The sequence below is a fragment of the Poromitra crassiceps genome (assembly GCF_964638095.1).
Source record: "Poromitra crassiceps genome assembly, chromosome: 30".
Classification (NCBI taxonomy): domain Eukaryota; kingdom Metazoa; phylum Chordata; class Actinopteri; order Beryciformes; family Melamphaidae; genus Poromitra; species Poromitra crassiceps.
The window spans coordinates 9100343-9228991 of NC_139652.1; the positions used below are offsets into that span (position 1 = coordinate 9100343).

A 128649-nucleotide genomic window follows, 5' to 3' on the forward strand; every position below is an offset into this window, starting at 1 on the left:
TGATCTGGCCAAGCCGAATGCCGCTGCACTCGCCTGCGCCAACCACTGGAAAGACGTGATATAGAGGACGGCCGGACACGAGGAAGAAGAAGTTACACATATATTTACTCACCAGGTGGTGACAAAGGGTAAATAACAACCTTTTCATCTGTCAATAAAGATACTTTCGATTCAAAATACAATGCTACAGCATGCGCTGGGACGCGTCATCAGTGATGTTAACTGGGGTCGTAAGGTGTTTCGGGTCTATCCAACATCATACACCCTCGCCCAGTAGACCCAGCCGAGGCCGATTAAGACCCCGACCCGCGTCCCGGAAGCAGCCACTCACGGATCAGCCTTCCTACTCTGTCTGCAGCGTTGCCCGCGGAAGGGTTGATCATGCCCAATCCGCTGCAATAGAGCTAGTGCTACACCGCAGCATTGAAAGACCCTTCGGTGCATGGAAGGCTCTGTGGGTTAATCCAGGCCGCGCTCCTCCTTCGTCTCACCAGACCCTCCCAAAAGGCAATCCTACTATGCCGCACCATAGACAAAGAGGATGCCTGAAGGAGGCCTGTGCGCTGCACGTCATTCGCCTGCGGCGAGCACCTCGCTCTAGCCTGAAGGACCCCAGGCCGCGCCGATCTTTCACAATTATGCACAGTGATTTGATTTCAGCCTATATAATTTCTAAAAGTAGATATTAATGATCAAACATTTCCATTTATGTAGCCTACAGTATTTATGTTTTTGTTTCTACTACAAATATAAATAAACATCAACTTGAAACTATGTTTCAACTACCACACACAGCCTATACTATTATAGCGTATGTTTATTAAAAAAAAAATATATATATATATATTTAAAAAAATATAGATCTCTGGACATATGAATCGATATCAAAGGATTAAAATAAAAATCGATTAAAAATCTGAGAATCTATTTTTTTTAACCCAGCCCTATTGCAGACACATTACTAGACACAGCCACCAAGCAAAATATAACGCTCTTCCAATCTTTGAGATCATTAAGGACAAGTTATTAGACAAACACAGTCAGCCACTAAGTGCCTGCTTTACAAAATGCTCTGCCTCATGCTCTGCCTACACACACAACCACAGCTCAGGAATGGAGTTTGAGTGTTTTCTTTCTTCCTGCGATTAACCCATTGATACCTGATGCAGCATTTGCATGTATATCCCTCATTTGTGTTGTGTGTGTATCCCTTTAAGACCGTGAACCGCGTCACGCGGTTCACGGTCTTAAAGGGATACACACACAAATGCTGCATCAGGTATCAATGGGTTAAGTAATGAAAACCTGGTCTCTTCTCATTGATTAATTGACTAACAGGGGGCAGCAGCCCTAGAATATTGTTCCTACATTAAACTGCTCACAAGGTCTGGGGATTAGCTTGAGTAGCCGGCTCATGATTTCTGGAAAGAGACATTGCTGCTTGTGTGTTGAGTTTTCAAATGTATTTCTTTGGCGCTTTGAGCACCACAAGCCGAGTGCCATCCAATTCCATTGTATTCGAGAGAGGCAGAAATCTCTAGGGCCGATATCTCCAAAACCCAGACTACCAACACAAAACGATCTAGATGGGTAAATGACGCTAGGCGAGAGGAAAAATATGTATTTTGGATCTTAGGGTGAGCTGTCCCTTTTAACTTATGTACGCTTAGCCAGTGAGCTTGTGCTTCGACTACTTATTAAGCACACACAATTTATAGTATATTTTCATCACTTGTATATAAAGTAATCAATAATTATGCCACCGTTTTAGCTTTTTGTTATTTCTTACGAGTGTTTGGCAAATTGTGTTTTGTACATGTAACCAACGAATGGTCAAAATATATATTTTTGCCATGCAGCTGGCTGCTGGCCTGAATCTGGCTGAAATCTGACTGACTGACTGACTGACTGACTGACTGACTCACAACCCTCAGGACAAATTGTCGATGTTCGAATGGACACATGCTGCCTGGCACATACTAGATTTCACCTAGTCTTGTTTTCTATGTCCTGGGGTCTTTTTTGGTAGCAATTTGCTGATTCATACTAGTTATCAATAATTAAGACATTTGGAAAAAATATAGAATGACAATAATACACAGTCAAAGGAACAAGTAGTGCTGGAGGTTGACAGCTGCCAAAGTCACAGCAGGTATGCATATTAATGATAATAAATCGTGACTAAGTGAAAGATTGCTTTAATTAGTGTGTGCTACAGTTAGACCAACTCCAGGCAACGAATCCATTTGATCAATTAATTCCTCCTGTTTTTCTATTCTCCTCTTGTTCTAGTTGACGCGTGGTCAGTCGCCTTCTCCCCAGACTCTAAATACATCGCTACCGGAAGCCATCATGGCAAAGTCAACATCTTTGGAGTGGAAAGTGGCAAGAAGGAGTATTCTCTGGACACCCGGGCGAAATTCATCCTGAGTATCGCTTACGTAAGAACCTCAAAATGCCCTTTTGGTTGGCTAGGTGTTTGCTTCTCATGTCTCAAATTCTCTTTGGGTCAAATAGACGAGCACAGACGTGAGTGTTGCTGTACTCTTTCCTGAATGTATTTGTCCGATTTCTTTGGCAGTCAGTGTCTCTATCTTGATATTCTGCCTCCTCACTCATATCTCACCAGGAAAAAACAACGAGACAAACACAGGCTTAGACCGAATTGTTGTTTGCATCTTAAATTGGGCTGAAAACACACAAATCAGTATATTTTATTGTGATCTAGAGTAGACCAGTGGTTCTCAACCTTTTTGAGCCACGACCCCCCAAAAACTTTAGGATTGGTTTTGTGACTTTTTATTTTGTGTCATCGCACATAAATGGCCCATCCCATATGACATTACAGTGAATATGAAAATGAACAATGGGAGAAGAGAGGGAACGATGAATGACCCGGGCAGGCTGGCTTGTATTTGACTGGCCTTTATCAACTCATAAAAATGCAACCAGATACGTCAACAACAAGGAGGAATGTGCACATCCCCGCTATAGAAAATAGATGGCTTAAAATTAAAATGGCTTATTTTGTGAGTATTTCATGAATAATTCAAAGTGGTATGAGGCACAAAAACCCCATGACTTCAGAACTAGTTGTTTTTAAAGATTGTTATTACAGTCTGTATGTTTAGCACTAGCCAATCAATAAGTAGCGTCAGTAGTTTGTATAGGACGAATCAGGATGTTTGTAAACAAACCGATTAGCTATAGAGAGGCAAAGTGACCATCTACTTCCTGCTTCAGCACTGTACCAGAGACTTTCATCCGCCATTTATTTTCCCATATACATTTCGTAAAATGCTTATAAAAATAGTTTTACTGGTTCAAACCAAACGTTCATCTAATGCTATAATCGGGAGAGACCATAGAACATTTCACTCGGACCAAAACAAAAAAAACCATTGAAAAAATATTTTCTTCAAACACGCATTTTTTTAAACGTTTTGGCCCGAGTGAAATGCTATGCGATCTCTCCCGTTTCTAAATATATCTGTACCGTTTGGTTTGAACCAGTAAAACTCTTTTTAGAAGTATTTTACGAAATGTCTATGGGAAAATAAATGACAGATGAAAATCTCTGGTACAGTGCTGAAGCAGGAAGTGACGTTCCACTTTGGTTCTCTATACTTTCGGGTAGATGTATGCTTCCCCCCCCTCCAACCTTTCTAACAGGATCCAGCCTTGAGTGTGTGATGTCACAATTCACTCTAGCTGACTCTCCAAGCTGCACCTTTGATCAAATTCACACACTTTAAAACTGTTGACAGTTTACTAGGGGTGTCACGATACACTCAGTTCACGATACGATACGATACACGATATTTGGTTCACGATAATGATAACGATACGATATTTTAACAATATTTTTTTGCGACCGATTTGTAAGTTGAGTGGGGCATCCTCCACGCTAATTTGAGTAATTTCACCATTTTCATCCTCCGTGTCTGTAACATCCCTCATCTGTTCAAACAAAGCAATGAAAAGGAGAGCGAGCATGCAATCAGATGCAGATCAGTGCCACCATGTTCAGCTTCTTCTTCTCGCGATATGACATTTCATCTCAACGATACATATTGTCATGTTTTGATATCGCAATATATTGTGGGACGATATATTGTGATATCCCTACAGTTTACACAACTTTAAAGGAGAATTTCGGTTTTTTACACCACGGTCCTCATTTCCAGCTTAAAATATTATGTTTTACTCACCGAAATATTTTGGCTTCATTCGGATGCCCACGGAAGATTTTAGCTCCGAGTAGTCTCCTCAAACAGGCTATAACGAGAGCCTGCGGCGAGTGCGGGGCATGCTGCACACGCTCTCTAAATGACACTTTTTCTGTCAGATCACGGTTCATTATGGTTGTAAATATAATTATTTAGCTAATAGCTAGAAGCTAAGCTAACATCAACACAACAGTCAAGGTTGATCTGCCCCGGATGGGGTTACAGTGCCCATCTTCCCCCTGTGAAACCACACTTCTTCAGAGGAACCACAGAAGGGGGAAGATACGCACTGTAACCCCATCCGGGGACTGCTGTGTTGATGTTAGCTTAGCTTCTAGCTATTAGCTAAATAATTATATTTACAACCATAATGAACCGTGATCTGACAGAAAAAGTGTCATTTAGAGAGCGTGTGCAGCATGCCCCGCACTCGCCGCAGGCTCTCGTTATAGCCTGTTTGAGGAGACTACTCGGAGCTAAAATCTTCCGCGGGCATCCGAATGAAGCCAAACTATTTCGGTGAGTAAAACATAATATTTTAAGCTGGAAATGAGGACCGTGGTGTAAAAAACCGAAATTCTCCTTTAATACTACATACATATACATCAAACCCTTCAGCTACTTCTGCTCTCACTCACAATGTCAGCATATAAGCCATGTGATTCTTTTTTGAGATATTAACGTTTGACAGCTTTTCAGCTTTATCTAACACTAGTCTCTGCTGCAGCACCACCGACGTTATCATTCCAATTCTGAACCTTCCGTCAGATGGTCTGAGTAGTCTTGTCAGCTCTTCTTCTTGTCTCAGTTCTCAGCAGGGACAGCAAGTTATATTGTTTACCAAAACACCATAGCTTCTCACCTGCGTCCTCTTAATGTTGTGTTCAATAGTCTGTGTAGATTCATTTTAAGATGTCCATATCTCACCCACCATTGTAATATGTATCATTCACTTAACTGGCTATCTCCTAACTCCAGAAGACATTTTCACTGGCTGCAATTCATTTTCAAATGTATCTACTTCAACTACCCATCTTACCTTAAACAGTACTTAGTCCCCCATATTTCTTTATATCCGCTTAGACACTCCCAATATCCTTCATTTGTTGTCCCCAATACTCTCACTCAAACCGGGCGTAGGGCATTTCATTTCAAAGCACCATTCGATTGGAACAACCTACCAAATTCTCTGCACTCTACTACTTCACTGTTCATGTTTAAAAATGCATTATTTACTCATCTAAAAACAACCTGTTCTTGTTTCTAACTACATTGACTACTGTAAATTGCCCTTGGGTGTGGGCGTGTGTGTGTGTGTGTAAGTGTGTGTGTGTGGGTGTGTATGCGTGTCTGTGTGTGTTATGATTGCGCGAGGTTTGTACCTCTACATGTTCATGTAAACCTGCAACTCTCTTTTGTTGTATTGTTGATGCTTTCTGTTCTTATGTAGGTCCCCCTCTAAAACGAGATGATTCATCTCAAGGGGTTTTCCTTCAATAAAGTTCAACAAGTTGAAAATTGTCATCATGATCAATAAATTAATTTATCTCATTGTGTTTTGCTCTGCAGAGTCCAGATGGAAAATACTTGGCCAGTGGAGCTATCGATGGAATCATTAACATCTTTGACATTGCCACTGGAAAGCTACTCCATACGTTGGAAGGTATGTCCAATTATTATTGATGATGATGATGATGATAAGGGTAAAAAGACTAAACTTGATTTGCATATCATTATCTCTATCGAGTAATCAAGTTACAAAGAGCTTCACAGACAATAAAAAAAATATTTAAGCCAGTGAGACAAATAATGAATACTGACTGACATGAATTAAAATGGGTCAATGGGCCACTTCCAAAAGGACTAACCCAATGAGTGAGCTGGAGCACACGAAGTCACTTAAATAAATTTAATAAAGGTACAAAACTGACGTTTCGACGCGCACTGCGTCTTCTTCAGAGTCAAACCACTCTGAAGAAGACGCAGTGCGCGTCGAAACGTCAGTTTTGTACCTTTATTAAATTTATTTAAGTGACTTCGTGTGCTCCAGCTCACTCATTGGGTTAGTCCTTTTGGAAGTGGCCCATTGACCTGTTTACATGGTTTTGTCCTGTTCTGAGAGCACCGACCTCCCTCTGTGGAGGGGTTGAAGCGCAGGAGATTCCTTCTACAATGAATTAAAATGGGCGAAGGCAGGAGGAATTTGTAAAAAATAATATATATATAAAAATGAATGCAGGGCACAGTAAGGCCGCAGATAAAAGACCAAACCTTATTTAACATTGTGAAGATGGGCTTTGTTGTCCCAAAGTCTGTTCTAACTGTCTCTTCTAACCTTGCTTCTTTGGCTGCTGTTTAGTGCCTTAGTGGAAAGGGTGGAACAGACATTCTGTTCTCTGGTTGCACCCTGAAGCTTCGTACCTTTTTGAAGCTTCGTACCTTTTGAAGCTTCGTACCTTTTGAAGCTTCGTACCTTTGAAGCTTCGTACCTTTGTACCCTTTGTGCAAAGCCGAAGTCTCCGAGGAAGCATACTGAGTGATGGTGTCTCCTCTCTCTCCAGGTCATGCCATGCCCATCAGATCCCTTACCTTCTCCCCTGACTCCCAGCTGCTAGTCACCGCCTCCGACGACGGCTACATCAAGATTTATGACGTGTGAGTTTAGCTGCCTGCCAACTCTCTTGTGACTCCTCGTCGTGACTTGTGACTTGTGACTAGGCCCTGCAGTAGTTTTGCAGCAGTCTGTTGGCTCCATTATAAGTTGCTGCTGCTGTTGCTCTGTTGCAGGCAACATGCCAACCTGGCCGGCACGCTGAGCGGACATGGATCCTGGGTTCTTAATGTCGCTTTCTCCCCAGACGACACGCATTTTGTCTCCAGGTAAAACAAGAACAACACTTTGGCAGAGTGGGTGAGTGTGAGTGTGTGTGTGTGGTTATGGAGAGTGAGTGAGTGAGTGTGTGTGGTTATGGAAAGTGAGTGTGTGTGGTTATGGAGAGTGAGTGTGTGTGGTTATGGAGAGTGAGTGTGTGTGTGTGGTTATGGAAAGTGAGTGTGTGTGGTTATGGAGAGTGTGTGAGTGTGTGTGTGTGGTTATGGAAAGTGAGTGTGTGTGTGTGTGGTTATGGAGAGTGTGTGTGTGTGTGGTTATGGAGAGTGAGTGAGTGAGTGAGTGAGTGAGTGTGTGTGTAGTTATGGAGAGTGAGTGAGTGTGAGTGTGTGGTTATGGAGAGTGAGTGAGTGTGTAGTTATGGAGAGTGAGTGTGTGTGTGGTTATGGAGAGTGAGTGTGTGTGGTTATGGAGAGTGAGTCAGTGAGTGAGTGTGTGTGGTTATGGAGAGTGAGTGTGTGTGTGGTTATGGAGAGTGAGTGAGTGAGTGTGTGTGTGTGGTTATGGAGAGTGAGTGAGTGAGTGAGTGAGTGTGTGTGGTTATGGAGAGTGAGTGAGTGTGAGTGTGTAGTTATGGAGAGTGAGTGAGTGTGAGTGTGTGGTTATCCATCATGGGTGTGTTGAAAATGAATGAATTTTCATCCTTTAAGAGGAATTGCAAAACGTTTTTCAGTGATGTTTTTTTTCTCTCTTACCGACCCTCCAGCTCATCTGACAAGAGTGTGAAGGTTTGGGACGCCAGCACCAGAACGTGTGTCAACACTTTCTTCGACCATCAGGACCAGGTGACTAAGCTCTTCCACTGAGCATGTTGTTAACCCAATTTGAAAGTGTGAAAATCTATCTGGGTGCTGATGTGTTTGGGTCAATATGGCCGCTGTCCTTGTCTGGCCCCTCTCATAACCCGACTGATGTTTCAGCTCTGGCAAAATCAATAATCCCAGCTGTCGTTAGATCTGTGCTCGCAGGCGCCTGTGGGGACTTTCATCCCGTTTTCAACAAAGCTGCTAATTGAAATAGCATGGCTCCTCAGAAAGAGATCAGAGACTGTTAGGTCTGCCATATATATAAGCCTGAAGATCTAGAGGGACAAGTTGAGTCTATTACATGTTCTAGCATTGCCTTTGTTCTTCTAATTGGAAAATAGCTTTCAGCCGTTGACTGCTCAGTGTCTTTGCTGTCAGGCGTGGGTTTCTGCTCACATGATGGTATGTTGTTGGTGCATTTTTGAGGTGTTGGTAAAAAGCCCAAAGACAATCCCCACCACGTTGACTTTGTATGCCTGTATTGTTTGTGCGTGTGAGAGCCTCAAGTGTCTTGGTTGCAGTTACAGAATATATACTACTCACTGCCAAAAGAAACGCAAGACATTTATTTTCAAGGGCTATTTACTTGGATGAACGTATCACACAACATAATTATGTTGGACTTCATTTACTTCACAATCATCTTGCTCACTACAGTTTTAGTGCTGAGATCAATCCCTATCTAGTAGGGGTACCGTGTCACGATACACTCAGTTCACGATACGATACGATACACGATATTGGGTTCACGATAACGATACGATACGATATTTTAATTTTAATTTTATATTTTTTTGCGATCTATTTCTAAGTTGAGGGGGCATCCTCCACGCTAATTTGAGTAATTTCACCATTTTCATCCTCCGTGTCTGTAACGTCCCTCGTCTGTTCAAACAAAGCAATGAAAAGGAGAGATGATGCAGATGCAGATCAGTGCCACCATGTTCAGCTTCTTTTTCTCGCGATATGAGATTTCATCTCAACGATACATATTGTCACGTTTTGATATCGCGATATATTGTGGGACGATATATTGTGACATCCCTACTATCTAGTCAACGTTGGCTTCATATGGAATTAGCTAATGCAAAGCATCATTAAAATGTTCCCCCGCCATAAAAGGCCATGAAACGCGCCTCGGTGAGTTCATTATGCAAAAATTGTGAATAGATGAATGAACGTCTGAGAGCTTTAGGAGTTACAGCTGGACAAGTAGAGAAGCACGGTTGAATGGCTGAATGAACAACTCAGGCGTACAGGAGGTGCCAATGACCGACCAAGATCAGGATGCCCAGGGTCGTCACAGGACGTCCCGTAGATCAGGAACCTGCTTTGGTCCTCGATGAGACCCTGTGTTGTCTGTGTGAAGGCTAGAGGCACACTGCGGAGCTCAGAGGATCCGCCCCCCCCCATATTTTTTATTGTTTCACAAAAGATTCAAGTATTTTACAGTTTAGAATACATACTACAGCATGCGCTGGGACGCGTCATCAGTGATGTTACCTGGGGTCGTAAGGTGTTTCGGGTCTGTCGTACATCATACACCTTCGCCCAGTAGACCCAGCCGAGGCCGATTAAGACCTCGACCCGCGTCCCAGAAGCAGCCGCTCACGGATCAGCCTTCCTACTCCACTTACAATACAATTGTACATATTTCTCCCCACCCTCCACCCACATGCCATTGTGCGGGGACGCCCAACAACAAAATAAAAGAAAGCAGGAGGGAAAAAATACATATATATATATACAAAATAAATGCCTATCTACACATACAGTACATATACTGTATACATACACTAGGGATGCACGATGATATTGCCATGTCATCAATATTGGCAGAGAGAGTAAAAAAATGGCCTTTAAGATGGGATAGATATCGGCCGAAATAAAACAACAACTAAAATACATCATTGTGCATCCCTACAAGAAACGCTCAGAGGAATTTAATCCAGAAATGTATGTCACTGTCAATTTGAAATTTTCCCATCTCATGTTGTCATTTTCAATTTGAACAACGCCCTAAAAATGCTCCTGGGTCTTCTTTTGGCACAAATTGTTTGCACGAATATTGAACACTTCACGTGTGTACAAATCTATTAAATATCACACTAGTAAAATAATAGATGAAATTAGCTGTGTTGCATTTCTTTTGCCAGTAACACAAGAAAAAAAAAGGAAATGAACAAAAAACACTTGGTACATAAGAAGACTTCCCCCTTCAAATCCTGTGTATCCATGTAGAAGCTCCTGCCTCTAAAACGCTTTTCATTTTGATCAAGCAAGGACTGAAGTTACTAGCCTTTAGAAAAGCACGTATGCATTTTTATGTCCGGCCACCATGCTGCTACAGTACATCATGCAAGACGTTATGTTGTTGCGGTCAAGTCAAGTTGTACTTTATTGTCCACAAGGGAAATTCACTTTGTTAAGGTCAGTACAGCGAAACAAGACAATATATAAAAAAGTGGATAAGATCACAGCATACAAAATATCACAAAAAAAAATACGTATATGACTCTAAAAGTTCTGTGCACCTGTATGCCTACCTAAAAAACAAAGTAATTCTACATGACAGAAACGTCATACGTCATACGAACCACAGGTTCCCCCTATAAACAGGTGGTTCGGTATCACTTTTTCCAAACTGCGCATGTGTGAGTTTGTAATGAAACACTTTGTACATAATAGTTGTATGTTTAAAACCAAGGTGATTTTCACCCATCCTCTCTGCTCTCTTTGTCCTCAGGTTTGGAGTGTCAAGTACAACAACACGGGATCGAAAATCATCTCCGCTGGAGATGACCGGGCCATCCACATCTATGACTGCCCCATGTGAAGCAACTCAGGCTGGAGCGATACAGCAGACCAAGATGGTTACGACAACCTTAGGGCTCGGGGAGGGGTGGGAGGGGCAGGACAACCTGAGGGGTGGGAGGGGTGGGAGGGGCAGGACAACCTGAGGGGCGGGAGGGGTGGGAGGGGCAGACTGTAAATGTCATGGATTATTTTGCACTGACCTGCTGCGGTCAAATAAAGGGGTTTGTTTTTGTACTTTTGTTTCTGTTGTATATTTTTTTACTTCATGTGCATGGCCCTTGATAGCGCTTTACCACTTAATTTAATCTTATCGATGATTTGTGTTGTAACGTAACATTGATTTGAAACACTCAATAGTACACAGCTTTTCAAAATGGATCAATAATTTTGGACAAACTTTTTGCACTACCCCAGCCTGATTCACAACTTCTCATTTCTATCCACCTTATTTCTAGCCGCCATGATGCCTGATGGGTGCTTCTTCCGCTTCCGGTGTAATAGACTGTTTTAACTTGACAAAAAAAAACGTCTATGAGGATTTTACAGCAGAGCCATTCTGCTCTACAGCCATGTCATTCGGGTGCACAATATTTGTTTCCGGATGATGGCGAAGGCTGGAGGCACCCTCTCTGCCTGTGATTGGCCTAGCGTCAAACGTTCATCCAAATCACATTCGCTTGGCTCTGCGTCTCTTTCTACAGTCTGTGGTCAGACAGACAGCAGTTTCGCTTGCTAGCATGCATGAAAGACGCCACTGTGTGTTTATGTTTTTGAAATAGTCTGGTCTCTGGTTTATAATGCTGCCGCTACTCTTGGCAGTGCACGTATGTAGCCTACAGACAAATAAAAAAGAAAAGATAAAAGATTAATGAGAATTGGTCAAGGGTTATATAAAAACTGTCAATGCCCATTTACTCATTTACTCAACACAAGAGTGACATGTATTTTAATTGAAATAAGTATCAGTATGTGGTGTTTGCCCAGCCCTTCATTGGGAAATGCAGCTTTATGGAGTGGGATCATGTGGAGATGGTCTTCAGAAACTTTGATGAGATTGACAGTAAGTAAACATCGTTTCAGATACATGGTGGAGTTGTGGAAAAGTGTGTGTGAGTTTGGAAGAGGAGTACACCACTAGGTGGAGACATGCATCCATAGCAGTGTTGATTTCGTAGACGAAAACTGAGGAAAAATGTTAGTCGACTACCTATTTTCACTGGTGAAAACTAGACAAAAAATGTTTGGGAGGGACGAATTGGGAAGAGATCCAATCAGAAGAGAAGAAGTTAAACGTGTGTCTTTATTCCACATTCAAACCTTAAAACAATTCCAGAATAACAGATTACAATAAGTTTGGAAATTCTAATGAATAGTTATGGTTTTCTTTGACTAAAATGAGATGAAAATACTTAAAATGGTAAATGGCCTGCATTTATATAGCCCTTTTATCCAAAGCGCTTTACAGTCAGTAGGTACATTCACCCATTCACACACCTCACGCACCAACGGGAGCAATTTGGGGTTCAGTGTCTTGCCCAAGGACACTTTGACATGCAGACTGGAGGAGCCGGGAATCGAACCACCGACCTCTTTTATCCAAAGCAATTGGTGGACGACCCGCTCTACCTCCTGAGCTACAGCCGCCCTTCGTCTTAGACACTTAGTCGATGAAAACTTGACTAAATAAAATCAGGATGAGGTTGACTAAATATGACAAGAGCTTAAGAGAAAGTGGCTTATAGCTCACTCAGATAAACATGTGAATGTTGTGTGATATGCAAAGGTTGTTGGTTTAATCCCAGCCTCAGGCAATTTTTTAAAAAGTACTCGGATTATAAGCTGCAACAGTGATCCTTCTTTATCATCACCAGTAGTTTGAACACTGATAGAAATAAGCTGATGAAGGAGACTAGTCAGTCCCTGACTCAAGCTCAACTCACTGGTACAAATCTTTATGCTCTGTTATTGTCAGTGTGAATACAGTGTGTAGAAATCAGAAGCTTAACTCCCAACAGCTCATTTCAGCTCTCTGTGGTTTTCTGTCTCATAACCCTCAGCTCATGTCTCTGCAGAGGTCAGGGGGGGAGAACATCCCCCCCCTTAGATCCAGGCAGTGCCAGCTGAACAGGATTAGAACCCACAACCTCTGGCCCCGGTGTCACTGTGTGTATTATTCCTTCACACCACCAGCTGCCCTTCACACTCACAGCTCTTCTCCGGGCGCTCTTGTCTCTTCCCTCTGCCTGTCACCATTCAAAACTGACTGAGGCTCGAACCCACGACCGCAAAAGTGGCTGAGGTCTCAATATTGCCAGGCAGCAAGCCTACTCTCTGTGCCACCAAGTCAGACTGATCGAATGATGTTTTCTCAGGGCTTTAAATTACTCTTTACTCTGGCTGTGACATTCAAAACTGACTGAGGATCGAACCCACAACCTCAAAAGTCACTGAGGCTCAAACCCAGAAGCTCCAAACTACTAGACAGCAATCCAACTCTCTGAGCTAGTGGGTCATAGTGATTAAGACTAGAAGATTAGAGTATAGTCTTTATGCATCTTAAAATGTTTTGAAGGGACCTTTTAAGTTGAATAGTATTTGAATTATATTAATATGACGTTAGTTTCTATTCGCCTTGCACAGAAAACCTTTTTCTTTATACTTGAGTACATTTCAGAGCCTGTAGCCTACTTTTTTCCTTTTACTTGAGTAATTAAGTTGAATCAGTACTTCTGCTTTACCAGTCTTTTTTTACACAAATAACTGTACTTCTACTTAATCAGAGCAACAATGTGATTCAATTTGGAATGACAAGAAAAAATTACATGTCTGTGCAATAGGCTAAGTAGGCCTAAATAACTCAGATATAGGGTTTGCTATTGTAACGTTCATCATGAAGTATCTCATGCTTGTTGATTTAATGATTGTTTTGCACCTGCTGCTCACGTTTGAGATACTTCTGGCTCGCCTGGAAAGAAGGTGGGAGCAGCCGAGTACAGTCAGCCAATCAGAGGTAGAGAGAGGGGCGGGTCATGCCTTCGCCTAGCCTTCGCCATCATGGGGAAAAAAATATCCCACAATTATTTTTTACATTGGGGCATTCAAAAATAAGGTGGATATGTGTAACACGTCATGTGGCTTTGACTTACAACTGTACACTCGAGATGTTATCTCTGAGCACTCGAGATGTCATCAGTGTTGGTCACTCGAGCAATTGTGATGTCACTGATGATGTCACAGTGTCTATGACATCATCAGTCAATGTGTGGACTCTATTTTTCTCTCACTACTGATCACTCACTGATGTCGTCAGTGATGCGAAGTTGAGCAATTGTGCGCTGCTGAGTGATGTCACACACAAAAAAAGTGATGTCACTCGAGCAATTGTGATGTCATCAGTGCGTGATCTCATCAGTGATGTGAAGTTGAGCAAATGTGCCCTGCGCATGCCAATAGTGCAGGCGAGCACGCATGCGAGCCCGCACAACATTGAAAAGGTTCCCACAAATCACGGTAAGAATCAGATGTGACTGACAGGAAAATGAAGGGTTGGAAGCAGGGACACAGGAATTTAAGTTAGGAATGAAACTGAGCATTGAAGTTTAAAAGCAGGAATTCCTGATCAAATAACCATTGTTTGGCATTTATAGATTTAATTGAATACTCCCAGGTTTGTATTTAATACAAAGGAATGGGATCAAACTCTACAAATCAGTGTTTTTACACATTTTCCATTTCAAAATCCCATACTTTTCCAGGGTCTCCCCCGGACTTCCACAGAGATATGAGCAGGGGATTATCAGAGGAAACCACAGACAGCGGAACTTTTGCCGACATTGAAATTATTTTGCGATGATGAAAATATTGACCACGTTTTGGAAAGACATCTAGGCTGTCTATATATTTCTCAGTTACTACACACAAGGCAACTATAACTGCCTTGATGTTTATGTGACTGAGCAGTCTCCATCAGCGTATTGCTGCAGTGTTCAAACTACTGATGATAAAGTTAGATCACTGCTGGCATCTTACAGTCAGCAGCGCTTATGTTAACATTCCTGAAGTTAAAGTCTGATGCAGGGATTGAACCAACAACCTCCTGCACCACATCCATGTTTACCTGGGTGAGCTACAGACCACTGCATAGATGGGCAATATTATGAGAAAAAAAAATCATATTTGTATTTTTAGGCTGAACGGTGATACACGGTATATATAGCCTACATAAAACAGAGATAAATCAAGGTCCAAATGATTGCAGTAGCTTTGAATTTAGAAACTGAGATAGATCCACAGTCTTATTGAAATTGTTTTAGAGACTCTGATATGAGAGAAACGAAAGAGAACAGTTATGAGGCTAACTTTAGGCAAATGACAATGTTTCAGTGTCACGGTTCAGGCCGTGCTTTGGAGTCTTGTCCAGGTAGTCGTGAGTCTGGCTCATAGAGATAAACACAGTGTTTCTCTCTATCACATCTATATCTGTACTTCTCATGAGGGATCCTCAGGAAACCTGGGTTACATCGTAACCATCCATTTATCTCTATGCAATTTATATCCCATAGAGATAAACACACTGTATATCTCTATCACATCTATATCCCATAGAGATAAACACTGTTTAATCTCTCACAAATCTCACAATGTGGAAGCAAAAACGTGACCAAAATCGCAGACGGACAGTTGGCACACTTTGGCAATTTTATGTAAGATTACTTCATTCAACAGCCAATAATCCTCCAACAACAGACAGGTTTGTCTGTGTGGTCAGTGCAGTCGTCTGTGTTCTGGTAGACCAGGGGTCAAAACTTGCTGTGCGAACCCTCCTTTGCAGTATAGTTTAGTGAAGAACATTTATTTTAACACTTTAATATCTTCAATTAATTAGAAGTGTAATAAAAACAAATTTTTGTTGTTGTTAATGTATGCCTATTGCCACTTTTATTTCAATATAAATCTTTTTACTACCCAAAGATATCAGCCTTACCTCAGTAGGCAACTGACACACAGTGTGCCACCAAGGCACTGCTGCTGTGTTGCTCCTCTGTTGTTGGGCAATTTGAGCCCAACAACAGAAACGGTTGGACAGCAATTGAGCCTCTGATCTAAGATTCTAAGTCCATGTGTGTGATGTTCAGGGCTGCGGTGGCTCAGAGGGTTGAGTGAGGACTGCATCAGGTTCTTTCCTTGCAGACCTGGGTTCAAATCCGGCTAATTCTATTTTGTATTATGATTCCCAAGCGTCTATTAGATCTCTGCTCTAATTAGGTAGCTGTGACTTTCATATTTTTGTCCATGACAGGCCACCATTCCCCCTGGCTGGGGGCTGTGGAGGAGGAGACCAGCTACATGTTGCAATTCCTATTGGTCACCAATATATGTCGTTAAACATTGATTACTTTACGGCCCTTCAAGACCCCAACTAAAAACACAATTTGTGTCGTTTGATGTACAACATTTTAAGGTCGCAATCATCTTCAACTTGAGTAAGAAAACGACACAAATGTAATGTGCTGCTGTGTGCTGTGGGGGTTTAGTATTACCAAAGTAAATCCAAATTTCTTATATTTAATCTTAAACATGCCAGTAATTTCAGAAAAAGGCTAACCGATGTAATTGTGGTTGTTTAAATCACATGTAGCTGTGAATTTCGCCCCAAATAACTTAAGATGCCACACACAGCAGCAGTCCAGTTCAAATTCACACGGCTATCAGGTTTGCTTTGTTATCGTTTATTAAAAAAAACTATTTACAATGATTCAGAATTACAGACATCCAGACACCTTTTCATGTGTGCACTTGCTTTGAATACATTGCTTCCCTCACGTGTGACAGACTGAAGATGGACAAAGCAGCAGCAGTAGTGAAACGTCTGCTACATAATAACACTAGTGGAGGTAAGCCTTCATATCAAGCTGCTGCACTCTCCAGTCAAGAACGATCCACCAAGCAAACAAATAAAGACTCCTCAAACCATGAAGGTAAACTGTGTTACCGTGACGGATTTGAGTACGTGGCCCAAATCACAAGAAAACTGAAAAACTTAAAATGGTCAACACGGTATGAAAGCGGCGCAGAAACTAAAAGACTGTCAATTAAATGTGTGGTTTTCACACAATGAGGCACCCCAACAACAAATGACATGACATGACAGGACAGTCTGCTGCTACTTGCTTCGGCAGTCTGACAAGGCTAAACACTGTCTTTGTTCATTCTTGAAAAAAAAAAAAGTTTTGCAAAACAGTTCCAGGCAGTTCGTTAATGGTTTCAAAATATTACATAAGAGCGTAGGTATCAATAAATTACTATGATAAACAACCACTTTTCATAACAAAGCCAACACATCACGCGCTCTAAAAAATATCATTTCTATGCATAAAGGCTAGGGTTGCAAATCCACGTCCTAGATATCCGACAAGTCGCATTGGACGGACCATTTTAAACAGTGCCATTATTGACCAAAACACTCTTTGCTGGGTGGGAGTGGCTCAAACATGCACAAATGTCAAATCATACATAGCGGACAAAAATAAATAAAAAAAGCTGTAATAATTTGGTGTAAAACTTGATAAAGGCCAGTGGGGCCAGTTGCACAAAACACCTAAGTGTAGGAGCCAATTAGCGCTCTTTCTATAATTAAGGACCAACCTCTTTGTTCTGATCAGGTCTTGTCTTGTCCTTAAGTTTCCCTTAAAATGTTTAACCTTAAGGAGAAGACTTAAGGGGGTTTTGTGCAACTGATTTTGTTTGATAGAATCCTTAACTCAGACTTTAAGGAACATCTTAACTCAAGGTGTTTTGTGCAACCGGCCCCTGTACCTCACAATAAATGAAATCAGGAATATTTGAATTACAAGCAGGGCTGGTGTCTATTCACTTGAAATAAAATCAATTCAACTGACAATTAAGTTGGTGATGAAAGAGCATTTGAGATCAATTATTTCTCACTAGGTGTCACTGGACAGTTAAGACGTTTTTCTAATATTTGGACTTTAAAGTGGACTTCCTGTCCTACCCTCTCAACAGTGTGCATTCATGATCAGCAATAGGTGGTCTGTGATAGCCTGATATTAGACTGAATTGTGAACTTGAACACTCAGAGCAGCCAAACTCAACTCTGTGGAGTGGGCGGATTCGAAGGTGTGGACCCAGGCAAGTGACAGGGTGTCCACTTTGAGGAACATGGCCAGCGAGGCGGTCAGATTGCGTCAGGACAAAGTCCTCACCATGACTGCATTCCTGGTTAGAACCTACTGTATGGCCCCACATCGTTCCTGCTGAAGGACCAGGGAGAAGACAAGAACTTCAGGGTGTGCATGGGCGACCCGCATGCCTGCACTTGTCCGTCTTTCCTCAGGGAGATGGAGCCATGCAAACACATCTTCTGGGTTTTAATGTGGGAATTCAGACCAAGAGAAGATTGCTACTGCTTTCAGAGGGCTTAGGGCAAGCCACATTTCGGAGCACCTTCGTAGATTACCACATGGTAGGGCGGCCCCGACAGGCTAAGAAATAGAGACAGCCTCAGGAGAAACATGAACGCCATTTTCTGGTGTGGTGATTTCATAGAATCTGATGTTTTCCATCAGATCTAAAAAATCACATTGAAATAACAGGTGTCATGTAACCATAGCCAAGGACACTACTAGAACTACCTACTGCCAGTGCCCATCACCAGCTGTAAAGTTGACAAGACTACAATTTCAAACATGTCAACTGTACTTTGATAATACTTTGATGTTGGCTACAAATATGCACGTGTATAAATACACATGTATTATTATTATTTTTTGCCCAAAATGAATCAAGGTTAAGGCAAGGTAGACTGTTACTGTGAGACTGAATTCAGCCCACGACTGCTCTGCTAGCTAGTTAGCATCAAAAATGCAACTGCATTGACAGAAACTGCCTTTTTTTGTTTGTTTGCAAAGACAATTTGGACTGCAGATGTCCAGATGTCCTAACCAATATCAAAATGTTTTGAGATTCTTGATGCTCAAAAGCTGTGAAGACACTACTGATGTGGAGCCAGTGGCAGTAGGATCTTTAACATGTGGCTTACTGACAAAGGATCAAAACACACGTCAAAAAACGTTCTACAACATTCTAAAACGTGTGTGCTGGAAGGCAACTGTCCACTTTGCCTGGGAGAAAGTGAACAGAAGTTCAGATGGAATTGTATTGATCCCCATGGCAAAATTTGGCAACTGAATTTAATTTAGCCAATTTTGGAAATGCAGAACGTTTGACTTTGCTTAGTATCTGGGGGAAACGGACTATACTACACCCCCAAACTAATAGAGGCAGTAGCAAACTAGTTATGCCATAGTACTACACAGACCTAGCACCATCTTAGCCTTTCTAGGCAATAATTTTTTCCCCAGGCAAGGGCTGCATTCAAAACAAGTGAGGACTGATTTCTTGTTGGCTTCCCCCGTCTTTACGGTGTCACACACAGCCTCTCAGTACATCTCCGCTCATCTGCAGGACTCTGAGCTGATGTACACAACAACCCTCCTGTCAAGTCTTGTTTGGGGGCGCTCTGTTGACCGCGTGAACGTGATCGCTTCTGTCTGTGTTTCAACAGTCTTGTGAGAGGGCAAACATGGTTTCTGTCGCATATGCAGAAACAGCCGTGCGTACTGACGGAGAAGGCGCACTGGTGCAGCTCTTCGCGGAGTCTGCACTTCTCCATGGTGGAAGAAGAGTCTGGAGTCTGGAGATGCGGCTCTGACAGACAGAGCACCCGTCGAGTCTTTCTGCTGCTCTTATGAGCCGTTTGAGCCCGCGGTGAAGAGAATCCCTGGTGAAATGTCGGGGGGCTGCTGTTCGTTCACTCAGGTGTGGGACCGGCCAGGCGTGGGACCGGCCCGGGCGGTGCACGCGGTGGTTCACAGCATTGTCCGAGCAACGTATCTAAGGAGGCCTCCATGCTGGTAAAAGATGATGTCCATCTCACTTTCAAACACAGCTGTGACACTAAAGGACTTTCCTTGGCTCGTCTACAAAAGAACAGAGAGACACCTCTTTCATTACACCATTTGTCAAAATTGGTAAACCTGCAATTCAAATCTACTGGATGTTGTTGATTGGCTGCTGCCTACCTTGACAGTGAGCTGTTGCCGTGGACTGAGCTGGTGGGGCAGGGTGAAGCTGAACCTCTCCTTCCCGCTCAGCTCCAGCGAGTCGGCGGTCTGGCCGGACAGGAACTGCAACGGCGCGATGCCCATGCCCACCAGCTGCTTCCTGTGCAGCTTCTCGTAGCTCTCGGCGATGACCGCACGCACCCCCTGCAGGTCACGCACCGCAAGCAGCAGGGGAACGGACAGAACAAGGGCAGGCATAGGTTCATTTAGACTCTTAGGGTTTCCAAAGCAATATCCAATATCAATATTTTGAGAAAGGTCACCCGATGATCATTTCTATACTCTAAAACCCAATTATGATTCAAAAGGTACGAAGTGGAAGACCAACTAATATTCCTAGTAGTGCCGTCTTCAAATAAAAAAACACAACAAATTTGAATATTCGATTGAGGTTTTCCACGCATATTCGAATGTCTGCTGTGATGTCATCATGACAAAAAAATAAATAAATAAAGTAATTCACCGGAATACATACAAATCTTTTTGTTAAATCAACTTTTTTAATTAATATAATTGCAGTGAAAATGACAGACTAATTACTAATTGCACTAGACTCTACTGGATTGTTATATTAAATACATAGTAAGTACATAGTAATCCTTATAGACGGTTTTCACCAGAGCGCAACCCCACAGCACTTCCTTTTCCTCAGCATTCGGCAAACTGCAGAAATATTCACTCGACATCGTTACTTTTGTTCTCGCCGCTCAGCTGTATAGACGGTTTTCACGGAATGGTCAGTCCTGCACTTGAATGTTTTTTTTTCTTTTATGTCCATAGCAAACACTGCAACAGGAAGTGAGCGGGGGTTCAATTTAGAATGTTTTTGTTGTCAAGTTAAAACCGTCTATAGTCAATGCATTAATTCCAATATCCATGAATGAATCGGCCTGCGGGACATGAGGAGTGATGATTAGTTGCGGTTAGGTTCATTCTGGGGGGATGGCGCACACACACACACACACACAAGAATCCTGCAACGGGTAACCTGCAAACAGTTTGTGTAACGGGTAAAAAATACACTTCTATAAATTCACGGGTACGGTACGGGTAAAAATGAACTAAACGCGGGCGGGCAGTGCTTGAGAACAACGTAGAGCCATATATGTTTTCGTGTTGCGCGCAGACTGAATTCACAGTCACTTACGGTAATCTGGTGCATGACTTTAGGCGCAGAGGCAAGAGGAGAGATTGGAGTAGGCTACTTGCCCTTCGCTGTCAAACAGTTTTACGCTTCGTTTCTCTACATAACCGACATGTTTCAAGCTTGCATACTGCATTGTTTGACACTACGGACTGCACAACATAAACCTCATGGGCGAACTCAAAGTTTGCAGTGGTTCAGGGGGTTCACTGGGAATGATAGAGGCGCCATTCTCCCTATTAGTCAGTGTACCATCAAAATGATTTAGAAGCTGTTAAATTATGCTCAAGTAGTTACATATTGGTGCTTTAACAACTGTATGAGCAATAACCAGTAACCAGCTAGTAGGGCTGCACGATTTATCGTATTTTCATCGTCATCGCGATATGAAAATGCGCGATGAACACATCGCAAAAGTCACGTGTTATCGCAATTAATGATTTTTTTTTTTTTTTACAGTGCACCTGAACGCAACATGCAAGATACCGGCTGAATAAGTGTCCAAATGTTCATGTCATTCTGGCCAATACTCTACTTCTGTTATAACATTTCAGTCTGGAATATGGAATATCTTTCAATAATCGTTATGACTAAAATGCTAAAAGTAATCTCATGTGTAAGAAATGACTGTTCTACATTGAAGTAAAAATGTAAATAATTAACTTGTTGGTTTTGGATTTTTTTTTAGCTTCAAGAGTGCATTTTTGTTCATATGACCCCTATGGCCACTTACTGATACGTATGGTTACGGTAAATTAACACACTCATATTGCAAAATGAATTTAGGCCCTCACTGTAATACTTCAGAAGTTGAATTTGAAGTTCAGCATTAATACATTTGTCATTTTTTGTCTTAGATTTACCTTTGTGTGTTATTGCAATATAAAACTACATAATTGAGAATCGATTCTAGATTCTGGAATCGAGAATCGTTGGAATCGAGAATCGATTCTGGAATCGGATCGTGACCCCAGGAATCGGTATCGGATCGGATCGTGGCTTAGCCGGATCGGAGCACCCCTACCCATTAATATTTTTGTTTATAGCATTTCTTTATTTATCGCAGGTCATATCGTCATCGCAATATTGAACAGTGTTATCGCACATCGCAGCTTTTCCTCATATCGTGCAGCGCTACCAGCTAGCTATCTTGTTGTTTTGGTGTCAAATGTCTTAAAAATACAATGAATGCAGTGTGTAGGTTACCAGCAGGTATGGTCCTTTGGCCACCCAGTCCCTGGAGTTTCCCGAGCCGTAGTCTTTGCCTGCCAGGATGACGAGCGGAGTGCCGTCTCTCTGGTAACGATCTGCTGCCTCAAAAACATCCAGCTGAGCAGACATCCAGGGAGAGGACATGTTAGTTGAAGTATCCTCTCTGTTGTTCACTGATATTTAGTGGCACTGATGAAAAATGTCTCCCAGGACGTGAGAAAACCCAGTATAGACCAAATCACCGTGACGTCACAATGTAAACAACATTACTTCCGCGTACCACTTGGGGAAGGCGGCAGGTTTAAAACCCTCTCGTTGTTTTCGGCCGACTACTTTCAATTTACATATTCAAACGGTTGGTAAACATGCTTGTCCGACGTATCTAGCCTTTCTTCTGTTTGTTTTATGTAGTGTTAGCTAGCTAATAACGTTTGTTTACAACTGTCAAACTCGCTGTTTTTTTTGCAGACTCGTTACAGACGGAGCTACTGACGCCACGTTAATTTAATTTAGCTTTAAGTCTACTCTGGTCTGGTCTGGTCCAACAGCTAAATTAGCTAGTCTGGTCTCCACTAACATTAGTGAAAGGGTTGTTATGAATGATATTAAACAACACAACACGAACGAACCATTTTTGTCTTCTTTGTCTGTTTTTGTCTTCAACACGTCAGTTTGTGCCGTTCACCGCCATTATGATGTGTGGATCCCAGGGGTAACCGGAAGTAAATGTAAACATCCCCGCTGATTTGGTCTATTCGTGTGTCCCTTAATGACTGCAAGTCTGAGTGAGCCGTTCAGAGGAGAAGCGACTCACTGTTTGGCCTGAAGGAATGTGCAGGGTCTTGGGGCCTGGTTTGCCGATGAATCGGTTTTGCAGCTTGATGCTGGCGAACGTGCCTCTGGTCATCACCGCGTCGTTCCCTCTGCGAGCGCCATACGAGTTGAACTCTCGCGGTGTCAGGCTGGGGGGGGGGGGGGGGACAAGCATGCACAGTGCAAGGTCAATACATGTCACCTGACATTTAGAGTCTGGCCAGGGTTCAGTGAGTGGGTTCCTGGACAACAGCTGACAGAGAGGTGCCTTCCGCCTCTGTATTACAGGCTGCAAGACTTTGCTCAGATTTAAATTTTTTATTCAAGGAATATATATATATATTTTTAAATCTGAGCAAAGTTTTGCATTTGAATTTTTGGAGTGCTGATATTTCTACTCATGGAGTGATTTTTTTTCCGGGCAAGACCACTTATCTTAGTCAGAATTTATTAAAAGGGACGCCTCATTCCAGTAAAACTGGGAAACGGGAATATGACTGTTGAATGACGTCACACCCGAGTGGTTGATGTTCCATTTACAGTCTGGAAACCAGCCAGGGGTAGCTCAAGCCAGGCTAGCCATTGTTAAGCAATAACAGTCGGTACCGACTCGGTACTCGACGGGCTCGGGTCGAGCGGCCCAGCGGGTAAATCCCAAATCCTATCAGCCAGTCACCATTCTAGCAGCCGCTGGACTTCCAAACGGTTGTTCACAAAGCAGAATGTGTCGACAAACAAACTTAGCAGCTGCAGGTGCGGTAGATTTACACAGGCAAAGTTTGAGCCGCGTTTAGCCAGCAGCTGGTGCTGGCTAAACGCAGAAAAGGTTTGAGGGAAGCGAACCAGAGTTTCTGTGGTCTTGAGTGGGAGTGAACCAGAGTTTCTGTGGTCCTGAGTGGGACTGACCGTTTGCTCAGCAGGTACTTGGCAGCAGCGCTGACCCTGGCGATGCTGCCTGCAGGAGAGATGTGGTCCGTGGTTACCTTGTCCCCGAGGAACAGTAAGGCGTGAGCGTTCTCTATCGCGTGAGGAGGCTGCACCTCTTTACTCTGGGAGGGTGGGGAGGGACCACGCAGCGTAGCATCAACAACAGCATCATTTCAATACAGGAAATAATGAGGACTTTCTCAGTCCATATGCAGGAAAAAAAATGATTAACAAAAATATATATATATATATTAACATTAATATGTTAACATATTAATGTTTCGTGAGACTTACCATTAGGGATAAAACTACTGTCCATCATCCACAAATTTAGCAACAGTCTCCCAGACGAGTGTATCAGTACTTTTTTGAACAGTTTCAGGACATTTGAACAAATCCACAATAATACTGATAATTTTGTTCACTGTAATCATTATATGAAATGTTCATACCGTTTCATCTCTACTTACCATTTTGTTGAAGAAAGATGGTGAACGGATGTACGTGGACTTGTGATCCCAGGGGAAAAGAACAGAATCTGGACAGTCGATGTTGTTCCAAAACGTGTTCCCTTTCTGTGAGAGTAGAGCAGAAACAACAGTTGTCTGTAATCACTAGCTACCATAAACACATCTGACTCTCCACTTGGCACTTGTGAAACGGGTAACAGACAATCATGATCTATCTCCACACATATACAGCACATAAAACACAGTATGAATCGATATCATTACTGGCAAACCTGTCTTCACCTGAACTAGTGAAGTAAGGAAGGAGAAGAAAGCAGCAAAGTATTTGGAAGGCGACCCCTCTGCTCACCTCCATCCTCGCCCTGAGGTCCTTGAACATGGAGCAGATGACCGTGTCCTCCTCTGTCTGCTGAACCTCCTCCCTGGACGGCCACACGTCACGCAGGAACACCTCCTTCCCGTCCGACGTCACACCTGCTCAGACAACATGGGCCCCCGATGTTAGCATCACACCAAGCTAACCAACACAGGTAAGCAAACCAAACGAGAAAAAGAAGACATGTTCAGGAACCATAAAGAAGTTACAACGCCACATTCAGAATAAAAATTAACTTTTTCTTTTTAGATGAGTGATGTTCTCAAATCTTGTTGAAAGAGTGAACATTTTGAGTAAAAAAGGAAAGAAAGAAGAAGAAATAAATATGTGAATTTCTACGTGATGTAGTAGAACACACTTCCCATGAGCTGGAATGATAGCACAACTGATAGAAATAGGCTATTTAAAAAAGGGGCGACGTGAAGAAAATGACCCTCTTGGAAGTGCCCTCCTTACTTAGATAGATAGATAGATAAATACTTTATTAATCCCGAGGGACATTCTGTTGTACAGCAGCTTCCAGTTGCACATACAAATAACAAAGTACATATGAAGGATAAAAAGCATGTTAAAATACAAAAAAAAGAAGAGGCAATAAAAAGATAAACAAGATAAAAAAGATAGGAGAGCCAGTCCTGGCAGGGACATGGAAATAAGAGAGGTAAGTGCCTGTGCCTGTGCAGTGCACAAACATAGAGAAAGTGCCTGCAGACAGTACATACACAAATAGAGAGCTCCAGGGATGACGTATTTTTGTAGGCTGAATGCGGAAGTCCCGAACTTCCTGGTTCTTCACTGTTTCTGTCTATGGGATTTTTGAATGGGTTTTTGGCGCGATGCTTCAAATAATGTCTGTGGGCAACGCGAGTTTAATCAAACGCGAACCAAGGTTCAGCGGGATAATCTTCACACATGAGGACCACTTTCATGAGTTTTGAAGCGCAACTGCGAGCCCTAGAGGTAAAAAGCTCGTGCTAAGCTAATCCAGAGCTACACACAGTGTCGCATAGGCGTCCACGCATTGATTGCGAGAGAAAGAATTTCCGCGTTCACTCGTGATGACGTATAATATCCGCGTCGACATTGTAGTCTCATTTAGCCGTTTGCTAGCTAGCCACCCTTTTAACGGCACATAAAAGCTTCAAAACTCATAAAAGTGGTCTTCATGTGTGAAGATGATGTTACTAAACACTGGTTCGTGTTTGATTAAGCCAGCGTTGCCCAGAGAGATTATTAGAAGCATCGCGCCAAAAACCCATTCAAAACTCCCATAGGCGAAAACTGTGAAGAACCAGGGCTGTTAGCATCGATGATTTCCGGACTCGTTCCTGGAGCTCTCTATAAATACTAATGTCTCAAGTCTCAAGTCTCAGTGGCCCAGGTTGCTGGGGCCACGCCCCCTGCAGGTTGCTGGGGCCACGCCCCCTGCAGGTTGCTGGGGCCACGCCCCCACGCCCCCTGCACAATGGGGAGGCATTCTACAGCCTGATGGCCCGTGGAACAAAAGTGTTCTTGGTGCGATCTTTCTTGCAGCCAAGAGAGATCCGCCTGCGACTGAAGGTGCTTCTCTGGCTGTCCAGAGTGCTGTAGAGAGGGTGGGAAGGGTTGTCCATGATGGCAAGCGGCTTGGCCAAGGACCTTCTCTCCACTAGAGTTGTAAGGGAGTCCAGCTCCATACCGACCACGGAGCCAGCCTTCTTAACCAGCTTGTCCAGCCGCCTTGCATCCCTCTGTTTAATGCTGCCTCCCCAGCACACCACAGCATAGAAGAAGACGCCGGCCACCACGGACTGGTAAAACATCTGCAGCATTTTACTGCAGACATTGAAGGACCTCAGCCTCCATAAGAAGTAGAGCCGGCTCTGGCCCTTCTTATAGGGTGCGTCTTACTTACCCAAAGGCTCTTTCTCAAAGTCGATGCCCACGGTGCCGGCTATAGCATAAGCCACCACCAGGGGAGGGGAGGCCAGGTAGTTGGCACGCACGCAGTCACATAGGCGTCCTTCAAAATGCCTGTTGCCAGATAACACTCCGCAAGCCACCAAGTCTCCCTATAACAAAATATATGGATATGGTTAGCATTTGATTGCCGTCAGCTATATCATGTAATAATAATCCTTGATCTTTCCAGATACCTGTTTGATTGCATCGACGACAGCTTCTGGTAACGGCGCTGTGCCGTTCCCGACACAGGTGGAACAGCCATAACCCATCACCTCAAACCTGCAGTGGAAAGGAATTCTTCTTATTAGAAAGTTCTCAATGTCAGCCCAATTTATGCCGGGTGGGGCTTGGGCTTCAACTTAGTAGGATCGGGTCGGGTCAGATTCAAATTTTCAGACCCGTTGAGAACTCTTATGTGTGCGTTTGTGTGTACACAAGTAGATCTGTGTGTGTGTGTGTGTGTGTGTGCGCGTGTGTGTGTGCGCATGCTTACCCCAGTTGGCTGAGGAAAGGCAGGACCCCACTGGTACTGAGGTAGTGAGTGACCATGCCACTTCCAGGAGCCAGGCTGGTCCGAATGTAAGGCTTGACGACGAGCCCCGCCTCCACAGCCTTCTTGGCCAGAAGACCTGCCAATCGCAAAACACAGCTGCTTTATGGCAAAAAAAAGTAGTGCAAAGTAGCTTAAAGAACCCGAGCATGTTAGTATTTGTGATCAACTGAAAAGAGAGAAGAGGATGTGGGCAGAGATGTGACAATGCAACCCGACTGTAGCGTTGTCAAAAGTATCGATAAAAGTCAATACTAAAAATTTGAAACGGATACAATACTCATTTGCAACAGGTATCGATAGTATCGATAAGTGTCAATACTACAAATTTGAAACGGATACAATACTCATTTGCAACTGTATCAATATCAGCAGTGCTTTCTCTTAATGAAAAAATCAAACATACCACTGATTTGTCCCTCCCTGTCATTGGTGGTATATCTTTTGCGTCAACAAGTTCAAAGTATTCTGATAGGCTGATGACTAGAGCAGGTTTGATCTGCTGTGTTGTGATAGGCTGATGACTAGAGCAGGTGTAATCTGCTGTGTTATGATAGGCTGATGACTAGAGCAGGTGTGATCTGCTGCGTATGATAGGCTGATGACTAGAGCAGGTGTGATCTGCTGTGTATGATAGGCTGATGACTAGAGCAGGGGTAATCTGCTGTGTTATGATAGGCTGATGACTAGAGCAGGTGTGATCTGCTGTGTATGATAGGCTGATGACTAGAGCAGGGGTAATCTGCTGTGTTATGATAGGCTGATGACTAGATCAGGTGTAATCTGCTGTGTCAGGTCAAAGTTTTTAATGAGTTTTATCAGGACTAGATTATGGAGAAGCGTGCATCTGTCCGTCCATCTGTCTTTGTTTATTTCTTATGCCTCTTGATGTGTTGCTGTCATCCCGCCGCGTGGTATCGAAAATGGTATCGAGTATCGTTATTTTCCTGGGTATCGGTATCGAAGTAGAAATTCTAGTATCGTGACATCCCTACCCGACTGACTCCAATTCATGCTTTACAATTGGTCGCTTTGAATGGAAAATAAAAATGACAACAATAACAACAAGCAAGTGTGTGGTGGCCTGCAAAAACCCTTCACATTTTACCTTTATCAGACAGGACAGTTGTAGGCAGACAGGAAAGGTGGGGAGAGAGAGAGGGGATGACAGGTGGCAAAGGACCACGGGTCGGATTCGAACCCGGGTCGGCCGCACGAAGGACTAAGCCTTTGTGGCACACGTTCTTCCAGGTGAGCCACAGGGACGCCCCGTATATCTAACTTTTTTTGAATGACTGAGATAACTCTCAGATCAAAAGTTATGAGTATTTTAATCTGTCGTGTGTCTAAAAGTAAAATGTGAGAAAAATGGCTTTAAACATTCCACAAGATTCCATTTTTTACGATGGCATTTCATCATAACCATAGAAAATAAATGCTTTCCCCTTTGTTTTATGAAAATAATTATTCACCATGATGTACTATGGAGATCAAAGTATCCAAATTCACCAATTCCCTATAATTCCATCCATAAGTAACACAATTGCATGATGGGTGACTATTTGGTCCTGGGTTTCTGCAATAAAGCATCTAAAAGCTAAAATCTGATCAGATGGGGGACCCTGGGACACAATCTGATCAAAATGGGAGTCCGTGGTCTAATTTGTGTCAGTTTAGGGGTCCTCGACGTGAAAATGTTTGAGAGAACCACTGCATTAGGAGATATTGCAGAAGACATTTGATCAGAGTTTCAGCGTTTGGTGATCAAGCCGTCTGCCTCGACCTGTGATGGAGCGCCGCCTCACCTGCGGTTAGCATCACAGACGGGTTGCAGTTGTTGGTGCAGCTGATGACCGCGGCGATGACCACCGAGCCGTGTGCCAGCCGGTACTCCTGCCCGCAGTGCAGGAAGGGCACCTGCTTCTCCTGCTTGTCCTTAGCGACGTGGAAGCCTTTGAAGCCCACCTCGAGGGAGACCGAGACAAGGAAGAAGTTGCTTTATTACGGCCGGGACACACATCTTGCATGTGCGTGGCGTGTGCGTGTGCGTGGCGTGCTTGCTGTGGCTGGCACGCCCGTGGCATCCACACAGGCAGCGTGGCTGGTGCGTGCAGCTGCTGCGCTGCTGCCTGTCTGCCAACTATCTTCCTATAGAGTTTACCTTTTATTGAATTTGCTATAAACAATACAATGATGATTTTAACTGAAGATCGCTTGGGCTCACTTCAGAATCGAGGCAGTATGATTTGTGTGTGTGTGTGTGTCTGTGTGTGTGGTGGGGAGGGGAGGAACGAAGCCACGTTGTAGCCTGGTTTTCAGAGGGCAGGAGAACTGCAGCTGTGAGCTCAGCTCATCCTCTCGTCTCAAATCAAAACGAGCCTTGATTGGCTGTGGCTGCCCCTGTAAAATATCATTTTAATGTCTTTCTGTGTCTATTCGTGTAGAGACACGCTAGAGACACGCGCGCGGTAAAAGGAAAAAATAGGCTTCGCTTCTATTCTCTAGATGACGCGCGTCTCACGCTCGCAAGACACGCGCTTGAGACGCGCGTCTGATGCCGGTGGTGTGGCTGCTGTAACCTGTTAACATGGGCGCCGAAATGAAAACGACACGCAGACGCCAAGCAGACGCACAGCACACGCAAGATGTGTGTTCCGGCCGTTAGGGTAGGTGGCATCTTCACATACAAATGACGCGGGTATTGTTTTTATGATCAAATCCAATAGTCAAAATGGTGGCAGAAACTTATTTTGTGCGGCTACCATCTCATACTTCCTGATTGTTTCGTTTGGCAGATTTAAGTCAATGAGCCGAGTGCATTTGTTGGCTTAAAAAACACCATGGAAATTATGATTCATATTAAATAATGAATTATAACTTCTGTCTAGCATCTGTATATCCTTGAAGTGGTACCGTTATACAACCAAGCTCATTGGTCTAAGGATTGGGAGAAGAATGGAGGAGCAGAAATGAATGAGCTTCACAGTTTTGTCGTTACCTTCTCGTCTAGGCAGCTCTGGAAGTCCTCCTTCATGCTGCTGACTGCCACTCTGTCCTGGGCCCTCTTAGGTCCACTCACATGGGGCACAAAGTCGCACAGGTTGATCTCAATCACCTGCGCAAAGAATAAACCATTCATCTCCGTTTATTAGGTCCACACATTGCCTGATGTTTTGTGTGCAGAAAAATGGGAATGTTGACTGGGAATGAATGTGGAATTGGATAAAAAAAAAACATCCCTCCACATAAGGAGGGATGTTCTTCCCTTTTCAAACAAACAAAATGTAAATGGTAAATGGCCTGCATTTATATAGCGCTTTTATCCAAAGCGCTTTACAATCAGTAGGTACATTCACCCATTCATACACCATTGGCGGCAGGCTACCACGCAGGGTGCTGGCACACCATCAGGAGCAATTTGGGGTTCATTATCTTGCCCAAGGACACTTCGACATGCAGACTGGAGGAGGCGGGGATCGAACCACTGACCTCTTTTATCCAAAGTGATTAATGGACGACCCGCTCTACCTCCTGAGCTATAGCCGCCCCAAAATGTAAAAGTGTCCGAGGAAGAAGGGGGGGATACTTAAGCTGTTCTGCTTTGGCTCTCATTTCTTTACCTAGAACTTCACTCTTATACATAAATACTCCAGGCACTCAGGAATATTTTGTTACCATTATTAATACTGCCACACTAAGTCCTTCCGGCTAGGAATGTTAGCTAAATGTCTTAAATGTAAATATCCAATCTGCAGTTGGGAAGAAAGACATTACCTCTGAATATTGGGGGTCTTCTGAAGGGTCCTCATAGCTTCTGAAAAGTTTTACAGCCTTCATGTAAGACTCCAGCAATTCAACTTTTTCTGGGGTAAAGTCTGGAAGAAAAATGAGAATAAAATAGGACAGTTATGGGATGCAAAGTATTGCCCCCCTCCCCACCCCCGTACATAAAGTTTATTGAAAAGAAAATTCAACCTGAGAAAAATCAGTTGATTCTATTGTCTTACACCGTTTTAATTTGTGAAAATGAACACTTACCAGTTAGAAACCAGACAGTTATGCGAGAGTGAAAACGTAAACTACTCCACTGAGAATAAAATAATAAACACAAATTTTGTGGAGTGGACTAGGGCTGTCAAGATTGGCCCAAAATCATATTCGAAAATTCCCTCTAAACAAAACATATTCATTCGAATATATTCAAATAGTTTTTTTCTTTTCTTTTTTACGTGCGTGGCAAGGCAAACCAATACAACCAGAGAGCTTATATACAGTAACTACTTGGTATATTTATTTGAACATAAAAAAAAAATTCAACATTTTTTTTTTTTTTCATATTTATTCAGTCAGTACTAATACAGTAGTAGCCTACAGTTTTGTAATGTTTTTAAATAACCATTTTTTTTTTACCTGGTTAAATGTAAAATAATAATACATTTGAATATTTATTTTCATATTCAAATATTCTTTTAATTTGAATATATATTCGAATATAGAATATTCTTTGACAGCCCTAGAGTGGACCCACAGGATATTTGAATGGATGCACCCAAATGAACAGTGCACTGTTCTGCAGCTGAAAAGGAAACCTCCTGATGAACACTGGCCGACTCACTTGTCTTCTTAAAGTGCTGCAGCGTGACGCGGTCGATGGGGAAGAAGCTGACGGTGGCGTTGTACTCGGGGCTCATGTTGGCGATGGTGGTGCGGTCTGGAGTCGACAGCTGGGACACGCCGGGTCCGAAGAACTCCACAAACTTGCCAGCGATGCCAGCTTGCCGCAAGTGCTGGAAAATGAATCGAGCAGAGGGAGATGTGTGTGTTGTTCATGGTACCTCCCTCTCATAGCCTGAGGTAAACCCAGCCTCCACGTGACCTCTATGTACCATCAGTCATGAAGAAACTTACAGGCATAGTCTGTGACGTCACGTTGAAGGCTGGGTTCACCCAGGCTACCTAACTTAATCAATAATAATGTACACTAATCTACCCTTCTCCGTGATGTTGTGTTTTAATTGGTGAGGCCAAAGATGAATGTCCTACCTTGGCTGTACAATAAAGTTTCATCATATTCTATTCTACTCTATTCTTACAGCAGTGGTGGTTGTGGGTCATTTAGATTTTTGTACCACATCTGTTGATGTTACATTTTCAAAACGAATCTCACTTCGCTACTTTGTGATGGTTCTAAACTTGGCCATTGCATTGCGACATGTCGGTACATTACCAGGCTTGTAAATTAGGCAAGTTTAGAGATAATTTGGAGTGACGTCATACTTTTAGATTGCCAGTATTCCTGCTGCCGTGTGCATTGACGAGATGACGCATCAACAAGGCTAGTCATGCCCACGCCCTACTTAGTGCTGAACACAGTGACAAACGCGCGTCATGTCAAGGCAGCCTTATTCATAGCTTTCAAGGGGCGTTACGTGCTGCCGGGAACGCCCACCTGACGGTCAAAAAACAAACTTGTTCATTCGCTGCCAGCCGCGTCGACTAGTTTCTCACGCTGTGTTTGTTCAGCCGTTTGTACACACGTCTTTGCGGCCAACATTTCATCAAAGGTAAGCTCAAGTAACGTTACAATAATGATTAAAATACCCCGTTAACGTTACTTGAGCTTACCTTTGATGAAATGTTGGCCGCAAAGACGTGTGTACTTTGATGGTAGCCATTTGCCCTCCCCAGCGACTGAACCACATCTAATCGCACAAATCCACAACCTCCTCCTTTCTGAGTTTTCTTTCTCCGACGGCATTCTGTAAAAGCACAAGCCAGGCGTGTCTCCTCGTCGGTTAGTGCAACCGATAGCACAACAGGTATCCGGCATTTTGGCTGAACAAACAGCGTGAGAAACTAGTGACTCGGCGGCAGCAGAATGAACAAGTTTTTTTTTTGACCGCCAGGTGGGCGTTCCCGGCAGCACGTAACGCCACCTTGAAAGCTATGAATAGGGATATGCAAATCAGTTCCTAAAAACAATGTGTATTACGTGGTGAAAGAGTGCTCTCAATTCACTCCAGGCATTTTAATGTGCTTGTATTTTTGATATAGCACCGTGTGAAATGTGTGCATCGTGTATGTGCATCTCACAGTTACGTGTCAATAAGTGACAGAAAGGGAAGCGCGCTCTCACCTTGGTGATGCCCAGGACGATGTCTATGGAGGTGGTCAGAGGGTTGATGGAGCCCACCAGCTTACATCCCACCACCTGTGGCAGGGTCAGAGACACCGGCTGGCCCAACATCACCGCCTCAGACTCGATGCCCCCCACACCTGGCAGAACACAGCATGTCGGGAAACATTCGTTCAGTATTCGTTTCTGGAATCGCCGCCACAAGAGCAGAGATGTGTTTGCGAGTGCACTCTGCCTACTACTGGTTGGAGTCGGTAGACATTTGGAATTGATATGGACAAATCCAACAATATCAACAACAACCATGTGTTGCTTAGATCCTTTACTTCAAGTGGGCTCCTTTTTTCGAACAATCTGCCCGATGTCCTGGAAATAGCAGGAATGAGCAAATGACACCAAATGGCCCTTGCTTCCTCCACTGTTTTTTTTTTATAATATTTTTTCCCCCCGATTTTTTATCCCATTTTTTATCCCCCATTAGTGCTAATTTAATGTATTTATCCTGGTTGCTGCTCCACCCTCTGCCGATCTGGGGAGAGCCGAAACTGGCTCCATGCTTCCTCCGAGACATGGGCAGTTAGCCAGCCGCTTCATTTCACCCGACAGGGGAAGCTTCACCGGTAGGACATAGCACGTGGGAGGTTCACGCTATTCCAACCAGTTCCCCCTCCCTCTGAACAGGCGCCCTTAACGACCAGAGGAGGAACCACATTAGCAACCAGGATATTGCCTGTTTTGGTGAAGGGGGTTCCTATATGAAGGAAACCCCCGGGAGGCACGGGGAGAACATGCAAACTCCACACAGAAAGGCCCTTTTGACGACCCCACCCGGGCGGTGGGCACTCGAGGACAAGCGGACGGGCACACATTCCTTCTGCGCTCACAGCGTCCCAGGTGGGAATCGAACCAAGGGCCTTCGAGCTGTGAGGCGACAGCGCTTACCACTGCACCACCGTACCCCCCGCTTCCTCCACTGTTTGAATGGTAAGATCAAATGTGTGTTTGTTTATTTATTTAACCTTTATTTATACAGGTGAATCACCTTGAGACCTGGATCTCATTTTCAAGTGCAACCTGACCGTGTTTCTATTCACATTTATTGATAGCCATTCATATCAATTAGAAAAAACATTGCGAATGCCGATACTATTGTATGTTGCGTTATTTTGGTGGGACCGCATCGTAATATGACATTTTGGTGATCGCCCAAACCTAAATGACATGATGTCTGTATTAGGGGTGCACCGATCACATTTTTTTGCCACTGATCACCGATTGCCGATCGCCTATGGGAAATATCTGCCCAACCGATCATTGACCGATCACGGATTACCGATCACCGATATATAAACTCCTCAAAGAAAGTTTGGAAATGTTATTTTAGGTTGATTATTTCTCCCCTTTAATAATACCAATTGGCATTGTATTTTATATCGTTGGAAAGCCTGATTAGTGATAGGGCTTTTTTTTTTATTAAAATAATAATAATAATAATAATATAAAAAAATATCGGCAATCAGCCGATCGCATATTTGAGGTCAAAATCGGCCGATACAGATTGCTTGCCGATCGATCTGTGCACCCCTAGTCTGTATACATATTGAATCCCCCGGACAGTAGAGGGCAGAATGTGGTAGGCAAACAACTTATTATGCAGCCGACAATATTGGTGGTCGAATCACAAGCAGCTGCGAACAAAACTAAGTGGCAACAAGCGTCTCACCCCAGCCCAGGATGCCCAGGCCGTTGATCATGGTGGTGTGCGAGTCGGTCCCCACGACGCTGTCGGGGTAGATGAAGCCGTCGGTGACCTGGATCACTCTGGACAGATACTCCAGATTCACCTGGTGGACCGCGCCCACGTCCGGGGGGACCATGTTCACGTTCTTGAATGCTTTAGAACACCACTATATTCGATGGGGAGATACGAAAAAATGGGTTCTACAACATTTCTCTTAACCCATCCTACTCAAGCAAATTCAGATATAGTGGGTTCTGGAGGTGACCACTCTCCCATGCAAAGTTCTTTCATGAGCCAATTTTTTTATTTTTTATTTTGCATTTTCAGTGGTTGTCAGTTATTAAGGTCTGAAAGAGTGACTACTACTAACTATGAATCACTACTTAGTATTATAAAATGTGTAAAACAATGAGAACAATACATTCTGCTTTAAAGATTTAGCCTGAAATTTGATGTAAAAATTCATGCCCATTTACTGAATTCCAAAAGGAGAATTCAGCAAATTCTCCCTATCTGAAATACATTTACCGGATTGTATCACTCCCCACAAATCCTCACAAAATCTCTCCACACTGAGCATGACAACACACCACACACCTTAAAGAACTGAAGTCTCTCTTTGTTTCTGTTCAGCTCCAGCTCCTGATTCTTCAGTGCCATTTCAGGTCTGGAAAAAAACAAACAGGGCAACAATAAACATGTCGTCCCCCACAAATGATGCTGAGCCCCTCTGTGCCAATCAGTCAAAACTGTTACCTGAATTTGACCTGTAACTGCCCTTTTTTGCCCAGGAGTAAAAGTGGTGGGATGAGATATTGTCTTATTCCTGCTAGTTTGATCAGAATCCAATCAGTGAAGTCTGCATGTGATAGACCAGGGAGACTCAACTTGCTTTGCCCGGGGGCCACTTTTGTGAAATGATAGAAGGCCAGGGGCCAGTTAATAAACAATCAATATACATTTTTCTGTAGCGGATTGTAGGTTTTTGGGGTGTCAGTCGGAGTTTAGTCTGACAATGTTGTGCACACCGGATAGTTAGTTAGGTTAAGTATATCCATAAGTGCCTGGGTAGCGAGCAGACGGCGGTATTTGACAATTTAGCAGCTAAATCATAGATTATTGAAAGATATTCCATATTCCAGACTGAAATGCTATAAGTATTGGGCAGGAGTATTGGACAGAATGACATGAACATTTTGAAACGTATTCAGTGGGTATCTTGCATGTTTGTGCACTGTAAATTTTTTTTTTTTTTTTTGCAATTCCATCGCGGGCCACACAGGGGGCCGCCAGTTGAGTATCACTGTGATAGACTGATGGCAAAACGAACAAATAAACAATCTATCGATCTATCCACATTCTTTGAGATCTACCTCACAATGCTGTTTGAATGATTTGTCTTGTTCTTTGTGGACCCCAGGAAGAAACAACAGACAACCATGAACAGCCACTGAATCTCTTGTTAACCGTCGCGTATCAGCAGCTCTCCTGTAAAACCTACTCATTGACGGGCTGCAGGTGGAACGGGCAGAGGAGAGGCGTGTTCTCGATCTGCTGGACGGTGGTGGGAGGTCGACCCGGGGAGGCCGGGGGGTCACTGCACCGCCACCCGGCTTTACTACAGGCGCCGCCCCGCTGGCTGCCGCACTGAGAGCCTCCTCTGGACGGTGGCCTGGGAGGTGTGGAGCGAGGAGCCGCCTGGTTCTGGGTTTGGCCATCTCCTCCGCCTGGGTTAGGAGCGTTCTGTATGGCGCTGTGGGCAAAGCGTGAACAAAAAAGGTCAAAGGAACTGTTGAGTTCACCCAAAAATGAATTTTTTATTTTTTATTTCATCTACTCGCCCTCATGCCAGTTGAAACTAGGGGTGACCCCAAATAGTCGGACCATCCCTACTTTTTACCTCCGCTAAATTGACAACTAGTCTATGTCGGGTCAATCAATCAATCAATCGCTTGCACTTGTTGCCCGACTGCATTTGGTTCCACAATCCCGTTTGCTAGCCTATTTTGTGCTTCTTTGTCGCCATTAATGGTCTATTGTGTGCATTACCTGGCCCTTGTATTAGCGTTGTTACAATTCTAATTAATTACCGTATCTCTGCTCGTTTGTGAAGCCTAATCAGCTTGACTCTGCGGTGGGCCCGGCAACATAGCCTATCTTATAGGTCACGCAATATTAGGATGGCATATTTAAAATGATATTAATGATTGCATTTAGGACACACAAGATTAGGCTATTTAATATGCTGTTAATTTATTTATTTAGGCATATTTCCAACCGGCCACTTAAGCCGTTGACGGTTCAATATGCCGGCTCACTGCACGTGATAGCGGCACTAGCCGGCTAGCAGAATCCCTGCTCTCCGTTCTCCCTCATTTGAACTCAGTGATCAAAGTGGGAATGGAAAGGCAAACAAACACACCACTTGCTGAAGTCGATCTGTAGTGAGTGATCTACGATGAGGTCGGTGGGGCACACGGGGTTGACCAGGCCGGGGTCCACGCCATGTTTGGCTACTGCGTCCCTCATGGCCGCCAGGTCCACCATGGCAGGAATCCCCCTGTGAAAGTGAACCAGAAACACCACTGTGTTTATATTGCATATCCCATGTAGGCTCTGCGAGCCAAATTTAACCCTCCATAGATTTAGCTGATGCTTGGGCTATTTTTTGCCTCCAGGTGATGTTTTCGGTGGCGTTTGTTAGTCTGTCTGTTTGTGTGTCTGTTAGTCCGTTTGTGTGTCTGTTAGTTTGTGTGTCTGTTAGTCTGTTTGTTTGTTTGTTTGTTTGTTAGCAGGATTATGGAAAAGCTACTGGCCTGATTTTCATGAAACTTTGTGGAAGGGTGTAGCATGGGCCAAAGAAGAAGCCATTACATTTTGGGGCGGATCTGATCCAACTTCCGAAATGTGCACATCATAGCAGACCGTCCTTAGCAGAGGACTGCACTCTCAGAGTGCCGCTTCTAGTTTAAAATATTTTATTTTGAGCTTTTGAGATTTTTCCTATAAATAGGCATACAAAAAATACCACCCACTCGCACCTCTACTTGCAGATGTTGTTGTTGTTGTTGCCTTGTTTATTCCAAGGCACATGAACAAACACCATGACGACACAAGACAAGCTAATGCCTGCTTTTTACTTTTCTACATTATCAATATGGATCAGATCTTTTGTCCCCATCCCCCAACTCAAACCCCCATTTATATCTCTCTAAATGAAGGGAAAAATTAAGCATTGTGGTGCTACAGAGATGACCCTGCCTACAAATCATATTCTCCAGGCGTATTAAAGGGTCCTTGTTTGGTACAGACCCCAGTAAAAGTCACAACACATTTTTGTATTATTGCTTTCAGTGAAAATGAAATGCAAAAAGTGCCATTCCCACTAAAATCGCGTTACATATGTCAGTCAGTCATATGATTTTTATATTTAAATTTTTTTTGCATATCGTGCAGCCGTAATCTCAATCCCTTTTAATCAATGACATCAACCTTGGCACTTGGCATCGACTGATGCTTAAACTTTGTGACCCAGAATAGATTTGGTAATGGAACAATATTGTTGTAAAAACCCTGTCAAACTCACGTGAAGTCCTGTAGAAGGACGCGGGCTGGAGGGAACGGCACCTCGGCTACGTTCTGCTGCTGCTGCCAGTCCAGGATGTTCTGCACGTCCTCCTCCTTTGTGTAGAAGCCGTCACACTTACGAATGGCCGCCTCCAATAAGACACGGATGGACAGAGGCAGCTTCTCTAAATAGAGGAAATGATAAAAGGTGACGGCGTTTAATTTCATGGAGTCAACGATGCCCGATTAAATCCTCAAAGACTGTTCACCAACTGTTCACTGTATAAAGCATCCGGGACCGGGATGTAGACAGATTATAGGATAGATAGGTAAATTATTGGGCAGATAGATAATTCAATTTACATCTTTAGTTATTTGTTCTGAATCCTCAATTTCAGTGCATTCCCCTTTTAGATCATCCTTGAACCAACAAAGGCGTTTCAGCTGGGATGCCAGTTGGCATTTTTGTGTGGGAGACTTTTTCACTATGCCTAACAACTAAATATGACTATTCTAAGAGGCCGAACACACCGATATGCCAATCCTACGCTGAAGCAATGCTGAAGCAACGCTGAAGCAACGCAGCGCGGAGGCGGTTTCATTTCAAGGTCGTGCGGCGCGCTGCACTCGAGCACCCAGGCATGAAGTCAATGCAAGTTGTGAGCGGGGGGCGGGGCCGTGCCGGGCAAAACAGAGCAAGGCGTGGACAAAACCAGAGTGATTCTGGTGTGAATGTGCCAAGGCTCCTGCTCAAAGCTTCAGCGCTGCTTCTGAGATGATGCCTATATGGTGTGAACCAAGCGTAAAGGTCAGAGAGAGGAGGGATGGGGCCGATCCGATCAAATATCGGTATCGGGTGCCGATATTGGCACTAATTCACGGATCGGATCAGAATTGAATTGTTTTGTGTGGAATTCCAGCACGGGCCGCACAGGCCGTAATTTGCACATAGTATCCTTCTTTGCCTTGTATATTTTCTTAATTTTGTCTGCTTTTTGCAAGGTATATAAAAAAAAAACAATTGGTCAAATCTTTGCCTATACTGTATATTCAAGGAAAATAATAATATTGGTATCGGCAGATACCCAAATTCAGGTATCGGAATCGGATCGGAAGTGAAAAAAGTGGATCTAAGAGAGAGACAAATAAATGCCACACGCAAAAGTTCTGGGACGAGGGAAACATTTGTTGAAAGATCTGCATCCTCTCTTTGGGTCAGACTTGTTATGTCTGGACTCACCATATCTTGGATCATTGTCAGACTTGTTATGTCTGGACTCACCATATCTTGGATCATTGTCAGACTTGTTATGTCTGGACTCACCATATCTTGGATCATTGTCAGACTTGTTATGTCTGGACTCACCATATCTTGGATCATTGTCAGACTTGTTATGTCTGGACTCACCATATCTTGGATCATTGTCAGACTTGTTATGTCTGGACTCACCATATCTTGGATCATTGTCAGACTTGTTATGTCTGGACTCACCATATCTTGGATCGTTGAATTTCTGTGGATTGAAGAATTTGAGGCTGCCATCTTTCAGTGTGTCGATCAGATGGCTGTACGGGTGCTCTGCAGGGGGGGAAACACACATTTGATCAATATACAACTCTTATAATGCCAGGCTTTGTGTCGTAACTAAGGCTAATAACTAATATAATAACTTTTTTTTTTTGATCCCCTACATGTCTGGATGCCAGTTTAGTCAGGCCTGCTTTCTGAAATTTAAATGAAAAATTAACTCCAAGAATAAATAGGGCCTTGTTACTGTAGTTACAGAGTGAAGCTATACAGTTCTCTTAGTATGTGCTGTGTTAAGAAATGAGTCACGTATCAAATTGGTACTCGATATTATTCAGTAGACACTCAAATTCACTCAGGATGAGAAGCTAAACTACCAGCAGCCACTAATTAGATGCTGGTACATTTCAGATAGGACTGCATGATTCATTATGGCAATAATGCAGATTATTTTGCTATTGCGATCACAATTAAGATATTTATCTCGATCAGTCTTGGTTTCAGCAAACAAAATACTTTTATTGCACATTTATTCTCATTGATTTTTTTCAGTGCAGTATTTCCAAAAGCAGCCAGCAGCTAGGAAGTCTTGTTCTCACGTTTACCATCTCGCCCTTTCTGTGTTCCTTTCAAAATTCAAACCTGTGTCTGCTTCTCCCCCCTCCTCCCATTGCTCGTTTTGATCATGTTTTGCACTCAAAGTTTATGATTGGTCACGCGTTATGGAGGCACTATCAATAAATATACGCCACCCTGGGACTTTAGGGGGAATTGAAATTGAAAATAACAAACACTTCAAAATAGTTTTCCCATTATGTGAAATTCATTCCCTGTACTAACCAATAGGTGTCTTACAAATGGCAGTTCATTCATTGACTGTGGCTGTCGTTTGATTAGAATCAATCACCTGAATGTTAGGGTCTGTTACGATCAGCTGTTATTTTCCTACCTAGAGGGCCTTGTGATGGTTTAAGAGAAAAGTATAAACTGCCAAATTGCACAAATAATAATGAAGTAAACACCGCACGCGCACACACACACGCACACAATCAGCATGGTACTTGTTGCGTGCGCACACACACACACACACACACTATCAGAACGTCAATATGAAGCAATTGTATTTTCTCTTATCAGTAAGTGCACCTTCCATCCTTCCTCTTGTCATCTCATGGAACAACGCTGTCATCATGACAAGATGTTTTATTTGAAAGCAGCTCTGCCGCCATTTTGGCCCTTAAAATCAGCCTTGCGTCAACAACAGCAGCAGCAGCACAATGCATTTTGACAGGGGAAGGAGAATTTAACGGTTAAAAATAAGCTATGTTCGGCAATTAACTCATTCACCGCCAATGACGTCTTTGACGTGTTATCAGAAATAGCCCTCCCCGCCAATGACGTGTTTTTGTTTTTATTACTGCAGGGCGTAGTTTAAACACTTCCCCAGCCTGTCACATGGTATCAGGTCCCTAGCATCTAAGACAACACGTGAACAAACACATACCGCAGCTGTTGTTTTGAAATTGAGCAGGAGGAAAAGCAGAAAACTGGTAACGCTTCCTTGTGCAGACAGGAGAAACGCCATTGAAACGCGCCTCGGCGCGCTGCACGAGCTGGAGTCGCCTTCCTCTGTGCCAGCCGGGAGAAAGTAATCAAGAGATGTGTTTGATCATCGGAGGAATGAGGAAATGATCGATCAGTTTGCGAGGGCGGTGAGGACGTGTTGAATAGCCGAGGGGAAAACGGGAACGATCAGATAGCAGGGGATATGACAGGGAGACATGGACGAGGACGGGTGCAAAATAAACACACAACAGCAAGGCACAAGGCAGAAGCGGGAGTCAGAGCAGCCCGCTGTCCTTTCTCAAGAGCTATTCAGTTGGTTCATGTAATCGCTGGGCTGCGTGCCCTCCAGTGTTGCTCCTGGCCAATCCCAGCGCCACAGGGCGTGGTTATTGCTTATCATATGTGGGGTTAGAAATCTAAAAGGGGGATCGTGTGTGTGTGTGTGTGTGTGTCTGTGTCTGTCTGTCTGTCTGTCTGTCGGTGTGTCTGTCTGTCTGTCTGTCTGCACACTCACTCACACCGAGTAAACTGTATTGTTGAATGTAAAAAAAAAGCACTTCATGTGTATATATATATATATATATTTTTTTTTTGTCATTTGTGTCCTAACGAATAATATTTACATGTCTGATGTCAATACAGTTCAAAATAAAAGAATTGAGAGCGAGTTCTGCATGAGATTGTGTGCATAAATACATAAATGCCATTTTCTGCTATTTCTTTTCTCAGAGAGACATTTTGGGGGAAAACAGGGTGTATATAAATGGCTATAAGTAGAGTACAGAACATGCTAAAAGCTCACTTTTTTTTCCCTGGTGAACCCAGAGACGTACATCTTCATTTTGAGGTATTGCAAATCACTCTGGTGCTAATAGATAATTTACTGTGGGTCTTGAAAGATGACCAACAATTATGAAAATCTTTGGCCTGTGCTAAATATTGGCAGTCCTAAACTGGCGGTGAATGAGTTAACTGCAGAAACTATCAGTGCGTTTACATGCACACAATAAAGGGATAACTGAGAATAATCAGGTAACTGGCAATCATCTGATTTCAAATTTTCCACGTTTACATGCGTTGTAAATAGCGGGAACTCACCTCAAAGCGTGTCAGTGGACATTGACGGCAATGAATAAAGCTGATGACTCGGCAGTAACCTAGGTGTGTTCATCGGTTTTCTCATAAACTGATAACGGCCTTTATCCGATAAAGGAAGCTGTTTACATGACACTTGAATAATCAGGTAACTCTAGAAATCCACTAAAAACATTTTAAGTGTGCATGTAAACGCACTCAATGACAACATACCTTTCATAATTTCCCCAAAGACCCTGGAAGGGCCTCTAAACTCTAAAGTATTAAAGCAAAGATTACTTCTCAAGGACTAAAGGATCACTACACTTTTCTATGCACGTTCAGTCTCTCCAGGCCTATTCTATCCCTTACATTAATTAACATTGACTTGAATGTTTGTTAAGGGCAGATTGATACATGGTTGCAAATTCTACATTGACATTTTTGTTTTTTCAATTCTAGAAATGGTCTGGTCTGGATATATACTGTTGTAGTCAGTGATTTTTTTATACAGGAAATGCAGCTTTATTTAACATTTATATCTTATAAGGATACTTGGATCCGAACTTTCATCAATAAATGTATGTTTCCTTTAAAAATGAATCAGTAAATTGAATGTGTACATCTGAACCCATGATTTCAAAGTGCTGTATTTGTTATTTAATAAAGGAAATTCAGAATTAATGTTTACAAACATGTTTTAGCCTACATGCTTCTGCTTTGATTCTTTCATTTGAGATTGAATAATAAATAAATAGATAAATAAATAAATAAATAGTTAGAATAGCATGCATATTTATTTATTATTACGGTATATTCCTTCATTGTTCAACTGACAGAGGTACTTTTGTATGGCGGGACGCTTTACTGGATGCTGTTTTTACCATATAGACAGACAGGTTTCACTAGTCTCCTTACGGGCCAAAATGGCGGAGGCGTAGCTCTGCTGCTGCACGCTGATGTTTGCAATCAATTGACTCTCACTTCTCATCAATGTGTGTTCTTTGGAAACACTTTCAGGTTCACAACATCGACCGTCTAAGATATGGGCGGTCAGCGTGATGTCACCCATTGGTTTTTGGACTCCCGTTTTGAAACCTACTGTGGCCGCCACCATCTTGGGGTTACACAGTTCGCGCGAGACGACACGAGACGTCATTCACGCGTAAAACAGTCTTTTCTATCATCTATTTTACTCTAAACGGTGAGTTATATAAAAACGCACCCCCCTTCCCCCCACAGTTGATATGAAAGGTGAAATTAGCCATATAGAGCAAAACCGTGTTCTAAATTATGCTGTAAACATGCTTAATCCTGTTTTAAAGACAGACATTTTAACATGGGGTGAACAGGGAACAACTCCCGTTTGGAGCCAGCCTCTAGTGGCCATTTGAGGAACGACAGCTTTCAGTATCCCTTCCACGGCTCCCTCTGTAAAATCCAGCTTGCCGCGTGGTTCACAAGGAAACTTGAGACTGCAGTTTAACAGAATATTCCAAATGACTAAATCCAAATTCAAATGAAGTATTCTCAGCCATTTTCACAATTCTAAAATTCTTCTTTCTTTCCTAAAGTAGTAGCCTAAATAAGGAAGGGAAGAATGGCCTGCCCTGAACAAACATGCAATCATCGGGGAAGGAAAACCAAGGCCCTCTCATATTAACTTGAGAAAATAGTGTAAGAGGAACTTATCGTAGAACTGGTAGTCTACCCTACAAATCTGATAATGGAGCAGTCAGTGTGAATGGCACCCTGGGGGCTTCTATTCTTGGATCATCTGCAGTGTTTGCTTTCAACTCATTCATTAGTGGCGGGGCACCAGAGCAAGAACACTATCAACTGCCGCTGGAGGAAAAGGCAAATAAACAGAACCCTGTAATTGAGATCAATTTACCCAAGCAGGCATAAACAAGTTTAGAAAGCGCTTTTATCATAAATCAAGGACTGATGTAAGAACGGTGTTAGTGCTGCAACCCACTAGGACCAAAACAATATAAAATATGGAAACAATCAAACATTTTCTACATTATTATCATTATGGGAAAATAATCAGCTTTCCTAAATGACTTGAAAGTTCAAAGCAAAGACTTATAAGCCTACCAATTAAACATTCTCCAAGAAACACATATGTTTGTTTGGTGTGCCATGACTGTTTGTCCTTGTTTGGAGGTGTTTGGTCAGATTCGACATGTTCAGTAGTTAGAGAATTTTAGCAAAATGCTTGGACCATCTGTGAAAAAATTTACTACCAATAGCTTTCTTCACCAATGTGTTCTTATAGGTGTCTAGAATCACCTCTCAATTAGTGCAAACCCAAATCCTCGTGGAAAATCCTGGTGATTATACACTGTGCTTTACATAACAATAACCAATATACCAATATCATATGGTCAGGGAGACATTTTTACTCAAAAATAATGTTTGGAATGGATTCAGCACCCCTGAAAACCCCTAGTTAGACACCCCACAAGTTCATTTTAGACTTTTAATTTTTATCATATTTTTCACCCAAGCCCTCGGGCACCTTAACTTTGATTGGCTCTCCAGGATTTTCCACGAGGATTTGGGTTTGCACTAATTGAGAGGTGATTCTAGACACCTATAAGAACACATTGGTGAAGAAAGCTATTGGTAGTACATTTTTTCACAGATGGTCCAAGCATTTTGCTAAAATTCTCTAACTACAGTCCTTGTTTGTCTGTGTTTGCCAATGCCACACCAATCAAACATTCCAACTGCCGCCAACATTTTTGTTGGCAGTTGTTGGAGTTGAAGCCATCATCAAAAGTCACTACTGACGATTCTGCAGGTGTTGCTTGGGGGTTCGTTTTCCACTCTTTTCACCCAAATAATTGTTTCTCATGTAGTGTAGTAGTGTTGCCACTACTAGTGTTGGCAACACTACTACACTACATGAGAAACAAAACAAAACAAAAACAAAACACGAAAGAGACCTTGTTCAAACATCGCTGGGAATTTCCGTTTCCTTAACCTAACCCCAAATTTCCCTGCTTCACTGTGATGCCTTTTTCTGACCCAGCTAACATCTTTAAATAACTGGAGGATGTATGCAAAAACTGAGAAGCATATTGCAAAGCAGGCTGACTGGCAAATGCATTGTCTTCTGTAATCTGAAAAGGGTTAACCATAACAGCACTGACTGATGGGAGAGAAAACCTCGTTGGAAATTAATAAAAGCAGCAAGCTACTACACAATTTGCAGCACAACCTTAACATTGAGTTATTGGTTAGCCGAAAGAAAATCATTACAACACTGACTCAACGCTCCACTTTAATTTGAATATTTGCTTGGTCAGACTCAGACAGTGTTGTTATTATTATGAGGACGGCCTACACGTACTTTCCACAGATGCGAAGTAGTAGGAGTTGGAGAAATTACAGCGTATAACAACAAAGTCTTTGGGGGGCAATATGATGGTAGCCGTGGCGTGACGGCTGATGTTTATGAACACTACCTTGAAGCCATTTCTGTATGTTTCATGATGACAGGGGATAGAATGCGAACAGTAAACGTTACCAAGCTAGGTGCGGGGGTACGGTTAGCGTTAGTTGCTAACACAGGTCCTTATCGCTCAACACACATTAGCTAGACCTCCCAGCCAAAATGTCTTGAAGAGATAACGGTAAGCAAGACCAATCATTCACATAATTAGCTTACGGCCGCTAGACAGTTAACTAGTTAGCGTTAGAATGCTTAGTTTTGGACGTGTTGAGTCCAGTAGACTAGAGCAAGGGCAACGCTGGCTGGCGTAATGTAATGTTACCTTAGCTAACTGAATAGCTTTAGCTATTATTACCATTACGGAGTTAGCTACCATCCATCATAACCTTATCTAATATGAATTAACAAAAATGACATGCATTTTCAGATGAAGGATTTCGCTCTTAACGGATAAATCTCGGTAGATCGGACAACCACGGCTTGCTAGGTAAGGTTAGCTAACCGCATCTCTTTACCTTTGACTGAGGAAGCGAGCGCCATGATGACTTCTGAAATCAACACGACTCGTTCTTCTGTGTCACCGGTTCTCACGATAGAACACCACATTGACCAATCGGAGCACAGCGCTTTACAGCCGCGCCCACACACACACACACGCACGCACGCACACACACACACACACACACACACACACACACACACACACACACACACACACACACACACACACACACACACACACACACACACACACACACACACACACACACACACACACACACACACACACACGCCCACACGCACGCACGCACGCACACAATGGCACAATCCACCCCTCATAATACACACACACACACACACACACACACACACACACACACACACACACACACACACACACACACACACACACACACACACACACACACACACACACACGCACACAAACACACGCACGCACACAAATTACAACAGAAGCACAAACCAGGAAAATTGTCTGTAATGGCTCAATCTGGTAGAAAATAGTGGAGTAGTATAATAATATAGTAATATAGAATAATATAGTAGGCTAATAGAGTTCAGGGTGTATACATTCCATAGAATGCATGATTTTATGCTTAAATGGCAGTGGGATAAAAAAAAAACAGTTTTAAATTAGCCAATGGGACATTTTTGTCCTCTAACAATGTAACAATTTTGTGTGCAGTGTATTGTGACTTTATGAGCTGAGGTGGAAATTCCAATGCATGCAGGGAAATTGGTAGCTATGAAGTTATTTAACGCCAAATGTAACGCACTGCCCTGTTGGGCCTTTTAGTTATTGTGGTGGTGGTGATATTCATGCCCCACTTGAGGTCCTGTTGGATGATGGTCCCCAGGTATTTGTAACTCTGCTCTGCTAATAGTGCCACCATGTATTTCAAGGCCAGGAGTAGGGATGCAGGCTCATGCATGCATGATTGTGTTAAAAGCTTATACAGTCTATGGTTAAAAGCAGAGCTAAAGTCTACAAACAGGATACAGACAGACATAGACGTGCATTCACAGTACACCACCCAAATACATAACACCATAAAAAGCCAGATTTGAGGCATGAATAACAGCTGAAAGGAACCAGACAGGTTTGTACAGCGCCGCTGCTGGCCATTTGGGTGCCCTAAGCATACGTTTTTTATGGTGCCCCCGTTGTCCCAAGAAAAACTCACAAATGCAATATTTTATTTATTTATTTATTTATTTATTTATTTATTTATTTATTACCAGCATTGATGTTACTGTGCTGTCTTTAAATTTAAGTGTACTAGTTTAAGTAACTTTTTAGTTTATTAAGTTAAAAAAGTGAGTAATTTGTAGGTTCAGGAATCTCCGACAGAGTGAGAGCTCTTTCCGCTGCGCAATCTTTGGTTTTGGAATCTGCGGCAGAGTGAGAGGTCTGTCTGCTCTTTGCTCCTCTTGAGTCTATCTACGGCAGTGACTTGTGTTCTCGCGCTGCATTCATGTACGCCTAGTAAACTCCGTCTTGTACACTACTCGTCCCTTGGTTAAATGAATAGTGAAAATAACGTTACATAGAATTCCGAAGCTATAATAATTGACATGTATCACTTTTACCATCAGCTGTTGACAAAAACGTCAATGCTCTCCAAAAGGCACATCCTTGTTTCTCATGCGCGGTCTTGATGTAATTCCAATATTTCTAACAGCACGTAAACGCACCATCAGATAAACGAATGGCAAATTATTATTTTCTTTTACATTGGACAACCGGGAGAGAAACTTAACTTTAATTCGCATAAAAGAAAATGTAAAAATAAAATATTGCTCACTAAAACAAAATAGAGCTGATGACCCTTGACCCTCGACAACGTTAGCGCCGGACTAGCATGAATGGGCGGAAGGCAAGATGATGACCCACCTTGTAGAGAAAACAACAAGGCCGTAGTTTAGCAAAGCTCGCTCATTTTTCGCAAGACAATGCGCAAGACTGACCGAGAGGCGGGAGGTAGCCGAGCAAAGATGAGCTGCTAACAAGTGAGTTTCCGCGGTGTGGAAAAACCTCTGAGCTAGTTGTTTACAGAGAATAGGCCAGACAACGCGACCACAGACTGTCATTGCACGTGTTTCCTGGTGCCTTTTAGCGTTACCACTGCAAGATCAACACAATAACGTGATGGGTTGACAGTTTCACTTCTGACATTGTTATGAAACTGTGCTGGCTAGTGTGTGGTTTGGTTTGCAAGGACAATTCATATTTTTGTCTTGCTGCAAATTATGCTGACCTCCACTATCAACTGTACTGTACAGATGCGGACACGCTACGGGAAGTCTACAGAATCACACAATGTACAGATACAGACTTCCCACAATGCTTCCCACTGAATACAGTACAGTAGTGCACAGATACTTTAAAGACCTTAACTGAACTTGACAGGATATTATAGGACACAAGCAGTCGGCAGGTCCCGTTTTAAGCATTTATTTATTGTTTTTACTGAGTGGTTTCAGGTTTTAACACAATGAGGAACAAAGGTCAAAAGGGAACTTGCTCAACTGAACTGGGGCTAAGGTGGTCCAAGAAATGCCAGTGTTAGTAGCAATGTTGCATGTCACAATGCACACAAAATTAGACACAAATATACATAATCATAATATAGCAGAATCAGGGGCAGGGGTCAAGGCCAGGCCCGGATCAAAAACCCGCACCCCAAAACAGAGAACTCTATTCAGAGTGGAATTTAGTCCAGGACTCGACCGCACCCCCACCCCCAAAACCGTCCAGAAAGGTTTTCGGCCAATAAAAAAAACAAGACTTTATTCATGGTGATGAATGCTCTTGGTCCCTGCAGGTGTGATGGCCGCCGGAGGGTCCGCGACTGCAGAGACGTGGCTCTAAAAGAGTGAGCAGCCGCCCGGGCCGGCAGCATGCAGCAGAAAGGCGTCATCCAGATCATCGAATGGGAGGACCTGGACAAGAGGAAGTTCTACTCCCTGGGGGTCTTTATGACCATGACCACCAGGGCCACCGTCTATCCCGCCAGCCTCATCCGCACACGCCTGCAGGTGCAGAAGGGCAAGGCGCTCTACACCGGCACCATCGACGCCTTCTGCAAGATCGTGCGGGCGGAGGGCGTGCAGGGCCTGTACCGTGGCTTCATGGTCAACACCTTCACGCTGCTGTCGGGACAGGCGTACATCACCACCTACGAACTGGTGCGCAAGTACGTGAGTCAGTACTCGCCCAGTAACACGGTGAAGTCGCTGGTGGGGGGCGGGGCGGCGTCCCTGGTGGCCCAGACCATCACCGTGCCCATAGACATTGTGTCCCAGCAGCTGATGATGCAAGGCCAGGGGGAGCACCTGACTCGCTTCAAGGTCAAACCCAAGATGGCGGTGGCGGCGAGCAAGCGCAGACTGACCTTTGGGCAAACCCGCGACATCGTGGTGCAGATATTTGCCGCCGACGGTTTCCGGGGATTTTACAGGGGCTACGTGGCATCGCTGCTCACCTACATCCCAAACAGTGCACTTTGGTGGCCTTTTTATCATTTTTATACAGGTACGTAAATGACACTGTCAGTTAAGTGAAAGTCTATTATTCTGTATGTTATTCTCAGAACTAATGTCGACTTTTAACCAATTTGAACAAAATTTACTTGAAAAACAAAACACCCCAAACTGATCGCAAAATGAGTTTGCAGCATGATGCATTCGTACCAGGGCTCGACATTAAGGGTTGCCAGTTTGCCATTGGCAACCATTTTGAGAAATTGTCGTAACACGGGGTGCGAACCTGCGACCCTCGTGTTGGTAGGCAGGGAATCTATCGCTACATTACCCGGATGCCCAGTAACAGTCAGCAACTGATGATGTCACTGAGGATATTACCGATTTTAGAATTTGAATATCTGGGGTCCCTAAATTTTTAGAAGGTTGGGAACCCCTGGACTTCTACTGTTACATGAAACGTGGCCTCAAAACATTTTCCCTCTCCTTTGTGTTCCCAGAGCAGCTGTCCCTGCTCGCGCCCAGTGAGTGTCCTCACCTGATTCTGCAGGCTTTGGCGGGACCGATGGCAGCGGCGACAGCCTCCACCATCACCAACCCCATGGATGTGGTTCGGGCCAGAGTTCAGGTAAACAATGGGAAGCCCCATAAAGACAGATGCGATGCGGCTCATAACGACGTTTCGGCCATATTTCCTGAAGGTATGAGCATTCGATCTCTCTCTATGGGGCTGTTTTTCCTCTTCTATAGTTGCTTTGACAATACAAACACCGGTGTGCATTTCTCTATGACTGATACTGCTGGCTTGAAATAGTTGAGACTGTGTCAGAAATTGTTGTGAATCATATATTACTTAATACCACCTTTTTAATTATTGGTTTAAATGCACATTAGATCACCATATTTCCATGTAGTAGTGTATACAAATCCAGAACAAAGGATGTATAGCAGGACATGGCTTACTGGGACTTTCCCACTTTTCTCTGAAATAAAAGCATTCAAGATTCAAGATAAGTTTATTGTCCATCATTGCTAACCTGCTGCTGCCAGATGGTTTGTTTTCACATAACCATTTGAGAACAAGTCACTCTGGGAAACCGTTTCAAAGGGCAGGCACTAAAAAAAAAAACCTGGCAGCAGTGGCAGGTGATTGGATGAAACCATCTGTCTATCACCATCTATCATGGGCTCACTCTAGCTGGCGGCACACCAAAGCCCGCCTGTAGCTACATGAAGCATGGTGCTGTGTGCAGTATAGAAAGGTGCAGTTAAAAACACAGTATATAATTGTACCTAAGCATCACAGACATAGGTCACCAGACACAGATCACCATAGAAAGTTCATCTGCAAATATGAACACGTTGAAAATGAAATTGATTAACACTCCCCTCCCTGTCTGTTAAAGGTGGAGGGCAGATCGTCTGTGATCGAGACGTTCAAGCAGCTGCTGGCAGAGGAGGGTGTGTGGGGGATGACCAAGGGGCTGTCAGCCCGCATCATCTCCTCCATGCCCACGTCGGTGCTCATCGTGGTGGGTTACGAGACCCTGAAGCGACTGAGCCTGAGGGCCGAGCTGGTGGAGTCCAGACACTGGTGACCGCACCCAGGAACTACACCTCAGCAAGCCTGGGCAGGAACAGGCAGTACAGCCAAAAACAATGTGTGTGTGTGTGTGTCAACCTGCAACAAACCCCCATCTTTCTCCCAGCTTTCACCCTACCGCTCCACCAACATCATTTAGACCCCGGGCCCCCATTTGATAAGATTTTGTCCCAGCGTCCCCCCATCTGATAAGATGGGTTTTTGCTTTTAGAAGTTTTATTACAGAACATGTATGAAACTCGTGATAAAATACATCGTCATTGTTACTTATCCATGGAAGTATGGTAAAAATAGATCATCCCACTTTTTCCTGGGTACCCCCTGAACCCCCTCAAGGACCCCACTTTGAGAACCAGATGTGCTTTCAGTGGCCATTTTGTTTGGTTAAAGTCTTATTGTGACTTTTTTGGTACCAAAAAGAGAGATCCACAGACTATAAAAAATAATTTGACACATTCTTAAAACATGATTCGTAGCAAAACTAAACGTATAAAGGTCAATCTTTCAATTAAGTCCCTGGTCGACAAAAGAAGAGACCAGGGGTTCCCAAACTTTTTCACCTTGGGACCCAAAAGATACATTTTGTGTCTCTCTGGGACCCAAACTCACAAAAAACATATGGTAATGAGTTGCCATGACGACCAGTTGGCGACCCACCCCGCATGGGTCCGTCAGTGACCCAAATTGGGTCCCGACCCATAGTTTGGGAAACACTGGAATAGACAGTCTGGCTTGAGAGACTACCAGGAAGTGTCAACACAATCGGAAGTTCTGATTGTGTTTACACTTCCTGTGACTCATAAACCTAGTTTGACTCATGTGAGTCAAACTAGGTTTGACCAGTCAGACTAGTTTGAGCAGGAAGTCGTGACACAATGGGTCAAGTGGGCGGAGCTACATAAAGGTGGATACAGTGATATTCAGTCAGTGTGATATTGAATAATTAACTTGACACCGCTACAGAAAAATGTTGATTAACTGGCCCCTGTCATTTTGCAAAAGTGGCCCCCGGGCAAAGCACGTTGAGTATCCCTGATATATAGCACTGGAAATATACTCCCTTATGCAGTAGTTATGGACCCCCCCCCCCCCTGTCATATTGTAACTGCACCAAAACAGTCTAAGCATGTGCAAGCTTGATGCACATGCTGAACATCAGGTAATTATTACTTTCCAAATGGATGTTTTCAAATCGAGCTCTCCATTGTAAATGATGTATTTAGTAGCGTTTGTGATGAGATGACGAGGCGTCTCGTGTGTATTCAAGGTGCCAAAATCTGGAGGCAATGCAAAACACACCTGCCTTGTTTCTCTAAAAAGCAGATGCGAGCTTGATATGTGTAGTGCATTCCAATGAGCATACATTTGCATAATGTATATATATATATATTAATTAGGGTTGCTCGATTATGGCAAAAATCATAATCACAATTATTTTGAATATTGAGATCACGATTATTTAACGTGATTACTTTGACTTTGGCAACATCATGCATTGCAAAATGTGTCTTTAATACTGGATGTCTTTGAACATTTAAGGGAAAAACAAGGAAATGAATGAAAATAAGTTATTTTTAGATAAATAGGCTAACTAAAATATTAATATATACAAATAATTGTTTTATCTCGATTATCTTGTTTTCATAATTGTGGGAATACAAAATTGTAATTGACATTCAAATCTGATTAATTGAGCAGCCCTAATATATATCGAATATAGAGATGTGATAATATGGTGAATGGTGGTAAACATAATCTCATCTTTGTGTAGGCCTATCTGGTGTGGAGAATAAGGTGTATAGTTATTTCAATATATAATGTCCTAGATATCTGCTATGGGGGGAAATGTCGTTCTATTCACTAAGAGAACAAAGATTAATCCTGGGCCAGATTAATTACACAGAAAAATCTTGTATGTAGCTTTATCATGGTAATTTGATTATATTTCCAACAGTCTGTGAAGTCAAGTGATCATAGGCACTGACTAGTCAGTATAGGAATGCTTCACTTAAAATGGTATTTTAATGAATTCTATGGTTTCTGATTGTTTTGAGCTCAGATTCTGCGCTCATGCCTAAACATAGTGTACAGTAGGGTGGAGCTCGACAGAGAAGATGAGAAATGGGATGACGAAACAGAAGCTAGGCTTAAACCTAAAGTACATGGATTAGTCTGTAGACCACACAGCCATCATGAACTATTAGTCCGCAGACCACATAGCCATCATGAACTATTAATGTTTTTGTTTTCATGACGTTTGTACAAGTTAAACCACACAGCCGTGTCTCAGATGGTGGGGAAGGGGGGGCGTAGTATTTTGTTCACAGGTCCCCTCTGCGGTTAGGATCAAGGGGGATCGAACCTGGGACCTTCCAGTTATGGGCCATGCTGCTGTAGGTTGTAGCATTACACCAGCAGATCAAACTACCAGATCCATACTACTTCAGATCCCTCCTGCCAGTTAAATCAACCACAAACAGGACAAGTTGCAGGCGATTGGTAGGGTGCACACAGGATACACTTTCGGCCAGTGAGCAATTTGGAGGTTCAATGCATGTGGTATTTTTTACTTTGCTTTTTAATCTGACAGTGGTGGGTTGGTTTTGGTTACAACATTTACTGTTGGAAACAACCCATAATGCCACTCCTCAGCACTGCCAGAAAACCAATGTCAATGGATTATTTTGAAATTCTGTGATTTTTTTTTAAACCTGGGAAATGTGTTTGTGTGCAAACGGCACATTTCAGTTTGTATGACAATGTTCAAGCAAATAATGTACTCTGGACATAATAAAAGACTGAATAACTGCAGTGTTTGGCTAACTAGTCTCATCCACCCATTTTACACATTTAAAAACAATGGTGCTCCTAGCTAACCATGCAAACACATCTTTGGTTACTTTATCAGACAAATCAATGCATCAAAGCCTCTGTAAAGGAAAACATACACTTTACATTTATATGGTTGAAGAAAAGCCTATTGGATATTGATGTTTCAACTCATGGACATGCAATTGGTTTGTTGAAAATCGTATTTGGAGCCTGGTCGGATCTTACATGCTTAGTTGTAATACTCCTGTTGGTCCAGTGGAGGGAGCATGAGATTGTACTCAAATCAAACAATGCTCAAATCTTATCTTTTGTTCCCCCACCATTGATTGGAAAAGGTGGAGTTCCCACAAATCAAGGTAAAAAACAAAACAGGCAAAGTTTGTCCATGCACAACTTGAGAGAAAACCAGTCACCATGACTCAGTTGTAACTTTGTCAATTATGGCCAGTCAGAAAGCTACTGTGGCAGAGGCAACTTTGTGGAGAGAGCATCCACTAAATATTTAGTTCATTAAATCAATGTTACAAAAAAAAACTGCTGCATTTTGTGTATGTTTTCGCAGTAGGTGATCATTCTTCCATGTGTCTCTCAATGCGATCCAACAGTGTGAGGTTACGAAAGCAACCAAAGCAGATAAATAAGACGCCTCTGGAGGGCTTCAAATTAAATGTGCAGATGTAAACAGTGCAAGTTTTATTGATTTAATTTGCTTTAAAAGAAATTCCTATTACACACAGTGCACGTTAATGACATTGCTCTGCACGCTTACAAGTGTACTGACAGACTGGCAATTTAATTCAATGCTCTCACAAAAATTATTCCTCCGCATCTTCGTCCAATAACAAGCGTGTACATAATTGTAAAAAAAAAAAAAAAAAAAAAAACGGTGCAAAGAAATCTCTGGAATTTTAGCAATGCTGCACAAACAGCACAGTGTAGCATCCTGTTGCACAGCCCAAATTTGACAAGTGTGCGAATGTGAAATTAAAGCTGTAATACAAAAATGGCAGCCCCGCCACGTAAGCTGTGACACGAGGTTAGTGACGACTTAAACACAGCTTCACAATGTGCAGCCTGAGGCGTCAGGGAAGCATGGATTGAGCGAAGATGTCAGCACATCAGGCATTTAGACAGAAATCTCGTTGGCGTTACCAGTCCAGTCCCCAATGTTTCCAAACCGACAGCTGTTGCTGAGGCGGGCCTTCACCTCAGCTGTGACACCCCTCAGTCACGATGGGTGTTATGGCAGTAACCTCCAGGCTTAACGCGTCTCGGCACCAACCGCGAAACCCAATTTGCTGTGCGCCGACTTTTCGGTGGCTTCTCCCAAATTGGCTTTGGACATGACATCGGCAAAACACCATTCAGATTTTAAAAAGGCACAGACATGTAGAGTTATATGTGTGGTTAATGTTCGCACGACGACGGAATCTAAAACATAACACCTACAAGCTTGACCTATAATGCAACCCCTAACCGCAGCCGTATCCCCCCCCCCCCCCGCCCCACCACCAATATGGTACAACCCTTAACCGTAGCTGTAAACCCGGCTAATATAATGCCTCTCTTCAAACTGCACCCTTCCTGCAGCATCAATTATATTTTGAAACAAAAACAAAAACAAAGGCTGGTAGTTAAAGAGTCACTTTACACCAAACTCAAATCTGTAAAGCCCCGATATCTAAAAGGGGAAAAGCGTCTAAATGAAATTGCCGTCTGCTATTGGCTGATCTTTGGCGCCAGGTGACGTCACCACCTGATGATCAGCCAATTGCAGATGCCAATTTCAGTAGCATGCTTTTTGCCATAGAGTGCAAGGCTCTACACAGACTAGAAACATTAGATTCAAGGCTTTACACACACTAGAAACATTGCACACTCATTTCTAGCGCCACACGCTCAACTGCGATAGACCCTTTTCACGGGGGCCATCTTGTTGCCGAAAAGGCAGGGTAAACACAGGTGCAAGCAAAACACTAATGAGGGTTTCAAATTCCAACGATGGAATGATGGAAGAAGCGTCTATTGTGTGTTGCACGGGACCCCTGCCTTATTCTAGTCGTGAGATTTGAGTTTGGTGTTTAGCCACTCTCTAAGTGCTATATCTATCTGGGTGGAAGTGCAAAGATGTCGTATTTTGACTGCTATTAAATCCCTTTGCATCGTTAAGAAGAAGTAACAGAGTTGGATTTTGAAATTGGCCACTTTCGTCATCTGGGTCCCCAGAAATATTTTGCGATGAGAGAGCAGCCACGTTGTAAACAATGATCACTGCTGATGAAGGAGGCGGAGCTTCTGGTGTGAGTACATCCTGAGAACAGCTGAATTTTTATGTTACCTTTCCCTTCTCGCGTGGAAATCAATGGAATCATTTGTCTAGGCTTTCACGTTTGTGTGTGTGTGTGTTCATATCTTTGTATATGCAATTTCTTTTTCATCTAATAAGAAAATATTTGTGTAAGGTTAAATGAAAATATACACTTATTAATACAATAGAATACAGAGCTATATGTTAAAGGTGATTAAAAAAACAGGTTGATTGTATCTCTTCTCCCTTTACAATGCACACATTTTCCTTGGTTTAAAGGCAAGAGGTAAAGTGTATAAGAAAAGGCAGCCTCTCATCTCTACTAAAAGGCTGGTGCACAAGATTAGGCGATTGCTTTTGCTTCCGGTAAGAACGCCTCCCAGTACTTTATCAGCTGTGGACAAAAAGGACAATAATGTCAGGTTCATTCGCGAAAACATCAAAAATGGAAGGTGAAGACGTTTTCAACTGATGTCATGTCTAAAGGTTTTCCACGCTAAACGGAATCCTGCTCAACAGCAATTGTGCACGGAGCCGTGCTTCTAGCAGTGAGATATTTACGTTCCTAAAGGTATGGGACACTCACCTGTTGCTGGGACTGAAGCATAGACTCCAAGTACTTGACGATCTGTCTTTTGAAATCCCTAGCCTTCTCTTTCTGTGAGAAAATAATCAACAAATCAATAAACCTTCAATAAATCAATCGATCAAACCTTTTCAACCGTCCAGCGACTAATGTGAATGCAATACGACAGGATGAAGCTGGGTACCTCGAAGCGGAGGACTTCCTTGCGCACGGTGGCAGACACCCTGTCAAAGTCTCTCTCGTACTGGGTCACCTTCGCCTCCCACTGTCAAGCAGAAGAGGGGAAGAGTGCACAGTGAAATCGTCACATTTAACAAGTAATTCTGCATCTTGTTTGAGTTTCTCTCTGCCTACTGTGGGATAAAAAAAAAAGCACAACAATCCCCCCCCCCCCCCCCCCCCAGTCCACCAAATTACGTATTTTAGGACAATTGTCATTGAATGTGGCTGCATCTCCAACTGAACACGTACACACTTTCACACAGCAAACCTTAATGCTCAATTCAGATTTTTTTTTGCTCAGATCTGATTTTGTGTGTGGCTGTTGTTCACACAGACTTTTTAAAAGTGGCCAATATCAGATTCCAGTGTGAACACGTCACGGCGTCAGTGTTAATTTCGTCGAAACTTTGAAAAAACTATGATGCAGCTCCACAGCATCTCCAGGAACCCTGCAGAGAAGACAAGAAGCTAGCAGACAGAAACCTGAAGATGAATCCCTCTCTCGCCCTCCTGCTGCTGCTGGTGATCGGCCTCTCCCAGGCTATGTTCTGGGAGGGAAACGGTGATATTCTGTCCAGGGAGGAAGACAGCGACTCAGAATTCCAAGTTTGACGACCCAGAGGCCGACACTATGGACATCGGCAGCAGGATCTTGGCCACGAACAACGGCTCCAGTGAGATCCTGCTGGAGGGCGACTTTGTGGTCCCCACAACGAGAAACGCCATGAAGTGTTGGAGCAACAGCTGCCTCTGGAAAAAAGCCGGCCGCAAGGTGACCATTCCCTTCACAGTGAGCAGTGTCTTCTCCAGGTCGGCCAAGCAGGCGATCGACAGAGCCATGAAAATGACTAAAATGAGACTAAAATGCTCAAACTTTTAGTCGACTAAAACTTGACTACCGGTAAATAAAAACAGGATGGGGTTGCCTAATGATAAAAATTAACAAGGACATTTGACATGGGACTAAGACTAAGACTAAATTAAAAAATAGCTGACAAAATTAACACTACGTCACACGCAGCACACTGCTGTTCTATGTATTGTAAATCCAAGAAGAAGACGGCAGTAAACATGGCGGTAGCTGACATTGTTGTTTACGGTTTAATTTAGAAGTTACTGTGCAGTGGAAGCCAGCGAATACGGGAGCAGATAGCAAGGAGGAGAAAGAGAGCCAAAATTCTAATGATGGCTTTCCTGTGGAGCAATAGCTGTTCTGTACAGAGGAGTTTGTGGATGCTTGCACAGAAGTGTCACCCCAAATACTTATGAGGTCTAAAACCTCACTGCCCTCCACTGATAAGCTCCCTCGCAGCTGTCCTCCATGTCTGTAATCACAATCTGCCCGCCTGGGCCTCCCGCCAGCGCAGAATAGTGACGAATGTTGCTCTGGAGTCACATTGAAGTCTGATGCAGGCCACTTGTCTGTTCACACTGAGGTCACATTCCAAAAAAATGGATTCGAATCTGATTTTTTTTTCTCACATTTGAAAGTAGCCCAGGTCGGGGCCACTGGGCCAGTGGCCCCTGGGCACTGAAGCTGCTTGTTAGTTTTTGTAGTTAATAAAGTCCCTGATTGGACTTGTGCACTGGTGGCACACGCACGCACCCAATCACATCACATCAGACAGCAAGTCAGGAAATGGGGCCTCGACTCAAGACACTTCTTTAGTGACTTGAACACCGGGGACTCGAGACTCGACTTGGACTCGAGATATAGTGACTTGACTACAACACTGACCACTAGAGGGCAAACTGAGTCAATTGGGCTACTTGTAATAGCCATGTCAGGAAGAGTGATTCATTTCAAATCTGTCAAGATTCTACAATAGCTGGAGAGAGTGGAATGATCACAAAACAGCCTTTTTATTCAGGTGTTTAGGCAGATTTAGTCTCGCAGTATTTGGGGGGGTGGGGGGGGGGGGGGGGGGTGGACAACAATAACAAAATGTGCTTTTGTAGAAATTTGATTCATAATGAAATATAAAAGTGTGCCCGAAAAGGCATCGTCCAAAACATCTTGCCTCTCTGTGATTACCAGGATTTTCTCTATTGTATCTTAATCTACTGGCACTTCTTAAGAGTCTTTATCATGTCACAATGGACCAGACTTGGAGCGTTTAAAAGTGCTTATAACTTGACTGATGTACTGGAAGACTGGGACGAAACAGCACAAAGAGGGAAACGGATACCTCAACAATGAGATAAGATGCCGAACAATGATCTTGGATATGAAACCCTCTTCTTTATACTCCAGTAACCTAGTTTACAACTCTGCAGGTTAACCTCTCGCTGACTGAATCCCTAAACAAACTGAGAAGTAAACCGTGACTGGAACAAAATGCATGACAGGCACATGAATTGACCAATCACGGACCTCCTTATTTACGCGACGCACGCAACTCATGGGTGGCACATTTTGAACGATGCACCAATGCATGCAGACAGCCGGGCTTCCACCATGATATTATTTCCTCTGGCAAAACCCGGAAGTGCTGACTTGTGATTCGTCGCCGGAAGACGTGTGCTGTCGTAAGACGTTGGGTCTGACCACGCAAAACTAGAACACAGTCAGCTTTGTGTTTCATCACGTCTGGTGATGACAGTAAACAAACTACTGATGCAGGAACAAAACTTATGAGTGACTTAGTCATGACTCAACTAATTGTCCTCAATCTTGAATACACCATATCAAATTCCGTCATTTTCAAGCATCCTAAACTTGCTGGACTTAGTGAGCAGTATTGACTTAACGGTCTATTGACGAGCATGGACTAAATGTGATGGTGTCGACTTCAGACTGTGGTGGAGGTACCTCCGTGATCTCGTCTTTGGCCAGCTGCAGCTTGTCGGGCTTGTTGGCCCACAGGAGTTTGGCCTCGGTCTCGCGTTTCTTCTGCAGCATGGTCTGAGCGTCCTGCCAGCGCTGCCACGCCTTCATCCGGTGATCAAACGACGCCTAAAGGAGGAGAGGCACACAGACAGGTTTGTCTTTTTCACTTTGGCCAGCTAGCAAATGCTCTTAGTGAGCGCGACTTTTTCATGAGTCAACAGGCAAGGGTTCAGTGTCGCACACAAATACACTAGACATCATAAATTATGACTGCTGGAGATTGAATCTAAAACTTTCAATTATTGCACAGGCTTATGTCTTAAAAAACAACAGCACCACCTTCAGAGTGAAGCCAGATTCTGACTTTGGTCTTTAGCCTTGGAACATATGGTGACATTATGAGTGAAAAGGTTGCACTGAGCTGCTCTATAAGTACTGCAACACTACTGTTCATTTTGACAGTTGTTGCCCCATTCTCCACCTGCTTACGTTTTGGACTTGAATTCGCCATCTTATTTTTATCTTGTCCCTAAAAGTCCCTTCTCGCAGCACTAACAATTTCTAGCAAGGCATTTCCTCGGACTAAACTAGAACACCAGATTTGACCTCACCGCCCAAGAATTTTAACCATAATGACAGCTGGTAAAGGTTTTTGAGTGTTTAACATGGCAATATTGTGACCAAAGCAGCAATGTGAATGAACACTTTCAAACTACTACAACACCAGAAAAAAAACAATGTATGCATTCTGGTGTCATCATTTTGTCAGCTGGGACTCAGATTTCCTGCTGGCTTTTGAAAGGTAAAACAGTTTCTTTGACTTTTTTAAACAATCATATTGTTGGCTTCTTCTTTGGGAAATTCTCTGAATAGGGTCTATTACTACATGAACAAGTTCTGAGGTCCAGGCGTTAGAACATCTTCTCAGTACCCTGACGGAGCCGAGGAGGCGGATGTAGTCTGCGAGGAGTTCGGCGAAGCTGAAGGAGTCGTTGGAGGCCTGATCCTGGTGCAGCTGCTCCATCTTATCCTCCACCTCGGCCAGCTGGGAGAGGGCCCGCGACAGGGCCGTGTTGTCCTCCGAGCTGCCCAGCATGGCCACACTCTTGGCAAAGCCCGCCGTGTTCAACGACAGCTCTGGAGGGGAAGGAGGAGACAAGTGGTAGTGCAAACACTAGGGGTGGGAATCACCAGATGCCCACGATACGATACTAAAACGATACTTGAGTCACGATACGATAGTATTGCGATATCGCCGATATTGCAATATATTGAATATTGCGATATTTCGATATATTGCGATTTCTTACTTTTTCAACTGCAAATGATGTCACCCAAGGAATACTTTGTCAACATCTGGTTCATATAAGAACAATTTTTCAGTCTGTACATCTGACTTCAACCATTTTATTGCAGCAACATTGTCAAGTAGACAGACCAACAACTTTCATAAAGTCATGTCATAGTTGCATGCACCTGACAAACTGAACTGTTTGTTACAGTCTACTTACAGTCCACCTTAACTGGATGTGTGCGTGGACTACTGTACTTAGGTAGTTTTTGAACAATGCAACTTCACTTACACAAAACATCTTGTGCAGCCCATTCAGTAACTGGGGAATTTGTAAATTACTGTTATGACAAAACTGTTACCGTTAAAACAAAATGAAAATATGCTACCGTTTGTTTGTAGTAGCCCGGTGGCCTGGTATGGCCTGCAATTTTTTTTTTTTTTGCAATATCGATACTTGGCGTCCAAATATCGATACAATATCGTCAGGCAAAATATCGCGATACTATGGTGTATCGATTTTTTCCCCCACCCCTAGCAAACACACACACCGGGCACAAAGTTACACACGGGGCACATAAGTACTGTAAGTTATCATTTCTGATTTCTGACATTGTTTTGTGAAGATTAGAAGAATAACTGAACTGACGATGGGGCACACAGGTCAAGAGTTAAAACTGTTGTGTCTATATTTACGCTTCTGTTCAAAGTGGATTCAACTCATTCATACAGTGATTTTTCAAAGTGAAGATTGTGTTTCAAGGGAGCATACGGGTGCAATGAGGGTAAAAAAAAAAAGGCAACTCTTTCTGTAACGAATGAATAAACGTACAAACAAAAATTGTGTTAAACAACAAAACATTTCAACCCTGTTCTGTCATTTAAAAGAATACAATAATTATTTTCTCTATTGATGTAGTGCCTGTAAATCTCTAAAATGACTGGAGTCAAAATAAATGTAGTCTTTGCGACTCTGCTAGACAATCTCAACTGGGCTTTATTAATAACTCCTGTCAACATTTTATTTAATTTAATTAACCTTTATTGATACAGGGGAGCCTCACTGAGAGCAGTGCTCTCTTTTTCAGGAGCGCCCTGTTCACATACATCATATACAGTACATACTTACCGGAGCACCCGGAGGAAAAACACGCAAACATGGGGAGAACATGCAAACTCCACACAGAAAGGACCAGCGTGGAGATTCGAACCCACAACCTTCTTGCTGTGAGGCAACAGTGCTAACCACTGAGTCAACGTGCTGCCCAAAATACAAAATACAATTGAATCTATTCCTCTCCAGTGATATGGCCAAATGGACAGGTTTGGTTGGTTTTGGACTTTGAAGATGTCTGACGTAATTAAAGATGGGCAACCTGAGTCCACTGTGTCAGAATAATCCCCATCTGCCTGTGGCTACTAAACAGAGGATGCTAAGTGAAGGAGCAGGTCTAACTAGTCTGGGGCCAAACGCGTAGCATCACGGATATAGAACTTTTGTGCTCCAAAAAACAATTCTGCTCTGAACACAGGGCATCATAGTAACGTAAATAAATGTGATGCGCGTTATCTAGCTATGTAGCTACAAAAATAAAATTACCACCATAAAACCATCCTTCTATGGTGACGTGAAGGTAGGTCTGACCAGTCAGAAAGTTACGGCTGGTGACATGAGGGTAGGTCTAACCAGTCAGAAAGTTACGGCTGGTGACGTGAGGGTAGGTCTAACCAGTCAGAAAGTTATGGCTGGTGACGTGAGGGTAGGTCTGACCAGTCAGAAAGTTACGGCTGGTGACATAAGGTTAGGTCTGACCAGTCAGAAAGTTACAGCTGGTGACATGAGGTTAGGTCTAACCAGTCAGAAAGTTACGGCTGGTGACGTGAGGTTAGGTCTAACCAGTCAGAAAGTTACGGCTGGTGACGTGAGGTTAGGTCTAACCAGTCAGAAAGTTACGCCTGGTGACGTGAGGTTAGGTCTAACCAGTCAGAAAGTTACGCCTGGTGACGTGAGGGTAGGTCTAACCAGTCAGAAAGTTACAGCTGGTGACATGAGGTTAGGTCTAACCAGTCAGAAAGTTATGGCTGGTGACATGAGGTTAGGTCTAACCAGTCAGAAAGTTACGGCTGGTGACGCGAGGTTAGGTCTAACCAGTCAGAAAGTTACGGCTGGTGACGCGAGGTTAGGTCTAACCAGTCAGAAAGTTATGGCTGGTGACGTGAGGTTAGGTCTAACCAGTCAGAAAGTTACGGCTGGTGACGTGAGGTTAGGTCTAACCAGTCAGAAAGTTACGGCTGGTGACGTGAGGGTAGGTCTAACCAGTCAGAAAGTTACGGCTGGTGACGTGAGGTTAGGTCTAACCAGTCAGAAAGTTACGGCTGGTGACGTGAGGGTAGGACTGACCAGTCAGAAAGTTATGGCTGGTGACGTGAGGTTAGGTCTAACCAGTCAGAAAGTTACGGCTGGTGACGTGAGGTTAGGTCTAACCAGTCAGAAAGTTACGGCTGGTGACATGAGGGTAGGTCTAACCAGTCAGAAAGTTACGGCTGGTGACATGATTAGGTCTAACCAGTCAGAAAGTTACGGCTGGTGACGCGAGGTTAGGTCTAACCAGTCAGAAAGTTACGGCTGGTGACATGAGGTTAGGTCTAACCAGTCAGAAAGTTATGGCTGGTGACGTGAGGGTAGGTCTGACCAGTCAGAAAGTTACGGCTGGTGACATAAGGTTAGGTCTGACCAGTCAGAAAGTTACAGCTGGTGACATGAGGTTAGGTCTAACCAGTCAGAAAGTTACGGCTGGTGACGTGAGGTTAGGTCTAACCAGTCAGAAAGTTACGGCTGGTGACGTGAGGTTAGGTCTAACCAGTCAGAAAGTTACGCCTGGTGACGTGAGGTTAGGTCTAACCAGTCAGAAAGTTACGCCTGGTGACGTGAGGGTAGGTCTAACCAGTCAGAAAGTTACAGCTGGTGACATGAGGTTAGGTCTAACCAGTCAGAAAGTTATGGCTGGTGACATGAGGTTAGGTCTAACCAGTCAGAAAGTTACGGCTGGTGACGCGAGGTTAGGTCTAACCAGTCAGAAAGTTACGGCTGGTGACGCGAGGTTAGGTCTAACCAGTCAGAAAGTTATGGCTGGTGACGTGAGGTTAGGTCTAACCAGTCAGAAAGTTACGGCTGGTGACGTGAGGTTAGGTCTAACCAGTCAGAAAGTTACGGCTGGTGACGTGAGGGTAGGTCTAACCAGTCAGAAAGTTACGGCTGGTGACGTGAGGTTAGGTCTAACCAGTCAGAAAGTTACGGCTGGTGACGTGAGGGTAGGACTGACCAGTCAGAAAGTTATGGCTGGTGACGTGAGGTTAGGTCTAACCAGTCAGAAAGTTACGGCTGGTGACGTGAGGTTAGGTCTAACCAGTCAGAAAGTTACGGCTGGTGACATGAGGGTAGGTCTAACCAGTCAGAAAGTTACGGCTGGTGACATGATTAGGTCTAACCAGTCAGAAAGTTACGGCTGGTGACGCGAGGTTAGGTCTAACCAGTCAGAAAGTTACGGCTGGTGACATGAGGTTAGGTCTAACCAGTCAGAAAGTTACGGCTGGCGACGTGAGGTTAGGTCTAACCAGTCAGAAAGTTATGGCTGGTGACGTGAGGGTAGGTCTGACCAGTCAGAAAGTTACGGCTGGTGACATAAGGGTAGGTCTAACCAGTCAGAAAGTTATGGCTGGTGACATGAGGTTAGGTCTAACCAGTCAGAAAGTTATGGCTGGTGACGTGAGGGTAGGTCTGACCAGTCAGAAAGTTACGGCTAACCTTTCCTGTGACCGACCAGCGAGTCCACCAGGCCGTGGAGCTTCTTGACCTGCTGGTCTGCAGACTCCACCTCCTGGAGCTTCTCCTCAAACCACTGCAAAAAAAAACACACACAAGCACATTAGGGCTCCTACACATTCTCCATTTCAGAATCAAAACATCTTGTTATTCCAGATCTTCATTTCTAACCTGAGTTTGAAGAATTTGGTCAGTGTTCAATATGAGGTCTGTCAGTGGGGGCTGGGCTACAGTATATGACTGTCTAGTCAGGTCTACATTACTGAACACCATCAGTCAACTTTAAATATCACAATTACGGTAGTCACAATTTGATCTACATAAAAAAAATGTCACAGGAATTATATTTGTATCTGGACTGAACGGCAATACTTTCCCATACTTTTCCCAGTTACTAATACGAAATTCCATGTGCCAGAAATAATCAAATTCAGTTTTCCTACTCTTCCAGACTATACAGATCTGTATGGATCTATAGGAGCCATGCAGCATGGATGCAGGACAATGTATGTCTAAAGAGTTTTACTGTGGTGTTTTCAGCCAAGGTGAAAATACACATCGATGCTACAGCTCAGATGCTTTGTTTAAGGGAATATGCAATTTGTTTTGGAAATAAGCTCTGATCATCTAACCAGTTTACAATTGTGCAACATCATGCGTGCATGATGTTGCATGTTAGTTATTTGCATTTGATTTGCATTTGAGATGCAAAGCTAACTGGTAGCATCTACTAAACAAACAGTTTGCTACATATTGGCTTGGACTGTAGCAAGCTTGAGCCTTGGTTCACACCATAAACTTCTCAGAAGTTCCCGTGCAGCCCCCTGCATTCCTGAAAAATAGAACAGAAGCCTTGAAACTATCGCTGCAGCCCGCGTGCGGCGTAGCTTCGGCGTGGCGCGCGGGCCGGTGCGATCGGTCTCGCCTGTTAACAAGGACGCTGAAATGAAACTGCCTCTGCGTTGTGCTGCTTCGGCGTTGCTTCGGCGTATGGTGTGTGTTCAGGCTGTAATATATATTTGGACACGCAAAGGTGAGACCAATACCAATCCTCTCGGTGCGCACGGATCTGATGATCAAATCATTTATTTGCCAAAATGTTGTTGCGTTCATTTGAGCTTCACAATGATGCAGGTTTGTCTTGCTCAGTGGAGATTCTGCTCAAACCGATTTGAGAAAACCAAGGTAATAGATCTATTGACTGGTGCTGCTGAGCCACTCTCAGCAAGGAGCACTGCATATGTTTTGGTTCAGTGCTTCAGCGTGAAAGTGCCATTAGGCTTTAGCTCAGAGGCTGTGCTCACGTTTTATTGAATACAACTTTCAGCTTTTGAGTGTAAGGGGGAGATTTCTTACGGCCGTGAACAGGACAGATGTTGGTTTACAGTTGGCAATATTGCAGAGTACTCACCACATCGGACTCATTCATCTTGATGGTCATTTTACTAACGGCGTCTGTCGCTCTGTTGATCATTTTCAGGAAGCCAGCGCCACTTAGAGTCTGGGTATTCACTGCCCTGGGCAACTGGACACGGACACGGACACGGACACACACACACACACACACACAATACAATTACAGTAATAATAATAAGCTCTTTTAGAAAAGATGCTAAAACATTAAAAAAAATCAGCAGTAACCAATGGACCGAAAGTAACATTCATTTCAATATCTGTTGGAAAATATAAAAATACTTGGGGACCATTACTAGAAATTCCTCGTTAAATCCCTCTAATTAAGATCATTTTGACACCCAATTAGTCTCTGTACAAGCTGTGTGTGCAATTTCCATATTTCTAACAAGCCCCTCATTTCAAAGCAACTCTTCTGAAAGACGCCCAGCCCCAAAGTACACGTAGCTGAAGCTGAACTTTGGCTCACATCTTCTCTCTCCAGAAACTCTCTGACATCGGGGTCTTGGAGAAGTGATGGGTGACACACCACCCTCTGGAGATACCTGTTGGATCAGAAAGCACAATTTTGATTTCTATTTTGGTCACAAATGACTCCTGGAAGACATTGAACACCACGGATTTAAAGGAGAATTTCGGTTTTTTTTCCAACCTGGACCCTATTTTCCACACTGTATATGGAAATGCCTCTCCGGACAGAGAAAATGGGCGTGAACAGGCGAGGAAAGAGGGAGAGAGAGAGAGGAGCAGGGAAGCTTGCACTGTGTCAACACGGAGGATTTCACCTCTCGTCAACAGCGCTGTGCTGTCCTCCTTTCTCTCTCTCTCCTCTCGCCTCTTCAGACGCACATTTTCTCTGTCCCACAGTAAACCCTGGAGAATAATACTCATGTATAGAGTCGTTTCCATGTTGCCAAACACTATTGACAGTTTGAGCCTTCCCGCAGATGGCAAAACAAGCAGTTTTATTAGTGAACGTGTATTGACGATGTGGTGCAGGATTGCCCTGTGTAGTTACACTGTGTAGTTACACTGTGTAGTTGTTTGAGCACATTGCTCGAGCTGTAAACAAGGCTATCTCGGCGAGTACTCGACCAATTTGAAAGAAATATGTCACGATGAGTCCCTTAGACACATACAGTGTGGAAAATAGGGTCCAGGTTGAAAAAAAACGAAATTCTCCTTTAAGACATCTAAGGGGACATTCAGACCAAAAGGGTTTTTGGAGCTGCCAGCGTCTTTTTCTGCAATTCATTCTCTATGTAAGCTAGACGTGCTCCTCTTTTAATGAACACACCTGGCGTTTCAGCGCTGATGGCGTCTGTTGTTTTTGGAGGAGCGCTGTGGGTGTTTTAAAGCTGAAAAAAGTTGAACAGTAGAGGAAAAGCGCACTGCTCATGTTTTCCACTCCTCCTACCTTCTCTCCTCCCGAGGGATTCAGCACCTCCGCTGCTGCCAGAATTGGCAATAATCTGGCTTTCATGTTGACAGTCAACAACATCAAACAGACAAAACCAGCTGGCTACCGTCCGTGTGGTCGTTGTGTTCTGATCTGTACTGCACGCGACTACAGGGGGAAACAAACGGAGCACAAAAAAAAACGCTCCGTGCGCTGTGTTTTGTGCACAATGGAAGCGCTCTCAACATGATTTTCATAGCGTTCTGACTGAAAAAAAAAAACGCTTTTGGTGTGAACGTCCCCTAACAGTGTTAAGAGTATCTGAGGAGGGATTTTTCATTTAATAGTTAATGCCTTGCCTCTCCAAAGCCGCTCTTCTTCTCTCAACAAACTCTCCAGACGACGAGTCTTCCTTGCCCACCTTCAACTTGGTCATGCCTGTTGAAAACAACATGCATTATCACAGCTGATCACTATTACATTTCTAGTCATGGCGGAATAAACACGTAGAGCCTACTAGGGGTGTCACGATATTTTGTCGCACGATATATCGCGATATCGAAACGTCACGATATCGATATCGTCAGAAAGAAATTATATCGTAAAAAAAAAAAAAAAAAAAAAAAATTTTTTTTTGCTCCTGAATAATAATAGAACAAATTTAGCAGAATCAACACGCATGAGTGAGGGGGTAGACTACTACTGGCATCGCAAAACAGCTCAAGGGGTACATAAGATCACATAAGTTTAGGGACCATTGAGCATGATTTATTTAAGAAATAGATTGTATACTTTATTTTTCTTTCACCATGCAACAAACATTTAGTTTGTGACAGTGTGACACATTCTATTGCAAGAGAAGCATTATCTTCCATGTTGTTTTCTAGTTATTATAATAACAATTTCCAAAAACAGCATTTGTTTTGTATTTTGTGTATTTCCAGTATTTTCCCAGGGCTCCCTTGAAAAGAGGTTTCGATTTCAACGGGACTCACATGGTTAAATAAATGATAAATAAATACATAAAAATTATTTACTTTTGTAAAAAAAAATATTGTTAAAATATCGTATCGTTATCGTGAACCCAATACGGTGTATCGTATCGTATCGTGAAATGAGTGTATCGTGACACCCCTAGAGCCTACCCATGACGCTCTTCTCTGGCGGCGGAGGCACGATGAGGCCGTTGGGTCCGTGCTTTTCAGAGAGCTTCTCATAGAGGCCCAGGAAGTCACTGAAGCGCCGCCTCACCGTGAAGGTCTTGTTGCGGAACATGGACAGTGTCGTCTGAAATAGGGATGGGATAATAACTGCTATTATATAGAGCCAAAGTGAACGTCACTTCCTGCCTTTCTCTGTGTCCCAATGTCTGAAAAAATATGGTTTGAATTGTGCCACAGGGTACAAATGTACATTTTGTCAATTTAAAACTAGTAGGCATGTCAAGAAAGTGGCAGTTTTACCTGTGTGGACACTTTGTAGGCCATGTATGCATTCATGCCCTCCCCTAAAAAACAAAAACACAATACAAGGCATTGATTGAGTCAGTGCAGGACAAAGTAACACAAAACTATGAAATAGGCAAAAGGACAAGTGGCCAATGCTTATGGTTGAAAAATAATATGAATATGAAGACGAATTGAGGCGAGAGACGCTTGGCTATCTTGGACGCTAACATTATCAGACAGTAAATCTCTTGCTCTTTCCTGACCCAAGTCTCATTTCTGGGCCTTGATTAAGATGATCACACTAATCCTAATCTCTCAGAGTCAGACCTATTCAATGTTCTGCTCCAAATCACCAATATGTTTTTTCCACTTTTAATTTCCATGTGAATAGGCAGAACTAATTATATGTGGGGGAAATAGCTGATAACCTGACGCTGCCAGATGGACGGTTTAGCTCCACATTATGTTTCACTAAACCAGTCGATCTGGGAATGCAGTAACCCGACCCGCTGACGGAGGCGGGCACTTTTTCCAAGCTACTTGGCAGGTGATTGGATGACCCATCTGTCTATCACCGCTGGTGCGTGTTAACTTCAACCAATCAGATCGCCATGCCTCTGACGTCACGTTTGCGACCGGAGGAAGGTGCCTGATCTCCGTGGTATTCATTGATTGAGTCCTCACCGTGGTAAGGTCGCCTTGGAAGCATGACGTTAGATTATAACAAACTAGTTGTGTGGCTTAGCCTTCCCAAATGTTGAGGGTCCTTTTTTAGAATTTAATACATAGAATTGGGAACGTTACATTCAATTTCATTCAGACTGCCTGTCACTTCCGCGGCAGCAGCCATGTTGACGAGTAAAAAGAACTACAAAGACCATGTACCCACTACTTGCCCAGACGAGCCAAGGCCGCCTAAGGCTGCCGCTGATTCGTCGAGCCGGCCACGGTTCGGCCAATCCTCTTAACTGCCTGTGCATGACAAGATGGATTACGTCGAGAGAATCTCTTTTGATCTCGCGAGGTTATCCATCTTGCAAGCAAGGTTAAATAGCTGATTCAACTGTGAAAATTTTTAAAATATTAATCACTAAAGGACATTTGCCTTTTTACAGTGCAACCCTTGACTATCTCTCAGGCAGGCCCAGGATGACTGAATGAAGCAATAAGAGGCGATGATTGACAGTGATTTTACCACAGCTAAGGGGCATTGTTAAAATGGTTATTACATATAGCACACACCTGGCAAGGTTTCATCAAATAAACACAGGAACAAAAAATGCAATATTGATAACAAATACTCATTCTTCCCGCCAGGCAATGTAGTCCTTCAGCCACGACAGCAGAATGGTTGCCAAGCAACACAGTAATTGTAACACACATAATTATGCTGTTTGGCGCAGGTGTGTGTTTTGTGGAGTATTTTACGACGGCTTCGAATGTGGCTCAGCCAATCATAGTCAAGGACTGGAACTATCCCTTCTATAATAATGGTGTGTTTTATGGTACATCAAACAAATGACACGTGTCTAAAATGTTATCCAGGCTGCTCCCTCACCCCTAGTCTGAACATGTGAAAAAGAGAAATGAGAAGGTTAAAGCCAGCGCCCAACAACCTTTTGCACCAGGCATGCATCTTCTTCTATTTACATCAAATAAAATGGCCTGCATTTATATAGCGCTTTTATCCAAAGCGCTTTACAATCAGTAGATAGTCTACATTCACCCATTCATACACCAATGGCGGCAGGCTACCACGCAGGGTGCCTGCACACCATCGGGAGCAAGGAGGGTTAAGTGTCTTGCCCAAGGACACAACGACAGCAGCTGGGAGGGAGCGGGGATCGAACCGCCAACCCTTGCGTCATTGGCCGACCCGCTCTACCTCCTGAGCTAAAGCCGCCCCTTAAAAGCGGGACAATTAGAAGAAGCAGAATAGTCTTTACTTGTCAATGTTTATGATGCAGGAACTAGTTTAGCCTTATTACAACGGACTGAAGAAACCCCAACATGTAGGTGGCAAATGTGTATTATCAGTATATAATCTGTATTATCAGTATATAATCTGTATTATCAGTATATTATCTGTATTATCAGTATATAAAAACATCAAAAAAATAATAGACATCACCTATTTTTTCGGGGTTGGTGATAGAGATGTTGATCTCAAATGTGTCTTCCTCCTCTTCTTCCTCCAACTGCAACAGAAAAGACATTATAATGACCCTGACAAGCACTTCCATTTAAACAATCAATAAAGAATCTTACATCAGCATTGGGATTTTTGTTGAAAGTGTAATCGCTGTCTTTTGTTAAAAGAAGTGGGCTTATTTTCATTTATTTATTTTACTTTTGGTTAAAATAAAATTGCAAATTCCATAACTAAGTTGAAGCACTTAATCTGCCACTTATGAGCTAAAAAAAAATTATGCTCCTTCCTGTTTGCTTTTTAAGGTTGTTTTTCAGCTCAGAAAACTTCTGAAGCTGTAAACAAACAAGTCTGATTTCCACTACAGCTTTAAAACACCATCTAATGAATAAATTAATCTAATGAGCTACACAATCCAGCAGGGCGGGCGAGGCCGTGTACGGGACGGGCCTAGGAATCGAGCGCGAGAGATGCCTAGTTCCCTTTAATTCCCCAAGAAAATTTATAAAATTCCCGGACTTTCCCTGTCTGGAATACATCTCTCTGTATGCCTGGAGGTACTGAATACTGTCTGGAATACATCTCTCTGTATGCCTGGAGGTACTGAATACTGTCTGGAATACATCTCTCTGTATGCCTGGAGGTACTGAATACTGTCTGGAATACATCTCTCTGTATGCCTGGAGGTACTGAATACTGTCTGGAATACATCTCTCTGTATGCCTGGAGGTACTGAATACTGTCTGGAATACATCTCTCTGTATGCCTGGAGGTACTGAATACTGTCTGGAATACATCTCTCTGTATGCCTGGAGGTACTGAATACTGTCTGGAATACATCTCTCTGTATGCCTGGAGGTACTGAATACTGTCTGGAATACATCTCTCTGTATGCCTGGAGGTACTGAATACTGTCTGGAATACATCTCTCTGTATGCCTGGAGGTACTGAATACTGCTTGAACACTTTTCAGTCATTACATTGTTCCAGTCATACAGGGAACTTCACTCTAGGATCAGCTGTGTACCTCCTCCAGAGTAGCAGCCTGTGGCTTGGACAGACTGGCGGCCACAGACAGGGAGGGGGCAGCGGACGCGGATGCAGCTGCAGACGGTTTGGTCATGACGTTCTTCTTTCTGTCATTGCGCGGACTGTCAAGGGAAAGCTCCACCGTGGCTTCTGCTTGAGAGGAAAAGACAGAAAAGAAACCAAGAATGAGTTATGGACATGCTGAATGGAAAATAAGTACTAGTAGAGTAACATGCATAATCCAGTGTCTATCTTATGTCAAGCTCTGTTGTCCCCGTTCCATGTGTGTGTGCCTGCCTGTCTGCATTTACATTAACTGCACTAACTCCCGACTTTGACACAGTCATGATGAGGAATAGGGCTGGCTTCAAAAAATCGATTCTCAGATTTTTATTTTAATCCTTTGATATCAATTCACATGTCCAGAGATCAATTTTTTTTTTTAAATAAAAATATTATGCTGTGTGTGGGAGTTGAAACATAGTTTCAAGTTGATGTTTATTTATGTTTGTAGTTGAAACAAAAACATAAATACTGTAGGCCAGTGGTTCTCAAATGGGGCTCCGGGGACCCCCAGGGGTCCATGGCACTTTACAGCGAAAAGTTTTCAGGGGAAAAAAAAAAAAAAAAAACTTTTTGTGTGTGCAAAAGCTTCATAGTTCAACGAAAATATGTTATGCTTTAAATCTAGAATGGTTCATGGATTACATTCTAATCTGACAAACCTATCAATTTAAATGTCAAGCACGTTACCGTGGAAACAAGCTGAGCCCAAAATCACAAATCAGAATGAGGGGGTCCCCGGTATATTTTCTATCTTATAAGGGGTCCTTGGCTGAAAAACATTTGAGAACCTCTGCTGTAGGCTACATAAATGGAAATGTTTGATCATTAATATCTACTTTTAGAAATTATATAGGCTGAAATCAAATCACTGTGCATAATTGTGAAAATGTCTTTATTGACAGATGAAAAGGCTGTTATTTACCCTTTGTCACCACCTGGTGAGTAAATATATGTGTAACTAAAACCATTAAAATTGACAACCGGTCCGCAACTTTTTTCCCCAATGTATCTACTTGGCGCAAAAAAGGTTGGGAACCCCTGTGTTACATAACTGGACAGTCATGTAATTCAGGTTACAGCTCAAAAAACACATTTTGGTATCACTAACCAAATCGATATTGAAATTAATCGAATCGGAATCGAATCGAATCGGGATAATCGATTCGCAACCTTGTGAATCGGAATCGAATCGATTCTTGAAATTTGAACCAATACCCAGCTCTAATGAGGAAGACATGGAATAGTAAGCAACATTCCTATATTCTCACCTAATATGTAACCTTTGACCTTTATTTACAACTTGTGTCTAGAAAAGTGCCTAAACCTCAAGAATACTGAATCTGCTTCACCGTTATAAGATTCAATTCTAAAACTAATATCTTGTGTGTTTTGTCGAACCAAATGACTGCGAGTCCGCGCGAGTCCCGAGTGGTCGGAAGGTCCTGAGTTCGATTCTCGCCTGGGACGCTGTGGGCGCTGGAGTTGTGACCCCCCCATATCTTCAGTGCCTACTGCCCAGGTGGGTTATCTCGTCGAAAGGGCCTTTCTGTGTGGAGTTTGCATGTTCTCCCCGTACCGCCCAGGGGGTTCCTCCGTACATAACCCCCCACTAAAAACATGCAGAAGATCGTCATCCGACCAGTGACGACAACATCTGAAGATATGCAGCAAGGCTTCTATTTTTCACAGATGTCGGAGCAAAGCTGCAGCAAGTTGAGCGGAGCCAGGCATGGAGTCAACAGGGCAGAGGTGTTTACAGCATTCAATATCAAGCCAGAGGACAAACATGTATGAGGAAAAGTTCATCATTGAAGTGGAAAACCACAAAATAATATATGACACGACACATCCTTTTTACAAGGACAACACCAAGCAAGTCCACCCCTCCTCTCTGCTTCTCCAGTTGGGAACAATGATCTTCTGCCTGTTTGTCGTTGTATTTATCCCACATACAAATTGTCTCGCGCGATTTCACCGCGAGAACTTGTCGGTCTCGTCACTCTAGCTGTCTGGCGGAGCGGAGCCGTGACGTGCTCTGCACACAGCCAGTTAGTGTTGGCGGAGCACAGCCGCAACGCAAATACAACCAGTGCGATTCCCCAGTGAGTAGCTGCTGTATGCCCTAGGGCTGGGCGATAAATGTCAATTTGTTTCTTGTCTATTCAGTGACTCATTTCGCCTGGTAAGTATAATACTTAACTTGATTGCAAAATCTTTCTGTCCCTTGTGACTATTCATGGCCCTATTGCCCAGCCCCAGTATATCCTATCTGTTCTGCTCCCTCTCCTCTTCCCCTTCCCATGCTCTCTCCCTCTCCCTCCCCCACCTCCTCTCCTCTCCTCCCCCACCCCTCTCTCTGTCTCTATCATATGGATTGTTCAATCATATTATTATTATTACTGTTAATTGTTATTGTTGCGTCTGCTAGACTTAGCTAGACATATTCTCTGTGAAGCCCTCTGAGACATCCTTGTGAATTAGGGCTATACAAACAAACTTGACTTGACTTGAAAACAACACTGTATATTAATTCAGTTCACGTCAGGGGACAGGGTGGGATCACACTTGTCTCCTGTGGTCTGAATCATAGTAGACAAGTTTACTTTGTTGCAAGTTTGTGTCTGGCTTGTTTGGGCTCACGTTGCCCAATTATAAACATTTACAAGTTCTTGTAAAAGTCAGATGGACTCAAAAGCTTCGCTTGTTTATCAGACAGAGTTTCTGCAGCCTGTCGGATTCCCGCAAGCTTAGACAATGATCATGGCGGGGTGTGGGTGGGAGGGGGTCAAAACAAATCCTCTAACTCTTAAAGGAACACTCTGCCCATTTTCAACCAGCTTTGTATCATTAGAACATCAGTAGTATATCAGAAAACTGTAAACGGTTTTGAAGTCTGTCATTTAATTTGACAGTTATTGAGTGTTAAAGTGTGGACCAGTGACATCACTGGTCCACACCAACTCAAATTAATAACTCATTAACTCAAATCAACTCTCAATAACTGTCAAATTAAATGACAGACTTCAAAACAGTTTACAGTTGTCTGATATACTACTGATGTTCTAATGATACAAAGCTGGTTGAAAATGGGCGGAGTGTTCCTTTAAGCATGATGGATCTCAGGCAACTTGGTGGAGTGATTTGGTTCTCACTCAAATTCAAATGACATTGTTCTCACCTTAAAGTCCCCACGAAATTAACTCCCATTACTTTGACTTCCTGGAAAAGAGACTTCCTGGAAAATGGACTATCTTCCATGGTGCTGCACTCGTAGGCGTTGATACAAAATTCTAACCAGATCTTTCAACAATTTGTCGTCTCCTTCCATCCAACTGCCTACTCTCTCCCTGGCTCAAATTCCATTGGTGTAGACTTTTGAATTAGGGGTGTCAAAAATAATCGATTATAAGATGCATCGCGATGCGGATGTGCACGATTCTGCATCGATTCACAAATGTCAAAAATCGATTATTTAATTTTTTTTTTTTTTTTTTATAATCAAATAAAATATAATGGAAGTACATGCAGTTGTTTATTTTAATTATGATCATAATACAATGCAATTCTAAATGCACTTTTATTTTAAAAGTAGCCACACAGTGAGAAAAAAGAAAGTGAGAAAAAATAAATCATGTATTGCGGAAAAAAGTGATGCATCGATTTAAGATGCATCGAGATGCATCGATAATCGAATCGAATCGTAGCCCTCTGAATCGTAATCGAATCGAATCGTGAGGCCAGTGAAGATTCACAGCCCTATTTTGAATGGTCCATCACTGCATGATGCCCCACCCCAACATGCTGTTTGAACAGGAAATGCATAATATTAAAGAAGTGAAGATAGCATTGCATGAGGTCTTTAAACTGTAGAGTTTGGATAAACCGATCCTAACAAGCTTGGTGTGGTCAGTGAACCTGGCCTTTGTCTTACAACACTGTAACCTAAAACCCTGCCAATACCGCGGAAAAAGAGAAAATAGTGGACCCACCAGCAAATATGTCCGCCTCTTCCTCAGAGTGGACTCCATTAGTCTTGGAGCCGACACTGCTGCTGCTGACGACGACACTGGGCGCCGTGGCAACAGCTTCCTCAGTGAAGATATCCGCAGGCTCTCCGATGTAGCGGTCATTCAGAGGCCCGCCTAGTACACCTCGAACATCAGCGGCACCCTTGGTCGTGTCCTTCTGCTCACTGCTGACAACATTTACGGTTTTCTTTGAGGTGGCGCCCAGCGGCTCGCTGAACAAATCCTCGTCGGGTTCGTCGAAGATGCTTTTCTGCGGCTGCTTGGCGGATGTAGCCTGTCGCGGTTCCATGAACAAGTCGCTCGGCTCGTCTTCGAACAGGTCGGTTGGCAGCTGGCTGGGGGTTTTCGCGTCAGCGGGTGGAGCATCACTCAAGAGGTCCACCAAAGGGTCAACGATTTTGTCACTGACAGGTGGCTGTTGTATGTCATCAGCTGGCGAATCAATGCTAATCTCCAGAAGTGGAGCGCTGGAAGCTTCTTTTACTTCCTGTTCAGCATTACTGACCATTATGACATCACTGGGCGGATCTGTGACCTGCGTCACTTCACTACTACGGTTAGGGTTGTCTGGCACCGCTTCAATAGTAACATCCTCCGCCTCTACTTCCTCATGTGGCGCTTCAGTTTCACTTCCCAAAATGTCCACAAACTCATCCGAGGGTTCATCTAAAGGGATTTCAGTTGTGTCTTTTGCTGAATCTGCAAGGGCGTTTTCCGCTTCGGTTTCGTCACCCGCAGCGTCGCTTTCGTTATTTGTTAGGTCAACAAAATCATCAGAGGGTTCACTGACAACTTCACTAGGTGATGTGTCTTCTGTATGGCCGACAGGCTCGATCAGGGGATCATCCATGATATCGATGAGTGGCTTGGTTGAAACGTCACTGGGTTGACTCGTTTCTGGCGGTACCGGTGTCACCGTGTCTGTTTTGGTCAGCGGAGGGGAACTCTGGGGGCAAGAGGGAAAAATGAACTTAAATGTCATGTTTTTAAACTTGAAAATTGAAAGCATTTCAACACAACCTAAAAACTCATGCCTCAATCTGTAATGAGTGATACCGATTTTAGTGATGGGAAATTCACTGATTGCCGATATGTGGCTGGTAATGGTTTCATTTTTTATTTTTTTAGCTGGAATGAAAATAGACGTTTTGTGGATTGTGCACTGATTTGACTAGGAAAAGGTACTCAGAAGGCTGCTTTCTTAAACAAATAGCTTTACTAAAGAATATTTTACATTAAATTGACAATGCATCATCGTGCTTGTTAGAAAACTCTGACAGGTGTTTTCCATGAAAACACCTGCCATATTTATTATTATTATATATTATTATTATTATTTAATATTATTATATTATTATTATTATAATATAATATTTATATATTATATTATTATTTATTATTTAGGTAATTAGGGCCGACTAAAATGCGCAAGAAATGGCTAATTAGTGGCCAAAATGAGTCAACACAGGTTCAGCACCCCGGAGAGCTCCATTCGTTAGCTACTGATGGACGACACCTGAGTGGAGGAGCACAGCTGAGCGGAGTTGGAATCAGCCATGGAAGTGGACTATGAAAACCCTCTGGTCCTGGGGAGAGAGAGGAGAGGCTGCCTGGCAACTCTGTGAGCGAGACCCGACTAAATGGCCAGTGATTTGTGTCCTCCACCCGGTATATCAGAATCAGATACACTGTATGGATTAGTACTGAAAAACAGATCTAGTAGTAGAGTAGTCTTGGTTTAGGCTGTGATGTTACTTATAGTTACAACGTAGGTGGGTTATACTATGTGCATCTGTTGCTTTTATTAAAGTGGGCTGGTACTGAGCTGTAATTATGTAGGAGGCTACAGTGAATTCAGACTGACTAGTCAGTTTAAAACATGACATAATCCACAGGGTCAGGCTCTGTTAAACGCAGGTCCACAACTGCTGAGTAGTGTTTTCCATGTAGCACTCACAGAAATCAAAGACAGCAACTTTCCAATCTAGCCTCTGAACTTTCATTGTTAGCCTGTGGGGGGAAAACATCCGGGTTCTGGCCATGTGACCCACATCTGAGACTCACATGACATGAGGCTGGGCTAGCTTTTAAGCCACATATACTGTACCAAGTCCGAATTTGACCCACAGGTAAAGTTACAAACAGATTCACTTCCCTGATAATGCCATGTTTGCACAGCCAGACTGACCGCAAAACGATTGCAAACTGAAATTTGCAGATTGCCAAGATCAATGTAACCACACCGCCTCTGAAAAGCCACTAACGGTAAATGTGGCGAACTGGTGTGGGTTAGGTACGTGGGATAGCAGCAGTTGACCCACTTTAAAAAAAGGTCAAGGATGTCTGTTTAATGTTTGTTTAGGCACAGACTAACTTAGTAGGAGTAGGTTGACGTCCCCTGTTGGCTAAGCTGTGGTCAAATCGCAGCCAGCTCATCACACTTCAACTTTATGGTAAGAAATCAATGCCAGCTCACTGGCAACAAGTTCATGCACGCACGGCATTATTATGATCGAATATTACTTTTAATATTTTCATAGGCAGCACAAAGTTAGCCAACGTTACTAAACCTACCACTGAGGGTATCACTGGTGCAGCACAGATTTACTAACGTTACGTTACAGATGTTGCACATTACATTGATGATCGATAATGGTAGCTAAAGCAAGCAAGCGAAAGTCTAACATAGTTGACCTGTACGTTGGTTAGTTACTTACGTTCACATTACTAGTGGTTTATCGCCTTCTACACAGGGGAAACTAATTGTCAGTCAACACCTCCCAAAACTTTTGACAGAAAGTGCTTCGTTAGCTTTCTTGCTCGCTGACGTTAGCTTGTGCGCTAGCTGGTATGTTAGCAAACACGGTGGTGGGGGTTTGCGTGCAATCAACAGCAATATCATGCACTTCACGCAGACTTACTGCGTCTAGAAAAGGCTCGTCTCCATCATCGTCATCGTCGCTGTCCTGGGCTCCAACTTGTTCGGACTCCAGCGGCTCCTGGTCCTCTGAGTCGGGGAAAGGAGGAGGACTGCGCTCTGAACTGGTCGCCATCTTCTATCCTTTTGAACAAGGGGGGAGGCAACGTTCACGTCAACTGACTCCGCTCCCCTTTGCTTAACGTTACCACTCGTGTCTTCCTACCTCCCCAAAGAGGTGAAGCAGCCTAAGCTAAACACGGCAGCTACAGCCTCTAGTAGCACAACTCAGGAGAGATCAAGGTGTGCTGCACATGTGACCGTTCGAACATCCAGGCAGGTAGACAGCTGACTAGAAAGGCTGACGGGAACTTGTGAAGTCGCCGTCGGCAACGGGAGGACGCCGCGCCCCCTGGCTGGACCTGGGTTTTATGAGTTGATGTTACTTCCTGGTTTAGGTTGACTTGTGATCTGGTTAGCTAGCTAGCTACCCAGTTGCGTAGGAAATATGCAGGGCTGGATTTGAAGAAGTGTGGACAGTGTGCAGCGCGTGCACATACATACAGCCAGAAAGATGTCTCGCCGCGTGCAGCCTGGCGATGCGGAGGCGCGAGAGCCGCTTCTCACCGGCGCCCAGCTGGAGCCAAGCGATCTGGACTCAGATGATGAAGGTATGCTAGACTAGACACAAACACTGAAACACAACAAGCTATTCAAAGCCATTTCATACTAACTATTCTATCATATTTTACTATGCACATGTCCATATTGTTTGTCGTATGGCCACGTGCGTTTTTAAAGTATTTTAGTCAAGGAACTCCAAACAGATGTAACTATGTTATTAGTTAGTATTAGTCAGATAAGAACTAGTAGGAAGTTGAACCTCTAGTAGTGAATGAAACAACAGTGAAATTAGATCGTTTCTCGTATGACCTCTGGGGGGTTCCTGGACCCACTTTGGAACCACTGTCTAGTCTACTCAACTGTCTACTACAACCAATGCATAGTCTATTTGGCAGCTTCACAAGCATATACACATGTTCCTTTAATATATTGAATTCATTGAATTGCATTCCAAAATGATCAGTAGTGTTCAACAGTTGTATCTTGTGTAAATCCATTTTAGGCTGCATGACGACAGTTTGGTACAGGTGCTCAGTTTATCTTTATTTAGCCTACCTGTTTTTCAGGTTGTTGTGTAGCTACTCAAGCAATAGACTGTGTGTGAGATTCAAGATTCAAGATCCAAGATTTTTATTGTCACTCCGTAGTACAAGTATCACGTGTGAAATTCTTGTGCTGTAGGCTCCTTTACAACATAGTGCAAAAAATAAAAGATACATAAATAAAAACAAGAGGCAACAAGCAATAAAGCAGTAAGACACGCCACAGACAGTGGCGTATTCACTGCCCATAGTGCAAATGGCATGAACATACTTTAAACATAATTAAACAAAATAACATTCTGTTAGGTGCAAGTAGCATATACCTAATTAACATACTATTGAACATTAGTCATACATGATGGTAGCAGCTGCAGTGCGGTACAGTACGGCTACTACACTATTTGTATGTTAAGGAGTCTCGTGGCCTGTGAGAAGAAACTGTCCCTCAAGCGATTTGTGTGTGCTCTTGGGACCCTGTATCTCCTCCCTGAGGGTAACAGGGAGAACAAGCTGTTGTGGGGGTGGTTTGTGTCTTTGATGATCTTCAGGGACCTCCTGATGCACCGCTGGTTGTGCAGATCTTGCAGTTCTGGCAGCTCACATCCTGTTACGCGCCTCACCCTTCTTAGCGCCCTGCGGTCCATGGTGGTGCAGTTCCCGTACCAGGTGGTGAAGCAGCCAGTCACCAGTCAGAGACTGGTTTAATATGAGAAAAATCTGTCATCTTATCCTTTTTTCTCCAGTATTCCCGCAGCAATCATGCTGTCATCTCTTATTATCCTGTTAAGTTTGACCAGTTTGCCCACAGGAATCATTCAAGTTTAATCTCATTTAATCTAAGCGTGTGACTTGATGATATAACGGCTACATCAAAGTCAAAGGCCGGACTGCACATTTAACGTGTGTGTGTGTGTGTGTGTGTGTGTGTGTGTGTGTGTGTGTGTGCGCGCGCGCGTGTGTGTGTGTGTGTGTGTGTGTGTGTGTGTGTGTGCGCGTGTTTGTTTGTTTGACCGCTTTCCAGGTGACATCATTTTTGACAGGAGCATGACAAACGTCACATATGGTGGGAGCCCACAGAGAAGGTTAACGTATGAAGAAGCAGTGGAGGAAGCAGGTAGTCTAAAGTTTGATGGAAGTATTCACACTCACAGTGTGCTATTCATCTCCCTCTTCAGCATCGTCCATCCAACACAAAGCTCAGTCAGCGCAATACAAAGTCAACATAAAATGAATGAAAAAGTATTAAATGTGATGATTATGGCCGATCGAGCTGGCAGAAGGCAGGACCCTGCTAAAGAAAAACATAATAGACCACTAAGAAGACCAGCGTGAATTCCTTGCTGGTCTAAACTGGTTTATGCTGGTTTAGTCCTTCTGGTCTGATGCCGTTTTGTCGCAATGCATCATTGTAGCCGCCAAACTGCACGCCAACTTGCGTTTCCGCTAGGGGTGTGCCACCTTAGGCACCTCACGATTCGATTCGTCAAAAAACGCAATTGACGAACATGTTCGTCCTTGGCACTCTACGTTACTAAACGAAATGACGAACATGTTCGTCCATGGCACTCAATGAGTTAATCACGATTTTCGATGCATCTTTTTCACCAAACAGGATTTTCTTTAAGCAAGGTATATTTGTCAGTATCCATTAATTAAAGTAAACAAACAAATGTACCTCCATTATCTTCAGTTGCGACTGAAGTCCACCCATCACATGTTACAGCCACCCTGCATGCTTTCTTCAGTGATTCCAGTTTCCAGTACTTCGGTTTTGGTCTCGTTTTACAGTTAAGGAACTGCTTTCCGGGCGAAATACCGTATTTTCTGCAAATAAAGCAAAAAAATAATTGCAAAAAAAAAATCAATTTTTTGCAAATCGATAATCGAACATTGTGAATCGATTTTAATCGTCACATGACTCATCGCGATGCATCTAAAAAACGGTTAATCGGCACACCCCTAGTTTCCGCTTATCTATTCCACGAGAAAACGTGCGTGTCATACATACGCATTTCATGAGATCGGGTTGGCGGCTCACCTGGTAGAGCACGTGTACCACGAAGGCTTAGTCCTTCTGGAAGAATTCTTGGATGACTCACTCATGGAATAAGTGAAATCGTTTCTAGGTAAAAAGTGGTCAACAACAAATTCCCTGAGGGACGATTAGCTAGGTGGTGTGGTTTCCTTTCATTGTGTGAAATTGGGCTTTGCTTGCAAAGCTGCCTATAAATGCTCATGTGTGGTTATAATTATTGCGCGGTCAACCCAGGTTCGAATCTGACCCGTTCTCCTTTGCCACATGTCATCCCCTCCCTCTCTCTCTCTCTCTCTCTCTCTCTCCACCTTTCATGTCTGATTACTGTCCTATCCAATGAAGGCAAATATTCCCCAAAAATAATCTTACAGAGTTTTAAACCTGGAACCAAGCCAACCAGCTAGCAGATGAGTTGTGAGTGACATAAAATAGAGATGGAAAAAGGGAGATATTAGTATTCGTGTCGTGTTCGGTTGACCTGGAAACACGTCAACCACAGTGACGTGTATCGATACTCTGCTGTGCTGCGTGTGGTTAAACGTTTCCAAGAAGTGAAGGTGTTTCGTTTTTTTCCCTCATCTTCACACCTTGAGAAGAGTGTTGGTGTACCTTATCGTGGTGTTTGACTGGGTTTTAGCACTTGGTCGTTTCCTGCTCCTCTATCAGCCAAGACCTGTTGCTCGGGTGAGAACATCCCGGTATGAAACACGTAGGCATCGCTTCAGCGACTCTGGGAATTTTAGCTTGTAGAAAGAGAAAGATGTCACTGCGCAACTTCAGGATTCCTGCATATACCTTAGATAAATATTACTCTCTGAAACTTCCTTGAACGTGTTATGTCCACATTTCCACAACAGGGAATCGAACCCAGGCCTCCCGCACCGCAACGCTGTAACTTACGGGGTGAGCTATCTATTTGCCCAAGTCACCTTCGGCACCTATATATACAGTATATATATATATATATATATATATATATATATATATATATATATATATATATATATATATATATATATATTGCTGCGTTGCGTTGCCGTTTTCAGCAGCGCATTGTCATGATAACCTCACCGCCTCTGTGACACCACCACAGGTAAATTTAGATTTAATAATGGCCAAATGTGCTTGCTCTGTGGCACGCACCGACTAAGCCAACTATATATATATACTGTGTGTGTATATATATATATTAGGGATGTCAATTTTCGGTTAATTTCACTTTCGATTAACCGACGCTAATAATCGATTAACCTATCGGTTAATTCATAATTTTTTAATATTAAAAAAAAAAAAAAAAAAAAAATGTTTTTTTTTTTTTTTTTTTTTTTTTTGTCTATTTACTCAATGAACTCATGCCCAAACAAGGCGTGTCTATTTAGATGCTGAAATGTTAATGCTTTTTGTGTTAGAATTTCTAACACAAAAAGCATTAACAAGCATTAACAAAAAGCATCAACATTTCAACACAAATTCTTTTTGTGTTAGAATTTCTAACACAAAAAGCATTAACATTTCAGCATCTAAATAGACACGCCTTGTTTGGGCATGAGCTCATTGAGTAAATGGACCAAAAAAAAAAAAAAAAAAAATTTTTTTTTTTTTTTTTTTGGTCCATTTGGTCCATTTTTGGTCCATTTTTTGGTCCATTTACTTAAAAAAAAAAAAAAAAAATTTTTTTTTTTTTTTTTTTTTATATTAACTGATAGACCGACAGCAATAACCGAACAACGACGTTAGCGACGGTTAATCGATTAACGGTTAACCGTTGACATCCCTAATATATATATATATATATATATATATATATATATATAGATGTGTATGTATGTATGTATGTATGTATATATATATATATATTTACATGCATGCACGCCAGAGATGCTCACAAGTCATTTTTTGCAAGTCCAAGTCAAGTCTCAAGTCTTTGAGCTCAAGACCAAGTCAAGTCTCAAGTCTTTGAGCTCAAGACCAAGACAAGTCTCAAGTCTTTGAGCTCAAGACCAAGACAAGTCTCAAGTCTTTGAGCTCAAGACCAAGACAAGTCTCAAGTCTTTGAGGGGCAAGTCCAATTCAAGTCTCAAGTCTTTGGTCACAACAAGTCCAAGTCAAGTCTCAAGTCTCTTATGGATGAGCGTTCCATCATCAGCTGCATGCCATCCGGTCTGCTTAAACACTGCATAGCAAAAACTAAGAGATTCAAAGCATGTACTGTATTATCCTCACTCCTTTATCTACTGTATAGCATACCATATCAGCATTGATTTGATGACATCAGTAGATATTTCCTTAATGTTAATGCACCAAAAATAATTAATTAAAAAATGAAGATTGTTCACAAGTCCAAGTCAAGTCTCAAGTCTTTGAGGTCGAGTCTCAAGTCAAGTCTTAAGTCACTGTGAGTGAGACTTAAGTGCGACTCAAGTCCAAGTCCCCATCTCTGACGCACGCACACACACACACACACACACACACACACACACATTGTACTACTTTAATCACCCACTTTCACTCTTTTGCATGAATTCAGGTTGCTTAAATGCCTTGTGGTTTGACTTGTGGTTGACTCTAAGGGTGTATTCACAGTTCACACCTATCTCATTTGGAGCAGTTCTTCCGAAACAGAGAGCATTTTCCCCCTTGGTGCGGTTCGTTTGTGGTAAGAACGTGATCCGACACAATTGCATGGATAAACTTTGGGGGATTTTTGCATCATCACATCAGCCGTTTTAACAGCAGTGTTATGTCCACATTTCGACAACAGGGAATCGAACCCAGGCCTCCCGCACCGCAACACTGTAACTTACGGGGTGAGCTATCTATTTGCCCAAGTCACCTTCGGCACCTTGAATATATTATCTATATATATATATATATATATATATATATATATATATATATATATATATATATATATATATATATATAGCTGGGTTGCGTTGCCGTTTTCAGCAGAACTCGATAAACTTACCTCTGGTCTCCATTAAATATAGGCTAAATGAAAAGAAGTCGTGGTAATCAGAGCCAGCCTTCTTTGTGATCAGATTGTCTGGTTCAATCAGACAATCAAGACTGATTGCATGTCTTCCTCGAAATGTCCGTAGGCTATTATTAAATTATTTATTAATATTTTATTCCTGACAGGACAGGTGCTCATCTGCATAATCCTCTGAAGTCTCCGTGATCGTAATAGCAGAAGTTTTCGAGGGTCTTTGATCTTCTATCTCCAAATTCCCGATAGCCTAAATAAATTAATAGTCTACATACTGTACCTACATAAATAAATGAATAACTCTCTCCCTCTCTCTCTCCCGATCCCTCCCTCTTTCTCTCTCTCTCTCTCTCTCTCCTCGCACGGCGCACCCGACATAGCCTACAATGTAGGTCTAACAAAATGCATTCTTATAATCATATACTGTAAAATCTCTGGGAATTATGTTTTCCATCCCGGGAGGCTATTAGCCTACCAGAGTGTCTCCTGGCCAATCCAGGAGGATTGGCAATACTATTTGAATCGTTTGATTTGTGGCTGTTTGAACACAAATGAACCAAGGCACAAATGCAACAATTGTATCAATTAAGCTCCTGAATCGGAACAAAGCAAATTACCTAGAGTTCCTTATTTGACCAACTTGTTCCTGCCCTGCTTTTGATCACTGACAAAATGTGTAAACAATGAATGCTTACTACGCTGTTATCACTTACTAGAAATCCCACGCGCTACGCGGGCTCACCCACCCTGCAGCTCGCCGAGGGCTCGCCCACAGCTCACCCGCTGCGCGGCCTCGCCCGCAGCTCGGCTGCTGCGTGGCCTGGATCACCTGATCACCTTTTTCTTGCTGTTCTGCTCAGGTTTTGGTTTATTCCATGCTCTCCTGCTGGCGGTGTGCGGATGGGCCAACGCCAGCGATGCTGTGGAGGTTCTGTGTGTGTCCTTGCTCCTGCCGACGGCAGGCTGCGATCTGCTCCTGACCACCTCAGACAAGGGGCTCCTGACTGCCAGCGTTTTCCTCGGTGATTTCCAATAAAGTTACTGTATATATCAGTTCCCATTCATGTGAAGGGGTTTGTCTTGGTGGCATTGGTGCAGAGAGATATCAGCGACTGGCATTGACAGGACATCGTGATGCAGGGTAGAAGGACAGCAGGACCATATAATACATACAGTGCAAAGCGGCAGTGCAAGACTAACCATATATAACAGACAAATCTTCTTTATATGCATTCAATCACAGTTGTAGAAGAGCTATGCTGTAGTATTAGCTCAGTGTACTCCTAGATAATTAAACAGTTAAATGAGCTGAATGAATGGAACAGGAAGCTATAACCATGCTAAAGCATCATTTATTTTTCAGCAGTCAAAAATATAAAAAATATATATATCGGTGGGATGTAAATTTGTCCAGTTGGAATAAAATTAAATATATTCTCAGGCATGCAACTGTCTGAAAACATGTGCTTTTATTATTATTATTATTATTATTATTATTATTATTATTATTATTATTATTATTATTATTATTTATTATTATTATTATTAATCATAATCATAATAATTGCACAGCCTTAACCTGTACTTAACTTCAAATTAGGGATGTCAACGGTTAACCGTTAATCGATTAACCGTCGCTAACGTCGTTGTTCGGTTATTGCTGTCGGTCTATCAGTTAATATTTAAATTTTTTGTTTTTTTTTGTTTTTTTGTTTTTGTCTATTTACTCAATGAGCTCATGCCCAAACAAGGCGTGTCTATTTAGATGCTGAAATGTTAATGCTTTTTGTGTTAGAATTATGCCTTTATTTTTGGTTGGCTTTGCTGAAATTTATCAGTTTATTGCCACATTTTGATCAGGTAATCATTCCAAAATCATTCTGGCTCTTATATGGATGACAAGGAAATATATTTTTGAGAGCTTTATTTCCTGTTTATGTAAACATTACAACAACAACAATCTGTTATTTACAGATTGTTGTTGTTGTAATGTTTACATAAACAGGAAATAAAGCTCACAGATTGTTGTTGTTGTAATGTTTACATAAACAGGAAATAAAGCTCTCAAAAATATATTTCCTTGTCATCCATATAAGAGCCAGAATGATTTTGGAATGATTACCTGATCAAAATGTGGCAATAAACTTATAAATTTCAGCAAAGCCAACAAAAAATAAAGGCATAATTCTAACACAAAAAGCATTAACATTTCAGCATCTAAATAGACACGCCTTGTTTGGGCATGAGCTCATTGAGTAAATAGACCAATTTTTTTTTAAAAAAAATTATGAATTAACCGATAGGTTAATTGATTATTAGCGTCGGTTAATCGAAAGTGAAATTAACCGAAAATTGACATCCCCACTTCAAATGTTGTTTTATTGAATATGTTTAGTGTTTATTGAATCAGATAAAGTGACCTGATGGATGCAGTCCCACCTTGTTAATTCCAGTGTCCAGCAGTCATTTACCTATTGTGTTTTGGGCCATATCTCAATAAACATTAGAAAAAGAAGTATCATAGTAAGAAGTGATATTTGATGACGCGTAATGAAACAAGCTGAGCAATACATAACCTGCTGCACCTTCTCATTTCTGAAAGGAAGTGGAGTCTGTCACTGAGCTGTATATATTATCAATTAAACTGTAATATTTTAAATTCCCATTTTACTGGTGCCTAATAGGGATGATGGTGGGTGGCTACCTGTGGGGCTATTTGGCTGACCAGAGGGGGCGTCAGAGGGTCTTGGTTGTATCCCTGACCATCAACGGGCTGTTTGGAGCTCTGGCCAGCTTGGCACCATGGTTCTGGCTCTTCCTGCTGCTGCGGTTCATCAGTGGTGTGGGGTGAGGACCAGACTTCTTTTGTCGACAGTTTTTTTATTTGCATTGTACAGATTTAGAGCCAAAAGGTCATGTTTGATCGGCATAACAGAACAGTGGTTTCTCAGCTCCTCTGGATCAAGAGTGCTGCTTGTTTTTCTGAGGGCCAGGATGGAAAACCATTGTTTTAGAAAGACATTGAACTGTTACTTGCTCACTCACTATAAGACACACTGGATATTGGATAAGTGTACCGGTAAGTAACTTATGTAAAATGAATGAAAATAATCTTCTTCTCACTCCTTTTAGAATATGTCTATATTTGTTACCCCTTCATTTTTATTTCATAATACTATTTCAATCGACTTGTTAACGTGTGTAATTTTGAAGGCCCTGTATATTGTCTCTGTTTTGTTTACATACATATTCAAAATAAACATGACAAACAAACAAATGCGGCAGGAGAACAAATAAATAAGCAAGTAATCAACAATGCAGGTGCTTCTGGGGCCAATTGGACAAGTTGCATCATCCCTCCGAGTTTAATCAAAATCAGACTAGTGGTTGTGTAGCATTTTTTGGCCTTTCAAAGATTGAAATTGTGACCATTGCAGTGCCCCCACCAGGCCAATCAGTGTAATATGACACTGCCTAAATTTGCATACCTTGCAAGTGGTGTCTGAGATATCGCCTGAGATTATAAGCAACCAATAGGCCCTTTTCACATCATCATGGTAACATGATCTAAACTGGTGCATTACAACTTCCAGTGGTAAGTTTCTTTTTGCGACATATTGACAAACCAATCAAACAAAATGTCGTGGCTACTAGCACTAGAAACATAATGTAACAAATAAAGAAAATGGGCAGGTTGTGGAGCGATTTTTGTGAAGGACTGAGCTGGCAACAGGAAGTTGTAATGCAGCGGTTTTGCAATGCAGAGGCATTGAGCAGCAACATGTGAAAGTGGCTCATACTAGACATGTGACTGGATCAGAGGTAGGAACTCGACATGATTTGCTTGAGACTTGACTTGGGGTCTGGTGACTTGATACTTGACTTGGGGTCTGGGGACTTGAGACTTGACTTGGGGTCTGGTGACTTGAGACTTGACTTGGGGTCTGGTGACTTGAGACTTGACTTGGGGTCTGGTGACTTGAGACTTGACTTGGGGTCTGGTGACTTGAGACTTGACTTGGGGTCTGGTGACTTGAGACTTGACTTGGGGTCTGGTGACTTGAGACTTGACATGGGGTCTGGTGACTTGAGACTTGACTTGAGGTCTGGTGACTTGGGACTTGAATTGGGGTCTGGTGACTTGAGACTTGACTTGGGGTCTGGTGACTTGAGACTTTACTTGGGGTCTGGTGACTTGGGACTTGACTTGGGGTCTGGTGACTTGAGACTTGACTTGGGGTCTGGTGACTTGAGACTTGACTTGGGGTCTGGTGACTTGAGATGGGGTCTGGTGACTTGAGACTTGGGGTCTGGTGACTTGAGACTTGACTTGGGGTCTGGTGACTTGAGACTTTTTTTTTTTTTTTTCAATTCAAAAAACTTTATTAGTCCCGCAAGGGGCAATTTAAGGCATGAATACTGCAAACAAGCTGTACTTTGTACACATCCAAAAACAATACAAAAAACAAGACAATAAATACAATAAATGACACTGATAAAGCAAGATCCCTGATTACAATGTATCCAACACCACAAAGGAATATAGGCGTCAGATCAATACAAATTAAATTCAGTCAATACAATCCAAGTGCATATTAGACTTGACTTGGGGTCTGGTGACTTGGGACTTGACTTGGGGTCTGGTGACTTGAGACTTGACTTGGGGTCTGGTGACTTGAGACTTGACTTGGGGTCTGGTGACTTGAGACTTGACATGGGGTCTGGTGACTTGAGACTTGACTTGTGGTCTGGTGACTTGAGACTTGACTAGTAGCGTCTCCTCTGGACGGTCGGGGCGCCAGTTCGGGGGGAGGGAAACTGGGGGTAATAGCATGATCCTGAACCGAAGATTATTGCAGGGGATTTAGGCAAAAAAAAAATTGGGGCGGTACCCACATGGTTAGCTGTGTTGCTCATTCCACGAATGCACGATCCTTACAAGTTGTACCTCGTTGTAAAGGTGACTAATCAGGCTTTCCAACGATATAAAATACAATAATACCAATTGGTATTATTAAAGGGGAGAAATAATAATCGACCAAAATAACGTTTCCGAACAGTTTTTGAGGAGTTATATATTTATTTATTGATTGATTTATTGATTTATTGATTTATTGATTTATTGATTTATTTATTGATTGATTGATTGATTGATTTATTTATTTATATACATGAAACACTGATATCTCCATTCTGTTTTTTTCTTCCCCTGTGTAGAGTTGGTGGCTCGATCCCGGTTATTTTCTCCTATTTCTCGGAGTTCCTGCCCCGCCTGAGGAGAGGGGCAATGATCAGCGCTCTGGCCACCTTCTGGATGGCAGGGAACATCCTGGCTGCAGGTGGGCTTCATTCACATGTGAGATTTGTTGTTTTGGCATCTGTAGAGTGACGTGGACTTGCCATTCATATTATACAGCCGTTATTGGCAAATTGGTACATGAGTTGTCAAATCCACCTTTGTCACAAGCCATCATATCTCTCTCTCTCTCCCTCCCTCTCAAGCAAAAAATGCCCCCCAACAAACAAACAAACAAACAAAACAAAAAATAATAAGGCAAACCTGAAGAGTGCATACTTTTGTGAATGCTGGGAAATTCTCCAACTTTGTGTTTTACCCCTGAAGACATCCTTCTTACCAGTTTAATTTAGTTTAATTGATTTTTCGACTCTGCAAACATACCCTCAGGATTTACAATCAATTCTCTATTGCTGTTAGTTTCATAGCTATAGCTAAGAATCGATAATTGCCTCATGCCAGACCACGTTTAATCCATTGTTCTTTGGTCCAAGGTGGATCTGTCTGTCAAATGCATTGTCAAATGTCATGTGTTTGAGAAATCCTGCCGACAGGCAGACAAATAGACAGGGGTGAAAACATAACTTCTTTGCCAGAGACATCAATCTGGATGAGTGTTGAATTTCAAAATGGGGAAAAAATGGCTGTGTGTGTGTGTGTGTGTGTGTGGGTGTGGGTGTGGTTTTCTCTCCAGGCTTGGCGTGGCTGGTGATTCCTTCGACCTGGGCTCATGTTACCCTGGGCAGACATGACTTCCAGAGCTGGAGAGTGTTTGTGGTGCTGTGCTCCGTTCCCAGCCTCACCTCGGCCCTCATTTTCAGGCAGCTCATGCCTGAGAGCCCCAAGTTCCTCATGGAGGTATGCCCCCAGGCCAGACGAGGGCTTGTGTCGGAAGGAATCGGGGAAGACCGGGTTTCATTCTTCTCGTGAAGTCGAGCGGAAATTAAAAATGACTTTTTTAACTATTTCAGATCACATCCCTGGTCATAACAATGTATGCACACAAATCCAATTTCTTTGGTTTTTCACATCAAAAGTCAACCATGCTCATTCATAACGATATCTACAGTATGCAGACGTCGGATATACAGTAGTACTATCAAATTTCTACCCCATTTCAACCAATAATATCATGACATGACAGCTGTCAATCAATCTTCGTGGCTAGCAGAACATTTCAGAATCAGAATCAGAATCAGAATCAGAAAGACTTTAATGATCCCCGGGGGGAAATTGGGACAAGTTACAGTTGCTCGTTCACATAACACAGATAGCATAAAATAAAATACACAGTAGTAATGCGATAGTAAAATAAGAAGAATAAGAAGAAGAAAGAGCACAACATAGCATGGAATACACAGTATAAACAGTATAAACAGTATGAACAGTAAACAGTATTAAATGCAATAGGAGCAAAATAGTGGAGTACGTCTAAGTAAGCGATACGTAGAGTAAGTATATCTTACGTGCCAATTGTCTTTATTGCACACTGAACTTATATTATTCGGCTTGCCCCATACGTTACACGTGGCTCAGCCAGGCACTTTTCCAGTTAGCCTATCTTTATTGCACACTGAACTTATATTATTCGGCTTGCCCTATACGTTACACGTGGCTCAGCCAGGCACTTTTCCAGTTAGCCTATCGGCTGGCTCAGTCTCAGGGAGACTGAGCGTCTCCGAGGTGCTCTTTTAAGAGAGGCATTAAATAGACCAATGGCCACAGGCAGGAATGATTTCCTGTGCCTCTCCGTGTTGCATCTAGGTGGAATCAGTCTCTCACTGAACGTGCTCCTGTGTTTGACTAGCACGTCATGGAGTGGGTGCGAGTCATTGCTCATGATGGGGCGTAGCCTGCATAACGTTCTCCAGGCTTTCTGAGCAGGCTTTCTGAGCAGGCATCATGGCTGCCTACATGGGCAGACTTTTCTAGCCCATAAATGTTAATACACTTGGCCAATAAGTATGTAACATACACAATCAAGCAAATGGTACGTTCTCTTCATTTTGTGTAGAATGCAAAGGACATGTAACACTGGCTCGGTAACTCGCCTTCCAGGATATCGTTATTTACCGCGGCTTGTTGGTTGCAAAATCATGGCCGACCACTCCCACGCCGGGCACAAACTCTTGCTCCCCCTCGGCAAGAGACTGAGGTCTGTCAAGACCAAAACCGCTCATCGCAACAACAGCTTCTTCCCAACTGCCATCGGACTCATCACTTAACAGGACTTAACACTCCTCCTATTCGTGTATATATTGTTTATATTGAACTGCACTTGCAAATTCTGTGATTTTCGTCTTTTACATATCTTCTTTTTGTCTTCTGAATATGGCTGCATACTTACAATAAGACAAATTCTTCATATGTCATCTTTACATATTGTGGCAATGAAAAGTGATTGTGATTCTGTGTCTGTGTTGCCAGGCTAACCGGGAGAAAGAAGCGCTCCTGGTCTTCCGCTTGATGTTTGAAGTAAACCATCGGGGAACAACGAAGCTCTTTCCGGTATGAACTAAAACCTGTTCCTCCATTTTGTGCCTTGCTGGCCGAAAATCATAACCTCTCTCTCCCCTCATATCACATACATCATTGTAATAAATCCACAGCCAGTGAGTTGTATGGTAAAAGCACCTTATTGGTAGGAAATGCATGCGTCATGGGAATACTATAAATACACGTGTTTATTTTATTTTCAATCTTCATCAGATATCTCACCTTGCAAGCCAATTAAAAAACAACAACATCTAAATAAAAATGAACAGCAAAAACTCAACTGAATTGAGAAACGAAGTGACGGCCGAATGCAACACAGGGAAAAATAGTTGAAGAACAACAAGATGCGTAACATGCAGTGAGCCAAAATCAAAACCCTAATGCAGAAAATAGAATCTCTAGCCGCTTTCACACCGGCCTTGAAAGCGGTAAATGTTACGGAAAATGTAAATCGGCGCCTCCGATGTGAAAGTGGTGAAAGCGGGGTGGTGCATAATTGTGTTCCGCCTTTCGTTCCGCCAGTGGAGGTAGTCATAGTGCCGTATCACCCTCCACTCCGCCTCCACCTGAATGCGTAGGAGCCGCGACACAGAACAGCCTACTATCAGAAGTAAGATAACCTGTCTCGCCTGTTGTGCGTTAAATAGACTCCTCGGTTCTGATAATAATCTCTCTCGCAATAGGTGCGCACAGAGAAATCCATCTGCAGCCTGCTTTATGCACACAGCTGCAAAATTATCTTCAACTCCCCAGAATAATATTCGTAATAATGCAGGTGGAACATGAAGATTTTTCGGTAGCCTTCCTTGTCTTGGAGAACACTTTAAATGATTACCCGTTTCTGCATTGTTAGAATATTTGGGCGAGCTGTCAACTGTCGCAATTTCTGTGGCAAGGCTGCCGGCTTAAGGCTGAATTATGCTCACCCTGCCGTGAAGGGCGCGGGGGTGGAGCGAGGGCCGGGCGCGTCAAATGACGTAAATTTGTTGGGCGTGGTTATTCGCTAGCTCCGTCTGGCGCTCACCTTGTGCCTGATTTTTTTTCTAACAGCGCGAGCAGCGCACGGCTTCTCTCCAAACATGTCTGCTTTCAAGCCACTGAACCCTGAACACTGAGCTGTGTTTTCGCCACATTTCTTGACCCATGTGGTAGGCTATAAACTTTGATTTGCAACTGTTCGTTTTTAGTAATTTCACCAAGTAAATGTGTTGTGTTGAGAGCATTATTGAGAGAGATTAAAAGCAGCACAGAGTAGGCTATCAGGGCTGAGAAGTAAAACGGCTTTCAGTAAAAACAAGTTTGGTGATTTGATTCCTTCATGTGCTGATGTACGGTCGTTTGAGAGTGAAAGCGCACTCAGTACTGCACATAATAGCGTTTCATTGCGACTTTTCACGGGCTGTTCTCACCATTGTACAATACATGCTGATCACTTTCTGAGTATAATGGCATCTGCTCCAGCGCGAGGTCTGCACGGAGACTCGCGGGGCCCCACCCCACGGAGCTTTGCTCGAGTATAAGAGCACCTTTAGTTTGCGGGCCTTCTGAATGGCAATATTGCGCAATCTGTGTGTGAAAGCGGCTATAGTGAGTGTGTCGGTTCATGCTTCAAGGCTTCTATAATAATCATGTAAATTTGCAGTGTTCATCTTGAACTCCTCAGATCTTTGGGTTGTGCCCCAGCTTCATGCGCCGAGGGGAAGCAGAGGACAAGACCTGCGGTTCACACAGAGAAGGCATTTCCAGCTGTTTAAAAATGGTAAAATCCTACACACACACACACACACACACACACACACACACACACACACACATATACAGTATATACACACACACACACACACACATACACACACACACACACACACACACACACACACACACACACACAGCCTTGACTGAACATCCAGAGAGAGACTAATCCTGCACGCACACACACACAGCCTTGACTGACATCCAGAGAGAGACTGTTTAGGGTCAACTCTTGGTAAATGGACTGGTGCAGAAGCATGTAATAGCCCAGTCTGTGTCTCGTCATAGACGCTGGGGTAGCTGGCTGGGGGCGCGGTGAGGGTGGGGTAAATCCCCTGTTCCATCCATTCAGCATAGTTAGCATTTAGCTGCTGGCCCAGCCCAGACAGACAGGATCAGGGATGTAACCCCCGCAGTACACCCACATCTGAACAGACGTCTATGTACCTGCTTTAGAATCCCCAATCCTGCAGTGTAGAGCCACAGCACCGTCCTTTGGTGGGTCAGCCCATTGAGGTATACGGGGGGTTTTTAGCCGTGGTAACATTTTGTTCCCACACAGACCAACTGTCTCTATGTTCTGCAGTCAGGGACGGGACTTTTCCTTGTTCATGGTCACTTTGCACATAATACTAAGTGAAGATAGCCCTGTCCTGTCCCAGTACAGTTTTCCTTGATGTTATGTTGCATCTTCTTTTTCCCCACAGAAAGTGAAGGGGCGTCAGTTCATTCATCATGTTGGAGAAGAGAAAGTTAATAAAGCACAGAACATTTAATTTACACGTTCAGATTTTTTTTATTGATTGATGCAAGATGTCTGTCAGGTTGAACGTTTTTGTTTGGTTTATATTCAATTCCCTTGTGCTGAGTGTGATTATTTGTTTGGTTTTCCCTGCAGGGCCTGGCGCCCATCAGGCAACTGTTTAATGGGCGCTTCAGATCCAGGAGTGTCCCTCTTCTTATTGTCTTCTACTGCATCTCCTTTGGGTGAGAAATCCCATCTTTCCACCTACGTACAATAAATTATTATTAGCATTATCTCTGCTGTGATTGGTTTATCTGGACGGAGTGATTTAGGTCAGGTGTTGACACTTTTTTTGAAACGTGAATAGTCTTGCCTAGTGTAGCGTTAATTCTAATTAAAAACTAAAATCTCATTGTGTGTGTGTGTGTGTGTGTGTGTGTGTGTGTGTGTGTGTGTGTGTGTGTAGCTACTACGGGCTGTGGATGTGGTTCCCAGAGCTGTTTAAGAGAGTGGAGCAGGGCAGCTCCCCCTGTGCCAACGTGTCCCTCCCATCTCTGCTACGCAACCAGAGCTGCTACCCAGTGAACCGAGCAGGTGTGTGTCAGTCATGACACCAGTCATGACCATTTCAGGTTTCTGCCAGTCAGCAATCACACAATTGGACATCAGCTGCCGATTTAAGCTCTGAGAATGCAGTAGAATTTCTTTTGAATCACCAGGCAGCTGACTATATTATAATGGACAGAACAACAGGACAAGAAGAAACACACATGCAATAAACATATTAGGGGAATATTAAAATAGGGGAGAAAAAGAGAGAGAAAAATGCATAAAAGTGCAGTAATACATACCGGTAATTAGGACCCCAATACATGACCTAAATAATCACCTCACTGGAGACCTGGCACGTACCAGCCTGCTTCAAAACATCAACCATAATCCCCCTCCTGAAAAAGACAAGGCCCTCTGCACTTAAAGACCGTCGCCCTGACCTCTGACCTCTGTGGTCATCAAGTCCTTTGAGCGCCTTGTCCTGTCCTCCCTTAAATCCATCACAGACCCACTCCTGGACCCCCCGCAGTTCACCTACAGAGCCAACAGAACGATGCCATAAACATGGCCCTCCACTTCTACAGCCTCACACACCTGGACACTGCAGGAACCTACGCCAGCATCCTGTTCTTCTACATCCTCACACACCTGGACACTGCAGGAACCTACGCCAGCATCCTGTTCTTCTACATCCTCACACACCTGGACACTGCAGGAACCTACGCCAGCATCCTGTTCTTCTACATCCTCACACACCTGGACACTGCAGGAACCTACGCCAGCATCCTGTTCGTGGACATTAGCTTGACCTTCGCCACGATCATCCCTCTCGTAACGGACAAGCCCGTCTTTTATTGTCACACGAACACCACAATACATGCATGCGGCCACAACACACTCTGACGGTGGCCAGTGAAAAGTGTCCTCTGCATTTAACCCATCCAGGCATGTCCTTTCCTCCGGGGGGCAGGCCAGGAGCAGTGGTCGCTTTCTCGTACAGCGCCCGGGGACCAACTTCGGATGTTGTCGTCACTGGTCGGATGACCATGACGATCTGATCTTCTGCATGTTTTTAGTGGGGGGGCCATACACGGAGGAACCCCCTGGGCGAGCACGGGGAGAACATGCAAACTCCACACAGAGAGAAAGGCCCTTACGACGAGATACCCCACCTGGGCAGTAGGCACTGAAGATATGGGGTGGAACACAACCACAGCGCCCACAGTGTCCCAGGCGAGAATCGAACTCAGGACCCTCTGACTGTGAGGCGACAGCGCTACCGACTGCGCCACCGTACCCCTCCCGGCCCTGCTGCAGGAGAAGCTCTCCCAGCTGGGCGTACCCGACTTCATTTGCAGATGGACCACAGACCTCCTGACTGACAGGAAGCAGCACATGAGGCTGGGGTCTATCAGCACGGTGTCCTCTCTCCATATTTCTTCGGCTTGTACACCAACAGCTGCACCTCCAGTCAGCAGTCCGTCAAGCTCCTGAAGTTCGCGGATGACACCACCCTCATCGGGCTCATCTCAGACGGAGACGAGTCGCCTTGGGTGACTCCCCAGTTAACAGTCCTTCCACTTCCTGGGAACCATCACCAGCCAGGACCTGAAATGGGAGCTGAACATCAGAGCTCTCACCAAGAAGGCACAGCAGAGGATGTACTTCATGTGGCAGCTGAAGAAATTCAAAGTGCCAAAGGCAACGATGGTGCACTTCTACACCGCCGTCGTTGAGTCCATCCTCACCTCCTCCATCACCGTCTGGTACGCTGCGGCCACTCTCAAAGACATCAACAGACTGCAGCGCATCATCCGCTGTGCTGAGAAGGTGATCGGGTGCAACCTGCCATCCCTTCAGGACCTGCACACAGCCAGGACGCTGAAGCGGTCTCGTAAGATCATCAAACATTAAACAAACAATATCAAAACGGTGAAACAAGTCAAATTAAGAAATAAAAGCCATCCTGTAAAAGCAAGTTTTATAAAAAATAGTGAAACATAATGAAAACGCGCAGAGTGCAATGTGCCCAGGGTCTTTTGGACATGTGGATGACATATACACAGTTGAAGAGAATTTAGCTTTTCATTCCCTTTATGGTGTAAAACAGTGATTATGTTATTCAAAAGACAGATAGGATAATTAGCCAGGCAGGCAGTTTGACTTGCCAGGCCACTGCATGACCCTGATGAAGGCTTGTATGGGACTTCATGACCCTGATGAAGGCTTGTATGGGACTTCATGACCCTGATGAAGGCTTGTATGGGACTTCATGACCCTGATGAAGGCTTGTATGGGCTGCAAGATTGTTTGCCTCCATAAACGGCTTTTTTTTATCTGCAAGTGGAAGTGACACCTTATCTTTGTGTTGAACTTCAGCTTTAACCCCGCCTCACACTGACTCAGCGAAACACCGAGAGAGAGAGAGAGAGACAGAGAGAGAGAGACAGAGACAGAGAGAGAGAGAGAGAGAGCTTTATTCAATTCAATTCAATTCAAAAAGGCTTTATTGGCATGGAAAACATATGTTTACATTGCCAAAGCAGGTGTGAAACAAAACAAAAATGCACAATAATAATATAAAACTTAACATATAATATAATAATAATAATAATAACACAATTATAAACAAAAATGTAGCACAGCTATTAATGTTAGCCTGCTTTAATACAGAGATGTGTAAACAGAGCTATGTATTTATATTTTGCAAACAAATCTGTACATAAGGTTATAGGTAACAAAAGTTTAAAAGTAGGATATAGACAGATGAGTTAAAGATTACTGTACCGTATGTAGATATGTACAGCATGACTATCAGGCCCGGTTCTACGGGGGTGCAAAAGCACGCATTGCACCCTTATTTTAATTGCATGCTCAGTTGAAAAGAGTGGTAAAAAAGAAAAGAAAAAAAAATATACATATATATATATATATTAGGGGTGTCACAATATATCGTCCCACGAAATTTCGCGATAGTAAAACGTCACGATATGTATCGTTGAGATGAAATCTCATATCGCAAAAAAAAAAAAAAAAAAAAATCAAAACTTTTTTTTTTTTTTCAAAAATAGACTAAGAAACGTCTTTGTTTGTTGAAGTTCAATGTGTGGAAAGTAGTTCAGTTGAACAAGTCTCTGAAGAGACACATGAGAAGTTATACAGGAGAGAAACCATTCAATTGAGTTTCTGGCAAAACTGTTTACTTGACAGGAAAAACTGAAGATGCATAAAAAATAGACTAAGAAAAGTCTTGTTGTTTGAGTTTGAAGAAAAACTGAAGATGCATAATGAGAATTTATACTACTGATAAACATTTTAGTTCAAAGTAAATCTAAGTGACGGTGTAACTCATTCTATTTCAAGATAAGCCTTATCTCCAATCTCATGTTTTTTCTAGTTGTTATTGTAATAACAATTTCCCACAACAGCATGTTTTGTATCTGCATTTCAAATAAAATACTACTTTTCCAGTCATATATTGTTATTATTCAAGTTTAAAAAAATATTGTTAAAATCGTATCGTATCGTATCGTTATCGTGAACCCAGTATCGTGATACGTATCGTATCGTGAACTGAGTGTATCGTGACACCCCTAATATATATATATATATATATTTTCTTTTAATAAATGCGGCAGCTGCACACTTACTGTTTAAACTTGAATTATAATTGTTTTTCTTTGTTCTTTGATGTGAATTTATGACTTTTTGGCACCTATATGTAACCTTTTAAGGTTGAGATAATTGTATTATCATTATATGGTCCAAATATTTTAGTAAATCACTTGAAACACTTGAAATATTCTTGCTTGGGTGGTATCATTCTACTTGAAATGATGGTAAAATGCATTATTTTTAGTAAAATGTCCAGACCACTGTACCTACTTCAGTTAGTGTATGGAACTAGCTGATAGGACCCCACTTCAAACAAACCGAACTATCCCTTTAAGCCATAAAATAACATTAGAATCAGAATCAGAATAACTTTATTGATCCCCGAGGGGAAATTTAGTCATGCTACAGTTGCTCTCAGTCAGGCATGGAAAAATATTAATATGAATAAACATTATAAGAGGCATAGGAAAGTACCATAAGCAATCAAATAGAAGAAAATAGAAGTTATGTAGCCGATGTAACAGTAAAGTGTCACAAAATATGTGCCTTCTCCAACAGTCATTCTCAAGTACCATTTAGTAGAGTGAAACGAAATATCTGAAGTACATACGATTTCCTTATACAGTATACCGGACAGAGAGTATAGTAATAATAGTAGTGACGTAGGAGTGAGGTACATCCAGTCAGTAAAGTGAGCAGTAACAGTGTGTATTATTGATTATTGTACAAATTGCGTTATTTATTAATGTCAGTTAAATCATTTCAATGACTTTCCTTGCCCCACACTAATGAAAACATTTATTTGCCAGTGATTATCTTAACTGCATATTACTCCAGTTTAAACATTCATCTGTCAATAAACGTTTTGAATTTGAGGTACAGCATATTAAAAAAAAATCGCTAGATTAATCGACTAATCTGAAAGATAGTCGTTATTAATCGAGAAGAAAATAGTAATTTGGGACAGCCCTAATTTACATGAACATTTTACATGGTCCTTATGGGTTAGGGTTAGGGATTCTCAAAGCCTGTTATGAGGGTTACACAAGAACAAAAATGCACTCCTGAAGCTAAATAAATCCAAAACCAACACATTTTTACTTCTATTTTCCTCAATGTCGATCAAGATTATTGAAAAATATTCCATATTCCTGACTGAAATGTTATAACAGAAGTGAAGTATTGGCCAGAATGACATGAATTTGGACACTTATTCAGTGTTGAACAGTAATTTCTTGGCCTGATTTCATCAAGATGATTGAAAAATCTTCTAGAATGCAGACTGAAATGTTACAACAGAAGTTGACTATATATATATATTCCTCTGGAGGGTCATATGCACTAGAGCAGTGGTTCTCAACCTGGGATTTGGGACCCCCAGGGTGGTCCCAAGATTATTTTGGGGGGTCACAGGGATCATTGGCAAAACAAAAATCCCCCATGATGATTACCAATAATCAACCCACTTTGTATCATAATCTCGGTAATATAACTTAAGCACATGGGCAGTGTTTACCTTCTCTTTCTATACTGCCCTACAAAGGAGAAAGCCAGTAACTCACTAGAGTGCAGAGCTGAGAAAAATGACTTTAAAGTTGTCTTGTCGTCCAGACAAAATAGTTGCAGGCAGATCATTAAATATGTGGCAATTCTTTGTTTTTTTAGTCAAGTTATTTATCGATATAAAAATATTTAGCTAACTCTTGACCTTTGACCTTCATTTGGGAGTTACTGTATTCCTCCTTTGCATGCCTTACGAAAAAGCATGGGGTTATACCAAAGTGAAGGGGAGTAAGTCAAATTTTATCTCATCTTTTTAGTTTTAAAAAGCAGTATAATGACAAATATAATAACATCCTTAGTCTGATGATGATATAAGATGAAATTGCACTTTTTACTTTTATTCATTACATTAATATTATTTGTTATCATATTTGTATGCAAGTATGTTTGTGATATTCCAAGTATCTTTTTTAATCAAATTATTTCAATTGTTTTTGGATATTTCTGAACATTTGAAGCAACTAATAATTATATTCTAATAAAATAATATCACACTGATTGCTTAATTTTAATGCTTCAATATAGTTAAACAGTTAAATTCAGATAAGTGACATTGATACGATTGATTGATATGATATGAGTAAAAGACAAATACATTTCAAATGAGTAACATTTGAAATTTTTGTCACCTTTGCCACCAATGACAATCACAGTAACTTTGAGGCGCGAAAACTAGAGTGATGCAAAACAAAGGGCACGGGACAGTAACTCAATTTCAGCACAGCTAAACAAAAGAGGAGTACAGTAACTTGAGTTACAGTGATTGGCCTTGGTTTCACTAGGGCTTTTTTGAGTTACTGCAAATACGACCCCCTATTTTCTCCAAAACACAACACATTTGAGACAAGATATTTTTCCACATGACAAAGGATGTCTTTAATGTCACAAAAATGATAATAACTCATTTTTGACAAAAAAATGAGTTACTGCCTTTCTCCTTTGTAGGGCAGAATACCTCCATAGATATCTACGTCTGGAGCACAACTCTCAAAAGTGGTTAACGCCTGCCCCCCAAGACAAGAAAAAAAGCATACGTGACAGACATATGAATTGACCAACCACAGACCTCGTGGGCGGGGCATTCGGAATGTGTGTGCAACAGCTAAATAGACCCCGGATGAAAAGAAACAATAACAGCCGCCCTCGGAGCAGATTCTGCCTCTCAAGCAGAACTTCTGCAGCTCCGTTGTGACGTCAAATGCATCACAACGGAGGGGCTTGCCAGAGGAGGAAATGGGAGATCTCCGTGAGCAAAACAGAAAGGGGAGGTAAACACTGCCCATGTGCTTATATTACCAAGATTATTATTGATACAAAGTGGGTTGATTATCGGTAAAGCCATCCTTTTTGTATAAAGGTATATAAACTACATATAAATGAACTGTATGAAACAGATTTCAGTGAGTGAAAACTGTGTGAATGTGTGCACACTGCTGGGAAGTCATCTCCTCCAGTGCAGACTGTGGCACAGTGACAGGTGATTGCTAGCTAGCTAGCTAATTACTGCAATAAAGTTGGGTTGGTTTTGGCAGTGGCGGCAGGCGGGGGGTAGGGCTGTCACTTTTTCCCAAAATAAAATTCGAACGAACTTTAATTGCCCGAAATTCGTTCGAATATATTCGAAGTTTTTTGGTTAATTAAAAAAAAAAAAAAAAAAACGTTTTTTTTTTTCTTTTTTTCAGTCCAGCAGCCTGTTGTACCAGCTGAACGTAAGTTCTGTCTTAAGTTAGGGTGTAAAGTCCACACTAACTGCTACGTTCAAACTAGTTAGTTTGACACTAAAGTTGTGTCTTTGTTTGGTTGCACCACGGAGACGTAAGGTACATCTTAACTAGTAGACCCTAAAGTCCATACTAACCAAAATAGTGTCGCAGACAATGACGTGTATCTGTGACCAATCAGTGAAAAGCACGGTGGAAACGGTGTTTATTTACGGTTGTTTAAGTGGAGTGAAAACAGGACATGTTGCCCACTGCAAATTAGTGCTTTCATATTTCATCAACACTAATCAAATGAGAACGTTATTGAGTAACATTCGTTTAGGTTCATATTACTGTTAACGTTTATCTGTGAGCTCTTCATCAGTATTGTAGGCTATACCACCATCCTGCCTCACTAAATTGTTGCGGTTATTTTAATTTGTATGCAGTGCTGCAGCTTGTGGGAAACAAAAGCGTGAGTCATAAATATCAAAGGGTGTAATTTATCACGGAGAGCGCGTTGCGGACGCAAAACAACGATGCGCCACGGTGCCAAGTTGCAATCCGTGCCAACTGCTATTTTACGGAGGACTTTACACCTAGTAAGACGTAGGTGTAAATTTTAAGTTCTAACTTATGCCTACGTTGTAACTATTTCACTTGGTGCAACCCAAATATTTTTAGTAGTGCGTAAACTCGGACTTAGTGAGACTTTACGTTCAAACTACCGTAAATTCCGGACTATAAGGCGCACCGGTCTATAAGCCGCACCTTCAAAGGTGACTATTTTTTTCTTCTATAAGCCGCACCGGTCTATAAGCCGCGGGTGTTTTGATGTTTAATTACCATATGTAAGGCTTCGTGCACAGAGGGGATTGTCGGGAAAGAGATGGCTGTTTGGGGAAGCTCCCATTTATTAACATTTCAACAAAACAAAAGTCAGGTCACTAATCCCCAGACAAAATCACACATTGTGAGATGCTTAAAAATCACCATCGGCGGGAGCTGCTGTGCAGCCAAGAACACAAGTGAAATTCGTTCTCTCGTGACCTGTGGTTCTCAACGTGATGGACGATTCACCTTTCTTGTTAACAGTCCTAGTGAGAGGCAGGTCGAACGTCAAAGGCACTTCATCCATATTTATGATCTGCTCCGGTCCGATGGAATATTCCTTGATCTTTCTTTGTGTGAATTCGCCGAAGTTTGTAATTTTCTCCTGGTAGTCGGGAGGGAGTTGCTGACACACAGTCGTCCGCGCCCTGACGGACAGTCCCTTTCGTCTCGGGTTTGTGCATGATCCTTTGCTGCTGCTGCTGTTGTTGTTCCTGTCTCGCTACTGTCTCAGACATGGCTTTCAGGCTCAATCGCCGCCATCGTCGTAACACAGCCAGTTCTCCATCTTTTGAAGCATGATGTTAGATTACAACGAGCTAGTTGTGTGGCTTAGCCTTCCAAAATGTTGCTGTTAGTTTTTTAGAATGTAATACATAGAATTGGGAATGTTACATTCAATTTCATTCAGACTGTCTTACAGGCTCAATCGCTGCCTTTTTCCCCCCGGAGCGAGGGAGGAGGGAGGGAGGGTGTTTTACCGTAGTGGCTGAGAGAGAGTAGTGGCACAGTGCTCCAATCAGGTCGCGAGGCACATTTTTTGCAACATCATCCAATCAGGGTCTCGCTCTCATAATGTCTGTCTTGCTCTCGTTCTGCCTCATACCAACATCCATAGATTTTGGAGGTTCCCGAGTGGCCGTTTGCTGGAAAAATCCATAGAAAAGCCGCACCGTTATATAAGCCGCAGGGGGCAAAAAAGGCCAAAAAACGGGAAAAAAGCCGCGGCTTATAGTCCGGAATTTACGGTAGCTTACGTTTCAATTTACGCACAGCTGGTGCAACCCACTGCAGGCCACCGGGCGTCAGCCCGACGTGTTAGCTTGGACGCTCACAGTCACAACACTGCCTCACAAACTTGGCTGCATCCAACTCGAGACAACTTTTCAGACCCTGGAGACAATCTTTCTCAGAAGAGACTAACGCGACAAATCTGGAGACTTTTTCTGACATGGGATTAACATTACCAGCAAGCAGCAGTTGGTTAATTTTGGTTCATAAAAAAAAAAAAAAAAAAATCGAACATTCAAATTACATTTCGAAAACGAACCCCTTCCCCCACATTCGAAGTTGCATTCGAATTTCGAATGAAAAGTGACAGCCCTAGCGGGGGGGGGGGGGGGTCGCTTTTTTTGGTTTTAGTGGCTCAAAAAGGTTGAGAACCACTGCTAGAGGAGTGACACAGCTGCTAGAGGAGTGACACAGTGCAGCCGGGTCAACAACACGCACGCACGCACGCACACACACACGCAAACACACACACACACACACACACACACGTACGAATGCACCTCCACAACATCTCACTACAACAAGGAGCACAATGGAAATAAGTCCTGTGACGTTTTTGTATTACCTGATGTTCTTTTAATTGTGCAGCTACGTTGGTGTTGCAGCCATGGAATTGTCCTTTCAAATTGAATTGTCAAACATATAAACTAAACTAGATGGATCTCCCTGACATGCCAGCAGGCTCCCCGGGGGGCAGGGCGTGGCGAGGCGCGGCGTACTCGGCCATGTTGGACAGTCCATGTGCCACACAGCATCTGAGCCCGTCGTGTGCTGTCCTCATACTGCAGGCCTCGTGCCACTCGTTGGTGCTCTCGTCATAGCGCTCCACCTTATTGGAGGGTTTGTCGGGGCCGTTGGAGCCTCCACACACGAACAGCTGGTCGTCCACCACCTCAATGCAAAAGTTGCTTTGCGGATTCAGCATGTCGGGCACGGCGCTCCACATGTTGGTTAGCGGCTCGTAGGCCTCGGCGCTGCACAGGCGGTCGGTGTAGTCCAAGCCGCCCACTGCGTAGACGCGCTGTCTGTAAGCGATGACGCCCAAGCCGCAGCGCCTGCTACTCATGTGGGCGATCTTCATCCACTGGTTGGTGTCTGGGTTGTAGCACTCAGCTGTGTTCAGGTGCCTCTTCCCATCGTGACCACCACAGATGTACACCTTGCCGTTGAGTACTGTGGCGCTGGCGCTGGTCCTCCGCTCATTCATGGGTGGGAGCAGAGTCCACTTGTCAGTCTGAGGATCATAGCACTCGGCACTGTTGAGACAGACGTTTCTGTTGCAGCCTCCCATGGCATAGATGCTGCCATTCAGTACTGCCACGCTGACAGCGACACGAGAATTATGCATGGGTGCCACATCGTGCCAAGTACGGGTACAGAGGTCAAACTTCTGCACGCTGCTGAGCCAGTCAAAATTGCTGTTGTAGCCGCCAACACAGTAGACAACGCCATTTAGGAAAGCGGCACCGTGGTAAGCCCGGGGAGACTCAAGTTCAACGTTTGGTACGTTGACCCAGAGCTCGGCACGGGGATCGTATACCTCAATGCTCTTGGTTACATCGCCGTCACTCCCGCCTCCCATGACCAACAGGATGGCATGAGGCAGGCGCGGGCGAGTCAGAGAGTTGGAGGGTCTGTTGGTGGTGACATCATCCATGGCCCTCTCTGCATCGAGGATGATCACCTCACACTCGGCGTTGTCTTTAACCAGACTGTTGTTCTTCACCTGGTTGATGAAGCAGTCGGTGGTCATCAAGCCCAGGCGGATCTTAGGCAGCAGCACAGACATGTGACCTTCACGCTCCTCGGGCGAGTGGGCGATCCAGCGGAGCACGGCCCGGAACACCGTGCTCTCCTGTCTCACGTTCAGATCGTCTCGTGCCAGGATGTCCGTCAGCTGCTCCAGAGAGAGTTTGAGGAACTCTTCAGAGGCTGTGGCAATCTGCTCAAAGTGCTCCAGGATGAAGAGAAAGGCCTTGCTCCTCAGGTCCGGGCAGTAGTAGAAGTCTCCAAACTTAAAGATGCCGATGCAGTTCTCCGGGCAGAGCCGCACCTCCAGGAACTCACAGCAGGAGCGGACGACCCGCATGATGCCGAGGTAGTCTGCTGCTATCAACAGCTCCTCCACATTGTCCTCGGTCACCGGGACAGAGCGGTTGTAGGCGTACTCTATGAGGAGACGCATCATGTCTGCTGACACGGGGCCGGCCATGTCGTAGATGTTGTCCTGGGACGTCCAGCCATGGGTGAAGAGAGCGTGGAAGTATTGGCTGCAGGTGCAGAGGACGGCCTTGTTGGTGTTGAATTCCACATCATCCACTCTGATCACCACGTCACACACTGATCCCTCCAGATGCGGCTCATCTGACCCTTCGTCTTGTTTGTTCATCTTGTTCAACTAACCTGGATGAATACCTTATACCTTCTACAGTACCTGTGATTTACTCAAATATTTGGAGTCTGGGTGAGTTTTGTCCTTCTGGAGCTGGCACCAGCTTGCCGCTCCTACTTTATAGCCTCTGATGGGAAGGATTTATGACATCACTGATGATGTCACAATGTATATGATGTCATCAGTGATGTCATAAATCACTGATGATGTCACTGTTTAGGTGACATCATCACTGATTTATGACATCATCAGTGATGTCATAGACATTGTGACATCTTCAGTGATGTCATAAATCCTGCTGAGGCACGTGTGTGTGTGTGTGTGTGTGTGTGTGTGTTTGTGTGTGTGTGTGTGTGTGTGTGTGTGTGTGTGTGTGTGTGTGTGTGCGTGCGTGCGTGCGTGCGTGCGTGCGTGCGTGCGAGGTCCCAGCAACCGCTACTCCACACTGCTCCCATGTCTCTCTCATGGCAGTACAGATGAAGACGGCACGTAGCTGCTGTTTGTTTCTGGTCATTATAGTGATGTGTCAAAATGAATGAACTACTACAATAACGAGTGTAAGTGGTCATTTTGACCACTAGATTCCAAACTCTATATAAAGGGCTCCATCATCGCAAAGGCGGTAATTTTGCGCTAGCAGCCGTTTTGCGGCGGAATAGCATCGCGCAAAGCCCTAATTGTGGGCGTGTCGGCCCGCTGCGCTTGGCGGCATCTCGTGCAAACCTCCATATAGGCGTGTTTATGCCCAAAACAGTCTTCACAGGTGTGAGATCATGTCCATCCCCCTTAAAAGCCACAGCGTCACGTCTGTGACAGCAGCTTCTTTCTCGCTGAGTGGGCAAGCAGAGGGACAGAGTGAGAGAGAGAGAAAGAGAGAGGGCGAGAGGGGGAGAGAGGGGGCGAACTGGCAGATGAACAGTTCAGATAAACCATTAGAAACTAACGAAAATTGGTACTGATGGAACGATATTCCATTTGAAACACACCAAAGGACTGCCGCGCAGTTACGCAGTGAATATCCCCATGGCATTATATATGTCCCAAAGCGTGCGCTTACTGTAATTGGTCGTTTCATTCATTTAAGCAATATCACATGAGAGGGAGTGCGGTTGTTGGCTAATATTGGCACTGCTGTGATTCGGTGGCCTCGTGCCGAAGATAATCACAGCAGTGCCAATATTAGACAACAACAGCACGACCTCGAGTGTGATATTGCTTTTATACAACAGTTCTATTAAACAAAGCTGATTAAAAAAATGACAAAAAGCTGAGAAAATATATGATTTCTGTATTTATTCCTCCGCCAACAATGCCCTCGTCATAGAAATTCCAGTCTGCAATGCCCCAATATCCAGATGTCTTATACATATATTAAGCTATTTCTGTGCCAAATCTGGCAGCAATAGCCACACTAATAGGCCTATAATGTACACACATAATATAATGAAATTACCAATTACTTTGTAAAAGTCCATATCATTTTTAATTCGTATCTTTATTAGGTTCTCAGGCTTACTAGGATGTATATTATCTCTGGTATTGCATGTGGGTCTATGTACAATATGTGAAGAGGTATGTACAGCCTGCCTATATACAGGGTGTGCAGAGGGTGGACCCTGAGCTTTGGGGTGGTTGTGTCTCATTTGTCCTTTTCTTGTCACAACAGCTCAATAACCTTGCCGCTGCGTTTGCACATTGTTGTCTCTGATGTCCTGGTACAGGTTAGCAGGAGGTTAGAAAGTGCAACTCAGTTTCCTCTGCATGTTGATCTTTATCTGTGTGTGTAACACCCAGAGAGAGAGATCTTTCTCTGTGTGTGTGTGTGTGTGTGTGTGTGTGTGTGTGTGTGTGTGTGTGTGTGTGTGTGTGTGTGTGTGTGTGTGCGCGTGCGTGTGTGTGAGAGAGAGAGAGAGAGAGCACATTGTGTTTCCTGATGCTCTGCTTACTGCCCTGCATGTGTCTGTTCTTCAACTGGCAGTTTATATGGAGGACTTCGTTGTCGCTGCCTCAAACCTGCCAGGCAACATCTTCAGCATTCTGATGATGGACAGCACTGGAGGAAAGGCACTGCTCTGTGAGTCTGGCTGTAGTGTCATTGGAGACATGTGTTGTGATGGAGTGGAGGAGTCTGCGACATAAGGCCAGAAGTCCATTCATCTCCTCAGGCTTCAGGTCACACTGAAATGTGTTTGTTTTCTTTTCTTTCTTTCTTTTTACAGATTTGAACTACTACTAATACAGCAATTTGACAATTTATTTATTTTTATATACAGTATATACATATATATATATATATGGTGAAGAGAGGATTCCCATGTGCACAGCCAGTAGAAAAATCAGGTGCTGGTCGGTTGCAGGATAAACATGAAATGAAAAATTAAAGGAACCACCGCAACACTGAAAATGACTTACTGATGTTTATTTGTGAACAACGCGTTTCGCGTACAGCTTCATCAGGTTGTGAACCTGATGAAGCTGTAAAGGTGGTTCCTTTAATTTTTCATATATATATATATATATATATATATATATTGAAATACTGAAAAAGACTCCCCCTGTATAAAGGTTAAAATAAGTAAATTAAATTAAATCAGACTTTTGAACAATCCCAACACTCCTATCAAGTACTACTATTCTCCTTCTGACTAATATGATATATCCTACTGGTTTACTGGTATATGCCCCACCCCAACATCCTGTTTCAACAGGAAATACATCACAGGAAGTAAGATCATCTCAAAACGTGGTTCGGTTGTGACTTTGGTATCTAATATTAGATGGAATGACATGCTCGTGCAGCTAATTTTACACCTTGAACATCTCTGAGAAATCCCTTGAATTTGATGTCTGATCTGATCTGAAAACTGTATCTGTTGTATTGTGCAGCCTGCAGCCTGGTGGTCTCCAGTGTGAGTGTGTTCTTCATCTATGTGGTGCAGACCAAAGCTCAGAGCCTGTTGATGTCCTGCATCTTCAGCGGAGTGTCTGTGATCTCCTGGAACGCGCTGGACGTCCTGGGACCAGAGCTTTACCCGACACACCTCCGGTACCTCGTCTTAACACAGCAACACACTGCCAGATAGACTACAGATTCACACTGGATTCTGAACTGGTTAGAAAAAAACTTACTAAAGTTCAGAAAGGTAGCTGAGAACACTTTGGTGTTTTTTTCAGTGAGAAACAATTGAATATTTAGTTTTTCTCAAAGGCTTTGGGTGAAGCTAATTTGTCATCTACATACTTTTTATTGGGCTTTAATTAAAGGATAATACCGGTATTTTTGTTTTTTTAAGTTTGTCCCAATAGTATTTTAGTTTCCCCTCTACTTTCCATTCTTCATGTGTCGTGGTAAAATTGTTCTTTAGGCACTCAAATCTAGTAGTGACAGTAGTTTTCTCTCACCATACCATTGGTCGTACAGGGCAAAACATGCCATGTACAATTCTAACCCTCTTGCAGTTGTAGAATCACTTCTGAATAAGGCAATATATAATGTATCTCTTCATGAAGAAAATCAGCAGACTCACAAAATAGATGTCAGTCAGTCACAGGATTCAAAGGTTCTCAATGGATCTTTCATTTGGTCGCAGGAGTAAAGTGACAGAGTGAAGGCATTTGGAGAGAGATAGAAGTATGCCAGCTCAACAACGCCTCAACCCAAACTGTTGTCTTTATAGTTTTATCAATGCGTCAAAACATTGCGAAATGTACGCCCCCTTATCCCAGCAACTGGAAGGTCACAGCAACATCACATCGGTCTCGCGTTGAAGAACCCCAAATCATCTTCCTGTTTTTCCAATATGCCCGTCTCACTGTTGGTTAGGCAATGCCATAACTCATAACCATACTTTTCTTTTTGGAGGGAACATTTTCACATGATCCCACAAGGCCAGCTGGGCCTGTCTGTCTGTCTGTCGGCTGAGAAACCAACTGTCTCTTAAAGGGATAGTTCAGTTTGTTTGAAGTTGGGTCCTATGAGGTACTCTCATACAGTCAGTGCACTGGGTAAAGCACTCTGGACGCATTGTGCACCGACATAGGAGAACTGCACTCCAGCTGCAACAGGCACAGAGAGCTGTCTGCTGAGTGTGAAGGGGGCCATGAGCAAAAACGTAAAAAACAACAGAAAGAATACATAAAGTGCTTCCATACTGCTCACCTGGCATAATGCAAGTCTCCACAAGCCCTGAGATGCTAAGTTGACTTGAAAATATGTAATTTACACCCTGTTTTTAGCTAAAATCTTCACTATAGCAAGGTTGTACCCTAGTTGTTGTAATTTCAGCTGCTAGCTCCAGTGACGATTTCAGCTAAAAACAGGGTGTACATGACATCTTTTCAAGTCAACTTGGCATCTCAGGGCTTGTGGAGACTTGGATTATGCCAGGTGAGCAGTATGGAAGCATTTAATGTATTTTTTCTGTTGTTTTTTACGTTTTTGCTCATGGCCGCCTTCACACTCAGCAGACAGCTCTCTGTGCCTGCCACAGCTGGAGTGCAGTTCTCCTATCTCGGTGCACGATGCATCCAGAGTGCTTTACCCAGTGCACTGACTGTATGAGAGTACCTCATAGGACCCAACTTCAAACAAACTGAACTATCCCTTTAACCTTCCACACATGCTGGTGTCACACATGCTGGTGTCTGCACACAGGCAGCATAGTTTGAGGTATCATGGCTTGATTTCCTCCCATCAGAAGAAGCCATTAGCTGCCATTCATTTTTGTACAGTATGAAAAAAGAGACGGCATTCAATTTCGAATTAGGTTTGGCACACAGACAAAAAGGTATTTTAAAAACAACGGGTAATGCAAGATCATATTTCTTATATTTTACATAATTTGTCTCGTAAAGTGGCAAGTAAATGTCAAAAATAATAATAATTACATACGGCATTGCGAAATGATTGGAGGAAATGTAAACTAGACTGAAGGGAATGGGCTATACTGTAACTCTAAATGAAAGTCGTACAATTTCAAAACGTCTCAACAATTTGCAGGACTGTTTAAAGTTTTGCAAAAGGTGTGAGGCGATGAGTAATGATGAATGAGCTGTGTTTTCACCTTTTTGCTTTCTTTTGTTTCCGCCAGCTCCTCTGCCCTGGGCTTCTTCACAGGAGTGGGCCGAGTGGGGGCGATCATGGGTAACCTGGTTTTCGGGGAGCTGGTGGACACTAACTGTGCCGTGCCCGTGCTGCTGGTGTCCGCTCTGCTGCTGATGGGAGGGCTGGTGGCTCTTCTGCTCCCACAGACCAAGCAGACGGAGCTCACCTGACGCCTCCGCTGCTGCTAACCCACCAAACACGGTTCAAACATCCTCGAAACCTCCTGAAGCAACCAGACCTGAGGAGGATCGCTGCCCCGGAAGCTCTCTGCCCACATGATCTTCTCAGCCTGTTTGAATGAGCTCAGTGGTTTGAGTCCTGTGTTGTGTCATCTCCGTTGCCTTTTATAGTGCCTGCCTCTCATAAAATGCCACAAGACTACAGATAGATTTTTTTTAATATATATATTTTTTATTTTTTATTATATAAATTATTTTCAATGGACAGTCGGCTGTATCCGCCTCCAGGAAATGATTCAGGAAAGAGAGCAGGAAGAGATGCCGTACATTGTGAGCTTGTACAAATTCAAATGGAGCCAGACACCAGCCAGCTGAACCACAAGGACACCTCCAGAAAAAACGTAAAGTCAGTTTCTAAACTTTTCGAGAAGGTTTCCGTTTTGATTCTCTTTTTTCAAAAAAGGATTGTGTTGAAGATAACGTGGTTATAAAACAATCCGATGTCTCATCAGTGAGTGGATTTGAGATTGATCTGAGTGTGGGCCTTGCTCATAAAAATGTCCCTGAATGTTCATGTCAACTTGGTCTTAAATGGACGTTTCAGGCTTTGAAGCAGCATGTGTGAGTGATTATCCAGTCAGTCCCAATCTTCTCAGTCCCCTTCTCACTCTGATTATCCAGTCAGTCCCAGTCTTCTCAGTCCCCTTCTCACTCTGATTATCAAGTCAGTCCCTGTCTTCTCAGTCCCCTTCTCACTCTGATTATCCAGTCAGTCCCAGTCTTCTCAGTCCCCTTCTCACTCTGATTATCCAGTCAGTCCCAGTCTTCTCAGTCCCCTTCTCACTCTGATTATCCAGTCAGTCCCAGTCTTCTCAGTCCCCTTCTCACGGTCTTTGTTGTTGAGCTGTGTAAGTCAGTGCAGTGCAGGTCAATGGAGCTAAAATACATTTTTCTGCTAAATATGCAGCACATTCCAAAAACCTTTCCTACAGCGTCTGTTTCACAATTGACTCTAAGATGGGTCTTTTAGGATTGTTTTTCTAATAAAATAAAATAAAATGCAGACTCATTGACTTACACAAGCATTGTCAACAAATGCCTCTATGCCTTTTTTGTTTGTTGCCAAATTGTGTGTATATCCCATGCATGAATTTGGACATGTGGGGAGGTGATGGAGAAGTAGGAGACGGTACAATTTAGCATCCAGCCACCCCCGCTGCAAATCTGTGCCATGATGCCTTCAAACACACAAACAGGACCACAGTGTTTCAATATTCCAGTAGAAAACCAAAGAGTGCTGACACAATCAGTAGTAGGGCCACTACAAGTGTATGATATTTTCACTTTGCTTTGTGACTAGTAGCAGTTTTAAATAAACCATATAGTTTTGTCTTTGTGTCAGTTGGCTCTGTCTGTGGGTCTGTTTTATGAGGTGTCACCTGTACTTGACGATTATTAGCGAGAAACTAAAACTAAGAGCTAAGACACAAACTAAAAATAGTTGACTAAAACCTGGTGTAACCTGGACACTTGTCCAAGTTACACCAGGTTACAGCTCCTCACTCTCATGCCCTCTGGATGGTGGTACCGATGCATTAGTGCCCGTACTGCCAAACTAAAGGAGCAGTTTTTATCCAAGAGTGATGTGCCTCCTGAACCAGTCTGCCAGTAGATGTCAGACCTGTGCTGTCCCCGACCTGCACTGCACTGACATTTGCACACGAGACCCTGCTGCTATAGAACTGTTTACTGACTAGTAGACTGTATGACATTGCACACACAATATGAATGCTGCCCATTTTTAATGCTTATTTTATTCTATTATCTTTATTCAACAGGTATGACATGATATGGTATATGTGGGATATCTTTTTTGCCATATATCTTTGTATTCCTATGTAGCTTGGTACTGCACACTGAATTCCGTTGTACAAATGACAATAAAGGTGTTCTATTGTATAAAACCGTAGGCTGGCGTTGTAGCATGTTTCCAGCATAAATGGGGTCAAACCTTTTCAGCTTGGAACCCAAAAGAGAAATTTGGAGTGAGAAATAGGGGGTGTGGTGTGAGAGAGTGTAACAGCCCTTCTCAGACGATGTAAATATCATGGTACACTTGCTTCACTCGATCACCAGCCTAAAAACAATGATAATCTACTAACTAGACACAGCAGGCCCCCAGGCGTGATCTGCGCATGCTCGCCCCTTCACGTGACGTCACATGAACACAACCAATGGCCAACAAGGCGGCTTGGTTCAAAACTCCGCTCTATTTAAAGCCCAGTCAGTGCCTACTTGCAGCAGTGGCAGTCAGACAGTGCAGTACTCTACTTGCAGCAGTGGCTTACATACAGCAGTACTCTACTTGTGAAGCAGTGCTCTCTGGACGGTTCGAAGATGGATGATGTCGGCAGAAAAAGATCCCCCTCCATGCAGAGGATAGCGAGCTGGTGGGCAGGTGAGCCATTTTCAACAAACTAGCAACAACTAACAACAGCTAGTTAACACCGGTTAGCTGGCGGCAGTTAGCTAGCGTTAGCTTAGCAACGTTGTCTTGAACCTGGATGTGGTTAATCGTAGATTAAATGGTGAAGTCCACGGTTGCAAGTAACGTTTTTAACTAACAAATGCAATTTTTAATGATGTAGCAGCTGTGTGGGCTGTCCATGTCGTTAATTTATGTCGAGTTTGAATGTTTCATGCGCTGCTAGCTACTGTTGGCTAAATAACGTAACGTTGACACAGGTCCGGCATCGTTTTGCGCAGCCATGACTCGGAGCCTTGCGTCGTTTACCAAGAACTTGCAATCATGTGGGTGGGGGAACATTTTATTGTCCCTCCATTTCAAAACTCATTCCAGTGAGCCTGCAGAAGGCTTTGCTAGATGAGGGACAAGCACGTTAAATGATTACTCGCAACAAAGAGTTGAAGGCGCTAGACGGCGCAGAGTGACATTTTCGAGGAGCTCCACGCTAGAGCAGGGCTACCCGGCCCGTCGGACTCGGAACCCGGGTTCGGACAGAAACATTGAAGTCGCGTTCGGGCTCGGGCCGGGCTCGGTCACGTAATGAGTCACTTGTTTTTGCCTTCAAATATATCTATCATCAGCTCCTGAGCTAATTTACTACGTTAATGAAAGCACTTGAAGGCATCGATTGAAACACGCCCAGACATGCACTCTGCTGCTCTGCCCGGAGTCAGCTGCGTGTCGACACCGTGCAGTACTTCTTTCAGCGATGTGGGATTGTGTGTGGGCAGTGCACGGCACGCACGAATTAGGCTGTTTGGTGCTTTGCTTTGTACATTACGTATTAATCATTGACTGCTTTGAATTACGAGGACTGATTTTGGTTTGGGATTATATAGGGCTGTTTATAGGCTGGACAGACTCATTGAATTATGCGCTCCGAGGGAAAAAAAAATCAGGGAGGGGGTTCGGGCCGGGCTCGGCTAATAATGTGACGGGCTCGGTCGGGTTCGGTAAGGAAAATTCAGCCCGAGCCCAGCTCTACTCCACGCCCCCTAGAGCTGCGCGATCGGACGCCCAGCTGCAGCGACCCCCTCGGCGCAGTCAGCCCATCGATTTCGCTCGAGCATAATTTGCGCCGTTTGTTTGTTATTGGGTTTTTTTTAAGCTCAGGGAGTAAAGTTATGTAACTTATGTGCAACAACCAAGACCACACACAAATGCCCAAATACTGTTGTAAGCAGGCTTTGTACTGTACAGCCAAACGTAACGTTAATATGTCGGTGCAAGTTGTTAAACTCGTCTTTTCCCTCCACCAGAGTTGACCCCTCGCCGCCGCGCAGCTAAAGTGAAGTTTGTGGACCTGTCTCCCGTGGCTACTCCCCCACGCCCATGGTAGGTATCATTCTGGACTTGCATTAATCGGACACTTTGGTCTGACACCTTGCTTGTCTAATTGTTGGAGCAATATTTTGCATTAAAATGTAGCCTAATACTTAATTTGCCTTTAATCCTGTAGCACATCTCTGCAAGAGTCGCCTCAGATGAGGATGGTGAATATGCAGGTTCAGCAGAACAAGTACAGGGATGGGCTGTTAAAGGAGTTGGATGAAAACAACATGGCAGTCATAGAGAAAGGTATTATAGCATGAAAAAGCACACTTATCCTTTTAGTTTGTGGTTGGTTAAAGTAATGATGATGTTCATAACAGAAATTGGTAAACCCTCTTGTACTTTTTTTTATATGTAATATTTCATAAATTGAATGAGTTTTCTCAAACTGTTACTATCTTACAGAATCCGAGATTGGCCAGTTAGAGCACGATGTGGGTCAGCTGAAGGACAAGAATAAAAAGTTGAAGGAATTCAGGGATGAACAGGAGCAGGTTCATGGTGAAGAAATAGAGAAGTTACAGATGGAGAACAACAGGTAAGCGCCAAATTACATGGTGGTGCTTGTGGTGTGAAACCCCCCCCCCCCCCCCCCCTCGGACAGGAAAAGCTACAGGACGTCTGATTAAGCTGTATTTATTCATGTATAAATTGCCTGACCCACAGTTTGAGAAACACTCCTCATCTGTGTCTTTTAGGTTGAAAGAGCGCATCCAAGAGCTGGCAAATATAAAGACCGGCCTCCGCAGTGACCATGCCCTTCTGGAGCATAAAGTGAATACACTAACACGTGATAATGCAGATCTCTCTAACCAGGTAATGAAATAATGGCCATTGGCTTGGCCTATTCTACTTTTCCTTTTAGTTAAGAAACCCCACATTTTAAGTATTAATGTTTCCTTTTTATTTGTGTCAGGTGGGACAACTTCGTGTACAGCTATCAAAGTCCAAGGCTGAAGTGAGGAGGTTGACATCTGCTCAGGCGGAGTGTAACCGTCTGTGTGACCGTCTGCGCTCTAAACTCAGCCAAGCTACCACAACCAAGGTAAGACTAAAGCCTTACATATTTTGCCATATATTCTGTTACAATGTTGGATGTTCATATTAAACATGCTAAAATTATTTCTGTGTGCAGCAGACTGTGGTCGATGCAGCTAAGAATTATACATAGATTGCAAATATCTAGCCTGGGTAAACCCATCCCCCACGTGACCTGCTCTCAGACCTGTTCTCAGTCACTAGTGACTGGGAACTGAGAGAGCAGGTCACGTGGTGGCTGGGTTTACCTAGGCTAGCAAATATCACCCAGCCTTCGTCATAAAATGAATGCTAGCCTGTCTCCCCTCTGCCTTAAGTGTAAGATAGAGGTGGGAGATTACACTCACTGCATATGGTCATGTCCTAAGATAGAACGATACTGGTCAGACATAGTGCAGCAGTTGAGTGTCATCTTTGGTGTGGAGTTGGACCCAGACCCTGTCAGCCTTATTCTTGGTCTTCCCCATAAGAAACTCGTTTATAAACATCACAAACGGCTATTTAATTTATTAACTTTTGCTGCTAGAAAAAATATTCTTTTATTTTGGATTAAAGACAAACCTCCAACAAAGAGGAACTGGCACCAGATAATTATGCAGCTTATGCCTCTGGAGTTCATGACGTGTATGCTGCACTCAACAACCGATGTCTTTTATAAAGTGTGGGAGCCCTACCTGAAATATATCGACCCTAACCTAGCAGAGACACTGACTATTGGATACCTCAACCGAAGTGATACTGCCACCTGAATACTGCCTTTTGCCTTGTACATCTAATTTAATTTAATTTATTTTATCGTATTCTCATTCATCTGTCCATCCTTTTCTTCATTGTTGTCCACATATGTGTCTTTGTGAAGTGTTTAAGCTGCCCTGTCTTTTTTGTTTTTGTTTTTTTGTCTTTGTCTGTCTTGTCTTGAAAAATTGAAAATTGAATAAAAATATTATTGAAAAAAAAAAACATGCTAAAATGTTCAAATAATTAGGTAAATAAAGTAAACATATGTGAACGTTATCCTCATTAGGGAAAAATGCAGGATTTCGACTGCTCTGAACGACAGGTTACGAGATTTGAACGGCTCTACTGAAGGTTACTAATGTCCTTCCTTTTTCCTCAGGAGGATATGAGCGAGCGACTGCAGATCCTACAGGAACAGAATGCTCAGTTCAAAGAAGAACTAAGCAGAGTCACAGAAGAGAGAGGAGAGAGCATGGGGCCCATAATGGAGGTAAAGTGTATACTACATTATATGTAATGGGTCCAAATCTAGCCCAAAACATCATTAACTCGACTGGTCAATATATAAATTGGAATCAAATTTTTAACCACTGTGCAACTCCTCTTTCCACAAACTGTCAACAGAAAGAAAAGGAGACGGAGATCACTCGCCTGAAAGAGCTGATGAGAGATCTGTTGGCAAAGCAGCGGCAGCAGAGCACACTGCAGATAGAGGCACTTAAACAGCGCAACGCAGAGTCTGAGGGAAATGTCAACCAGCTCAAGGAGGAGATGCAAGCTAAAGAGGGACATGTCAACCAGCTCAACGAGGAGATTCAAGCTAAAGAGGGACATGTCAACCAGCTCAACGAGGAGATTCAAGCTAAAGAGGGACATGTCAACCAGCTCAACGAGGAGATTCAAGCTAAAGAGGGACATGTCAACCAGCTCAACGAGGAGATTCAAGCTAAAGAGGGACATGTCAACCAGCTCAACGAGGAGATTCAAGCTAAAGAGGGACATGTCAACCAGCTCAACGAGGAGATTCAAGCTAAAGAGGGACATGTCAACCAGCTCAACGAGGAGATTCAAGCTAAAGAGGGACATGTCAACCAGCTCAAGGAGAAGATGCAAGCTAAAGAGGGACATGTCAACCAGCTCAAGGAGAAGATGCAAGCTAAAGAGGGACATGTCAACCAGCTCAAGGAGGAGATTCAAGCTAAAGAGGGACATGTCAACCAGCTCAACGAGGAGATTCAAGCTAAAGAGGGACATGTCAACCAGCTCAACGAGGAGATTCAAGCTAAAGAGGGACATGTCAACCAGCTCAACGAGGAGATTCAAGCTAAAGAGGGACATGTCAACCAGCTCAACGAGGAGATTCAAGCTAAAGAGGGACATGTCAACCAGCTCAAGGAGAAGATGCAAACTAAAGAGGGACAATTGGACCAGTTAAAGAATCAGAACCAAAGGCTGAGAGTTCTGGTAGATGGTTTGAGAAAATCTCTCAAAGCTGCGAAAGATGAGATTCAGGCCAAGGGGTGCTTGCTTGATAATAAGGAACTGGAGAGGTCTCGAGCTCTCTCTAATGTCAACCAGCTCAAGGAGGAGATGAAAAACTTAATGGCAACCTCTCTCAAAAAGGCAGAGGAGCAGGTTCAAGCGATGGGAGATCTGTTGGCGAAGCAGCGGCGGCAGAGCACACTGCAGATAGAGGCACTTCAACAGCGCCTGTCTGAGGGTGAGGGAAATGTCAACCAGCTCAAGGAGGAGATGAAAAACTTAAAGGCAACCTCTCTCAAAAAGGCAGAGGAGCAGCGGCGGCAGAGCACACTGCAGATAGAGGCACTTCAACAGCGCAACGCAGAGTCTGAGGGAAATGTCAACCAGCTCAAGGAGGAGATGCTAGCTAAAGAGGAACACCAGACACAGGTGAGTGTGATCTCACACACATTGAATACAGCGATTATACACATTGAATAAGACAGGCTCACAGAAAAAGACAAAGGTGTCATGTGAAATTAGTGCTGGCAAAGGTGTCCCAGGTAAAAGGGGCAGCATGTTTAGAAGCTTTTCTACCTAGCTCAGTGCGAACACGTGTTTACATGTTTACTTCCATTGACAACTGACAGTCACTAGCACTGTGATCGTCCTACATGTGCTCTGTGAGGACTAACCTATCTGTTCCTTCTGTAACACCACAGATGGAGACGGAGATGGCGTCACTGCAGCGCAGGGTAGGGGTGGAGGAACATTATGTGGAGTATCTCAAGAATCAGCTCGAGAAACTGAGTGACGACTTGGCTGACAAAGAGAGCGATGTGGAATATCTTTTGGGGCAGCGCAACAAGCAGGTTGGTACTGGCACACACACACAGACACACACACACACACACGTTGTGTTGAAAACAGCCCTGCATTATAATGCCTCTCATGACTCATTGCATTGTGTGATTTCTTTCAGGCGGCGAAGGCGCAACGGGAGGTCAGGAGGACAGTGACAGCTCAAAGCTCCGTGCACTTTGATCGCCAGCGCTCTCAACTCACAATGTCGTCCATCGTGAAGGTTTTTTAAAGCAGTAGAGAAGGAGCCAGCACTCAAAGAAGTCCTTTTGAGGGTTTTTATTCCTGTTGCAACCACAACGTACACGTTCTTGTGCCGTGCACCTAAGACTTTATTTATCCGGTGAGTGTGCGGGCTGATGGCTCCCCAGCTATATCTGCTTTGTCCATCGTGAAGGTTAAATGGGGTTCACTCACCTCCTCACCATGGTGGACAGGACCACCAGGTGGCCGGAGGTGGTACCCCCTGACATCAACAACATCTGCAGAGGTGGCCCGGGCGTTCATCTCTGCCTGGGTGGCCCGTTTCGGCACACCGTCTGACTTGACCTCCGATCGGGGCGCCCAGTTCACCTCTGGGCTGTGGAGCGCTGTGGCTGAGGGCCTGGGGGTGAAACTCCATCGCACCACAGCGTACAACCCACAGGCCAACGGACTATGTGAGCGATTTCACCGCTCCATGAAAGCCGCTCTCCGGGCCTCTCTGACAGACAACAACTGGATCGACCGTCTGCCATGGGTCATGTTGGGCCTGCGGGCTGCCCCGAAAGAAGACCTGCAGTCCTCGTCTGCCGAGCTGGTGCTGGGTCAGCCGCTGAGGGTCCCGGGGGAGTTTCTGCTGGATGCTTCAGTCCCCTGGTCTGCTGCGACTCATCGCTCCGTTGCCCGGGACACCGCCAGCGCATTCGCCCCTGTTCCTGTGCATCACTGCCTCCCCAAGTCCTATGTTCCCAAGGATCTGATGTCGGCCAGCTACGTGTTCATCCGCCACGGCGCCCATCGTTCTCCACTCCAGTCTCCATATGACGGGCCTTTCCGCGTTTTGGAGGCGGGGCCTAATAATTTTGTCGTGGACATGGGGGGGAATAAGGAGCGGGTTTCAATGGACCGCCTAAAGCCTGCTCACGTGGGCCCCGGATGGGCCGGTAGAGCTGGCTCAGCCCCCACGACGTGGCCGTCCTCCCAAGTCGGCACAGGGCACCTGTCCTATTCCGGTTTCCCTCCCGGCCTGGAAAGCTACCCCTGCTTTTCCGCCAGGTCGGCCTCGTCGCCGGCGTGGGCAGCCTCCTGCCCCGCCCCCAAACCCTGTGACTGTTACGCGTAGTCCGTATGGCCGTGCGGTCAGGCCTCCCAAACGGGACTGAGGTGTTTGCACTGGTTTATGGACTTATGAAGTGTGTTCTTGTAAATGTCTCTTCTGAGTGTTCGGGGGGGGAGCCTGTGTGGTGGACACTAAATGGACACTAGATGGTAGCATCTCACACCACAAGGGACAGGATGGTGGGGGGAATGGGGAAGAGAAGGAGGTGTGTCTTACATAGGAGTTGCCTTGAAAGGTGTGTCTTACCTGTGAAATGTTTGTTGGAAGTCACGAGTAAAGACAAGAGCTTTTACCTGCACACAGCTGTCCGTCTCTTTTTATCGACTTCCACAATAGTGTATATATTTTGTAAATATTTGTGTGTCTAATTTTTTTTTCATCCTTCATTCAAATCCATTCACAAACACTATTTTGAGCCAAAGATGCTGAGTTTTCTCTTTTGTTTTGTTACATATGTGCTTTTTTTCTTTTCTGGTTTTTGGTAAAGTCTTTGTGCTTGTGTTGAGAAGATAAAACGGTTCCATGCATGATTTAAAAACACAGAATGTACACGTGCATACACAGTACATGGGGTGCAAGTACAGTAAGGCGTATAAAATTGCATACACACACACACATGCAAAGCATATTCAGTGTGAAATATGAGTGGTACAGCTGTCAATTGCTAATTTTGAAATAATAAATCTTATGCCTAATCAATCAATGCTCCCTGCTGTAGTCAAGGACACATGTTAAGTTGGGTGTCATCCAATGTGTAACATACATACTTAACAAATAGTATTTCTTCTGAAACATCTGGACAGGAACACATTCCATTCTGCTTGATTTGTTAAGTAAAACATCTCATGTGTTTCCCAGCACACACCCGCCTGCCTTCAAGGACATCAATTTAGCGAGAGAGAGAAACAAATCATCCAGCAGGTTTTGAGAAGAATAAGGAATATGTATGTTACGAGCAATTTGAGATCACTATTCGCCCTCTCTTCTGTTTTCTGCAAGCAAGCAATTTAGGGCAAGACCTTTCATTGGCTTCTCTGGGTCATCTCTTCTGGAAAATACTAGGCAGACGGTACCAATACCTAAATGGTAGCAATGTTCACTGTTCATTTCAAGTTACATTGTGCTTTGTGATAGATGAATATCGGATGGATTTTTATTTGTTTTTTGTGTGTCCAATAAATCAGTTTGATGAAAGGAAGGCCTTATATCAATGTATTTATTTTAAATGATCTGGAGCTGTTACTTCCCCCTGAAAAAGTCACATGTAAGAAGTCTACCAAATAGGAAGTCCACCTTTATTCAATGTGATGAAATAAGTATGCTATAACATGTTAATCATAACGTGATAGCCTAACTTTTGGTATTTCGATTCCTACTTTTTGTTAAGTGTGGAATTCATGAGTGCAAAAAGAGGCAAGCTGAAAACAATGACATTCCCTCGCCCCAAGAGCCGCCTCTGATGGCAGAGATGCTTGTAAATAAATTAGATTTAATTTTTATTTTCAGTTAATTGTTCTCTTTTCTTACATGAATACATATTTTTAGAAGTTGAGTCGAGTATGGTAGTAATCTCTCAAGACAGATTTTCGATTTGCATGGGGAAAAGAACACTTATTTTTAACTGATGGATTCCCAGATTGGTATGGTAAATAAATAGTTATACATAAAGTGGTAATATGCAGGTATATAAGGCAGACTTAATAATGTGGATAACAAAATGTACAGTAAGATTTAACTCCCAAATGTATCAATTTCCCATTGCTAATTATGCAATATTGAGACAAATTACAGACAACTTGATGTATTTTGCTAACAGTCCATTATTATTATTATTATCAAATGAGTGGAAATAATGATGATGGTCTCAGAAAATCAGACATCAAAGTACCTAATGTCTCTGTTCTTTACCAGCAGGTGGTAGTCAAGTCAAGGCTAAGCCAATATTTCATCAAAATACAGTAGTGGTATTAGAAGGTCTATACTACTGTACTTGCATTAAGACGCCCAAAGCATAATAATAGACAGCTTATGTTATCAGTAAGGAATAGAGGACCCTTGAATAGATGAGAAACTAGAAAGAAACATAAATGTTAAATATTGTATCTAATATTGTATATATCTAAATATATATTGTATATATCTAATATTGTATCTAATATTGTATCTAATATATTCTGTTAAATATTTTCATTGTATTATTACTATTAAAACCAATTTTGGGGGGAACTCAAGATAAAACAACTATTGTTTTATACTTTTTTTGTATTACTTAATCTTCAAACTAGTTATATACAAACATATTTTACAATGGTCGTATTCCACAACAAATGGTTCCAATATTTGGCAAGAAGGACTTTGCAACACAACAGTGTGGAAACTCCACACAGAAAGGCCCTTTTCACGAGATAGCCCACCTGGATACCAGGAAGGAAGAGATATACCCCCAGCGTCCCAAGCGGGAATCGAATCCAGGACCTTGCTGTGAGGCGACAGCACTACCACTGCACCACCGTGTAAGGGTAGACGGAGTTACGGCTTCAAAAAGGTGAGACTAGATTTTGTAAAAAATATATATATATTTCACAATCAAAAAACTTGTCTTTGCAGAAGGTACAAGAAAGTCAATAGTCTGTAAATTTAGCAATACCTGACCTCAACGGGGGAGAGCGCCCCACCAGCTGTTTGTGTAACTGTGGCCCTGTGCTCCCAGGCCTACAACCTGATCCACAAACACTCTGGACTCTTCCTCAACCCATCATAAATCACATGACTGGTCTGTTGTGCCCCCCCCCCCTACATGTTTACTATGAACCTAAATGTGTCACAGCTTCATCATTCATTCATAACTTTTAGCTGCTCCATAATATCAGTGTTGTAGAGTGAAAAACCTTACGATACAGCATCGTTTGGCACAAAAAGACACGGCACATTGCACATTTTCCATCTTAATCATATTTGTATTTGTATAATAAATAAAGTTGTAATACTTCAGGACCACATTTCACAACCACACAAAGGGTATGATAAAGCATATTCTGGAGATTTGAAAGGGGAAAGCCGTGTGGATAAAACAAGAGCCAGATTGATCAATCAATGCTCGTTGCACGGATGATGTTTTGGATAGAGAAGTTCCTAGTGAGAGGAGTGAATTTCCTTTTTCTCAATGGATGCTTATGTTGAAAGTAGCATTTCCTACTCCTTACAGTACATTCTTTATTGTGACTGGAAATGATGGGTCTGTATAATTAAACGGTAAACAATACACAGAGTACAAAAAGGCTGGGGGTTGAAACTTGAATGTACTCCTTTGGTAAAAACACATTCGCCGTTACGGTTTCCCAACAGTAAAGAAACAACAAACAAACAAATAAATAAATAAATAAATACACGAGCGATAGATAAGAAATGTGCAGCTAGGTCTGTGGGCACAAGAGGGTCCATAATAAAATAGAAGCCACTTTGTTGTTGGGGGAGGTTTCCTCCTATAAAGCGTGACCTCTGACCTGAAATCAAAATGTAACAAAAGGCATGAGAACAGAGTCGAGTGACGGCTGAGAGCCATGGAGACACTCTGCTTGAAGTTAACTTCTGGAGCATCATAGACACATTATCACCTCAGTCATAATCGAATGCATATAGACACATTATCACCTCAATCGTAATCTGATGCATGCTCTCTTGACAGGAAAGAAGGTTAACTATTAAACAATCATAAACTTGTTATGACAGTCTAAGGGCAAAGTTTGAATAACAAAGGCAGAGTTTTCATTTTTTTTTTACATTTGTGCATAACAGCTACTGCATGTGTGAGAATCGTTTCAATTGTTGGGGCTAAAATAAAGAACCTGCTCTATTGGTAAATCGCCTTGAGATAAGCTTTGTTATGATTTACTTTACTTTGACTTAGGCCTTAGTATTCCCTGAGGAACATGGGCCATCAACAAATTGTCATTGCCATTCTTATGATTTGGCGCAATATAAATATATAATTGATTCATTGATGAATTATTGTCAGTGTAACGCCATTTTCTGGATGTGACTATAATGTGCCTAGGATCCCCCAGTTCAAGTAAAGCGTTAACCATGCTCATTTTTGAAGATGGCTAATTATCTACTGTTTGTCAGGCCAATTATTAAGTGTCACTACGCCCACACACACACACACACGTGCGCACTCACACACATACACACCACACCTTATACGTTTAGTGTATTACATGTTGCAATACATACAATAACATTTGTACATCTTTCACTTTTGATAAATGTCCCACTCAATGAAACCGCATTATAACAGCTAGGGAAACCGCTAGCTGCAACAAATAGTACGGCTGGAGAATCAGATTTGCAGCAGTTGAAGTGAAAATCCTATTCTATCCCCAGTAGCAGTGGGTTATAGATGATATCTGATGGAGTGATTCCTCGGTCAAGCCAAGTGTTTTTCTCCTCATGCTACATTCATGTGTGACTGAAATAATGTCATGGCCACTGATTAAAGGGATAGTTCTGTTTGTTTGAAGTTGGGTCCTATGAGGTACTCTCATACAGTCAGTGCACTGGGTAAAGCACTCTGGATGCATCGTGCACCGAGATAGGAGAACTGCACTCCAGCTGCGGCAGGCACAGAGAGCTGTCTGCTGAGTGTGAAGGCGGCCATGAGCAAAAACTTAAAAAACAACAGAAAAAATACATGAAATGCTTCCATACTGCTCACCTGGCATAATCCAAGTCTCCACAAGCCCTGAGATGCCAAGTTGACTTGAAAAGATGTCATGTACACCCTGTTTTTAGCTGAAATCGTCACTGGAGCTAGCAGCTGAAATTACAACAACTAGGGTACAACCTTGCTATAGTGACGATTTTAGCTAAAAACAGGGTGTAAATTACATATTTTCAAGTCAACTTAGCATCTCAGGGCTTGTGGAGACTTGCATTATGCCAGGTGAGCAGTATGGAAGCACTTTATGTATTCTTTCTGTTTTTTACGTTTTTGCTCATGGCCCCCTTCACACTCAGCAGACAGCTCTCTGTGCCTGTTGTAGCTGGAGTGCAGTTCTCCTATCTCGGTGCACGATGCATCCAGAGTGCTTTACCCAGTGCACTGACTGTATGAGAGTACCTCATAGGACCCAACTTCCAACAAACAGAACTATCCCTTTAAGCTGATCCAATAGTCTCCTCTTCAGCTAATTATCAGTTGGAGTTGAATGAAAGTAAAGATAATAATTTTTCTGATAACGGCATGCCAACATAAGGGCCAACATAGGTCTTGTTTGATTGTCCTAAATATCGTGTCATTTGCTCCTAATAGTCATTTCTAAAAGTGGGGGTCCTAAACAGAAAAAATGAACTAGACACTGACACCGCTTTCAGAGTCAAAGAAATGCTACAGGTGTAATGAGCATCATTTGGTGGGAGTGTGGAGATAGGCGGATGGGGGGGGGGGGGGGCAGGTGAGGGGGGGGGGGGGGGGCAGGGGGGTGACATCACTGTGTCAGAGCCAGGTGGATGTCTTTCACCAGCATCGTGCCGATCACCAT

At 43.2% G+C, this 128649-nt stretch overlaps 5 protein-coding genes across 9 annotated transcripts in view; 3 read left to right on the plus strand and 2 right to left on the minus strand.

Annotated features, from left to right (window-relative positions):
• The window catches only part of skic8 (SKI8 subunit of superkiller complex), a 13470-nt gene extending 2654 nt beyond the window's left edge, over positions 1-10816 (plus strand). For all 3 annotated transcript variants that reach the window (XM_083663042.1, XM_083663043.1, XM_083663044.1), the window contains 6 exons: positions 2293-2441; positions 5799-5892; positions 6791-6884; positions 7017-7109; positions 7826-7904; positions 10672-10816. In XM_083663042.1, the coding sequence (XP_083519168.1) occupies positions 2293-2441; positions 5799-5892; positions 6791-6884; positions 7017-7109; positions 7826-7904; positions 10672-10761 (599 nt within the window). In that variant the 3' untranslated portion in view covers positions 10762-10816. The remainder of the gene's footprint in view (positions 1-2292; positions 2442-5798; positions 5893-6790; positions 6885-7016; positions 7110-7825; positions 7905-10671) is intronic.
• A 5649-nt stretch (positions 10817-16465) lies between these two features.
• On the minus strand, positions 16466-40366 carry ireb2 (iron-responsive element binding protein 2; the record flags this gene model as incomplete). Its single annotated transcript, XM_083663160.1, has 21 exons — positions 16466-19741; positions 19844-20029; positions 22236-22358; positions 23056-23203; positions 23961-24103; positions 24452-24556; positions 24801-24925; positions 26722-26878; positions 26963-27050; positions 27265-27400; positions 29127-29286; positions 30320-30436; positions 31096-31196; positions 31937-32108; positions 33458-33597; positions 35181-35364; positions 35796-35865; positions 36700-36951; positions 37621-37758; positions 38785-38950; positions 40258-40366. 21 exons carry the CDS (start codon positions 40364-40366, stop codon positions 19631-19633), a joined length of 2931 nt encoding a protein of 976 aa, XP_083519286.1. The 3' UTR covers positions 16466-19630.
• A 6168-nt stretch (positions 40367-46534) lies between these two features.
• Positions 46535-54806, plus strand: slc25a44a (solute carrier family 25 member 44a). Of its 3 annotated transcripts, XM_083663162.1 has the most exons (5): positions 46535-46577; positions 46824-46883; positions 49744-50453; positions 50902-51029; positions 51808-54806. In XM_083663162.1, the coding sequence occupies exons 3-5, from the start codon at positions 49820-49822 to the stop codon at positions 51997-51999; spliced, it is 954 nt and encodes a 317-aa protein (XP_083519288.1). In that variant the 5' UTR covers positions 46535-46577; positions 46824-46883; positions 49744-49819; the 3' UTR covers positions 52000-54806. The 3 variants fall into 3 exon arrangements, 2 of the variants coding, with proteins under 2 accessions (XP_083519288.1, XP_083519287.1); XR_014553877.1 differs by lacking the exons at positions 46535-46577; positions 46824-46883 and adding an exon at positions 48794-48928 and having other exon boundaries at positions 50907-51029; positions 51808-51944; XM_083663161.1 differs by lacking the exons at positions 46535-46577; positions 46824-46883 and adding an exon at positions 48794-48928.
• A 752-nt stretch (positions 54807-55558) lies between these two features.
• Positions 55559-80504, minus strand: LOC310800459 (sorting nexin-1-like). Its single transcript, XM_083663057.1, has 15 exons — positions 80350-80504; positions 77390-78374; positions 73333-73484; positions 72288-72354; positions 70172-70215; positions 69854-69995; positions 69068-69146; positions 67779-67854; positions 67308-67421; positions 65879-65972; positions 61714-61919; positions 60765-60908; positions 57915-57995; positions 57731-57802; positions 55559-57538 (listed from the first exon to the last, which is right to left on the minus strand). The coding sequence occupies exons 1-15, from the start codon at positions 80479-80481 to the stop codon at positions 57488-57490; spliced, it is 2439 nt and encodes an 812-aa protein (XP_083519183.1). The 5' UTR covers positions 80482-80504; the 3' UTR covers positions 55559-57487.
• Positions 80505-80883: 379 nt separating this feature from the next.
• Positions 80884-115689, plus strand: sv2 (synaptic vesicle glycoprotein 2). The gene is made up of 13 exons (XM_083663058.1): positions 80884-81016; positions 82533-82625; positions 87396-87557; positions 89220-89382; positions 91753-91874; positions 92526-92689; positions 94259-94339; positions 95991-96086; positions 96978-97066; positions 97291-97418; positions 110527-110622; positions 111435-111594; positions 113639-115689. The coding sequence occupies exons 1-13, from the start codon at positions 80920-80922 to the stop codon at positions 113820-113822; spliced, it is 1635 nt and encodes a 544-aa protein (XP_083519184.1). The 5' UTR covers positions 80884-80919; the 3' UTR covers positions 113823-115689.
• Positions 115690-128649: the final 12960 nt, after the last annotated feature.

Coding starts and splice junctions, on each gene's coding strand:
- slc25a44a (XM_083663162.1), top strand. CDS start 49,820: ATGCAGCAGAAAGGCGTCATCCAGATCATCGAATGGGAGGACCTGGAC. Junction 50,454..50,901: donor TTTTTATCATTTTTATACAG/GTACGTAAATGA, acceptor TTGTGTTCCCAG/AGCAGCTGTCCCTGCTCGCG. Junction 51,030..51,807: donor TGGTTCGGGCCAGAGTTCAG/GTAAACAATGGG, acceptor TGTCTGTTAAAG/GTGGAGGGCAGATCGTCTGT.
- LOC310800459 (XM_083663057.1), bottom strand. CDS start 80,481: ATGGCGACCAGTTCAGAGCGCAGTCCTCCTCCTTTCCCCGACTCAGAG. Junction 67,855..69,067: donor AGAAGAGCGGCTTTGGAGAG/GCAAGGCATTAA, acceptor CTGATCCAACAG/GTATCTCCAGAGGGTGGTGT. Junction 57,803..57,914: donor AGGAAGTCCTCCGCTTCGAG/GTACCCAGCTTC, acceptor ATTTTCTCACAG/AAAGAGAAGGCTAGGGATTT.
- sv2 (XM_083663058.1), top strand. CDS start 80,920: ATGTCTCGCCGCGTGCAGCCTGGCGATGCGGAGGCGCGAGAGCCGCTT. Junction 82,626..87,395: donor AGAAGCAGTGGAGGAAGCAG/GTAGTCTAAAGT, acceptor TGTTCTGCTCAG/GTTTTGGTTTATTCCATGCT. Junction 96,087..96,977: donor TTTCCAGCTGTTTAAAAATG/GTAAAATCCTAC, acceptor TTTTCCCTGCAG/GGCCTGGCGCCCATCAGGCA.